This window comes from Xiphophorus couchianus, chromosome 9 (assembly GCF_001444195.1).
Source record: "Xiphophorus couchianus chromosome 9, X_couchianus-1.0, whole genome shotgun sequence".
NCBI lineage: Eukaryota > Metazoa > Chordata > Actinopteri > Cyprinodontiformes > Poeciliidae > Xiphophorus > Xiphophorus couchianus.
The window spans coordinates 28,317,063-28,432,668 of record NC_040236.1 but is presented as its reverse complement, the minus strand read 5'-3'; the positions used below and the strand labels follow the sequence as shown (position 1 = coordinate 28,432,668).

The 115,606-nt window shown below is 37.6% G+C and overlaps 3 protein-coding genes and 1 long non-coding RNA gene across 10 annotated transcripts; 1 reads left to right on the top strand and 3 right to left on the bottom strand.

Moving 5' to 3' along the window:
* Positions 1–959: 959 nt before the first annotated feature.
* Positions 960–31,700, bottom strand: myo1f (myosin IF). The gene is made up of 28 exons (XM_028028430.1): positions 31,281–31,700; positions 19,796–19,924; positions 17,258–17,347; positions 17,062–17,156; positions 16,173–16,260; positions 16,015–16,104; positions 14,924–15,055; positions 14,688–14,822; positions 14,346–14,478; positions 13,721–13,917; positions 13,532–13,612; positions 13,332–13,418; positions 13,148–13,234; positions 12,376–12,543; positions 12,172–12,257; positions 12,008–12,089; positions 11,823–11,929; positions 11,643–11,741; positions 11,417–11,561; positions 10,973–11,087; positions 10,707–10,876; positions 10,455–10,600; positions 7,893–8,039; positions 7,668–7,816; positions 7,513–7,575; positions 5,494–5,725; positions 2,861–3,021; positions 960–2,128 (listed from the first exon to the last, which is right to left on the bottom strand). Exons 1-28 carry the CDS (start codon positions 31,281–31,283, stop codon positions 2,052–2,054), a joined length of 3,294 nt encoding a protein of 1,097 aa, XP_027884231.1. The 5' UTR covers positions 31,284–31,700; the 3' UTR covers positions 960–2,051.
* A 2,652-nt stretch (positions 31,701–34,352) lies between these two features.
* adamts10 (ADAM metallopeptidase with thrombospondin type 1 motif, 10) lies at positions 34,353–91,710 on the bottom strand. 4 transcript variants are annotated; one of them, XM_028028589.1, is made up of 27 exons: positions 91,581–91,693; positions 86,458–86,616; positions 83,289–83,680; positions 73,336–73,475; positions 73,034–73,243; positions 69,641–69,809; positions 69,278–69,480; positions 65,385–65,468; positions 63,176–63,324; positions 59,858–59,901; positions 59,449–59,554; positions 57,705–57,851; positions 57,341–57,482; positions 54,764–54,871; positions 54,140–54,285; positions 52,803–52,866; positions 52,536–52,638; positions 48,693–48,826; positions 46,622–46,745; positions 42,361–42,441; positions 41,999–42,162; positions 41,767–41,893; positions 40,670–40,799; positions 40,340–40,562; positions 38,568–38,744; positions 36,916–37,081; positions 34,353–36,734 (listed from the first exon to the last, which is right to left on the bottom strand). In XM_028028589.1, the coding sequence occupies exons 3-27, from the start codon at positions 83,389–83,391 to the stop codon at positions 36,625–36,627; spliced, it is 3,354 nt and encodes a 1,117-aa protein (XP_027884390.1). In that variant the 5' UTR covers positions 83,392–83,680; positions 86,458–86,616; positions 91,581–91,693; the 3' UTR covers positions 34,353–36,624. The 4 variants fall into 4 exon arrangements, with proteins under 4 accessions (XP_027884390.1, XP_027884389.1, XP_027884392.1 ...); XM_028028588.1 differs by lacking the exon at positions 86,458–86,616 and having other exon boundaries at positions 91,581–91,710; XM_028028591.1 differs by lacking the exon at positions 86,458–86,616 and having other exon boundaries at positions 40,340–40,544; positions 91,581–91,709.
* Positions 91,711–95,990: 4,280 nt separating this feature from the next.
* On the top strand, positions 95,991–113,496 carry zap70 (zeta chain of T cell receptor associated protein kinase 70). 4 transcript variants are annotated; one of them, XM_028028885.1, is made up of 15 exons: positions 95,991–96,086; positions 96,231–96,286; positions 101,143–101,236; positions 102,282–102,753; positions 104,881–105,041; positions 105,149–105,287; positions 105,378–105,459; positions 108,334–108,356; positions 108,436–108,481; positions 109,149–109,353; positions 109,445–109,651; positions 110,827–111,019; positions 111,147–111,287; positions 111,391–111,503; positions 112,895–113,012. In XM_028028885.1, the coding sequence occupies exons 4-15, from the start codon at positions 102,349–102,351 to the stop codon at positions 113,010–113,012; spliced, it is 1,833 nt and encodes a 610-aa protein (XP_027884686.1). In that variant the 5' UTR covers positions 95,991–96,086; positions 96,231–96,286; positions 101,143–101,236; positions 102,282–102,348. The 4 variants fall into 4 exon arrangements, with proteins under 4 accessions (XP_027884686.1, XP_027884687.1, XP_027884688.1 ...); XM_028028886.1 differs by having other exon boundaries at positions 96,044–96,286; positions 101,123–101,236; XM_028028887.1 differs by lacking the exon at positions 101,143–101,236 and having other exon boundaries at positions 96,068–96,086.
* On the bottom strand, positions 102,620–107,816 carry LOC114151580 (uncharacterized). Its single transcript, XR_003596961.1, has 3 exons — positions 107,586–107,816; positions 105,318–105,450; positions 102,620–102,747 (listed from the first exon to the last, which is right to left on the bottom strand). It is a non-coding gene; the product is annotated as an uncharacterized LOC114151580 (long non-coding RNA).
* Positions 113,497–115,606: the final 2,110 nt, after the last annotated feature.

Genomic DNA, 115,606 nt, shown 5'->3' with positions numbered 1-115,606 from the left:
AATTAAGGTACAGAACATTCTTAAAACTGCTGGGTAAAGAATAACCCTCTGTGGGTTATTCTGCTAACAGAGTTGGCTCTGGATTGTGTTATGTTTCAGAAAACTTTACACATTCATTTAATTATTGCGATTCGAGCAGTTACAACCCACAGCAGCACTAACATTTTCATTCACTGGCAAATGAATTAGAATACAATTAATACAAGGTTAAGTAGAGTTCTGACAGTGTGAATGTTGATCAGTATTATTACCGCTAACTTGTGCTAACTACCTGAGAAAAAGCTATCTCAATAAACAACCTGTTTTCTAGTGTGACTAATAGTATAATGCCTATATATATTTTTTTCATCATTGTATAATTGAGAGCTAGATGGCAACATTCAAATCCCCCAAAATCTGCAGTTATTGTTTGAACCCAGTTTCTTTCGTGTTGCATGCTAGGCTAACTGTGTCGTGTTGCAGCCAACAAAAACCTTAAAACCTCTGGATCTGGTTGTCAAGCAAATGAAATGTGATCACATTCTTACTCAAGACTTAAAACTGTTTAATATATAGCTTAGCAGTAGTTTAAGTTAACTGCCTAGCAGGTTAAAGGCTAACGTTAGCTTAAGTGAACAAACCTGTTTTCAAGTGACTAACAAAACTCTCTAGCCCTAACATTCTAGCTATAGGCTACATTCTTGAAAGACTTTAAGTGAAGTGTGAAAAGTGTTGTATTGTTTGATATTATAGTCTGTCAAAAAGGATCAGCAAAGAAAATCCTCATTGGAAATATAACTGAAAACAAGAAAAACACCAAATGTTGAAATAAAAGTGGTCTGCTTCCAAAAATATGATTGGTATGTGAGATTAACTGTCACAGTTGCTCTGTTAAATATATTTTTAACTAACTTTTATTTGATTTCACTTTTACTACAACCATATTTGTCACTTCCAAATAAAGGAATCAAAAGACAAGATACTTTAAAAATACTTGACTTTAATATTTAAAAAATAATCAAACATAAAACAAAGAAATGTGTTATTGTACAAATACTATAATTTCTGGACTATGAGCTGCTACATTTCTTCACAAATGTAAAACACTGCGATGCGGCTAATATAAATGCTTTTTACCATAGAAATGCTGGACTGCTGTGTGATGAAGAGAACAAAACAATTTTTTCCCAAGACGAAAGTGACAATGGAAAAGAGACTGAGGAAGTGTGTGTGAGGCTTTTCAATACCGACTTCTTTCAATAAAGAAGACGACTTTAGTGGTTTTAATGCACTGGAGGAAGAAGAACATAGTGATAAATTACTTTTCCTTTCTTTTTTAAGCATCGATGTTACAGGCACTGTAAACCATTTATGGTCCATATTTCAATGTTCAGACGTTCGCAATAGCCCAGAAATTACGGTATATCCGTAAATGAATTTTCTTCTGATTTGTTGCTGCAAAATCTCTTATAACTTACTGTCAATGCAATACATACCCATGCAAATAGTTTGCTTTAAGATGTATGAAAATATATTCCTTGATAACAAAATACCAATAATCCTGACTTAAAAAAACAATAAAAACTAAAATTTTCCTCTAAAAAGATTTTATTTGATCTGAAGCAAGTTCGTTACTTGAGCGCCAAAGTATCAGTCCAGTTTCTGTTTTTGTTGTAAAGCCTGTTTACAGCGTGGAGGTAAACACAGATTTCTTTTTGTTCAGTTCATTTTCAGCTGAAGCCCGGAGTTATTCTGGAAGATAAAGTCAAAGATCCTTTGCTAGGCCATTCAGAGCGGGATCGTTTGACTTAAAGGAGATGAAACCGGAGCAGCTCATTGTCGTCCTGTTTTAACAATCATGATGACGCCTCCTGTCTTGTCTTCATACCTTATGCTGCCACAGGTAATTAGGCAGGGCTCAAATGTCAGCAAAATGTCACCCTTACATTAGATCCTCCATGTAACTTTGAATAACTTGCAGGCTTTTTTTTTGTAAGCAAACAGGGTCTGCTGCTATGGACAAAACACGCCTTGTTCTTGTTAAACACAAGAATGTCCATGAAAAGTCCTCATCAAATCTTCTCCACATAGTTACCGGGGAAGAGACCTTCCCTTCCTTGAATCCTGCCGGTCCACCACCCTGATGGATCTGCAGGGGAAAAACAAAAAACACCGTCAATGTTCAAGAATTCAAGCTACCTGAGTGAAGTTGGCCCTCAAATTTTCTTCAAATTATACTAAATCGGTGTCAAAGATTGTGCTCTTTGTGCTGCAACAATTTTGTTTATGTCGCTGTGTTCCCAGAGGTCATCAAAGATCAACCAGCCAGCCCACATTTACAAAATCAAGCACATTTGGTGTCAATCAGCTGTGCTACGTTTGTGCTGCTGCCATTTTAAAGATATTAATAAGTGTTCCCAGAGGTCATCAAAGGTCAACCAGCCAGTAGACATTTACAAAATAAAGCAAATTTGGTGTCTTTCAACTATGCTAGAGATATTTTAGCGGCACAAACCAGTATAAACGTAGCATAATTAATTTATATCAATTTTGTTGGATTTTGTTAAAGTGGGAGGGGAAGAACAGGTTGACCTCTGGAAACATTTAAAAAATAAATCTTAAAATTATAACTGCAGCACAAACAATTTTTTTTTTTGCTGCAGCACCGCATTTTGTTTGATTTTGTAAATGTGTGCTAGCCTTGTTGACCATTGCTGACATCTGGAGACATTTGCTAATATTTTTAAAATGATAGCAGCACAAACAAAAACTGGTGCTGCACAAACGTATCACAAATGTTTTGTTTAATTTGAAAAAAGTGTAAGGGGAATCTTCACTCAGGGATTCAAACTGCATTACTTTAATCTGATTGGCCACATACCCTCTTTGACGAGGTCAAACACGTCGTTGGCCTCAAAGCTGATCTCGTCCGTGTCCTGTCCGATGTACTGATACAAGGCCCGGCAGCGCGGACCCTGAGGTCGCGGCTGAGGCTTCGGGGCAGGAGGCGGTCGATGGCTGATGCTCCTTTTCCTCTGCTTCCTATCACAAAACAAGAACAAACAAGTAAAGGGGTGTAAATAATGCACACAAAGAAAAACAATGGCAAGCAAACAAAAGATATAATGAGCTAAATAAAGCTAGGCATAGAAAAAGTACAAAATTGTGTATTTATGATGATGTTGGTTTGAATTCAAATTATAAAATACTTTATTGATCCCATAGGGAAATTAAATTTCAAATTCTACAGAGTTATTGTAGATGGTGAAAAGGAGTTTAGTAAAGTAGAAAGTAAAAAGTATTTCTGGCCACAAGTGAGTAGTAACCAATTAGATTTATTATAGTAACTTAAAAAATAAAAAATTCTTCTAGCTGTAGTTTTACTACATCATACTTTTTACTTGAATTTGAGTAATATTTTGAAGCAGCAGAATTTTTTGCTGCTCTACCCGTCTCTGCTGTTTATCCAAGATGGAGTCAATGATGACATAGAAAGTAACTATGGACCTTACCAAGCTCCGCCCACAACCGACCCATATGACCGCAAGTCTCACAAACAAAGCCTCGCAGCGCGTTGTTTCTATGTAAACATTACATAGTAATGCGCCACAGCAAAGGTAAAATAACCCGAACAGGTGATCAACTCAAAACCACTCCTACCTTTTTACTCTCTTTGTAGTTTAAGCACACCTGTTACCGTGGCAACTGCCTGCGCCCCGCTAGACGAGCAAAGATTAAGTTAAAAACAAAACATTCAGTCCGTTACGATATCAAGTTTCCAGGCTTGATATTTATTTCTGGATTATTAATCAGCGCTTCCCTGAACACACAGACGGTTGATTGACTAGCTGTACTTGGTGCTAACGTGGCTAACACGAGTAACAGTTTAGTCCAAAGGCTTTCCTGCTAAAATAAAATCTTTAGTGTATGACAGATACAGACACATTGGATATTGATCTGTTTAGCTAACGTAAGACTGTGTAGCAGACAGGCTTCAAGGTGTAGAAGTTGTATCAGTTCTGCCATTATGCTGTACTTAGCTAACGGGAAGCTAAGTGTGTTTGTGAGACGGCCACGCACGTTGTAGCCGCGCTACTACGTAGAATGGGCATCAGCCAATGAAAAGCAGCCCCTGTGGTAAGGTCCATACTCCTTGGTCAAGTTAGCTTTTAAAAAAGCCATTACTTATTAATTATGTGTACTGTTCTAGTTTTCTATCCCATAGAAAGTATTCCTGGTCTAATGCTTCTTTGTTGAGTCTTCTTACAGGTTGTAGCATTTAATGGAGCTAAATGTGTTTACTTGATTTTGTTTACTCCCCGTTATGTTTTTTCTCAAAGTAAGTAACCCGGCCGCAACTGGTGTAGCTTTCTCTTTTTTCATTCTCAAAGTAAGTGCTTCCTTGTTTAGACGGTGAACGTTTTAGCACGAGCTATTTATAATTAAATGATTTGGACATTTGGATATTAGTCTGACTTAAAATAAATTTGATTCTGATTTAATTCTGCAGATTTATATCACTGGACCGTTTTGCATTGTGATCTAATACTAAATAAATAAATCTAACTGAATTTAATTAAAAGTAAGTAACCAACATATAAACCTAATAAACTGGTGGTGTCCCTTTAAAGGGGCTAAAACATTTGTCATCAGTTTGTTCTAGATTGGTATGATGGATTATTAGGGCCAGACTAAGAGATTTCTTTTTTCAAATTATGACAATATTATCATAATATTACCAGAATAAAGTCATAATACCAGCAGAATAATGATGCAACGTTAACAGAAGAAAGTCGTAAAATAAAGAGAGAAGAGTTTCAGTAGAAATCGAGAAGTGACACGACCAGCTCGTCAAGTCCGTGTGCTTCTTTAACTCAACTGTTGGCACAATATTTTAAAATCCCTGTTACTGATAATAATTTGTTGCTCACGTGTTAAAAGATTAAGTATTTCCTTCTTTTTAAATCTGATACAAAAGAATAAGTTCAGAGGATGCTCAAGATTTTTTTTTTTATTTTTAATTTATGCTTTTGTGGAAGAATTTTCATAAAATTACCACTTCATTCTTCTGATATTCTACCTTATTCTAGTTACATTATAACTTTAATTTGGTAACATAATGACTTTATTCTTTATTATTTTGACTTTGTTGTCATGTTATTATCATGTTTATTCTCATATTATTACAATTTTAATCTTGTAAGACTTTATTCTCGTAATATTATGACTTTATTCTTGGTGTCCATCAGTCATGTATAGAACTATTTTTTTCATTCTTTACATTTTCCACCTTAGACTTCTTATTTGTACTGACGGTACATCATCTGTAAGGGACAGAAAGTTTTATAAACGGGCACTTTTTGTTGTGTCATGCCTCATGGAGGCAAACAGACCTCACCTTGACAAGTCCTAACAACCCGCTGCAACGTGTTTGCACTAACTTTACTCAGAGCTGCACCCATCCTCTCAAAGCACCTTTTGTTCGTCTGCGTCTCACCAGCTGGCCTCTCTTACCCTGACATGCCTTGGTCAGGCACGTTGAGGAAGTCCAGGTTCCCCTGGTTGTGCTGGTTCGGGGCCCGGCGGCTCCGTTGGGTGTCCAGTTTGGGAAGCGGCGCGTTGGGAAACGGCGCGTTGGGAAGCGGCGTGTTGGGAAGCCGCGGTTGTTTGTGTGGGGAGGAATATGTGATATCTGCTTGCTGGTTGGGGTGGGCTCTAGAAAACTTGGCTCCGCCATTGGCATGTGCTAGAAAAAATGAAATAAAAGTTAGAAGACATATTTTCCTCTTAAAGGTTAGAGAACTTAACTTATAGAAGTCCTGAAGCTGAAGCTTCAAACATAAAGTTTAATGCTCCAGACTTTTTTTGTTGCAGCTTACTGACAACAATAACAAATATTCAAGGCAATTGTTTACGATATTTGTTGCGATTTGTAAATGCACTGAATTGAATTGGTTCTACAAATTCAGCTTTTCTTGTGTAAGCCCCATTCCTGCCTGGATTATCACATAAGACAAAAAACCCCAGTTATTTTTAAGATCCAAATGCTGTCCTACTGAAAGGTTTCTCCATTCCTGGGGCTCATTCTGCATGAATCCTCCTGATGACACGCCAATCCAAAACAGTGATATCATAATCCCTGCAGCACATCACTGTGTGCTGCAGCACACTGCAGCACATACTGGTGGAAACAGCATAGGGAAGCAAGCAGTGCTCTAAAATTTAGCTTAGCTGTGCCTTTTATTCTACCACACTTTTTCCTTCCACTCAACGTTCAGTCAGATGCAGCACTACATGAAAAATATGTAATTATGTACATATCCTTTATGTAGTGATTATGTACACATTATGTAGTGACTCTGCAATATGTTGTAATAAAACATATTGTTGTAATGTAATGTAATGTAATATTATAGTCTGGCTTCAAAATGTAATAAAACATCAATAATCCACATTATGTAATAATCAATGCAAAATTAACTAAAATCCCTGAATGCATTTTACAATACGTACTTTGTGCCATATTTGTAATAATGTTATTATATTTTGCACTGATTATTACAAAATGCAGAGGTAGATATTTTCTAGAAATTACATTATGTAATAAACAATTACAAACTTTTAGTGTTCATCATAATCATTTTACTTTTAATAACAATCTTTTTCTAGATCCTATATGCATTTAAATTGAAACTTTGTTCATTTAGTTGCTTTTTCAGACTCATAACCAGAACCTTCGATATGTTTTATTACATTTTGCATCAATTATTATATAATGTGGTTTTAATAATTTTCTACATTTCAAAGGTCAATTTTATTACATTATTACATATTGCAGTGTTACAGGGTGGCTTATATAGAGAGAGTTTTAGTGATTGTCTCCCCATGGCCATAACATGAGAACAACAAAACTTTTCTGTTTTAAGCTTTTTTTTCATCTTCTGTTTGTTGAAGTTAAATTTAGAGTTTTCATTAGTTGAGAGATACATTCACCAAAATAAAAACTTGAAATTTATCAATCAGTGTTTAATGAAAGCAAGTAAAACACAAATTTCACTTTTTAAATTAACTCATTAAAAAAACGCCAACTTTTTGTTTGCAAGGGTTTGTATATTTTTTATATTTCACTGAAAAAAAAGATGGAGCTCCAGTTTAAAAATGTTGTGTTAACTGAATGAAGTTTGTCAGACTTAATTTATTTACATTTGTTTAACCTGACAGCTTAATAAACATAATAGATTAACTTGGATAGACTTAATATCATTACTTGTGACCTATTAATGCAATATATTTAAGTAGGATTACTTTTTTTTCTTTTCAGTGTATCTTTAAGAGCTATTTAAAACTGAGCTCTAACATTTATGAATTTGAAGTGCAATCTGAAGAACTGGTGCTGCTTAGAGCTGTTAGAATAGTAAACAATACCCGTGTGTTCAGCTATTGTGCCAGGGATTAATAAATTAAATCCAAATGCAAACATAAGTCAAAGTAAATGCAAATGAGAACATAAATCCAGCTTAAGGAGAGTCACACCTCTGTTAGGTACGTGGTTTCTCCCTCCTCCTCGAACGTCTAGACCAGACTTCCTGGTTGGCTCTAAAGACAAAATTACGTATTAAAACATCTTAACATAGAACAATATGATAAGGTTTGCTGCAAAGATACTTTAATTATTCGTTTTGACTCACTGGAGGACTTGGGGAGACCGTCTCCTACAGAAATGGTGAGAGTCTTCCCTCCCTGTTTGAGCTGAGCCAAATCTCCTTGACCCCTTTGAAAAACTACAACCCTGGAGGTTCCTCCGCCCCAGCCCTCCTTCTTCACTTTGAACTCCAGTCTGAAACACAGAAAATCTGCGTCAGATCCTTTTATTTCTGCATCAACAGGCCTCTGAACACTTTCTGTTGTTCTACCTGTCAGAAAAGGAGACGGTCAGCTTCCTCTGAGTTACTTCCTCGTAGCGTTTAGAGAGCAAACTGAGAAACTCCGTCTTAAAGTTGGACTCCAGCAGACTGTCATACTGGGCCTCGTGCAGAATGAAGAAATCATCTTGTCTGGAACTGAAAAGAGGAAAAGTGAGCTTTGAAACTTCTGTCCTAAGATTAATAAAAGAAAAAGGAAGCAGTACTTCTTAGAAGCAGAAATAAGATCAAGTTAGAAGTCAATGTATCATCATATGAAATTATTCTGTATTCATAGAAACACATAGACTTCCAGTCAGTTCCTTAACTTTTTTCTTATTACTGAAACATAATAAATTTAAAAAATGAAGCTTTATTCCAGCACTGATGGCAGGTGTTATGCAGCAAATGTGCTCATCAGTTTAATTTATTGCTGTCTTTATGGTATATTGTAAAATAACGACTGTTTAGCTGCTTCCTTCTGATGAGATTTAGCCCCGGTTTAAATGTGGAAACAGATGTTAGGGGGGAGTTTCTGCGTTTAAGTCTGACTATCAATTTGTTCTGTACAGTACATAAGGTAACATGCTGCACCCAATAAACCACTGCATATCTGCATAAGAGCCTACACAACATTGTAAAAAACTGTGCCAGCAATTGATGCCGTGGGATAATGCAATTAGAAAGGATGTAAGATTTCTAATTGCAAACAATATTTACCAGGAGTTAAGTCCCAAATCTTTCTATGTTACTAACATGTCATTTTTTCTGCAATATTAATGTCTTGAAGCGGCCAAGGACTTGAAACTGAGAGAATCTGAGAGCTAAAAGATTAGCTGTAAGTAGGCCTTCCGACCTCAAACACTAGAGCACATCACCAAAAATAAATTCTAAAAATACCAGCGGAAACATGCAAGAAGACTATTCAGCAATTCTGAGAAGAGTTTGATTCCTGTAATACCTAGTACTGGGTTGCTAACTAAAAAGCTAATATTAAAGAACTAATCATAAACACTAAATCTGCTAACAACAGACCTTATCAAGCTGGCAGCACATGTAAACATGACTGGATTAGTGCATCATTTCTACCGGATTTTCACAATATATCAGCTACTACAATGGACAGAGGAACTAACAAGTTCATGTCATCATCTGGGAGGAGGTTACTGGTTTCTCAGTCACAAGCTGGTTGCAAACCTGAGGCCAGCAGGTGTCAGTCAGTTATGGTAGATCTGAAATTTGGTTTGATGACGTCAATATGAGAAGCTACAGACTGATAGGAGGAACCAAAGAGCTCTGTAAAGGTAAAGGCAAATCTTCTGAAGTTGGGATATAATTAATTTAATTTCACATAATTACCACGGTAGAAGCCATTTGTTTGTTAAAATTTTATGAAATATATTTGTTCTATTTGATGTTTGTTGTGAATGACGTAAACGAGGTAATTAGTCCAACGTTTAGAAACTACAGCGGCTGTAATGCGCCACAGCAAAGGTAAACAAAGGAAAAATAACCCGAACAGGTGATCAACTCAAAACCACTCCTACCTTTTTACTCTCTCTTTGTAGTTTAAGCACACCTGTTACCGTGGCAACCGCCTGTTACCGTGGCAACCGCCTGCGCCCCGCAAGACGAGCAAAGATTACGTTAAAAACATAACATTCAGTCCGTTACGATATCAAGTTTCCAGGCTTGATATTTATTTCTCAATTATTAATCAGCGCTTCCCTGAACACACCGATGGTTGATTGACTAGCTGTACTTGGTGCTAACGTGGCTAACAGGAGTAACAGTTTAGTCCAAAGCCTTTTCTGCTAAAATTAAATCTTTAGTGTATGTCAGATACAGACACGTTGCATATTGATCTGTTTAGCTAACGTAAGACTGTGTAGCAGACAGGCTTCAAGGTGTAGAAGTTGTATAAGTGCTGCCTTTATGCTGTTCTTAGCTAACGGGAAGCTAAGTGTGTTTGTGAGACGGCCACGCACGTGACCACGTAGAATGGGCATCAGCCAATGAAACGCGGCCCCTCTGGTAAGGTCCATAAAGCATAAACATGGAATTCAGCGGAAGCTAATGCTAAAACGCTAACTTCGATTTGAATTGCCCTTGAAAGACTGCAAACTTCAAGCACGAAATAATTTTGACATTTTAATGTACATTTATTAGCACCTATAGCTACTGTATTTATGCTCATATATTGCCCTCCACTGATATTAAAGATATTATAAAAAATATGCCATCTGAAACCTGCACGTTTCAGATAAATATATTTAATGTAAATTTTATCCTATTCTTTTGTCTCAATTTTGTTTTTGTTTTTTTGTTGTTTTATGATCTCAACAGTGTTGCTAATGTTTGTTGCTTACTGTAAAAGTGGTGCTTAATCTCTCCACCAGGTTGGTATTATAAATAAGAATTTCTTCTCAATAACTCTCCCAGTTAAATAAAAAATTAACAGAAGAAATTGCTGTTAAATGCAACATTAGCATGAATATTGTTTCAAAGAAAGCCATCTTTGAACTCTGGTACAGAAACATCTGCATTTAAACATCATAAATGTGTGAAGCCTACCTGAGGGAGACGCCGATGATGTTTGCAAACTCCATTTTACGTTTTAACACCTCCTTAATCTGCCCTTTTTCAGGCCCTTTCTTCACCTTCTCTAGACCAATCAGATAGATCCCTTTAGGGGTCAAGATCAAGTCTCTCTTGATAGACTGTGCGAGAAGAAAAAGAAGAACTGACAATTGTGTATTGCAAGAAAGGGGAAGAATAAGAGTGAACACTAGCTTTGGTGTTTTAATTCCTATTTGTAACAGGCACCTTGAACCTGCGGTCGAACTTTGTGACCGAATCAGCAAAGTCGATGCGCTCCCTCTTCGCCAGGAACTGCCGCAGCTCGGGTCTTTGCTCCAGGCCGAGGTAGTCGCCAACAAAGTTCCTGTTGATGCTGTTTTTCCTTCGCTCCTTCGAGTTGTACAGGATGTCTGAGGCTGCGTGTCGAGAGGAAGTGAGGACACGTTTAAAAAACAGAAGTCAGGCTGTGTGAAAACCAGTGTGGAGAAACGCATGCTGTCGGTGCTGCTCACCCTCTTCTCTCATCTGTTCGTACTTCTTCTTGGCGTTGTACCGTCTCCAGGCCTTCTGAATGGTTCTGGCGAAGGTGTCAAACTTCCTTTCTCTCATCTCCTCAAGAAGAAACAGCTGAAGAAGAAAAGGAATGTGATAATGTTAAATATAAAACAATTTTTTTTTTTTTTAGTATCGCTTAGCATCATCTGTGGGGAAAACTTAATGACTAAAGTAGTAGAAAATCGCGCTTTTACAATAAAATATACAAGACGTACTTTTAACATCTGAAATAGTAAATAGTAGCAATTTATTGGGGCCTGCCCATAGCAATGCATGGCAGGCACCTATTGTTCTACACCCAATAGAACGCCTCTTTATTAATCTAAGTTGGCTCTTTTTGTTCATACATTAAGCAAAATAACATATGACAAAGCACAAACTGCACACAAAAATCTCAGTACCGATTCTGGATTCTTGACAAAGACTTTTGTACGTCCCATCTGATACTGGTCGGTGTCCATGTTGACAGACCGGAGGAGGTGGAGGACCCCCTGCTGCTCTGGTCCCCTCCAACACGGCCATGTTTCAGCAGTAAGGATGGCATACCTGGAGCCAAAACGCACCCAAAACAATCTCAGTTTTCTTTCAGAACAAACTCAATTAAACATAAATCATAAAAAAACTCACCTATGCAGAAATTTAGAGAAGAGTCGGCGATAAGCAAATCCAGCTCTTCTCACACGAATGTTTTCCCTCAGTCCAAGGTATTCCACCTGATGCTTAGCCCTGAAAATAGTCAGAATATCCCTGTTAACATGGAATAATCTCCTGCTGGACGCTTTGTTTCGTCACAATGTGCATGCAGACCTGCTCTCCTCCCAGTCTTTCGGCCTTTTCGTCTCATTTGGTTTAATACAGCGGATATAGTGTGGTGTGCATTTCATCAGAGTGCTCACTAGCTCATTAGCTTGTCTCTGTTGGAAGCATCATCAGGTTTTTAATATATTAAACACAGAAAATGTAAGTATTTACTTATTTATATATTGACTTACTTTGATTTTTGAGCTGGCTGTGGTCGGCCTGCCTTTCTTTTCCGTGTTGAGGTTTTCAGGGAACAAGCTGCGGATGAAGTTACTAAAGCAAGAAATTAGATTTTTATTCTTTTTAACAAGAAGAATTGCAAAAATTGATCTTTGTTGTTGCTCAAAATGCTTACAATTCACTGCTTTGCATGAGCTCAATGAGGTCAGGGAAGAGGACATCTCGATTTCTCTCACAGAATCCGTTGATATCATACGACACCTGAGGAGAAATTAAGCTTCACCTGTGATTCCAGCATTATTGTTCCTGCTGGTGTGATTAACATCTTAAAAATCAACTCAAAAACTGGAATTTCTGCACCAGATGAATCAAGTCTGACCTTCCCAGCGTAATGATGGATAACAAATCCAGAGTTCCAGCTGTTGAAATGTTCGTGGGTTCCCACAGCGGCCTGCAGCTTCTGCAGCAGCGTGCCGTCTGCGCCCTCGCCCTTGGCGTGCATCGTGGCGCAGACGTCGTCCAGGACGCTCATGATGCCAGGAGGGCTCTGCAAGCAGGAGGCACCAGGAAATAACTTTACCAGTGAAAAGGTTTCCATAAAACAGCTATGAAAAGAGGATTTTACTCTATGGGAAACTGATGATTAAACAAAAAAAAAAAACAACAGTTTTCAACATAATGATTAGGAAAAATGATGTTGAGGAAATTTAATGCAGGTTTTATTCCACATAGCAACAACAAAAGAACCCTTACTCATCTTATTTTAAGCTTTATTCGGTTCTGAACCTTCATTGTTTGTTTCAGTTTCAATTATTGTAAACTTAATTATTGTTTTGACTGAATTAAGCATGTTGAATTATATGCTCTTTTGTCTTTCCTATTTTGAATAATGACAAACTAAAATGGGCCTTGCTGTCATGCAAAGCTAAAGATTATGCAAGCAACATAAATACATAAAACAATTTACAAAAGTCCTGTAGTTACACTGATTTCAGAGGAAATCTAAGAAAATGCACAAATAAAGGTTGGATATTTCAAATTCCTTATGTGTGAGATTGTGCAACACAAATAAAACACATTTTTAAGGCATTTATGCATCTTAATCTTAAGGCTGTCAATATTTTTTCATTTATGGAAAATATTTAGCTTACCAGTTTATTTTCAATGAGGTCACACACAATCTTGTTGTTAAAATATTCGATGGGGGTCCATTTAATGCCTTCCTGAACATATTCTTCCTGAGGAAATAAACCAAAAGAAAGCATTCTTAATAAAACAGGATATTTGGAACAACAGAGCTTAGTGAAAAAGACATTAAAAAAAACTTTTGTTTACCTGCTCAGCCTTTAAAGTGAGTTCAATAAAGATCTGCTGCAGCTTCTCATTCACAAAGTTTATACAAAACTGCTCAAACCCATTTTTCTGCAGAGGAAAATACATCACAATCCATATTAAATCACTAAATAAAGCCACCACTTTATGTTTTATTGCCTGTTTATAAATGTTATACACCTGTAAGCTGTGAAAGCACAAACCTGAAAAATCTCAAAGCCATAAATGTCGAGCACACCGATGCTGAACTCTTCATAAGGTTTCTGGATGGCTTTATTTATGGCCTAAAGTACACAGAGCGCAGTCAGAGGGACATAAAACTAATCTCTGCTGAGCAACATGTGTTTAATTTAGCCTGCTGTGGCTGTAAATGGACAGTACGACATGCTAACCTCTACAAGGTAGTCAAAGAGACGTGCGTAAAGGGCTTTGGCTAAGGCGTCACGCGTGTAGGTCGCCTGCTCCTGGTTGAGTGTTACGTTGATGGATTCGGACTTCCCGCCCCACTTGGAGTCCATCTTTCGACTCGTCAACTTGTCCTGCAGCCTGGTGGGGTCGATTCCCAGCAGGTAGGCAGGAAAGGCAAGCACTGAGACAAACAGAAGCAACCACAAAACACATCAGTTATAAAAAAAAAAACAAAAACAATCTTCAATGATGAGGCAGTGGCACGGACATGCAAATACTGTATTTTCCGGACTATAGAGCGCACCTCACTATAAGCCGCAGCGGGCTATAAGCCGCTGGTATCTCTTTCTCTCTCTCTCTCTGTCTCTCTGTCTGTCTGTCTGTCTCTCTGTCTGTCTGTCTGTCTGTCTGTCTATCTATGTATTAATACAAAGCACTGTTAAGAAGATTGACGAATCAGCTGAGCACACTTTAACAACTAGCTGGGATTCAGCAAGTTTTGCAATGGTGAGCTCTGATTTACTCATAGCCCTCAGAGGAGGCGCGTTGTTACTCTGTCCCATCATTGGACCAGGTTAATGAGCGTGTTAGTTTGTATGTTACACTCACAGTCTGTGCTTTCCACCTCGCTCTGGTTTCCGGCCTCTATGAAGCTGATGTTGCCTAGATGGAGGATACCTGCTGTGATCTGCAGCACCTGAGTCTGGATGTCACTGGGGATGCCGATAACCTGCATGGCTTCCTGCAAATGAGCAACAGCTCAGTGATGAACACGGATAATAATAATAATACTAAAAATAATAATAGTAGCTTCATTTATAAAGTGCTTTCATACATTTACAAGAAAACAAAAAATAAATAAATAAAACTGTGTAGATCTTTGTCTTTAGTGATGTGACACATTTAGCCAGACTTTCCACAGGAGTGTTTGTGGTTTTCATGAGTAAATACCATCGTCTCAGAGAAGTCTTTGCTGTCGTTGGTCCCGTCAACCTTGTAGGTCCCAGACTGGTTGAGGTAGTAGTAGTAGTCTGGAGTCATGAGTCCCAGGCCTTCTTTCTGCTGTGCGTTGGCGCCCTCTATCAACTGGAAGCAGATGGTCAAACATGTAACTTGTTCTTTGCTGCAAATATATTATCAGGGTTCAAATTGGCAGATGTTTTGCGCTGTGTTCTTTCGTCTCTGACCTGGTAGTAAATGTGGAAGTTCCTCTCACTCTCATTCTGGCTCACCACCCTCGACTTCTCCAGCAGGAAGTTAGAAATTTTGCCACCATCTGGTTCCCCACCTCTGCTGAACTGAATCTCAAAGTATTTTCCCTGGTAAACACAAAATCAGTCGTCACATTTGCGCCACTACACATATTGTTTTGTGTTGCTGGGATCGGAAATGCACCAAGCTCTGCAGCAGAAACAGAAATCTGCATTTTTTTGTATATATATTATAAACGAGAACGCTATGTGCATGCAGTGACCCATAAACAGGCTTTATGATGCTTCACCGAGACTTACAGGAAATTTCACAAGCTAAAGCTGCACATGTGGAAGTTCATGTGGTTTAATGGTGTGAAATTAGCGCATTAGCATCAGTGGTGGGGAAGAAGTGAGTCAAGTCGAGTGGGTTTTGTGTTACTCTGTGTTGGAGACAAGGATTTTAAGCATTTTGTAACCAGAAATTATAACAACTGGCATTCCAGGCTTAAATAAATATACAGTTTGTGCAGCAGCTTCACATTTATTTCAGGGAATTCTTATTTACAGAAATAAAACCGAGTCAAGATCAATCTGGTTTTAGTTTGATATGTTTAACGCCAGGCTATGTTCTGCAGGCATTAAACCAATTAATGTTATGCGTAAAGCTAAAGCTAATGCTAATGCTAAAGCTAACTGAACCAACATTACTTGTGTTGTTTTGAATGTCTTTGTATTTTGGGGCTGCACAAAAACTAACTTAACAAACTTCTTTAAAAAGTTCTTAAAGTGTTTCTTTCACATGAAAAAAATACAATTGTTTAAAAAAAATATATATAAACATACATTTTTAATAAAAACGTGCAAATAAATGAAACTAAATATAATATTTAAAATAATATACAAAATATGTTCTGTAAATATAAAAAGACCACATAAAGCAGAATGTATTAAAATGATAAAAACTAATCACATAAATACAGTTTTGAAGCATAAAATATTTTGAAGAAATGTGAGGAAATACATGCGACTTCCTGGCACGGCTTGTCTTGTGTCAGGTGATGTTTGAGAAATAAAAGCTCACTTACAAAACGACTGGAGTTGTTGTTTCGGACCGTCTTGGCGTTTCCAAACGCCTCCAGCAGAGGATTTGACTGTAGAATGATGTCTTTTACGTGCTGTGATGCATAAACGCCAGTTATTAAGAATCAGAAGTAAAATACATGCTGGTGGTTCCTGTTCCTACCTGCACTTTGGATCCACCTCCAGACACTTTGGAAATGTAACCCATGATGTATTTGGCAGCCACCGTCTTTCCAGCTCCGCTCTCCCCGCTGAAACAAAACCACAACAGAAATAAAAGTAAAACTTTTAAGTTATTCATGTCATTTACTTTTATTAAAGTCATCTGAATCAGTCGGGTTTAAAGTTTAAACCTTCTTTGACATTTAATGGGTGAATTTCAGATTCATCTGGTCAGCCCTTTTCTGTAACTACTTAAAATTGCGGGTCATATTTTAGCCCATCTCCCCATGGTGTACCTCTAGGTTGTGTACTGGGGTCACTATTCTTTCAAAATATCTTTCTTTGTCAAATTCAAGCATTTTAGGCATTTAATATCATTTTTATCACTGTTATACAGACAATATATAAGACATCTCTTAAAGCCTCAGCCACATTTTTAAATATAAAAAACTGCATGGAAAAAATAATTTACCTAAATGAAGAAAATACTTGAAATCCTTGAATGTTGGCTCTAGAAAATATTATTTCTTTACTGCTATGCTACATTTACAACCAGGAACCTTGTTTCATGTTTTTACCAAAGTATTTCTTTTGGTAATAAATGTATGCTTTTAACCAATAAATGCTACACTGCGAAGCTGAGTTCCATTTTGTCAACGTACCTGGCGAAATTTGTGCTTTTATTTCTTCTCGGCTATTTTAACTGCTTAAACAGCTTTAAAAAGCAGCAAAAACCTGATTTATTTCAAATTATTTAAAACTTTTTACCAGGTTTTCTGATTTAAAGTCTTGAAAGTTGCTAAATAAAGTCAGTTTTACTTACTTAATTTAACAGAAAAGAGGAATTGACATAAAAAAAATTTGCAGTTTGAGAAAACTTGGGAATTCACCTGATGATAACGCACTGATTCTCGCCGTCGATCATCATGTTTCTGTACATGTTATCTGCCAAAGCGTAGATGTGTGGCGGGTTTTCATACTGGGCCTGCAGAGAGGCAGAAACTGGGGTAAAGAGAAGCAGGAAGAGGCACTCCACCACAACCATCACAGGTCTGCAGAAGTTCATGTGAAGACTTCTTCACTCACGGCGCCTTGGTAGAGTTCAATCTCTCTGTCAGTGAAGTAGGGCATCTGTTTAAACGGGTTCACCGAAATCAACACAGGACCGATGTACGTCTGAGCCACAGAGTCAAGGAAAGCTCAAAAACATGGTTGTGTCTAATATAATTCTTGGTGCAGAATGAACCATAGTCCTATTTTTAAAAATTAAATATACCTTGAGTTATTTTCTTTTGAAGAAAGTCACAAACATACCCAGATATTTTTGGTTTAATGTGCGAGTGAATCATAATAAAGTGGAATATTTAATCCTCCCACTTTGTCTTGCACCTACACTCTCACAATGCAAAATATCTTGATTTTATCTGACATTTTCCTTCTCTGAAGGAAAAAATAATTAACATAGTAAATCTAATGTTAATGCTGCAAAATACACAGCAAAGTATAATAATAATAATAATGCATTTTATTTGTCAGCGCCTTTCAAAACAACCAAGGAAACTTTACAACATTAAAAACACAAATTAAACAGTAAGAAAATGGCTATGAAAACATAAAATAACTAAAAAAATAAAGTGAGAAGGCTAACTTGAACAGAGAGTCAAAATGATGGATGTCAGAATGTATGAAAAATAACCCAATAATTCACTTTTATCTTGTTATTTTTCTGTTTTGGTAAAAATAAATGAATAAAAGAATCTGTTAGCATAATGTAAGTCAAAGTTGCCAGCTAATATTTTGTGGTTTGTAAAGCAAATTTATCTCAAATGCATCTGCAGTTTCTGTCTGATCGCCATCAGAACCGAGACACAAGCTGAGCGACGCGACACAATAAAGTCGAAAAGAAAAACGACATTTAGTCTGGCTGTTCTGGCCAGCAATTACATCTGAGTCAAAGCCAGATTGCTTAAACGTTTCCTCTTCAAATTACAGATTTTGATCTGGGGATAATTAGGATTAGTCGATTCTTAGTAATAAAAAATAACGGGTAAAAACAGGACAGTTAGATGTATTTCTGTGAATAATGTCAGCATGATTAACTCTTGCAACAAAAACAAGTCGCTTTTGTTTGGTTTTTTCATGCATGTGGAAGAAATATGAATTAGAGATGCACCGATCCACTTTCAGTATCGGCTGATACCGATCCGATTCAGATAAACGGGGCTGAATAACTTAAAACTTAAGTGTATTTTCTAACTCTGCACCAGTATGGCTCACTTGAACGCACCAATAGCTTGGTAAAATATGAAAAAACTATTCAAATTTAGTTTATTCTGTCAGTGCAATTAGGACTATAAAAGCCAACATAAAATAAATAATAAAGAAACTGAAACAGACAAAAACAACAAGTTGACTACTTTGGTCAAACATGTAAAAAATAAACTGCAACAAACTTTCTTTCAAATGACTCAGAAAGGATTTGTACATATAATGTAACACAAATAGCAAAGCACACAATTAGACTGAATTGAGACTGATACAGATATTAATATTGGATCTGTGCATTTTTCCTTTGATCATGTGAACTTATGATTTATGTTATTCCTTTTTTTTACAGTTTACTGAATTTTAAATGCATATCTAAAATGATCTAACGTGTGATTTGAATCTCAGAGATATTCTTCATGTATTTTACAGAAAAATCTAGATATTTGCAGTCGACTGACAGGCTTTGGGCCCACAGCTGCTAGCCTGTAGGTGGGGGAATCCATGAAGTGAAGTCATGCCTTCATTCTTGGATGATCTCAGTGTTTCCTGAACGCTTGCAGCTCTGACTATTACAGGCCATAAGATCAACACGCTTCCTGATAGCTAAAAAAATCCAGACATCCAAGCAACCGAGGAATAATCGAATAATCTCTGTCTTCGAAGTGAAACCGATGATTGATTTAGTAGCAGACGAAGATCCCACGGTATTTTTATTTCATGTAAATGAGCTAAACTGCAAGCTTATATCCCCAGCTTTCATAAAACTCAGTGTTTAAGTGGCATCAAATTGAGACAAAAAAAGTTTTTTTACTCTTAGAGAAAAAGCTTCATCATAGACTTTGAGGAAACAGCCTTGTTGGTTTCCCAACAGCACGGTTAGTTAAGCAAAAGGGGTAAAAACTTAGACATGCAGACATGCAAACTATTTTTAAAAATATTTAAATCCGTCCTGTTAGGCTAAAAAGGCTAATCAAAACAGCCTTTTCCTGAGATTTAAACTACTATTCATAATTATAAATAATAGATACAAATCATATAAAAGATTTCCTAAATGTGAATAAAGTTTGACATTTCTTTTGGCTGCATTTTCATTATTAGCATAAAGTTTAGTTGTGCTTTGAGAAGAAGGAAGTGAGTCTCTGCTGACAGTAAGGAGGAAGAGAGAATCGTTTATTTTATGACCATATATGTTTAAACGTTGGGTTGTTTATGTTTGAGAGCAGAGAGATGCATGAAATCCAAGTTTATTTCTTTTAAATAATAATCAATCTGATAAGTCATTTAACTTATTTAAGCATCATTTAGTAAAGTTAAAACTCTGATAATCTGGTAATTATCTGACCGCTTGCAGGATACAAAAATGTAATCGTCCATGTATCTCTTCTTGAGGTTTTCCACGATGGCGTCCTCTGTGATCTTGGACAGCAGGACCATGTCGTCCACGCCGCTCTGCTTCACATTCTGACTCTGCCAGTGGTACTTCGCCTGAAACACAGAAATTTAGTCATCCAGGTGTTTCTTCCTGGTTTTACACGTCCGGGATTTCAAAAACACAACCTCGGACTATCAAACTGCTTCACATAAGATTTAATTTAACTCCCATGAATTAAAAAGACCATCCATGCAAGTTAACTACATTTTCTAATTTTATTACAACACATACAAAAGTGCTATTACACATTGTTATAACACATAGCATGTGCATAAAATTAATATTTCCTTTGTGATTCTGTTCTTTAACTTCACAAACTCTTAAAAAAAATTACATTTTGTAGAACTAGAGTTACAACTTGTAAATGTAAAGACAAAAGTGAATAAAACAAAAGTTAGCTGTCAGACTTCAGTTAATAGAATAAAAATAAGACGTGTATTGATATATTAGTAATATCTGCTCATTTTTAAGTGCAAATTAAATTAAATTACAGGTAAGACCTCTGACAATGCTAGAATTAAAATTATTTTCTTTCCTTCCTTGAGAAGTTTGTTTCTGCTGGAAAGTGAATCAGACAGAAAAGACGATAATACAACGTAAAAGGGGCATTAATTTAGAAAAAACATACTTTTTTATTAAACAAAGAGCATCTTTTATATTACTTATAGCCTTCTAAATGAGTAGTGGAAAAGCATTTATCTGTAAAGACCCTTCTGAAAATTGGCGGCCACCTATTTTCATGTTTCCTCTCATATTTTTGATTATCTTTGAAAGGCCTCAAATTAAAAAAATATCTTTCTAATTGAAAATAACTTGACAGTGTAAATGAAAATGTGTCCCTGCTTAATTAGGTGAGGGCAGTTTTCTTATATAATGAGAAATAATTATTTGGTTTGACAGTGTTAAGTTATAACAACTCACAAATGAAGATTAATAAACTATCAGAGCTTTAAAAGCTGTTTAAACAAATTATCTCTTGATTAACTTTAAATTCTTTTATTATCAAGGCAGCAGGTGAACCTTCATGTCCAAGTTAAATCTTATTCAAATGTTTTACAGTGCATAAAAGCAACACAAATCGAACTCTTGTGCTTTGCTAAAAGCCAGTTTCAAGATGTGAGTCTGTCTCATGTGTCGAAACAGTTTGTTCCTCAGTTTCTGGTCAACAATTACCAAAAACTTTAAAGGAAACGCTTTATTATATCTGCCCAATTCAAAGGCTGCAGGAGACAAGAGGATCCTGTTTGTCCACTTCCTCATTTGTTAACCATAAAAGGTTAAAACCTGTCACAACTTTTAACACCTAAATGTTTCAGAACAAGAAATAAAACTGAATATCCACCACATATAACCTGATCCCAAACATCAAGGAGTTTGAAAGAACATTTTTGTTTTACTATAATTTCTGGACTACAAGTCGCTTTGAAAACTGCAGCTTAGACGATGATAAAATATTGATTATTACTGATGGGTTTCCAAAAGCCGGACTCGTGTGTGATGAAGAGGACGGCACAAGCTCAAAAACTATTTTTATACGCGCTTAGAGTGACAATGAAAGAGAGACTGAGGAAGCGTCTATGAGGCTGATCCACTCTGATACTAAAGAAGACAACTTTAGTGGTTTCAGTGCACAACTGAATGAAGATAGCAATCATTAAAAGTAATTTTACTTCATTAAAAGTTTAATATTTAAGTCAGTGGATGCAGTTGATATTCAAGTGTGCTCTGAAATTACGGTGCTACAGTAAAAACATGCTGCTTTTGACTGTAAAAATATAATGGTCCCTCTTTGTTACATAAGGAAATTAACTCCAATTAGGCACAATATTTAGATTCAGTTTACACCAACCCAACGGCTGACTACTGAGTGAAAAAGCTTCGCTTAAATACACCCTGTCTGACAAGATGAAGTAGGTTAATAAATATAAAAGATCTATAAAACATGCCTTATCTAAAGAATATATTAGAATCAAAGTTAATGAGTGTTTTCACACCTAATATTCTGGTAGACTGGGTTCTACTGAGTACCAAAAGTGCAACATTTGTTATATTTTCAGCTGGTAAGGTTTGCTTTCACTCTACACTGCGTCAAACGATCCAAGCTAATTGAAAAACCTGTTCTTCCCCGCGCCTGTGGTGGCGCTACACCAAAAACCACTGAGGCAAACGACATGAAAACCTCCGAAGAAGACATGAGCGCGACTTCCATCTTCAGGAAATCCAAACAAGGCATCAGATTTTAGCTGTTGTAGAATTTCTCTCTTATCTTTGCTAAAATACTACGAGCCATTTCTCCCACTAGCCCTTGATTCGAGCGTTCTCGTGTTTGTTTTGGTTTTATTTACCCAGAATACCCTGCGCTATCGTCTGCTTCCTGCTGTCAGAGGGGTTTCCGGTCCACTTGTTTCCACGTATGAAGCAGAAATGTGACAGTTTGTTTTTCTTGGTCTGTAGCACAGTCTGATTGCTCATTCACACCTCCCCAAAACAGACCGGACTTTCTAGGCGCAGGGCATTCTGGGTAAATACAACCAAAACAAATGCTTGAGTCTAACGCCAGCGGATTAAATAGCTCGTTTTTTTTTTTGTTGTTTTTTTTGTAGTCAACACAAAATAGAAATCCTACACCACTAAAATCTGACCACACTCTATTTTTGTTTACATTTTTGTGAAGGAAAGAAAAACTATCACGAAGTTTTGCTTTTGCTTTCTTGAGAAGTTTGTTTCCTTTGCTTGAGTGATTTTTGGTTCAGCGCCACCACAGGCGAGGAGGGGAATAGGTCTTTCAAAGAGTTTAGTTCAGTGTAGTGTGAAAGTGAACCACACCAGCTGAAAATGTAATAATTGTTTCAATTTTGATCCGTAATCGAACCGAGTTTATCACCCTTAGAGTCAGTGTTAATGATTCATCAATAAAAGAGATACTGGGCAAAAATAAGAATCAATGGGAGAGTTACAAACTGACCAAAGAGCAGTGGCTGATTCCTAAAACCGTTATAGTATTCTGTGAACTGACGAGAAAAAATCTGAACTATTTGAGGTGTGTGTCCCAGTATAAAACTATTTGAAAAAGAAGCATCAGACCCACCGCAGACATTGTGGTAGTGGGAAAGTCTGGAGCTGCTAGCCAGCAGCAAGTTCAGTCCAGAACGGCTCAAAAATAACAGTTCACACGTTTTGGATCAGCCTTGTCAAGGTTTATACAGAAACCCAATTGAGAAGCTTTGGATATAACCTTAAACTTGTTCATGCTTGAAAATCCTCTGATATGGCTAAATTATAAGGCAACTCTGTAAAACAAAGAGGATCAAAATTCATCTAAGGTTTAGCAAAACACTTCTATATATTAGGTCTGGAGGGGAATTACCTTTTCAAATTGGGACAGGTTTGAAAAAAGAGTTTTGTAATTCGTCAAGTTATGCTTGTTTGATGATCCGAAACATTTAAATATGACAAAAGAGCTAAATTAAGTGGGGGGTTGTAGCAAAAAAATAAGCAGGCAGGAAGATTAGCAGGTTAATAAGTGAAAATTAAGGTCATTATTATTGATGACCTGAAAAAACTTATTTTGAAAAAGTTTAGTTACAAATACACTTAGCATTTTTAAAGCTAAGTGTATGAAATCCTGACATTTACGCCCAATTTTTACAACCACTACTGAAGAAAGTCTGAATAATGACCTCTGACTTAGTTTGATAAATATCACTAAATGATGGAGCTCAGCAGTAAATGCCTGTTTGGCATCTTCACAGACATTTGTTGAAAGCAAAACCAGTTGCGGTTATTGTTGCAGGAAACTGAGGTCGGCTGCCAGGCAACTGGTTAAAGAAACCCCAAACAGGTTTTTTTTTTTTTACTTGGACGTTGTTGAAAACAAAAACCATGATTGTCCAACTGCAGCTTTTACTTTGAAACCTTTTAAATAAGTGGAGGTGCCGTCTTCTAATCCAGCTGACCTGGAGTTTGACACCTTTAAATGTGAACCTTTGCTTTTCCCCAAAAGATGCTGGTCTGTTTGATGTGTGAAGCTTCTCACGATTTGTCACTGGCAGAATGTGGTCTGTGGTCAGAGACAGAGACTGATGTTGACATGCAAGAAGCTCGCTGCTGTGGTGTTTCATCATCAGAGTGATGAGAGAAAGAAGTTCAGGCATTTATTCACATTTTAAATCTTTAAAGACAAGATTGTAGGGTAATTTTAACAAAAGGCGAGCACTTTTTGTATTAACTATCATGCACAGCTCAGTCATAATCAGTCTGCTTCATCAAGCTCTCACACAGAAAATGCTAAGAATAGTGACTCAGTTTTTATTTTTAAATTTAAAAATCCCATGTTACACGGAAATCACACGTAAAGAATGCTTTTGAATTGAGGCCAACTGTTACTGCTTGTTGGCTAAATACAACAAAGATGAACTTGTTTTCTTTGCATTATTTGAGGTCTGAAAGCACTGCATCCTTTTCCTTATTTTGACCAATTCTCATTTTCTGCAAATAAAACCAAAAATTTTTTGCTTAGAATTTCAGAGACATGTTGTCAGTAGTTCATAGAATAAAAGGACAAAGCTCATTTTACTCAAACACACACATATAAAGAGTAAAATTGGAGAAACTGATCATTTTAAGCAGTTCTTTGTTTGTTTTAAAGACTTAAAGTGTCGTTTGATCAACCTTAAAAACCTAAAATACGGGCGTTTCGTGGTGGCGTAGTGGTTAGCGCGACCCATTTTTGGAGGCCTTGAGTCCTCGACGCGGCCGTCGCGGGTTCGACTCCTGGACCCAACGATATTTGCCGCATGTCTTCCCCCCTCTCCTTCCCAGTTTCCTGTCAGCCTACTGTCGTTTAAGGGACACTAGAGCCCACAAAAAAGATCCCCTGGAGGGGTAAAAAAAACCCCAAAAACCTACAATAATTCAAAAATACTTTCTTGATTCCAGATGGAAACTAAATGTTGCTGTAACTCAAAAGACTTGGTTTTCCAGTGAATTTGAAGAAGCCTCTGACTGAAGACACTGTTTTTCTTTAGTTGGGTCATATCCAAAGTTATTTTTGCAAAGCAGAATACCAGTATTTAACAGATTAATATCAGTTCTGAATGTTTCTGGTGATGTCATGATATGAAGCCTAGGCGCAAATTCAAACTGGAAGACTCTTTTAACCCCCCCGGGACCCGTTAATTGAAGCGACCTGCCCACAATCGTCGACCTATCAACGCCGGACCAAGCCACGTCACGTCCAATCATCGACCAAGTCCCAGCTGATAAGGACCTTCATTCATGGCGTCCTTCGCTCTCCAGCCGAGCTCAACCCACCACCACCCCTTCTCCTCCACTCGCCCGGTCCTGAGGCCCGCACCCTTCTTCAACCTCCACCACCAGTGCCGGGCCCTGGGGGATGACGTTCCTAAAAGCATCAGGGATGCTCATCTGAAGCCTATCGCTAACGCTGCGATAACCGTTATCCCCAGCCGGGGCCCGAGCGCCAAAGGCTTTAAATTCTGTTTGTCAATAAACTCTTCTAATTGTCTTCTTATCTCTGTCTGAGTCTCTCCAGATTGAAGTAAAGTCTGTTTGTATTCTAGATTGTTTTCGTCTGTAATGTATGAAAAAGGGCCTGTCCAGTCATACTAGAACCACAGCTGTCTAATAAGGTCCTATAAATAACATAACACTGAAAGTATTTCGATTATTTGGAACGTCGCAGCTTCGGCCTTTTAAAGTAACAAGCTTTTGAATGCGCGCCGTTTTTTCCCCCTGTAAGGCTGTGATGATCAGCTGATGTCTCTTGATCTCAAAATACAGCAGAAAAAAAACAAAACATCTATTTTTGAACATTGCAGTGAAGAACTGTAATAGCCTGGCTTTCAAAACTTGATGACGCTAAAAAAAACATCTGCAAAGACATTTATAAGGATGTTTAATTTTGAAATTTATGTCTGATTAATATAGGGTTGGTCTTTGCATAAAAAAGGCACTATTTTCATAACATTTTCACAAAGTTGGACCAAACAGAGAAGCAGATCTTTAACCATTCTTCTTCACTGCAAAAAACACAAAACATTTTTTTTATCTAGTTTCTAGTGCAAATATCTTAGTACACTTCAAATAAATTAAAACTACAGTAAGTAACTTTTCAGCAAGATATAAGTGCTTATTTTACAAAAATAATTCCTTCAAAGGTACAGCTCTCCTATAAAGTTATTTCACTCATAACAATTTTTTTTTCCATGTTATGAGTTAAATAATCTGCCAGTGGGATTAGTACATTTTTCTCAATATTCAGGAATTATTTACATAAAACAAGCTTCTATCTTGCTGAAAAGTTACACATAAGTTAATTTGGTCTCATTTCAAGTGTGTTAAGATGTTTGCACTAGAAACAAAATCAAAAATACTTTGAGATTTTGCAGAATCTCTAGATAATTTGGCTGCATGTTTTGGATCATTATCCCACTGAAAACCCCAGTTGCAACCCATTTTTGTCATCTCGCCACCAGATATTTATTTACAACCTTTTTAAAAATAATAATTGGATGTTATTAAGAGAATTGATGATTCCACGCACTCTATGAGAAATGAGCCCACAGCATCACTGATCACCTGTTATACTAAATAGTGGGATGAAGGCGCTTTTTTCCCACATATTCATGCTTTGTTTTATACCAGAAACACATGGAGTGTGAGGAATAATCCACTCCATGCTCACTTAAAGTGTAGAGTTGCATCAGATGGATTTTTGATTTGACTTCATGACCCCAACATATCGCCCAGTTGGCCATGTAGCTGTTTTCATGCAACCATTCCTTGAACTAAGACTATTAAATACAATTGAAAAATACTTTATTAATCCCAAAGTGAAATCCATCCATCCATCCATCCATTTTCTGTTCACCCTTGTCCCTAATGGGGTCAGGAGAGTTGCTGGTGCCCATCTCCAGCTACGTTCCAGGCGGAAGGCGGGGTTCACCCTGGACAGGTCGCCAGTCTGTCGCAGGGCAACACAAAGACATACAGGACAAACAACCATTCACACACACCTAGGGAGAATTTAGATAGACCAATTAACCTAACATGTTTTTGGACTGTGGGAGGAAGCCGGAGTACCCGGAGAGAACCCACGCATGCACAGGGAGAACATGCAAACTCCATGCAGAAAGACCCCGGCCGGGAATCGAACCCAGGACCTTCTTGCTGCAAGGCAACAGTGCTACCAACTGCGCCACTGTGCAGCCCCCAAAGTGAAATTAAATAAATTAATATCCTCCTTCTCTCTCTATCTCTCCTCGCCTCATTTTCAACTTCTCCGGGATTTCTGGCTCCCGCTATTGTTTCTGTCGTGTTCTGTGTTTTCTGTGTGTTAATTTCAAGTTTTCTGTGTCCTTGAGTCTCTTCGTTGTCCTGTCCTCCCCTTGATTGTTCCCAGGTGTGTCTCGTTCTGTGATTACCCGCTGTGTATTTAACTCCACCTGTGATCCTTGTTCCTCGTCGGGTCCTGGTCGCTTGTTGTGTGATTTCTGTCTGTCTGTTCATTTGCCACGCTATCATTCTGTTGCTACCGGTGTGAGCCCTGGTTTCCGCTCAACTGTGCCGCCAGAATCTTTGTGCACTGTTTTTGAACGTTGTTCAGTATTAAAACTACCATCTTTACCTCATCCTGGGTCTGCTGCGTCTGCCTCACCACATCCACCGCACCAATTCATGACAGAAGGACCCGACCAAACCGATCGGTGAGGCTGCTTATTATGGACCCAGCTGGAGTAAGGTTCCCTACTAAAAGGCAGAGCGGACCGAGGCGGAGATCCGGTAGGGAGGAGAGGGCGCTGGCTGAAGCCCTCGCCGACCTGCTGCGGGAGCTTTTCCGGGAACAAGATTGGTGTTGGCATCCCCCGGATTTGGCCCCCGTCGATTCCTCCGACCGGGAAGTCAGCGACCTGAGCCGCCGGTGTACCTGGCCCCTGGTCGCCCCACGGGAACACCACCTCCGCTGTCTGCCCGGAGACAGCGACGTGAGCCGCCGGTGGACCCGGCCCCTCGTCGCTTTCCGGAGCCGCCACCTCCGCTGCCGGCCTCGAGGCTTCTCCGGCATTCCCCCGATGCCGGCTCCGAGGCTTCGCTCCCGCATTCCTCCAGCCGGCGCACCAGCCGGCGCACCAGAGACCGAGACCCTCTGCGTTCCTCCCGAGACCCTCTGCGTTCCTCCCGAGACCCCGACTCTCTGTGCTCATCGCCGCTGCTGGGCGGCCCCCGTACACCTCGTCGCCGCCGCCTCTGGGCGGCCCCAGAGACTCGTCGCCGCCGCCTCTGGGCGGCCCCAGAGACTCGTCGTCGTTGCCTCTGGGCGGCCCCAGAGACTCGTCGTCGTTGCCTCTGGGCGGCCCCAGAGACTCGTCGCCGTTGCCTCTGGGCGGCCCCAGAGACTCGTCGCCGTTGCCTCTGGGCGGCCCCAGAGACTCGTCGCCGCCGCCTCTGGGCGGCCCCAGAGACTCGTCGCCGCCGCCTCTGGGCGGCCCCAGAGACTCGTCGCCGCCGCCTCTGGGCGGCCCCAGAGACTCGTCGCCGCCGCCTCTGGGCGGCCCCAGAGACTCGTTGTCGTTGCCTCCAGCGCCGCAGACAGCCGCCGGACCACCTCCGTGGTTCCCGCCTCCTTTGCCTCCGCCCACCCTGTGGGTAGTTTTTTGTTGTTTTTGAACTCTTGGCCCTTCCTGTGCCTCCGCCCACTCCGTTGGGTCGTTTGTTGTTTCTGGACTCTGGCCCCCCGTCCAGCGCCCCTCCGCCCACCCTTGTGTTTTTTTTGTTGTTGTTTTTTGGGCGTCTGGTAGCCGCCCTTGAGGGGGGGTACTGTCGTGTTCTGTGTGTTAATTTCAAGTTTTCTGTGTCCTTGAGTCTCTTCGTTGTCCTGTCCTCCCCTTGATTGTTCCCAGGTGTGTCTCGTTCTGTGATTACCCGCTGTGTATTTAACTCCACCTGTGTTCCTTGTTCCTCGTCGCTTGTTGTGTGATGTCTGTCTGTTCATTTGCCACGCTATCATTCTGTTGCTACCGGTGTGAGCCCTGGTTTCCGCTCAGCCGTGCCGCCAGAATCTTTGTGGACTGTTTTTGAACGTTGTTCAGTATTAAAATTACCATCTTTACCTCATCCTGGGTCTGCTGCGTCTGCCTCACCACATCCACCGCACCAATTCATGACAGAAGGACAGCTTTTCCGGTGTTCAACAGGCCGTTGTAAACCAGCCTGTTGCTATGGTTACGCATCATGACAAAATAGCAAAAAACATGAATAACATTGCAAAAATAATCAGTCCAACTACACAATATCCAAAAAAGAAGGAACAGTTGTCCAAAAAAGGCTATTTTCCTCCAAGAAAGCAGGAATGAAAAGAGAGACGTATCAATGAAAGCACAGAGCTACTCCAACGTGTTCATCTCCCATTTTATAGAGTGCCGCCAATAGGCGCATACCTCGATATCAAACATATTTATCACAAAACAGAAATGAATGGTTTACTAAAGTTAGTAAACTCAACATAAACATTAAAAATGCTCCAGTTGCATTTATTTCACATAAATTGCCCAACTATAGTTTTTGAGAGCTACTTTTCTGCAACTTTTAGATGCATCCCTTCTTCAATGCACCTGGAGCTAATGACTAAATCTCATCATCAAGTCTATCCAGCTCTACAGAGGCAACCAGCCATTTATTTGATTCAGATGTTTTGGGAGAAGGAATTAATCTAAATAGCAAACTTCAAGTACTGGAGTTGAATATCCGTTGTATAAAAGTTTCTGGATTAAAGAACTAATTTGGCATATTTGTAAAGAATTTCTCAGTTCTTGCAAACATTTTTGAAATCTGTTATGTGAATTATCTTGGCATAATTTGATTTTTTTTTTTAGCTAAGATATTTCTCTATAACCTAAACTTTTTCTTCTTAAGTGCTTTGAGATCATTTTACTCTACAGCTTCTTCTCAGGTGCAAAACTAAACAGTGAGGCAACATTTTGATTTAGTTGTTTGCCAACCGCTAAAAAAAACACCGAAGAAGAAAATCTTGAGCGACTGACACATAATTCATTCAGTCTTGACTGAAAAATATACTTTTTCTCAGTGTCTTTGTCTTTAGATATCTTAGAAAATCGCGTCTTGCTGCTTGTTTTCTCTCAGGAAAATCTGGTCTTTGTTGACGTCATTGTGTTCATTGGATCTGAATCTACCTCCTTTTGCCTGATATTAAAGTTTTCTTTGAATTATTTCAGTCATCGAAGAAATCAGACATACAGAAAGTTCTAACTTTTTAATGAGAGCATCAACCTAAATTTATTTAGCTTTGAAACATTTATTCACTTCGATCTTCTTAAAAACTGTTAATTTAACTTCAAAATAGAAGCAGAGACTGGAACTTCACACACAGTTGCTCAACAGTTTTATCTTCCTTAGAGTAGATGTTATTTCCGTCATTTAATCTTTTTTTTAAACCCAACAATTTGTGACAGATTATCAGTGGCAATCAGGTCAGCTGCGACTTTTATTTTGAAAGGCTCAAAGGCGTCAGTGGAGGCTGCAGAAACAGTGAATTTGCTCTTTTGGATGATCTTTAAGAGATTGTGTGCGTGAGTCACAGGCAGCATTTTCAGGAAGTGTTGTGACAGAAACTACCGGCCTCTCCTGTGAGTCCACTTCCTCCTCTCTCACCTCAGCCCTGCCTCTTGTGAAACCTGCAGCCTCTGTACATGCTCTGGGGTCTTTTCCTGTAGCAGCCCCCTGTTGCATTTTTGCACTCCTTTTTGCCCCAAAGAGTGCAATAAATCCCTCAAGGCAACACAAGAGATCGATATGTGTATACCCATTGAACCATGATGGATTTTGGTGCTTATTTTTGAATGAATGCAACACTTAAACCCTACATTTTCTCTTTAGGTTTGTTCCTTATGTTCAAACTGATGCTTTAATATAAAATTCAACCTTAAATCAAGAATTAAAGCAAATAATTAATGTATTTTACAGCTTTGAGCTTCAGCCTCAATAAAAAGCTCGTCGTGAAAAAGGGGAAACTCATTCTGCTGCTGTGAAGAGCTGAATCTCAACAGTTTTTAAGTTTAAACACCCCAACACATCTCTGGTCATGTAAAGATGAAAATTGCACTAGTCTGACACCCTCATTTGTCGTATAAACAAATGAGGCCAACTGTAGTTGGCCTCATAAAACAGTAAAAAGCTGTTTTACTTCAAATACAGTTGGTTTAATTGTTTTATCAGTTTTAAAGCCATCAAACACTTTTCTTGCTAAATAAATTGCAAAAATCCAACTTTTTGTTTGTACTTTGTAGATAAAATCTGAATGCGGATGTCAAAGTTACACACCTGAGTTCACACAAGTCAAAGCTCAGAGGATATGAAAGTGGGGTGCTTTACCATTGTTCCTGTGGGCTTCTCCTCCTCAGGCGTCCACCGTCCAGAGTGTGTGTCGGCTGTGTGTGTGTGTGCCGCTAAAGTCCAAGGTTCGACCTCGTCAGACTGCGGCCATCATCCAGGAGAGGGACAGCCGAAAACCAGCAACAGGCGCTCACACTGCAAGACCTCCAGCAGAGCTGTCACATCTACTTCCTCATACTCCCACCGGCAGTGTGTGAAACAAGAACTGAACACACAGTGATGCACACGCTCACCTCACACTGCTGAGAAGCTACTTCTGTATTTCTGTCATGCTCCCGGCCGCCAGGGAGGATTAAGTAATGACCGGTTTGTTGGCTGCAGCTATCAAAGCTGCGTACCAAAATTAGTCTGTCAGATTCTTCAGGGATGAGCGGAGGAACGGTGCTTACACAGAGGGATAATTTTCTCTAGTGTGCTGCCAAATGATGATGGGTGTTTTGTCTGAGAGGTGCTGACTCCACCCAGGCTGTGGTTGCTTCAAGCAGCCTCAAACGCCCTTGATAACCGATGGGTTCAGGAAGAGTGTACAGGAGAGCGAGTGGGCGTGCAGGTGCCAAACCCAGGCAGTTTTTGGTTTGTTTTAGGCTTCTTGAGTTGCATCCTCCTGCATGGCCGCCTGGGACTGGAGTCACTTTCTGACTGCACTTCATCATTTAAATACGAGTCATTAAGTTACTGAATGTTTTCAGTTTCTTTGAAAAGCCTGTTTTGCATTTCTCCTCTGTTGGAACAACACTGGAAAAAAGTATTTTTGTCTATTTCCAGTGCAAATATTTTATTGCACTTCAATTAAGACAAAAACTTACACATACTGTAGCTTTCCACTATAATGTAGGAGTTTGTTTTAAGTTAATTTATTAATATTGATAAAAAGTACTGGTTCTATTGGCAGATTATTTGACTTACAACACGTTTTCCCCATGTTTTAAGTGAGATAATCTGAGTGGATTCTCAGCAATACCAAGGAATTATTCACATATAAAAAACTCATATCTTGCTGAAACGTTACATAAAAGTTAGTTTAGTCTTATTTCAGGTGTAAAGAGATATTTGCACTAGAAACTGGATGAAAATACTTGGTAAGAGGTTTATTTTTTTGCAGTGTAATGAAAACTTTAAACCTTCATCACTGAATAAAACCCAAACATACAAAATATAGTTTTGTTAATTTTTACCTGAAAAAAATATCATCGATTCCAGGTAAACATTTTTTTTAACCAGAAAAATAAATTTTCAGGTAAAAATAAATTATAAATGCATTTAAAATAAATTATAAATGCAACAAAGCATAACATTATGTTAGCATTGTTGCTAACATATAGTGTTAGCAACAAAGCTAACCCTACCGAGACATTATTTTCTTCACTTTTATCATTGAAATTAAGGAATGATTAACTTACAATCTCCTATATTTTGCTTAAAAGTGACTTGTAAGTTAGTTTTATCTCTTCAAGTGCACTAAGATATTTGCACTGGAAACTAGACCTAAATACTTGGTAATATTTAGTGTTTTTGCAGGGTAAACAGTTTGTTTCTGTTTGGTGTCTGTTCTCCCCGTTGCCGCCTCCCTTCCTGTGCTGCTAATCTCTCTCTGGGTGGAGCTGCTGCGCCTGCTGCACTGATTCATGCACCGACTGCCATCTTCTCAGACCCAAAAGCATTTAAAACATTTTAAAGCCAGAAAACCTAAAAAAGTAATTGCTTTTACTAGCAGGTGTAGCTCTTGAAAGTCATCCTTTCAATGTGTCACAGTCAAAAGTCGATTAAGACATTTTTAAATTCAAAAACAGCACATTACATAGTAATGATGACATGCAGCACAATCAGAAGTGAATATTCAGCAAAGCTTACGGTTTTACTCCGACGGATTAGTTCAGCCCGAATACGAGGGCAAAAAAGCAGAAGTTATTGCTTCATTTTGGTTTTTCCACGTAAACAGGCTGATTCTGAAATAGATGACCGATGATGTGTTTACATCACCTTCAGAGAAAAAAATCCGTCCCGGACTGAGAGCAGATCAGTGCTCACTTCCTTAAATGAACAAAAAGTTTCATCAATGTAGTTCTTCCTTTAAAGGAAAAAAGTGGATGTAGCATTGAACAACATACAAAACAGAAAAAATAATAGCAGTACAATGGAGATACAACAGTGAAATATTTAGCGTTTACCCTTAGTAAAGATCTAAATGTTTGTTTTTTCGTATTTGCTAAGACGTGTAATGAGACAGATTATGTGCGAAAAAGATAGATCTCCTCCCTGAGTAACTGCAGTGATCTGCCAAACTGCCCCGCTCCCGGTCAAAAACAACCAATCAGAGGAAGGAGGAGGGTCTTAGCGCTGTCAAGCAACCTCATGTATGTGCTGTTAAATGTGCTAATGGCGCAGAAATGGCTTACTGTTACAGGAAAGCCGTTTATATGCAGTCAAAATGGGCTGTAAAAAGCATTAATAGCAGGATGCTATTAAAGTGTCATTTTCTTTTCCTTTATTTAGGATTAACAGCATTTTTCTAAAAAAAAATAAAACATGCCAACAAGTTTTAAAATAAAAGTAATTTGATTAAATTAAATTAGATTTGATCATTGCTTATGTTTTATACATATTTACCAGAGGACCAACACATGTCTGCCATTAATCACATTTAAAGACATAATTGAGACATTTTAAAATGTGGTGTTATTTTCTTTAAAGTCATTCCAGAACAAGCAACTTAAGTGTTTTACTGTGGATTGCTTCCTTAAGCTCCAACAGTGAGTCCTCAGCTACAGAAACTGGTGAAGAGTTTCAGCTGGAAAGGAAATTTTACATATAATACAGAAGCATGCCACACTTTTCAGATTATATTGGTTGTAAAAATGTAAAATCCAAAATTCCAGGGGATAAAAATAATTTTGTAAGACACTGTGTAAGCATGAAAAGTGTGTGTCATGCTGGATCACATGACTACATTCAGGAAACAGGGCATCTGATTAATTAATGTTGTGATTTTAAACATTAATCATCGCTAAATCTGAGAGATCACACAAATAAATGAAGACACGAATCAAAGAGGACCTCTAGTGGATGAACCTTTATAAACAGCTGCACTTATACACTTCATCACTATACGTTCTACTTTGCAGATCTGTAATATAAAAAAAAAAAGAAAGGCTCAAGTTGATTTTTAAATAAAAGATTTTAACAACTGCTTACATGATACATGAGGAACAAACGGCAGTCAACAAATAGCACCATTCAAAACTGAAGCACCACCAGAAATAACGGGAACAAGTGCAGCCAACCCTCACAAAGACAGACAGTCACTTCCTTTCTTCACAGAGAAACGTTTGAGTGTTGCAACAAGTAGCTGCTCTAAGTGTTGACTAAGCCCCGGCAGCTCGGAGAGCAGAGTGAGCGTCACAGCGAGGCCACGAGGCGCGATGACTGAGCCCTGAAAGCACCGTGAGGCAACATTTCTTCCATCTCTCTCTACGAGTCGGAGAAACGCGGTTTATGAATCCGCTCTGCATCAGACGAGGTCGTACCAAAAGTGGGACACTTCAGGGTCACGTTAAAAATAAACTCAGTGTCAATTTCCCCAGAAACCCCCCCACAAAAAACGGTGTCAGCGTTTCTGACAAAATGCTGTGATTTCTTAATCTCTGAAAAGATTTTGTGAAGAAGGTAGAAAATAATATTCAGAATCACAAAGATGAAATGTGCTCTTGGGTTTGGACATTTCTATTTTTTTTTTGTCTTTCACAGGAAAGAAAATGTGTTATAAGATGAGATAATCGTCCAAAATATCCCCACTTTAAAAAGAAATAAGAGCTCCAGAAGTAAGTTATAATGGAATCAGGGTTGGTTTAAAGTTTTAGACACAGTATCTGCAGTTTTGTGAAGGAAACTGTCAGAAAGGTCGTGCCTAAAAAAAGGCTGATAAATGACGCATTTAATTGCTCAGATTAGACAGAAATGTGAGGCTGCCTCTCTCCTCTGTTGGCCTCTTCCTGTTGGCAGAGCTGTGGCTCACTGTGCTCTGTGTTTCCACTCAGTATTTGCACCTTTACACATGTGGGAAAAATAAAATAAAACAAAAATTTTACAACCAGGCAGCATGGAGTGAAATCTGATAATGTCTGAGACTTTGTGCCAAAGTCTGACAATCTGACAGCCTGTTGTATGAAAACAATTTTCAGTGACGCTCTGCTGCGTGTTGCGATTTAACTGTACAGAGGTGATAAACTGTCGGAGAAACTACCCAAATGGCAAGACCGCAGCGTTTTCCACAACTAAAGACATCAAGTCAAATGATGGGACAAGAAACACAAAACACACAAGTCCTCCGACTGCAGACGCTTTGTGCAAATCCAAATCTGCTCTTACAACCGAATATCTGCGAGGACTCAATGGTTATACTGATATGCAACAAAACAAGGACATAAAAACAATAAGTCAAGTAAAAGCTAACATAGAAATATGTTTTAAAATTAAAGGAGCCAATCTTTTTCACTGCAAAAACACAAAATCTAAGTAGTTTGGTCTAGTTTCTAGTGCAAATATCTTAGTGCATCTAAAATAAGAAAACTAACTTAGAAGTATAGAAGCTTTAAGTCAATAATTTATACATATTTATGAAATTGTACCTATTCCATAGACAGATTATTTCATTTATAAAAATATCTTATCAGTGGCAATGGAAGAAGTACTTTTAAAAAATCCCATCAATATTAATGAATTATTGGTTTGAAACAAGCTTATATATCTTGTTGAAAAGTTACTTGTAGGTCAGTTTTGTGTTATTTCAAGTGTACTAAGATATTTGCACTAGAAACTAGACCAAAATTAATTGGTAAGATTTTGTGTTTTTGCAGTGTTGTGGGCACAGATACCGTGAAAATCATTTCCTTTCAAAGTGGATGTTTTAAAAACGTATAACAGGCTAAACATTTAAGCCACTCAAGTAATAAGAAGTGGAGTTTAAGATTACTGAAACCAGTCCCGTAGCCAAAATAAAACGTATAGCACCAAAATATTAAGACAAAGTCAAAGTTTAGAGAGGCAAAGAGAGGATCAGCTGCTGCCTCCCTCCCTCCTTCCTCTCCAGGTTTCAGCGCTGGACCCTCTCCTCCAGCGGAACGATGTTTGGTCCAGAGATTTCAAATCTGGATTATCAGTGAGGAGAGGAAAACAAAGCACCCCTCTGACTAATTTCAGGAACCTGTTTGTCAGCATCGACAGTGGACCCCAAGCTTGAACCGACGGAGAAACGGTGAAGGCTGCTGCAGCGAGGCTCAGTGGAAAAGGTTCAGTCTTACTGTTTGACCCCGCGACCGCAGCAGCGTCAGTGTCCCTGGCAGGTCTTACAGCACATCTGTCTGAAATATGGCCGGTTGCAGAACTTGAACCTGAGCACCAGGGGGCAGTACGCCACAGTGCTCACATCTTTACACTCTGCAGAGACAAAGAAGGAGAACCACAGCTTCACAAATGTGTTGGACAATCTGATATTAGCAATTTATCTACTCATCTCGGGATATATTATCTTTATCCAGACTACTAAAAGTCACAGAAAAACAAATTTTGTTGTATGCTAATTAGAGAATATTACCAGCACTGAAATTTGACCTCTGACCTTCTGGGTTCTCTGAGTTGACGGGCAGACTGGCGTCACATTTGCTCTTGCACTGCTGCATGGCGGCGGGCCGCTGATGCTCCAGACACTCGTTGGATGGCTGGCCAGTGTGGGCCAGGCACTGCACCGAGCGCATCTCCTGACCCAGACCACATCTGGCAGAGCACTGAACCACGAAAACACGTTTCACAGAAAGATAATCCTGCCACATCTCAACTTGGTTTCCCAGAAGCTTAATTTAAAAGATAAAACTAACAGTACTAACAGGAAGACTTACGGCTGACAGTTAGACTTAATCCAACAGGTAACAAAGAGTTAGGAAGCTTGCATATAAACACTTCCTATTTTTTAATTACGCTCTTTAAAAGCTGCAAGATGCAGCTTCCTGCTATTTCTGATAGTTCCTAGAAAGTTAATTTTCTTCTCTCAATGCCCCACAATTATTTACTTAAATGTCAAAGTGTCACTAATGAAGCAATGATATATCAAACATGGCTACTTCAACTACCTAGATCAAATTACTCCACGAGATAAAGTAGAGATTCAGTTTATTTAGTAGTTGTGAGGACTTCATGAATTCATCAAGTAAAACAATGCCGTAGAAAGAAAGTACACCCTCTTTATGTTCAAGGTTTTATTTATCAGGACTGGAGAGCCAACAAGAAACTGACTGAAGTGACAAAATTTAATTTCAGATTAGGCAGCCCTGATCCAGTGACTGCCTGGCTGGAAACTCAAAAGGGAATTTTGTTTTCCAAACACTGCACACACCACAATAAAGCTCTGCTATATCACTGCAACCACTCTTCAGTTTGGAAGTTGTTACTGAATAAAAAGAGACTGAAAAAGTGTATTTCTAAACGTTTTTTCTCAGACAATGAACTATTTTATATGGATAGGCATTATACAGTCACATATGGGATAATTTGTCAATAAAATAATCCTGATATATTACAACATTTTGGCTGAAAAACACAAGAATTTAGATGTTGCTATTCTCATGTTTTTAACAGTTGTAAGTTTATTCCTACAATATTTGCATTGAATTTAAACAAAAAAAAAAATAATTAAAAATAATGTTTTTATATCTGTTTTTCTTGTCATTAGTTTGGAATCTATGCACTTTTTCTGTCCCACAGAAAAAAAGATCCTTCCTCTTTTTGCTAAATTTTATGTTTAGCTTAATTTTAAATCCTAAAAAAAAAATATATATATATATGTATATTTAAAAATGGCAACTGACAATTAGTAGATACTTATCTAAACTTACAAGTTGTCTTTTCTCAAAAAGTCATGTGACATTTATGGCTGTAAATGAGTTTTAATTGCCTGGCATGAGAGTAAAAACGGCTCCTCAGGTTGTACAGGTTGCAGACCGCTGGCCTAGTCCAAGTTCAGACCTTAAAATGATCAAAATGTTGCAGTGGAACCTTAAGACACCAGCTTCAGCTTGTGAGCCTCAGTCAGCAAAAGCAATTTAAACTTAATTTTCCACACGCTTAACAGTTTACCCAGGGATCTGTTTGTTTTTGTAAACTCCAGGTTGAATTTACATAAATTTAGAACCTGGTAAAAGAGGGTGTACTTTCTTTAATAATGAACTGAATGTTTTGATCAGGTAAAAATGGTGAAGGATGTGTTCAGAGTCTCACCTCTCCCCACGGGCCTGTCACCCAGACAGGAGGAGGGCAGCGCTGCAGGTTACAGCGCACCCTGGAGGTCGGGCGGCCATTTTTGGGACACTTTGAGTCTGGCAATGTGTCGCCGCTCTCCCCGCTCTTACACAACACCACGCGGTGTCGGTAGCCAGGACCACAACTGGGTGTGCACTGCAGACAGGAGGAGGGAAAACTATCTTTAAACCGACGGTCAGAGCGGATAGGTCACTGTGTTCATAAGCATGCAAAAAATTATAAAACTTCGTCATTCCAGCAGGGGGCAGCAGCTGTAAATGAAGCAAAGCCAACAGCCTGCAGAGTTTTTGTAAAAACTGACATATTAATGGAGAAAGTACGGTACTCAAAACTGTACTTAAGTAAAAGTACAAACAGACAGACAAAATGTGGTCTAGTAAAAGTATCATACTAACATCTTTAGTGAGTAAAAGTAAGTGTTTGATTTTAAAAATAATGCATTGAAAGTAAAAGTACTTGTTGTGGAATGACCAAAGTTTATTTACATATCATAATAACAACAACCTCAGCTGACCAAAGTGCTTCAAAACATCGCAGGTAGATAAATTATAAAACAGAAAATAAATAAAAATTGGTAAAGATAATAAGAGCATTATAAAACTGGCAGAAAATACCAAAAACCAATAATATGAATAAATACCAATACGTGGTTAAAAAGCTTGAATCAGTGACGTACTGATATCCGCCTTTTTTTCTTCCGTTTTTTTTTTGTTTTTTTTTACCCCTCCAGGGGGTATTTTTGTGGGCTCTAGTGTCCCATATATGATAGTGGGCTGACAGGAAACAGGGAAGGAGAGGGGGGAAGACATGCGGCAAATGTTGTCGGGTCCGGGAGTCGAACCCGCGACGGCCGCGTCGAGGACTTAAGGCCTCCAAATACGGGTCGCGCTAACCGCTACGCCACCACGGCACGCACCCCTTTTCTTTTTGACTGGTGTATAGAAAACCATTAACCCATTTAATACCACCAGCAACAAAATAGTTGGCAGACATTTTTTTAACTCCTGGAAGCTCTAAAAGTGTTGTTTTTGCTTTTGGCAAGTTATTAAAGTTTTAAAATAGAATAATACGTTGTCTATTATATGCAGTGTCAGTTTCATGTAGCGAGTGTGAACCGTAACATGACCAGACCTCTATACTTCCTGCCTGTACCGCTGCAGGTAACTGTCTGTCTCAAAGTTATACAAGAGAAAGTCAGTAAAATACTATAATAAACAAATATAACTGAAATATCTTGTGCATGTGTTCTTTAAAGGGTTTTCTACTGATGTGTAATTATAATTTTATCCCTGCAGCTTTTAATCATAAGAAGAGCAAATGTAGGCATGGCAACAACTGTTGCTGCTAGCATACGGCATAGGCAGCGCTATGCTAGATGTCAAAGGTTTGGCTGTTTATTCTGTTCATCTTGTTTTTCCTAAACATCTTAAAACTATGAGATGTTTTAGATCTTCTAGACCCGATAGAAACCCAAAATGTCATCTTCTACATCACAGTCATTCCCACAGCAGAAAATGATGCCTCCTGAATGACAGGTGCACTGAGACACAGCAGACATTTTCATGTGCAAATGTAAACTTTGAGGTTATTTGTCCTGGCCAATAATGTACTCTTGTTTTATTTTTGCAAACAACTGTGTGTTTTTGGGATGATTCAAAACAGCAACTCTTGTCTAAAATAGCTGCAAAAGTCAAAATAAAGCATGCAAGACTGCAAAAACGTGTTTGTACCTCGGACCAGTCCAAGGCCAGCCACTCTGGAGGGCAGCTGTGGTTGCTGCAGGGCTCTGTGAACGAGGGGCGGGTGGAGCTGCAGGCCGAGTCGTCCAGGACTTTCTCCTCCACCGCAGAGATCCTCCTTTTACATAACACCTCCCGAGTGCGCAGGCCGCCGTTGCAGCTGCGGCTGCACTCCGACCACTCTCCCGTCCACCAGCTGGAAGCGGAAATAAACCTGCTGTTTGTTTTTAATATCCTCACACGCTGCTGCCGCATTAAGAAGGAAATGCAAGAAAAGTTTTTAATTCCCTCTCATGCAGAGACAAAGTGATCAGGACTCACTTTGGGGAGCACGGCTCAGTGTTGCAGGTTCTTCTCTTCTCTTTAGGTTTGTTCTTCTTGTCACAGAAGTGATTGTAGACGACAGAAAGATCCGACTGCCTCTTACACACGACCTGCTGGATCTGTACACCTGACCACAGGTGAGACAGAAAAAGTACAAAACAATGCCAAAAGACAAACACACTATATCACTCAAACTTCACTTCATTGCACTGCAAAATCACCAACTCTTAGCAAGTATCTGTCTAGTTTCTAGTGCAAATATCTTAGCACACTTGAAATAAGACAAAACTAACTTACAAGTAACTTTTCAGCAAGCTATAAAAGCTTGGTTACAGTTAATAATTTTATAAATAAATAGAATAAAGGTAAAAGTCCTGATTTCACATGCAGATTTTTTCACTAACAAGACATTTCTGCCAGTGGAACTGGTACTTTTCATCAATATTCAAGAAGTATTGACTTAAAACAGGCTCCCATATCCTGCTGAAGAGTTACTTGAAAGTTATTTTTGTTTTATTTCAAGTGTACTAAGATATTTACCCTAGAAACTGGTCCAAAATACATGGTATTTTTGTGTTTTTTCAGTGTACTTTAATTTTATGTGAAAATAGCTTCCCATTTACTCGTATAACAAAATAAAATCTATGGCTAATTTGTCCAGAGAAGGCAACTAGGAGTTCATTGATTCCTATTCTCTTTAAAAAGCCTGGCCTGCTGATTCTGATTCTGTGCAATACCGAATTCTTTTGTCTGAAAGTTGCTGAATATAGTAAAGTTTCCCACTTCGCAACAGTAGAGTGACTATTGTTAACTGCGCTTGGTGGTCAATTTTTGTACACATTCAATTTTTTGCTGAAATCTGATTATTTTCCTATTAATCAAATGCGACCGCAATGTCACGTCTGTGTGAACGGTTTATGACCTCAAAGCAACCCGCATGTGTGTAGATGTCAATAAAAAAGTGAAAAATTTATGTTTTCATAGTTACATTTCATTTCTTTATTTATGTCCAGGTTATGAGTTGATCAGCCAGTGACTGTGTAGCCGATAAAACAAATTTAAACATGTATTTGCATTTTTTCTTGCTTTCCTACCTCCTGCACACAAAGCTGAGCAGCGGGACCAGGACGTGTACTGCCAGGCGAAGCCGCTCATGGGATCCCTGCTGACAGGCGGGTTGAAACGATAGTGGATCCCCTGGTTGTCCTCCCTCACCAGCACCTAAACACACAAATCCAAAACAGGAATAGACTCACTAATGTCACTTTATCAAATTCTAACTGTGCATCTTTTGAACACTTTATATTTCTTCTATCCCAGTCCTACCATGACAACGAGGGTCATGTTTGTCGGGCCCAGAGCTTCTAGCATTTCTGCACCGTCGGTGGGCCGCCTGTAGTGGAAAATCGTCCCGGCAACGCTGAACCTTCGAGGCGTGTCAATGTTAAGCTTCCCATTGATAAAATACTGGTCATTTTTGCTCTTCAGGACTGGAACACAGAGAAGAGACATCTACTCTTTAGGTTTTAAAAATACACTTTTCAATTTGATAGACTGAAGCAAACTGTAAACGTATGAGCAGTGGCTTTAAAACCAGTATATGTACCTCTCCAGTTAAAACTAGTATTAGTTTTAAATCTGAATGAAACTGTTTTGACAAGTGTTTGTTTAAACCATCTTCAACTTACCAAGGTAGTTGAGGGAAATGTTGAGCTCTTGAATGTGGATGAACACTGATCCTTTAGGAATTCTCACCACTTCTTCATAATCTGGAAGCAGAAAACACCAAAAAAAAAAAAAAACCCAGAAAAAAAGGAGAAAGTGAAATGAAGGAGTTTTATTCACTGTGGACCAGTGTGGTGTTTAACTCTGTGGGACATCTACATGCTAAGCAGGGGCTTCAGTTTCCAGCTGCATTCCTGGGCAGACATCCTCCAGTCTCTGCTCAGAAACAACATCTCTGCCAGAACCTGGCTTCTCCCATTTTCCCTCCATTCACTCCATCTGTCTGTCTCTCGTCCATGTTTTTTTTTTTTTATAAAAGTTTCTGCTCATCTCACCTCCATCTCGCCTCACTCTGACTTTCTGAGCTTCGCTCTGCCGTCCAGCCAGAAGACCAGGTGCTGAAGCACCATAAATAACTCCAACTCACTGGAGGATGACAGAATGAAAAAGCTCAACTGGAATCTAATTCCTTCCAGCGATCCTTTTTTTTATTGTGTAGCTTTGAGAGACAAAAGACTTTGGTTTCAGATGTTTGTTTTGTTTTTCAGAACATTTTGCGAAAATTTAGTAACACCTCATCACCTATTTGACAGATTTTTGACAAATTGGGAATTGACATGCACTGCGAAAACATAAAATCTTACCAAATATTTTGTCTAGTTTCTAGTAAAAATATCTCAAAACATCTGAAGTAAAACAAAACTAACTTACAAGTAACTTTCAGAAAGATGAAAGATCTTATTTTTAGTCAAAAATTGAAAAAGTACTAGTTCCCTTGGCAGATTATTTCACCTATAACATGGATAAAATGCTTTGCTATAAATTAAATAATCTGCAACTGGAGGTTGTACTTTTTAAAATCAATGTTAAGAACAAAGCACAGGTGAAACAGAATGTCAAAAGAATTCAAACAAATTGAACCTTTTTATATTATCTCAAAGTAAAAACGCAAACTTCACTGCATTACCATGCAGAAATGTTAAATTTTACCAAGTTTTTATGTCTAGTTTTTAATGTAAATATCTCAGTACAATTGAAATAAAACAAAACTAACTGACAACTAACTGAATATAAGAGCTTGTTTTCAGTCAACAATCCCTTAATATTGATGAAAAAGTGCACTGCACTGGGACATTATTTCACTTATGGAATAAATCTGTTAATGAAATAATGTGCCAATAAAACCAGAACTTTTAAATTAATATTAAGGGATTATTAACTTGAAACAAACTCCTATGTCGTACTGAAATGTGATGTGTACGTATGTTTTGTCTTAATTCAAGTGCAATAAGACATTTGAACTAGAAACTAGACAAAAAAAAATACTTGGTAAGATTTTGTTTTTGCAGTGTTGCTACATCAGAGGAGCTACACTAAACAGGCTTCCAAAGAAACTAAAAACATTCAGAAACTTTAACTTACAATCTTAAAAAGCGACTCAAATGAAAAGGATAAAGTACAGTCAGAAAGCGGCTCAAACCTCAGGCGACCATGTAGGAGGATGTGTAATTTTAATTGTGTAATTTTTAAAATCAATATTAAGGACTGACCACAGGTGAAACAGAAAATATACAATACAATAAAGTATTCAAACAAATGTAACTTTTTTATTATTTTCCTCACATTACAAACACAAACTTCACTGCATTACACTTTACCAAGTTTTGTATTTATGTCTAGTTTCTAGCGTAAATAACTCAATACACTTGAAATAAGACAAAACTAACTTACAAGTGACTTTTCAGCAAAATATAAGAACTTAAGTGAATAATTCCTTAATATTGATGAAAAAGTGCTAGTTGCACTGGCAGATTAATTCACTTATAACATAGGGAAATGCTTTGTTACAATTTAAATAATCTGTTAACGGAATCAGTACTAGTACTAACCAATAGTAAGAAATTATTCACCGAAAACAAGCTCCTAAATCTTGCTAAAACTCTCTTTTTAGTTAGTTTTGTCTAATTTCAAGCATACCAAAATATTTGCACTACAGATGAGAACAAAAATATTTGGTAAAATTAAGTGTTTTTGCAGTGTAAATGCATCTATTCTGAAATTGGAGCACAAATAAAATTTAAATAAAAACCACAGGAGCATTGGGAAATCTGACTTTTCTAGAACAGGCTGAACTCCAGTACACATTCATGTCATTTTTCTTAGCTTTACAGTGCAGACACAGTGGTTTGGCTTCATTCTGTGGTCATAAAACTCTCCTTATAGGGATATTGTTATCACTTGGTATGTTAATAATAGAGTAAAGAGGTTTCTGGGATATTCTTGCAATGCAATGCATAGTTTTATACTAAGTTTCGCCTATATGCCTCGCATGCTTTTGTTTTTTTGTGCTTACACTTATATTTACTGCCTCACAGCTTTATAATCTGCACATTGCAGAGTCTATTGGCAAACAACAAAACCAACAAAATAGAAGTGGTTTACTGTAATGTATGTGAATTGTGTGCTTGCATGTCATGTGTGAGACAAACAAAACGGAAAGCCACACATATAAAAGTTGCCCCAAAACTCCACTGCAGGTCAAAAACTCCAGAGGGAGACTTTAAATCACTGAAGCAGACAGCAGAGGAGAAGTGTTGGCTGGAGGCTTTTTTGGAGTTGGGAGAAATCAAAAGCTTGCTGTAGACATGACTGAGTGATTCTCCCAGTCATAAATCCTGACCGGTACCAGAATAAGCCTCCAGTCCTGCGCCTGGAGTTTGAGTTTGAGATGAAAAAGCGCTGTGCTGTCATTGTGACCTTGTCTGCTTCACTTTGAAAAGTAAAGCTTCATTTAATTTAAACTCACTTTATTGTGCTGCTTTTGACAGATACAGCATTATAAATCGATTTTATTAAAAAGCATAGATGGATGTTGTAGAATTTTGTAGTTTGTTTTTTTTGTTGTGGAAGAATTTTATCCACTCCTCTTTCCAACCTTGCTTCAGTTTCTGGAGGCTTCCAGACATGGATAGACAATAAATCAATAATAATGTATATCGCCATAGACACCTGATCAATATCAATAGAAAACATGTGACAGAACTCACTGAACTCCAATCCAGAACCACAAGGGATTCTGGGACATGTAGGCAACCAGGAGAGGCTTAATTAGCCAATATAAACATGAGCGACTCTGGAGTTGGTGTTGTGGGCAGACGGTCACCTAAAATACATTTGATAGCAGCCGGACCGCAAGCCGCAGTGGTCGGATTTACATGCCGCGGTGTTTTTGAACGTAGCATCTGTGTGTGGCCTTTCTGAGTTCGACTCAGGACCAGTAGGTTGACGTCACGACAGACATGTTCAGGTTCACTGTATTTATTCCAACAACAAAAAAAACCCCAAACAAAACAAATCAGGTTGGTGGTTAATATCAGACCAGCATCTTCTGCCCCACAGTTATCGACGGCAACAGAAAAAGGGGGAGGAGCTGTCAGTTACTGGTTGCTATGGTAACCACCAACTAGCAAGAGCGGCAGAACAGAACTTAAAACACCAACTAAAGTATGGAGAAACAACTTATTGACTAAACAAAATAAATTCAAAGAACAAATAAACAAATTTGGACAAACTTCACATCTATAATATTGTTGAAATAAAACCCTGTTACATGTGTGTTATGGTGACGTTGATTCCAGCTTTTAGTTCTTACATAATGATCCTTTACAAATTCAGGAAGTTGTTTGGACAAACAGTTGCTCTTAGTGAAAATCTGTTTAGAGTTTATGCAGGCACAACCACTTCTGAAACACTTTTAATGAGATTGAAAAGTGTTTCAGTGTTGTTTGAATGCAAACAATCCACTTTGAATATTCTGATTCATGATTCACATTTATGGGATGCCAAACTTTGGACTCTTTTCACTGAAATGTTACAGGACTGGACAGACATTTCTGATGGGAAAAAAGTTGAAATAATTGATAACGATAATGGCAACAAAATCATTTACTCTGAAATCCTTGCAGTGTTCAGCAAAGTTAAGCCAGTGCTTGTGTAAATACATGATCATGAAAGTATGTTTTCATCCTCTAATTTGCCCAAAATCCATCTTTCCAAGATAGCAATAGCCAGATATGCATATTTTCTCGACTACAGATTGTGTTGCATACCTTCAAATGGTGAAAGCTTCCTGTTGCTCCAAAGTTGGAATTAAACTTTGCCTGAATTGACTAGATTTGGATGATGAAAGCAGAAGAATAACAGGTGAAGCATTTTGATTTCTACCTCCTTCAGGCAGCGAGTCGTTGAAGACTCCCTCCACGGAGATGCAGCTGCTCCCATCGCCACCGCAGATCCGACAGCGATCTTCACGCACGTCTGACCCGAGCACACGATCACAGCCCACGTGCTGCGATAAAAAGACAGGAACAAGTGAGCTGCAGAGGTCAACCGGGGTCACGGGCGGAAGAGGGCACAGTCGGTGAGCTGAGAGGTGTCAGAGGCCGAGCTGACGAATTACCTCCTAATGTCTTCCAGACCGCTTTTTCAAAACATAGAAATATCAGATAGAAAACCCAGATGTGTGCTGCGTGTTTTTTTGTCTGATCCTGAGCAGACACAACGCTCTTTGGTCGCTGAACTCAAAGCTGTCGACATAAATAAATTTCATGATGAGCGAAGCAGGTGGTTTCACTCAAACTCTTAAACAGGGAACAAAACTGAAACTAAACTATAGAAAATGAACGACTACTGCTCCGATTTCTGTTTCTGCATGCGGCGGCTGGTTGATGCCAGGGTTACTTAGGCAGAGTTAATTTTGACAGCAAATTCAGTTTTAGTCTTTTGTCTAAAATTTTATTTTGTTTTAGTCGACTATTTATAATAACATTTTAGTGAACAAAATTATATATAAAATGTAAATACTTTTTGCTTCATTCACTTGAATTAACACAAAATTAATCATGTTATAGCTTAATGTTACTGTATGACTAGAAAAACTGATTTTACACAAAGACTGGATGACAAAAAGCGACTTCAGTATTCATTTTATTTGTTGTTTCGTTTTTTAAAATATATTTTAGATATTCAAAATGGCTTCCAGTTCTAGTTTATTGATTTTTGAGAGGGTCTACTTGCATTATAATGTCATTGCCATTGTAATACTTGAAAATAGTTTCCAAATAATATTATTGTTTATCGCAATATTACTGGAACAATTCATCAACCAGGCAAAATTTGTTATTGTGACTTTGGTTTATTTATACACAGTTATTGAAACCTGGAAACATCTTTGCATCAAATCTGAGTTAAATCAAATTTCATACTATTCTTGTATCTAAACTAATGAAGAGAAACTAATGGAAAACAGCAAACCTCAGACAGAAATGCTCCTGCTCTCTTACTGCAAACATTTGCTCCATTAACTTCCATTAACCAGAACATCCACATTGAATAAACTAGATCTTATTTTCAGATACACTGCTACTTTTCTAAAACCTCTGATTATCTAGCAACAGATGTTAAAGCAAGAGACAGGTGGACATAAACCACGAGTAAGCTGGCTAAAATAGAAAAAGAGGAGAGCCTGGATTGCAGAAAGAAAAACTGCAAGAAAAAAAAGTAGAAGGAAGTCAGAAAGTAGAAAAGGGCAGAAAATGGGAGTGCAGGGAATGAAAGCCAGCCTGCAGCACACAGACTAACAACTGAGCTGGAAGGTCACCGAGTTCCTGCAGAGCAGAGCAGAGCAGAGCGCAAGAGAAAAAAGGAGGACTTTTGATAAACACAACCGTCTCTTTGGATTTCAGACCACCTCTGCTTCATAATCTAACAAACCTCTGAGTCATATTAAAAAGAGGAGCTAAGGTGAGGTTAAAAAGGTTGGAAGACAGAGATTAGGATGTTAGTAATGTTTGAGGTGGTTCGTATTTACACACTTAAAAGGGCTGAAGTACGAACTGTTTTATTGTGAGATTTCTAGGAAAAGCATGAGCAATTATTCAATAAAGTTTTGTTGTGTCAGCTGGACCATTCGGAGCACCAGGTAGTCTCCGTTTCATCAAAGCACACTGGCATCATTTTGTTTTTATTAACAGCTGGGATCAAGATCATTAATGTGAATCTGAGTCTTCTGCCAAGGTTACGCCTAGTTTTATCATCCGAGCAGCTGATTCTAACGAGCAACATCAGCCAACGTGTAAACCAGATGGCCAAAGCTGTTCAGGCTTCAAAGTGACTAAGATCAAGACAATCTCCTGTTGATTCGACTTAAACCTGCTTACTCACGTTTTAGTAACTTTTATTGGACTCAAACCAAATGCTCGCAAGGATTTGTTTAAACAAAATCCTTTTTACTGACCTTACACTCTCCGTTTACACAAACATCCAGAGAGTCGTCTCGACATGGAGTGCCGTCCACCACGGCGGGAGCTCGCTCCGTGTAGAAGTTGTATCCTTCGGCGAGGCAGTTGAGAGAGCAGGACTTCACCCCACCTGGACCCACACAACGCAACAGAACCAGCACACAAAGCGTTAATGCACATAAAAGACAGAGAAGACACGCTTAGGAGAGGATTTGTTTGCTGTTTTAGGAAATTTTGAGTGGAAATGAAACAGACATCACCAATTTTGAAGGAAAATAAAACTAAAACTGATTGAAAACAGGATGTTAAAAATTATTTCTACCCTTCTCAATAGATTCTCAACTGCTGTAAAGCTTTCTGCATGATTCCTATGATATTTAGATGATTTCTCTTTTGTGATGAGCTCCCTAATCTTTAGCTACTCCTAAAGTTTCTCTAGATGTTTATTTTATTTCCACTCTAAAGAAACATGTGGCTTAATTGGCTCTTTGGACCTTACACAAGGTTTCAATGCAACTCTGGCTTAAAATGCTAAAAAATCAACTCATGTTTTAAATATAAATCTAATATCAAATGGTGGTATAAGCTTTTTTATGTAATACATTGAGTTTCCATGACAAAATGACATTAAAAATACTAATATTGTTTCCGATTTTTTTAAAAGTTGGAAATTATGTACTTTTTTGTTTTCCATAAATGTCAACATCCCACAGAAGAAAATATATCCATCTTCTTTTCTGAAAACTGTTTTTCTTCATTCTGAAATCTAAAAACAGAAATAAGATGGGGTTCTTTAAACCAGCCTGGGTTGCTAGGTGACGGGCAGAGCTCTGCTGAGGTTGCTAGGTAACAGGCTGGGCTTTGCTGGGGTTGATAGGTGATGAGTCATGCTTGCTAATTGGTAACGTTAGATTCCAGTTGTTTTTGAAACAGATCATTTTCCAGAGACCAAAAAACATGAACTTATTGCCAAAAACTATCTGGGTGGTGTTGTTCATTAAGAGCTTGGGTTGTTTTTAGAAGCAGTAGAGACCCAAATATAAGTGTAAAGGTGTAAATTCTGCATTATGCATCCCCTTTAAAGTATATTTGGCATTTCAACTATGAAAAAAGCCAGGTACAAGTGTATTAAGATGGGGTCTTAAGTATTTTCGGATTCTAGAAATTTATGGACCACAGTCGCTCATGAATAGCTAACACGGCGGGTCCACTGCGCCTCTGAATGCTACAATTCAGCAGTTAGCTAGTAGTTTCCTGCCACTTCTTTGGGATAAATGTCATCTTTACCCAGAGGGTCAGTATTTAGCAGTCTGGAGTGGTAAAGGGAAGTGGCCAATAAATTTAACAAAATATGCGTTTCAACAAATCTTCATTCATGTGTGAAACAGATCAACAGTTTCTTATTAGAGCGACTGCTGACATCATCCCGTGTTTGTTTGTGCTGGCAGTCACAGCTTGTGCTAGCAAGAGAAAGCGAGAATGTACCGGTCAAACTCACAGACAATAAATTGTTCAGACTACGGGAAACTACAACTCCCATGGTGCCGAGTTTTGGCAGGGTAATGGAAGCTTTCAGGTGTGCATTGTGAAGGTTGAACGTGAAGGCTGCTGGACTAAAAACATTGACATAGAACAGCTTGTTTCAAGAAAAGAAAATAAGTGAAAGGTTTTTCCTTTAATAAATGAGCTGTCCTTGGCTGTCTGAACTGACAGAGACGGCCTGTTTCTGTTTTCCACGTCAAGATAGAAATAAGAAGAAATCACATGAAGCTAAACTAAATAAATTTAGAGATGGAAAGAATGGGGAAATGAGGAAGGCAAAAAAGACAAGAGTTATCCACGTAAAAGGAGGAAAAGCACAACTGGAAGTCTGACCACGGAAGAGATGGAGAGCTGCTGTTTGACTTTAACAAGGAAAAGAGAAATTGGCACTTTTCCCATTTTAGCACCTGCAAGGGATTTTTCTTGGAAAATCAGCTGACTTGATGAAAAGACCACTTGTTGCCTGGTGTTGGAATTGTTTCACCGACTATCTCTGCAAGCCATTATGTTCAAAATTAAAGCAGTCAAACTATTTATCTTTCGCGTCCAGTTTTCGGCGTTCGGCGTTTAGCAGAAACGAGAAATTCCTGCAGAGAACTTCGGGTGCAGCCAGCATCTGCACACCAGACAAGAGGGACAGTCTGCAGCTTCAACACACATAAGCAGCTTCAATTCAGTTTATTTACAAAGCTCAGAATTTACAACATCTCAAAAGGCTTAGATTGAATGAATCCAATTCAATATGTACTGAGCTAAATCCAATTTCTACTTCAGGACCGGCGACGCTAAGCAGGAAGTCGTAATGTCTCCAAGGTCTGTGATCTTCATAAAATATAAACCATCATACCAAACTACGAGTAATGAATTACAACTGCTGGCAGAAAGAGAATCAGTCCCATCTGGGACGACTTTCACTCAGTTCTACTAATTTGACTTAAGAAGAAAATCAATTTAGACACAAAGCCATTTTATTTAATAGCTGAACATTCTGGCTTTGTAAAATGTGCTTAGAAAACGATGTTGCTACAATTACTGACATCTTTTACTTTCAGATCAAGTAAGACGGATCAGCATAAAGAAGAACCTTGCAGCTTCTCTGCACCTCATTTAATGTGTTTAATGTGTAAAAGTTTGCAGTTTGGTTACTTCTGAAAGTGGACTTATTATCCAAAATTAACATTTTGAATGTTTTTTTACTTCCATTTGGGTCTCAACTGCTTGTAAAAGCAGCAGAAGCACTAAGAAAAAAAAAAACACCCAGTTGTTTTCTGGCATTAATTTAATGTTTTTTGGTTTCTGGAAAACAAACAGTTTCAAAAAGTCACAATTTATGGGGACTGAGCTGTTACCGAGCAACCCCAGCAGAGTCCAGCCCCGTTACCTAGCAACCCCAGGGTAGCTCCAGCAGTTTGGTCAGCTGGTGGAAAAAATGAGGAGAGGAAACAAAACCCTCGCATTAACAGTCTTCACCCCCTTCAAAATAAGAGCATGAGAATAACTAACTACTTAAAGAATTGTTAAGTCGACAACCAACAGATGTCAAATTTCATCCAACGGAAAGTTTACAAAACAGCAAAGTAAATTAGCACTTCAGAATTTATTCAGAAAATTAATTTAAGGCAAGCTAATGCTGCGTTCAAACCAAACGGGTTTCGTGGGTCAAATATGTGTCCAACGCTTTGAGTTGGATGTGTGTGCACTTTGAAGTCAGCTTCAGCTTTAGACGTGCATCAAACGCAAAATCGCTCCAGACGCGTGTTGGGACGAGCTGCTGGTTTCCGTCACCTGCATTGGTGCCTGCATCTCCTGGCAGGACACCAGCTACAGGCCACTACGTCACATAGCGGAGTCTCTCTGATTAGTTGATGCTTTGCATCAAGCGGCGATGACTCACTGAATGCTCAAATCGCTTCAGTCGTGCAGCGCTAGACACACGAAAAGCGCCCCGACACGCATCCACATAGACTTTGAATGTAAACCAGATGCTCCTGATGCTGTGAACGCACCATAAATGTGCTAAATGTATTCAAAGTTAGCAAAGCTGTTAAAGAGCTAAGCAAAAAATTTGCTCTGCTGTATATTAACGTATTTGTGGAAGTGTGCCCACCACCGCATTTCACAATCATGCACAATTTTGAGTTGGTAACAAAAACATTGAAGTTTGTAATTGTAACATGAGAACATGTGGAAAAGTTAACAAAAGCAGCGAGGCAGAGGACAATAGCAGCTAAAACGATGGACATATCAATACTAACACTACGCTTCAGCAAATACTAAATTAAAAAAAACATGCTCACCTCCTCTGTACGGTTTCCAGGTGTAAAATTTTCCCCTGAAAGGAGTGCTGTCAAAGTCGGAGCACTGGATTTCTCTGAAGTCCCTGGAGCCTGCAGGACACTCCTGCATTGGACACAAATGCACAAATTCTTCTTCGTACATTTAGATTTTCTCTGTGTTTTACTCTGCATTCACACACTACATGCAAGCCAAAAATCACTAACAATATTCATAGTATAGTTGAATGAGTGCAGACGAATTGATAGCAAAGATTGAGTAAAACTCACATCAATATTGCAGGACCTGAAACGTTTTCTTTCTCCCAGACAGTATTTTCCTCCGATGGTTGGCCTGCAGTCAAAAACAGCAGGATCAATCTGTCACATATCGACTACATCAGTCCTCCATTACATCAGCACACATACTGACGTCAAAGCTCAGTTGTTTCATGGCTCCATCCTTATCTTTAGCTGCACTGATTGGACTTTATTTTAGCTACATCGATTTCACAACAAGACAACTTTTCTACATTTTAAAAATACATCTGTTTGGTGTGCAGCTGGCAGCTTTCTCAATATTTACATCACTTTTCGGGAGAGTAAAACCAAAGCAAATGTGGAAAATAATAGTCTGAAATGAAACAGGAGAAAATTGTTGGCCCCAGATTTGGGTCAGACCATTCCCCTCTTTAATAATTTCAAGATGAGCTATCTGCTGACAACGATTGATACAGAGTGAGAAGAACTTTAATTTAAATAACTGCCCTCTTCATGGAACGACTGAGAGGAAAAATATATACAAATATAGTGTAAAAGGTAGACAAACATCAGTCAGAGTGAGGGTCTGATGTAAGGCGTCAGAACAGATGGTCTCTGTGGAAAAGAGGTTTAATTATCTCTGGTCTAATGACTGCTTTTACAGAGGCCACAAGATGGACAACAAAGCTCTCAATCTACTGGCTTGTCTGCCTTTTAACTCACCCATGATCCCATGATCATGAGATGTGGATCATGAACCAGATTTGAGAAAACAAGCAACTGAAATCAGCTTTTCAGAGAAAACATCTGGGTCAAAACAAAAGAGGTAAAGAGAGGAGCTTCGTTTTCTGGGCAGTTTGGAGTCGAGGAACCAAAAATCAAAAAGAGTCAGCCGAGCTGAATCAGATGTTTGTTCAAATGCTCTGAACATTAGCGGATGGATGTATGGATGGACGGACAGATGGATAAATAGATGGATGGATGGCTAAAGAGATGGATGGACAGATATATGTTTGCTTTTGTCAGTCAGTCTTTCATTCCTCTAAGCTTTAAATATTAGATTTTGTGTTTTTTAATCTCGTTTTTTTTTTTTTTGCTTGCTTTCTGCTTCCTTATTTCCAGCGTCCTTCTGGTTCCCAGCGTCCTTCTGGTTTATTTTATTCCCTCCTATCACATCACATTTCCCTGCAACTTTCTCATATCCTATCCTCCACAATTAGTCCATCACTTCAAATTTCAGTTTCTTTGTAGTCTCAAAAACTTTACAATCAAGTCTTTGATTAGCTTGTTTTGAGTTTCTGTCACTTATTTCAGAATAACTGCAATGTTTTTTGTTTTTCCACAGTGTGGATCATTGTAGGCAGTACCTGGGGCTGTCGCAGTGTCTGACGGAGGAGGAGACTCCACCTCCACAGGTCCTGCTGCACTCCCCCCAGGCGGACCACAGACCCCAGCCTCCATCCACCCCCTCTGGACGAGTCCCATATGCAACACACACCCGTTTGAAGCACCACTGCAGCACACACACACACATACACGCACAGGTTAAAAAAAATTCTAATATATAAATACACAGTTGTGTGTTTACAAACACTCATCAAGTATTCTTGCATTATTAAGCCATTACCATTACATTACTTGAAAATGGTCTTAAAACAACAATATTATCATTTGTTCTACCTTTTGGAATAATTTATTGTTCAGTAAAATTTGTTATATTGACAGGCCTTGATCTGGCTTTTCATTATTCCTTCCAATTTGTTCAATTTACCACAACAACTGACCTTAATGAATGAATGAATAAATGGAAACTTTAGACCAGAAACATATTTTTTTTATTCTTGCAACAACCAGTCCAAGTGAAACTTTAGATAAACATTAACGGACATCCTTGTAAATTAGATTTTTAATCTCTACGTTTTTTTATCTTGAGGTTAAATAGAAAAACAAATTAAATATTTAAATACTGTGTGATTATTTTCAGAGCTCACCCCTTTCTCTATGGTATTTGTCTGACAGATGGTTCCCTCTGCTGCAGGTATACTGCTGGTGATGCAGCGGTTGCTCTTACTCATGCACCAAAGTTCGCTGCAGACTTCCTGTATGAGTCAGAGAGAGAAAAATAAAACCATCGGAGAAGCCGACGGACACAAAAAAGAGAATATGAGAAATATTATTGGTCTTATTTATGATCAACAGGCAGAAACTGTCATTCACCTTCACCTCTTTTCCCTCCAGAGCCGTCAACACTTTAGGGTAATGTTTTATTGTGTACATACGCTGACTACATAGTATCTATAATAATGGGTCTATAAAGCCGCGCGCTGTTCCAGATGTCCGTTCGCTCTGAAGGCGGCCTCGTAAAATCCTGACTATGCAATAAAAAGAACGCTGTCCCGTGAAAGTATTGCAAGATGTGTTATGTATTACAGATTTAAAGATGAGAGTCTTCAAATGAATCAAGAGTGAGAATCAAGGCGGAGAAGCTGAGCTGAATCTCTTTTTCTAAGTTCATTTTAATAAACAGCTAAAGAGAAGATGACATAAAAACAAGAGTTTGTGCAAAAATGATGCACAAGTTTATGCAAGAACATATCAATAAATCAAAATGTCATCAGAAAAGTAGTTTATTTTAGAAGGTAAATAAAAGAAAACTGAAACCCATACACACTTACATAATTTTAATGCACACAGATTGATATATAGTAAATTTATAAAGTAAATTTTTCAACTCTGCGACAGACTGGCGACCTGTCCAGGGTGTACCCCGCCTCTCGCCCGGAACGTAGCTGGAGATGGGCACCAGCAACCCTCCCGACCCCATTAGGGACAAGGGTGAACAGAAAATGGATGGATGGATGGAAATTTTTCAACTATAAAACTATTGAAACCAAAAGTTCTGCTCCAGAAATTAGTAAAATAATTCACAGTTGACCAACTATGCTTACTTGCACATGTTAGGAGTTGTCTATGTTTTTCCACAAAATCCTTCTTAGATAATGAGACTTTAGTCTGGTCAGTTTTAGGGCATCTTGTCACTTTAAGCCCAAATAAGCGGCTGCTGGCCACGCCCATTACACCCATCAAAATGGCTGCAAACAGATGAGTAATTATACAACTGCACATCTTTGAAAAGGAGAAGTGGAGCCTCCTGATCAACCAACAAGAATGCAGCAAGGGTGGTAAGTCAACAACAAAACGCTTCATCTTTTCCAGCAGCCATTGTACATCCCAATACAGCTTGGGTTGCTAGGTGCAGTGTGACTCAACAATAAAATGTTTTATTTTCCAGACACCAAAATAACATTAAGTTATTTCCAAAAAAAAAAGCTGGGTGAAGTTTTTAAGTAATTGGATTGTTTTTAGGAGCAGTAGAAACCAAAATATAACAATTTTAAAAATGTGAATTTTGCATAATAATTCCCCTTTAAGACCAATATAATGGCCAACACAACCAGGGGCCGGACTGCTGATTTGTCCAGTGGAAGGTCATTGACATCCTCAACAAGTAAGGTAAGTCACAAAAAAAAAGTCATTTCTGAAGAGGACTGGTTTATCCAAAACTCTGGTATAAAAAGGATAAACAAATTACTGGGATAACAGAAGCCTGGAGAGTATTATGAGGAAGGACGTTTAGGGGAGATTTAGAAGGCGTTAACTGCAGCTGGAATAGTGATCTGCTGTGTTTTATGAAGTCCAAAGTCAGACCAGCTGTCTACTGACTTAAAAGATGTGAGTAAACTACAGCTGCAACTAAATTATTTTAGAATATTCTAACAATCGGATTAAAAAAATTGGAACATTTTGTAGATTTTTAATTTAACCACTTAAGCCTTTTCAAACAATATTACAAAAACATAAGAAAACGCAGATACAAAAAAAATCAATTCCTTTTACAAAAAAGAAAATAAACAACATAACACTCCTTCAGTGAGCAGCGGAAAAAAATTCTAACTACATGTGAAACACAACAAAGCAACCAATGCGCTTGTTAAAAGTCCGTCGGGGGTAGGCTAAAAGCAGTCATATGCAGCCTGATGTCACTTCTATTTAGATGACTTGGCAGTAAAAGTGGTCTTAGGGTGTTGCGTGGTTAGCTGCACAAAAAGACAAGGATAAAAATCAAACTTGTCATTTTATTTTATAAGGTTTAATGAAGAACCTCATTAAACCTTATAATGAGGTTCCGGCGCCGATGGATAGCAGCTGTTAATCATAATGACCATAAGCCCTCAGTGTAACCGCGAATTTGGAGCGGACAGGAGGTATGAGTCGGTTTCTAAGCTAGCTGTTTCCAACTTTTATAAATACCGTCTATGAGCCCCAACCAGGTGTGTTACGTTCACAGACAATTTAGCTCGACTCGAACAAGTAACCATAAATAAACTGGAAAAATCTACTTTTCCATCATGGTGCCTCAAATGATTAAGTGACGTAGTTGCAAAGGGTCAATATTCCAGTTAACGATTAATCAATGAATAAATTATTGATGATGATTTCAATAATCATAATCAATGATTAAATAAAACTTAGAAATGAATAAAAATAGGTAATATTTGTGTGCTCACCGCATATTTACACTGCCGGGATCGGATGCCGTACTGGAAACGGCACTGCTCGTCTGCGTCATAGGCCTGACCGGGGGCGGTGGTGGGGTAAACAAACTCCTGCTTTGGCGGCATGTTGTTCAGACAGGAGCCCAAACCTGAGCTGAAGCACATCAAACAGAGGAGAAAAATAGAAATACTAATCGTAAAACAAAGAACAAACATAAACCCTGCACTTTTGATGTTTTTATTCTGATGTGACATTTTATTAAAAGCAGGAGCAGTTAGAATATATAAACCATCAAACAAGTTCTTACATTTTTTCCTGCACTCCAGTAATTAGCTATTTATTTCTAGGAAGGAGATATCTGATGGGCTCACTCACTCCAGGAAGCTGGTGATATAATCCCGGCTGCAGGCCGACCAGATGAACGGGTTTGTCTTCATGGTGATGTGGTCAGCCATCAGCTTGGCGGTCTCCTGGCTGCGTGGCCCGCAGGCGTTCCCCATCCCGTCATGGTTCATTCCAAATCTAAAGCCCATGATCACACAGGGACAACACTTTGAGGCCAAGCAGACAGCTAATAATTCCTGCAGCAGCAACGGGGAGAAAAACGGCCTCTGTGGATAACCAAGAGGAACTCCAAGAACATTAGTTTCAAATATTAAACTCTGCAACTTTGACGTTGCACCAAAAGTGAACAAAACAGAATATTAAAGAATCTTGTGGGGAACATCTTCTGTTGGACAGACTAAGCATTGGCCTGCAAACTATTCATTCCCTTTGCACATTACAAACACTAACCTGTTCAAGGAAGCATAAAAGTTCACTTTTAAAATCCATCCATAGACGTCCTTGTTACTTCAGTGAAGAATGCGCTGCTGTGCGATATCTACGTTTTTATGTTTTTCTTCTGCAGATGAGGATCGCTTTGGGGTCATAAACCCAGAAGATTTATTGTGGTTGTATTTAACAAATTGTATCATCAACCATGTAGAAAAATCAGATTTCCACAAAAAAACAAAAAGAAAAAAACAGAATTAAGCATCAAGACCTGCTGTGTGAACGTAGACTCAGTCTACATTATTGCTGAAAGTGGGAAAGTTTAAAGCCTTTTTTAGATTAAAAAACAAAACCCCAAATTTTAAAGAAGACATGGAGCGCTGTTCAGCCTCCGATGAGAAAAATGAAAATCCACAAGCTAACCATTACAGAAGAGGGGAAATAAAAATCTGATTTTGAAAAAAAACTGGAAGAAGTGTTGCTCAGTTTGCCACAAGCCATGCAGAGGTTCCGGTCCGATAAAACCAAAACCTTTTGGACTACATGTGATGGAAAACTAACAATGTGCATCACAACTTGAAAACTCTTTTTAGCAGACACTCTCGATCCAATCTGACAGACTGAACAAAAACAAAAAACCACAACGTAGCCTACCATGAATGCTAATGTTAGCTGACGGCATATGTTTTCATGGAATTGAGAGTTGTTTCTCCGTCTTTTGGACATTGAGCATCGTACAGGAGGGTGATTGACAGCGCTTAGACCCTCCTCCTAGCTCTGATTGGTTGTTTTTGACCAGGAGCAGGGGATTTTTGCAGACTGCAATCAGACCCAGCTCCAGAGGAATTTAGCAGGTTAAAGTTTACTTTAATATAAATACATAAACAAACCTTTATGTAAAATTTGAAGTAAAATAACCATGTTTATTAATACAAAATAAACAATAAGGATGTAAACAGTGACATGTATAAAATGTTGAGTTATTATGCTCAAACTTGCATCAACATTAGCTCATATGTTGCAGAAATCTACAAATCAAATTTTTCCGGTCTCTGAAGTCTACGTCTTTAATACAAAATCAATCTACTCAAGTGAGAGTAGCAATAATAATAGCATTGCTCAAGTAAAAGAAAAAAGTACTTACTTACTTTATCTAATCGAGATAAGAATAATAGATATATAATAACTTTGAGGTAAAAATAAAAAACTTCCAGTCATGACATAGTGACATGTCATGACTGGAACATGTTCCATATTTTAATAAATATGGAAGAAACATATTTTGTGAAAGTTACATACACCCAGAACAAAATAAAAACCATTTTCAGATGAACGAGTGACTTACGTGTGACCGATCTCATGGGCGATGGTGAAGGCTGTTCCCAGACCGATGTCCTCGTTGATGCTGCAACTCCTCTCTGGCTCACACATCCCTCCCACCGGAGCCAGACCTGACAAACATCAACATGGATTCAGACACATAGATTCTCCATACAATGAATCTCACTCCACATGCACAACACATCTTCATGTTAATTACAATCACAGATCATTTCTGCCGCCATGAAGACCACATATGAGACTGATAATTAGCTTTAATTTATGAGTCAAACCTAGCATGCTTTATGGGTCAGAGTTGGGCTAATGTTGTGGTGATGTGGTGCTCAGTGTACCCTGCAAGAGGCACAGCCTGTCCTCTATGTCACTGTGGATTATGAATGGGTGCAGATCGCACATCTGTGAGTGAATGTTACCTAGAGTTTCACAGGGCTTGTTTTTCTGGATGCAGATGTCGTACCTGGAGACGAGACAGAACAGTTATTTAAAAATGAGCAATTTCTTGTGCGGAGGTATTCAAAAATACTCTTGCTGATTTAGGGCAGATCTATTCATTATAATTCTATGCTTTGTGCTTTGTGCTCTGAGCGATATTGTGTTTTATTACTTATTTTTTTACATTATATTTCGAGTTCCTAACTGCACTTTCTGAACCATTTGAAAGAAAGATTGTTGCAGTTTATTTTACATGTTTTTATCTCTTCAGCTTCTTTATTATTTATTTTACACTGACTGTTTTACTCATAATTACACTGACTGAGCAAATTAAAGTCGTGTTGTTTTTACATTTTTTCACCAAGCTTGTGAAGCTATTGGTGTATTTAAGTGTTCTGTACTGGTGCAAGGCTATCAAATGAATTTGTAAATAAGCAGATTTTTGACTGTGTTTAAAAAAATTAAACAATTTTAAGTAAATTTGTTTTTGTGTATCAGAAGTGAAAACAGTGGATCATGCATTTCTAGTCAGGAAAAGTAACACTAATATCTTTAAGGATGGTTGATTGATGATTATACAAATGTAACAAGGTTTTATTTTAACAATATTATAGATGCAAAGTGTGTCAAATTTGTTAATTTAATCTTTTAATTTATTTTGTTTAGTCATTTAGTCAAGAAGTTGTTTTAAAAGACTTTGGTTCTTCTAAGTTGATTGTTACCATAGCATCCAGTAACTGACAGCTCCTCCCCCTTTTTTCTGTTGCCGTTGGTAACTGTGAGGCAGAAGCTGCCTGACAGATGTTAACCACCAACTTAATTTCCTCTTTTGTTAGAATAAATACAGTGAACCTGAATGTGTCCATCAGGAAGTCAACCTAGTGTACCTGAGACGAACATAGAAGGGTCACATCTGAATCCGGGTCACAGCACCAGATGTAACCCTTCTATGTTCGTCGTGTGTAGTGTGATATATAATGTGATTTTAAAAATAAAAACTAACTGAAAATATGTGTACATATTGTTTCTTTGCCCTTAATTAATATAAACCTTATAATCTTACACCTAATCTCTGTATGCTTTAATTCCTTCTTTTTGCACATACAGTTTTGCCCAATACAGCTGATTCTGAACAGTGTCCAGCATTTTCAGAGACAGTGACCGACTGATTAAACTTCATAAGAACAATAGACGGAAGCCATTGATGGTCACTGAGGTGTCATCTGTCTGGACAGCTTCCACCCTTTGCTTGATAAAAGCTTCTGCAAAAACAAAACTGTTCCCGTAAAGCCAATTTAAATGTTAGGCCCTTCAGTACACATGCATCAAACTCAAGGCCCGCTGGCCACATCTGGCCCGCCATAAAGTTTTATGTGGACCAGACGGGCACATAAATAGGACTTGAAAATAACCGTTGTGTGTTTTAATAATATTTTATCAATCAATTGAAAGCAGTTCTCAATGAAAGGAGATTAGGGCCACAGAAAAAAAAATTCTGAATTTTTTCAAACACTTTTGACTATTTTTTCTTAAAATTTTGACTAAATTTTTAATTTACCAGAATTATTCTTACTTTATTCTTTTAAGATCAAAAGTCAAAATTCTCAGGGAAAAAAAAACAAAATTCTGGGAAAAAAGGTCAAAATTTAAATTTTTCTCAAAATCTTGACTTTTGATCTCAGAAGACTAAAGGCAGAATAATATTTCCAGTAGCCACAATCTCCTGCCAGTTTTCATATGTATTCTGCCAAATTACATCAATGTGAAATGATGTTCAGTATTATTTAACTTTAAGAATTACTCATTGACTGCAGAGGTGACTACTTATTCAAATTTTTGAGGTTTATTAATAGATATCATCAACCAATTTTACCACAACCAGCCCTTTGAGGACATTCATAATCTTGATATGGCCCAAAATAAAAACGAATGTAACATCCCTGCTCTAGAATAATATAGGAGTTTTACTAGTACTATAGTTGCCTGGCAGCAAAATGCTTCTGGGTTTGAATCCCATCTGTGGTTCTGCTTGTTCTCACAGACGACAGATGATTTCAAAGATCTGTTTAGAAAGCAAATGCATTTTCTTTAATGTACTCATGAGACTGTGGAAAAACAGTTTCTCAGACAACAGCTGAGAGTTTTTTTCTGATTAATTTGGATCAACCAATTCCTGTAAAACACCTGCGATTTTCCTCAGAGATTAAGAAAAAACAAACACGCTGCTTCGTTTTGGATATCTTTTTGCGGCCTCATTCTTGCCAATTTTTTTTCCTTTATATTTGCAGAGTTGCTTTAATTCACTAACATTGGCAACTTTTTAGCATACAAGGCCCGTTTAAAGTCAGACCACAGTATTTAATGCAGATTTAACTAAAAACCTTTACTTAAAATTGTTTTTTGAGAAATAGAAAAGTGGACTCAGATTATCGTCCTGCTGCAAAACCGAAGCTTAAGGTCACATATCAACGACCAGACACTATTCTTTGAGTTATTCATTTAACAAGCAGAATTTGTGATTCCATCAGTTATGGGAAGAGGCAGCAAAACAGCCAAAACACTGCCACCATCATCTTAAATTACAGGGGCAGTAGTCTACCAGAGACACAATTAAAGGTTACACTCTGAAATTTTGTACATCAAAAAAGAAAACACATTAAAGTTTTTAACACAATAAAATCTATGTGATTAAATCATCAAAATTAACATGCTGAAGGGGCAGTATTATGTTTTCCAGGAATATAGTGCCGTTTTATAGCACAGTAAAGTAACTATTCTACCTTGAGTTGTTATAAAAATGTTGTATGTATGAAATACGACTTAATTTGACTTCGTAATTTAACGCCTTGAAATTAGGCCTCTGTCTCTTTACAGACTCTGGCTTCAGGAAGTCATCATCACATGGCTCTTCTATTAGCCCTTTAATAACATTTTTACCAAAGTTTCACTGAGAAGTAGCTCCTATAATGAGCTCAGCAGATGCATAGTACCAGGTGTCTGCTATTGCTGCTGGCTAGTCTGAAGGAGTTGAGTGTTTGGAAACAGCAGCTTCAAGGAAAAGCTGTATCTCAAAGGTGGAACTAGGTCCAATCAGGAGTTTTGCACAGTTGAATGGTTGCCATGGCGATTAAAGGATTTCTCAAACATGCATGGAAGGATCAATGCAACACTCCAGGTATGTTTTTGATGAGGGAATAACATAATAAACACAAAGTAAATATCATATTTAAAGCCCTGGTTGATTCATGAGTCAACAATGTTTCCCTTTCACATTTCCTTCTGTGTTTATCTTGCGTTACCTGGTGATGAGCACGGCGGTGTCGTGGTGAGCGATGCCGTTGTCCGGGATGGCGTTTCCGTAGCTGCTGCTGCGGTGCTGGATGGTTTTCTGCCACTTACAGAAACTGTCCAAAGACTTCCCAGCATGATGGTTGATCTCCAGTGTTGGCTGGAAGAGAAGAAAGGAGGGAATCGCAAACTCAGAGGCACGTCTGGAAAAATAAAGTTATGCATTTTGTTTTGTTAAATTCAAAACAGTTGCTCTGTTCTGAGGTTATTTTCCCCTCACACTCTGTTAGTCTTTCCTAGCTGTTAAAACTGTGTAGATTCGCCGCATTATGTGGGAGCTGAGGGAGTGCTCTGCTGGCCACAGCTGGCGAGAATTCGTAACCCAGGAATGCATGCGGTGACATAACTGGTAATTGTCTCATCCCACAGTCCCTCATCTCTGGGCCCACTCATGGCATCGTTTTCCCTTTCCAGGCACAGCTTTGACTTTCTTTTCGGACTTGGAAACCTCTTGCAGAAACCCCTGCTCTGCTTTTGCAGAGCAAAACTGGTGAACCCACCCTGCCCCCTCACGGAAAAGCTAATACACCGCTAATAAGACTAACATTTACATGTTCACTCATTTAGATAACAAACACATCCGGGCGGGAGGCTCCAGAGATTATTTTAAGGCACGATGAATCATAAATGTTCCTTAACAAGACAGCTAAGGAGGAAACCTCAAAGCCACTGCGTAATATCCGAAGGAGCGGGTCCAGGAGTCCCACCACATGCTGTTAATGGCTAGCTAATACAGTCATTTACAAGGCAGGCAGGTGGTTCAGTCATCTCCAGAGCTCCACTGGTAAGGTCATGGACTTTTTATGAGCTGAACTCCTGCCCTGTGGTCAGGTGGGGGACTCTGGCCGCCGGTCTCTGGCTTACATCATGCAAGCAGCTCAGTGCGGCGGTTTTAGTCCCGGTGCTTCTTCTGGAGGTGCATGCTGACCTCAGCAGGATTAAAAATCAAGAATAAGCTTTCCTTGGTGACATTTTTAGTTTATAATCCAACACTAAAATCAGCTTCTGCGAACACAGAACCTTGAGAAAGCAAGCATTTCACAATTTCATCTGAAAAAGTATAGTTGGTCAAGTTTCTAGTACAAATATCTTACAGTTGAGAAAAATCTAAACGAACTTACAAATAAATTTTCAGCAAGATGTAGAAGTTTGTTTTACGTCAATAATTCCTTAATATTGATGAAAAAAGATTCAGTCCGTTTTTGGCAATAAATTAATGTTTTTTGGTGCTTGGAAAGTGACCTGTTTCAAAAACCTTCCACATATAAAGTCACCAGTCACCTAGCAACCCCAGTCAAGCCCAGCCCCATTACCTAGCAACCCAAGCTGAGTTCCAGAACATTTTGTCAGCCGGTTTTACTGCTTTTCAGTGGCTGCTGAAAAAGATGAGAGTTTTGTTGTTATCTTACCAACCAGAAACCACTTGCTGCATTGTTGTTTGTTGTGCAGGAGGCTCTACTTTTGCTTTTTAAAGTTTTATGGTTGTATTTGTTTGCAGCCATTTTCATGTGCAAGTGGAAATGTTGAGTTGGGGGAGAGTGGCCAGCAGCAGCTTATTTACATTTGAAGTGACAGAACAGTTTGTTCTGGAAGGAGCTCAAAATAGGCAGAACTGAGCACACTAAAATCTCATCAGCTGAGAATGATCTGGTACAAAAAAAAATGTGCTGAACATGTTTTGTATTGCCCATAGATCTATCCTAACTTGTTTAAGAAAGCATAAAACAAAGTGAGGCTGTTTGAAGGCAAAATTTAAAGGAACATGAGATTACTGTACCACAGAGAGTAGTGTGGTACAGCGTATTTAAATCCATTTCGTAGATGTTCTACATCCTGGGAAAGCGTCAGAGAGCTGCCTGTTTACCACAGCAACATACACGACAGTCACAAGGCAGCTCTGTGTGACAGGTACAAAACTCCCCTCACTGCCCGACTTTTCCCACTTCCGTTCAATCATCTCTCTCTACTTACCCTCCTTACATCCTCTCATTCCCGTCACTACAGCAGCCATTCATAACAGCCACAGCCACACACACACGCCCACGCCTACACACACACGAAGTTCGCTGGGTGGGGTGGAGGAAACAACACTTAAGCCACTAATTTACACAGAGATTTATGAGGACAAACTCAGAGAGAGACATGCAGCTTTTGACCGACCTGGTCTTCCATGAGCAGGATGAGTCGTGTCACCACGATGTTGACTGCATTCCCCAGGCTAGAATCATGGAACAGTTTGGCAACCTGACCTCCAGGGAAACAAGAAAAGACCAGTCTTAAAAACGGCCGACGCACTGGCAGACCTCAGCACAGCTCAGACCAGACAACACTGGGACAAAAATGTCCACTTTAAACTAGGGCTGAAATGATTAATCGATTATTGAAATCATCGTCAACGGATTTAGTAATCGACTAATCATTAACTGGACTATACATATTCTAATAAAAAGGTGATTCTATGGAAAAACACAACACAATCAGAAGGTGTAAATATATAGGTTCTGTCTATTATGGACAATAAACAGCACCCTCTCCACCACATAGTGGACAGACAGCGGAGCACCTTCTCACATAGGCTGCTCCACCTCCGCTGTCGTAGGGACAGATACAGGAAATCCTTCCTGCCACATGCCATCTCACTGTACAATAAAAGCTAAATCATTGTTCTGCACTAATCAGTCCGATTTTGCACAACTGCACTATGGCACACTTGCTGTACATATATTTACATATACATATCTGCATTTTTTTTTAAATCTTTGCAAGGACTGCTCTTAAGTTGCTTTTTATATTAACAGCATTTCATATTTTTACAATTTATAGACAACTACTACTCAGTGGTAGTTGTTATTGTGTCTTGTCTCTATGCTGTAACTGCGAAGTAATTTCCCTGCTGGGATGAATAAAGTACTTCTATTCTATTCTATTCTATATATATAATTTGCATTTAAGATAAAAAAAAACTAATTCTTTGTCTGTACAAATATCTTACCCAGAATTCCCCAAGTGGAACAGTTTTAGATTCACTCAATTAAAATAATTCTATTATTTTTTTAAATGAGACAATACAGCATTCCTTTAGTGAACTCTTGGTCAGTTGTAGCAAAGGATGAGTCTGCAGCTAAAAATACTTAACTTTTTAATTTACTCACCAATCACTGCAAGCAAAACAAACATTACAGACTAACAAACAGAGGTATTAATCTACAAAATAACAAATTACCAATCAGACAAGAGAATGATTAACAAAAATAAAATAAACAAATAAAAACATTAAAATTTACACATTTAGGACAAAGACAAAACACAGAGCAAATGTTACAAAATATTTTTGTACAGTTTTGGTTTACTTACAGAGTTTACTTACTCTAAGTGTGTTGTACTTTCAGCAAATGGCCTTTTTAACGCCAGTTAATGATTACTGATAATAGGCCTGTTATGATAAATTTTGCAGTACGAGAAATTGTTTCAGAAGTCATCGCGATAAATGAAAATGTAATTTTGAGACCCTTTTTTAAGCGATGTAATGATAAAGATAACAATGAACACATTCTCCAAGATCCGTAAACTTTCAATTTTAATGAACATTTAACACTGGAACTGGAAGATATTTTAAATATCTAAAATAAATAAACAAAATGACAAATAAAATAAATTTTGAAGTCTTTGTAAACAAAACTGTCCTTCAAAAAAACGGGCTAGTTGAGACCAAAGCACCAAACTGAAGACTTTTATCATCCAGTTTTTGGTAGAACGAAAGAAAAAAAGAAAAATGATAAATCAGGCCAATGAAAATTATTGAACTTGTTTTAATTTATTATGCGATTAATTGATTTAATGATTATTGTGACAGGTCTAATTGACGATTATTTCAATAACTGATTCATCAAGATTAATCTGATTAATCTTTTCAGCCCTTTTTTTCATCTGACCAAAATATCGTCTTCCACAACTTTCCTGTGGAAAGATGCAGCTTTTGGCAGAACTGCATGGAAGTTTTCTTCTTTTTGCTCTTCCCACAACTTAAAGGCATCAATAAATTCTCCCACCTGAGCCTTGGATCTCTGCAGCTCCTCCAGAGTTACCATGCCTAACATGTCTAATGTGGCTCTTCATCTTCATGATATTGTTTGTTTTCTAATGTTTGAATTTACTTTTAATGTCAGGTGTTTAAATTACATTTTACACTTATCCTCTACTTTGTGTTCCCATTAAAATACATTAAAGTTTGTGGTTTAATGTGGAAATAAAAAGTTCACAAACTACCTCCAACCAAACATTTCCTGTAAACAGACTCTTCTGTCCACAACTAAAGTAATAAGTGGCACCGAAGCTTCACTCTGACCATACTGTCTGGTTAAGGTTAGTCTTTTTCTAAATTAAGTTCAATTATTTGATGTTGTCTGGACTTTTTTCTTTAAAAAGTCTTTCATTAAATACATTCCTAGCTTGTGAGCCTGTGTGGTTTCGGAGTTTAGCACGAGAAGATCCTCAATGAAACAAAAAGGAGGCGACTTGAAATTGGATTCCCCCTTGTAGGAAGAACACACTAAATACTAGCTTTGCTTCTTTCCTGCTATTTTTAACAATACTGATTAGTTTTATAGCTAATTTAATTCAGTTCATGATATTTTTTGATACAAACATGATGGAAAGGAAGTACATCCTCTTTTATTTGGAGTGTTTCACATATAACAATATAATAAAAATTATACAGATTCTAAACTTCCACATTGTCATTATCTATTGAGAAAGTATGAAGCCAAAGCAAAAAAAATAATAATAATAATAATAAAAGCAGCTTGTAGAGCAAACCTTATCAGCATTGAAAGTCATTTTGTCCATGACTCAGTCGCTCACATCATTGTGAAGTAATCATTGCACTCTAAGGAGATTTGCAGGTCCTGTGCTTTCATGACAGCCCAAATCATCACCCTCCTACACCGTGCTTGACATGCTTTCATTGGGGCAAAATTTTTATTGTCTACTGTTAGAAAACTGCCATGACTAATTATTTTATTGGGAAGATCACACTGTTGACAGTTAATTAGAAACTTTATTCAAGAAAATGTAATTGAGTAAAAGTAACTAGTTACTACCCAACTCTGAATATAGAGGGGATTATTTGTTTGTAAACACAGCTTGACTGGAGCAGCAAGAGCCGGGCGGCCTTTAAACGCTCACTGGTTGCCATGGTTACCTGCCTTGATCTAGCTGTTCTAACATTAGCTAGCATGTTGTCAGTGTACTACAATTGTTTATCACAGCGTGATAAAATAAGTTATGCTACCAAATTGACATTAGTGAATGAGACGCATCTTAATGACCGATAAGCGTTATATACAGGTGAGTTGATAAATGAGAGCAAATGTCCCAAACGCAATTTGTTCATGGTAAGATCATCAGCTTTCACTAAGATATGTCAAGTCTCTATAAATAAGATAAACATACACATGATGAGCAATAAGGGTGCCGGAATAGGGTTTTTATAAAATTAACTTTTTTATTTAAAAAAAAAATATATATATATAATTTAGTGTGCAAAGGACAAATAAAATACAATATTTTCTTCCTGTTTTGGTCTCATTTAGAGGGAAAATGAAGATGTAGATGAATCCATTGAGGCAGGTGATAAACTAAGCCTTCAGAAATTAAAAAATGCAGCAGGTTGAACGCGAGGGAGTGCAAGGTACAGAGACGCTCTCCCAAAAATAAAACCTGTGACAACTGCAGACGCCGCAAAGCTGTGTACAAGAGTTGCACCAGGTGAAGAGAGGTGAGCTGCGCTGGCTGCAAGTTGTAAATGTTTTTATTAGCCTTACTGTAAATAGTTTAGTTATAATAATGTATTCTTGCCTGCGTTCTAAAGGCAACATGCTCAGTAGAGTGGCTGCTGATGCAACGTGACGTCGACTGATAGTCCCTCTATAATATGGAACTGTATATTACTGTTTGCTACTTACATCAGATAGAGTTCATATGATGTAAGTAGTAAATAGTTCATTTAATTTGTAGCTTGTATGTCTGTGAATCTTTTGTGTTGTGACACTTACAATATTCATGACGGCCAGAATGTACTGCTCAATGTCCCTGCGGCCGTGGTATCCCACCATCATCTTGTCGGCCACCACCAGCGTCTCCACGTAGCGCTCCTGACTGACCGAGCGCTTCAGGGGCAGCTGGCTGCGGCCGACATGGTGAGGCGGCGTCTTCAGGGTCCGCTGCCACCACGAAGCGCCTTTCATTGGCTTCTCGTCTGAGGTAAACCACATACATTCATGATTTCTAGAGTATATTGTGGAAATAAACTCAAAAAAGGCAGAAGAGTAGAAGGTTCTCCACCCAGGTACTTAATAGGAAAAACTTTTCAGGAAGGTCTTGTTTGCTAATCAACACCAGAATACAAATTTTCTCACCAATGACCCCGCAGGAGCGGCCCTTGTACTGATAGTGCAGTGATGAGCGTTTGTAAACCACATGGGGGCGCCCTTCTGTCCTCTCCCCTCTCTCTGTCCGGGTTTGGTTATCTGGTGAGACAAGCGGTTCAATGAGGTACTCCTCTCCACCTGCAACAATCACCCCCTGCTGTGAGACACAGATAAGGAGAGCAAAGAGGTAAAACAAAGCAGGATAACATGAAAGCCTGCAATAAAATCCTGATACGTTTACTGCTAAATAGCGCTAGACAATAAATAACAAAAATATATATGGTGGTAGACACGTGATCAATATCGATCGATATTCAATCATTTCAATTAACTCCGATCCAGAACGGCAAAGTATTCTGGGTGATAGATAGATTATTAGCTAGCTTTTATTAGCTAGCTAATAAAAGTTGGTGGAATCAACCAACTCTCTCTCTCTTATTGGTTACCTAGCAACTCATTCATTCTATAGTTACCTAGCAACAACCTGCTGAGTAACTGGCACAGCACCAGTTTAAGGTTTCACCACCCTGCCTCATAACTCCTTAAATATGAAAAACAACACCATGGAGTGAAAACTATGGATAAAACAGGAAAGATCACACCACCAGTTTGGTTGAATTTCAGATATTTAAAACAAAAAACGAATCAATAATTATAAATATTGACTGATATGACACGCTTATATTGTTTTTCAGCCACCATTTATCCGCCATCATCAGTGGCCATGCTAACTAGCCTGAACATTCATGATAGGCTAGTACTAGCTGCAGCATAGCAGACAGCAAAGGGCTGAGCATCGCCATGTGGAGGGGTGATTGACAGTGCTAAGACCCACCTCCTGGCTCCGATTGGTTGTTTCTAGATAGCAAACTGTCACAACATAGTGAGAGTTTTAACAAATATCTGAAACAATAATTTTCATAAAAGTTAAATACTGCAGCTTTAATAGCTTACTTCATTAAATAAAAGTTTTAATGAATAAAAAATAGAGGAAAATTATCTGTGAATGGGTAGTAATTTTTTGTTACCACAGTCTGAAAAGGGCTATATAACTAATCATAACATATGTTTCAGATTTAGAGTGGTCCATATATTGAGAGAGTGATGCCCATCCCCTCCCACGGAGAAACGCTGGACTTGTTTGAGCAGAGGATCAGGAACACACAAGAGAGCATGAAAGGGTGAATGAGAGCGAGAAAAATGAGTGAGTGAGACAGAGAGCGATACACTAACACTTCCTTTGATTCTGCTCAGATGTGTCGGCCCCGTTCAGAGCAAGTGTCTCCCCATCGACTCGCCGCGGCGACGTTCAAAGCGCCTTTTAAATCCCATAATGAGGTTAGTGACGCTCCCTCGGACACACAGCGGGCTCACTGGTGAATGCCCTCATGCTGGTCCGACCAACACTAATTACGTGTGAGGCTTTTTAACGCTTTCTGAGCACGTCCGAAACACTATTGTGGGTCCTGCTGTTTTGTAGTGAGAGGATACGCGGCGGGTAGAGCAGAGTGCGTTGATGCATCACGATTGAGAATCGCCGGTCAAAGGGTTTGGATGAGCAGAAACTTGGAAGCATCATCAAACAGATGGCGGCGATCTGTTGTGATTCGAAGAGATGACCTCATGAGAAAACTCTGAATGAAAAGGGAATCTTTGCTTCGATACAGTAAGCGCTAAACAAGTCTAAACAACTCATCATCTCATGTTTTCTACACTGAAAAAAATTACTCTGTGGTGAGGTAGATTTGACACCACTGAATCCGTGATCAAAACCAAAACATCCCTGATTAGAAAAATGTTTCTGGAGAAACTAAAAAACCAAAATGCAACAACTTTTTAGATTAGTTGAACTTTTATTTCAGCGTTTTTTAAATAGCACATTACTAAAAAAGAGTTAACCAAATCTGACTATGATTTGGTTCTAAATAATGCCTTATTCACAGGATAATATAGGAAGTAAACTTTAGCAAGATTTTTCAAAGAACTCTTTAAAATTAAGAGTCCAAAAAAATTTTGTAATGCAGAAAATTACCAAAACTACACTGAAGAAAGAAGACAGCTCCAACTCAGAGCTGTTGGAGCAGCTCTGAGTTACTGCTCAACTCAAACTCCTGATTTGAGTTAAAAAAACAAAAAATAACTGAATTAAGTTGGTCAAACTTACTTTATTCACATTTGTTTAACTGGACAATTTATTTACTTAATTAACTAAACTTAATTTGATTACCGACTAATTGAAAGTATTAAATTCATTGACAGGCTCTCTTTTTTTCAGCGTGTTTAGGAGAGATTAAACCTTGAAATGTCTGAAAAGATGACAGAAAATCCTGTACTACAAATTTTAGGTAAAGCCAAAAACCTTACTTGCCATTTACTTTTCATTGTTTTTCAAAGTACGTAAATAAATCATTTAAAAATATGAAACAAGAAGAGCCTTTTGAATCACGCCCACTGTAACAGGAAGACGCTACCATACATGGATGATGACGTAGCATCTATAACACGAACTGTTAGGATATATAACTATTTATATATAACTAGGAAAATAAAGACATTTAAGATCTTATAAACGTTGTGAGAAGGAAAGAAAGTTTGGTTTTTATTGTATTTAATACAAAAAAAAGTGTTTGAAGTTGACAAAGCAAAGGAAAACAGAAAATGAATCTGGATGTTTTACTACATTTTCTTGCCAACTTGTAAATCTACAACAGCAGGAACCACATTCTTCTCTATATTTGGTCATTTTTCTGTGGGAATAAAACCCAGAGATTAGAGAAATGCCTCCTTTAAGATACTTATTTTAAGATAAGATTCAACACAACTGCACATGAGATACCATAGCAGAGTGGTTTGGGATTTAAACAGGACCTATTTTGCAAAATTCACATTTTGCACATTAATATGCTTCCATTTGGGGCTCAACTGCCCAAGTACTTAAAAAAACCCAAACAAGCATTTTTGACAATAAGTTAATGTTTTAAAAACCTAATGAAGGAGGGACTGCATCGTTACCTAGCGACCCAAGTGAAGCACAATCCATCACCTAGCAACAAAAGCTAAGTTCCAGAACATTTGTTCAGCTGGTTTTACCACTGCTAGAAAAGATAAGTGACAAGTGACAAGACGCCTTAAACATCTCATTCTGAAAGGGGATCGAAATAGACAGGAATAACAGAACTAAAATTTCATAATTTAAGAATGATTTTGTGCTAAAAATGTAATAAACATGTTCTCTATAGGTCATAGACCAATCCTAACCTGTTCAACAAAGCATAGCAAGTTAGCTTTAAGTTTTAAGAGGATTGAGGTGTGCTCAAATGTTCTGATTTGAGGTAGGAATCAAGAGTTTCTGATTCAGCAGCAGCAGGGTGTGGGTCTTACCAGGCCGTTGCAGTTGCTCAGGGCCACTTTGCTAGAGTGCGGCTGGTCCTGGAGGTGACCCGTGTAATGACAATGGGGAGAGTATGGGTGACTCCAGGCTACCTGGCCCCTCTTCCAGTACTCCACTCTAAACTGGCGGGACAGCAGGCCTCCCTGCAGCGTCAGGTTCAGCAGGAAGTTGTTCTGCGACGTGGACAGCTGGTAGAAGAGCTAAGAGACAAAGGAGGAGGAGACGTGAGAGCCGTAAAACGCCTGGATCGGTCTGAAAATGATCCAATGCGGAGTCTGAAAAAGCATAATACAGAGTCAGGCAGCCTGTCTTCAGTGCTTCGTCGTCTTCTTTGGTGGTATTTTGTCCTGTCTGTGTCCAGCATCTCGCCATTTGGTCCTACACGTACTGGGATGGCGATCTCATACTGGCCTAGGCTGGACAAAAAAGCAGCTGTGAACGTAGAAAACAAAGAAAGAATAAAAATATCAAAGTTAAACAAAATATCCATCAAAATTCAGTTTAATCAGTGAGTGATTCTGTATTTGCAACAAGCTGGAAAAGAGAATCAGACCTTCTGGTTCTCCACTGAAAAGTCCCAACTTACTACAACCACTCTCCATTCATGAGGCCAAATGGGGGTTGCTATGGCTACCTTGAAATTGTATACTTCCTGTCTGTCTGGGGCCTGTTGGAGATTTAATGTAAAAACGCACAGAATGAAAAGGTAACCTGTGTTTTTTAGCAGTACAGCACCTTACAAAAGTATTCACAGTGTTTTAACTTTCTCATGTTTTGTTACTTTAGGATGAAAATCTTCAGTTTGTCTCATTGGAGTTTATGATAAACCAACATAAATTAACACATAATTATAAAGAGGAAGTGCAATTAAAGTTGCAACTCATTTCGTCTCATATTTATTTATGTCGCCACCAGCATTCATATCTAAATACTCAAATTTCTCCCAATATTCTTGTAAAACAGGTTGAGCTCACACAGACTAGATAGAAAGTATTTCCACAAGTAGTGAGTTGGTTTTAAATCTGGACTTTGACTGGACCTCTCTAGCATGAATATGCAGAGTTTTCCTCTAATTGATGTGTTCACCCCTAGTTTTCTACTGTGGCCAAATTTACACAACTAAAGATTGGCTTCTCAACATATTCTCCCACCTTAGCTGCGTATCTCTGCAGCTCCTCTTACCATGCGTCTCTTGTCTGTTTCTCTGGTTATTTTTTATATCTTTCTTGTAATTTATTGCAATTTAGGGAAGCTGGAAGAAGGAAAAGTAAATAAAAGTAGAGGAGAAAGTCAAAGTAAGAAAGCAAGAGTAAAGGAGAGAGAAAGTAAAAATAAGTAAGAAGGTAAGGAAAAGTGAGTGAAAGCAAGCAAAAGTAGGTAGAAATAAGAAACGGTAAGAAAATGAAAGGTTTGTCAAATTAAGTAGGAAAGTAAGCTAAAAGAAGAGTAAATGATAGTGAGGAGGATTGTATGTAAGAAAGCAAATGTGAGTAAGTAAAATTAAGTAGGTAAGAAAATAACTAAATGTAAAAGTGAAGAGATAAAGACAAAACAAAGAAAGTATGAAAAATGTTTAAAACAAATTAAGTGGAGTAAGTACAAATAAGAAAAAAAGTAGGTAAAATAGGAACGGAAGGGTACAGAAGGAACAATAATAAAGAAAAGCAAAAATACATAAAAATGTAAGTAAAAGTGAGTGAAAGTAAAAAGAACGTCTGAGCTCTTTTTTCCAGAGCTCAGATTGTTAATATTTATATTTATACATATAAATATTAACAATCTGAGCTCTATATAAATAAGCAAAAGTACATAAGTACAAATAAGACAGAAAGTAAAAGTAATAAAGTAGATAGCAGTAAGTAGGAAAGAAAATAAATAAATATATATGAGGAAAGTAAAACAAAGTAAGAAATTGTAGTTTCCTTTTAAAAATCCCACAGAACATCATACAGGTCACAAACGTTAGAGCTGTAATCCTGAAACTCAGAGCTGTCACAAACCACAACAAGGTGGCAACAGCATCATCTCTGAAGCACAGGAAAAACTCCTGCAGAGAAAACAACAAGGGCTCTGTTATAATAACACATAAAAGAAATGCAAATTACTAAGACCTCACACAGAATAACAAAGACCACCAACACAAATTAGTCTACTGTATCAATAAAACACCAGTAGAGTGTTTTTTTAACAGCTGCTGCAGGTTTTTTCTCCACAGGGTTTCCCATCAACTTCCTCTGCCTCACACACAGTCTGTCCAGACCACCAACACCTACTGTATGTCGCTTTAATAACTTGATTTAGACGTTTTAAACAGACTGTTTAACAGGACACATTGAAACGTTACAAGATCACAACAAACTTTACTGGAGACTTTAAGAGGACGGCTGCAAGAACTAATTTATGAGTCTCTGATAGTTTGTTGTTTCTGAGTCAAAGAAGTTGTGCAAGAAGCAAACGTGTTGTATTTTAGAAGAAAAAAGGCTCTGAATGTAACTTTTCTGATAAAATTTCTGTAAGTTTTGATCTCTCTGAATGTAGCCTAACATTTATCTACACTAATAAAATTTTGAGTGACATTTACTTGGATAAAACAAGGTATTTAGAATTTTTTTGTAATTTTAATTTGGAAAAAGTCAATCAATCAATCAAAGTCTAAATTAATTTTACAAATGAACTCCTGTTTTGTTAATAAACTTAACAACCCTATTTTTTTATTAAATTCCAAAACGTCTGTAAAAAGAAATTACCTTTAACTTATTTCTACTCAATTATCTAAATCTCAATATGATGTGGGCATTTATCATATTGTTTATCATAAAAAATTCATTGTTGCCCTGATAAATGTCCATTTATGATTTTAAAGAAAAAACTAATAAAATTATTGGAAAGTTTGTGTTTGACTATTTTCTCCATACTTTGTTCCAAAAGGGCATGAATTTACTCAAGTGAGAGTAGCGACACTTCATAGTAAAATTACTCAAGTAAAAGTAAAAAGTACAGTGTAGTAGAAATACTCTGAAACATACTTTTTTCCCCAAAAAATTTGAGTAAATGTAAGTACTTACTACATTTAGTACTACTCTGTGGATTCAGTGCTTACTACTCTGCTTAGGTAGTAAGCAGAGTTACTACCTAACTCTGCTTATAACTTAGCCGTTCAAAAGAAAAATTATAATACACAAGAAGGAAACATGAATCTACTAAGAAACTGAAGCATCAATGGAAACAAGAAGAAGTGGAAACATGGCTGCTGATTTTAACAGGAGAAAACACCCAAACTAATGGGCTCATACAGAAGTTAGTGTGCTGATAAAAAACACGCCCCTGGATCTGTTATCGCTAAATGAAAATAGTGGAAGGAAGTACTCTGGGTGGAAAAGAGCAACTCCCTCCAGGCCAGAACACTGATCGGTCTCTTCTGCACCAAGTTTTATAAAAGAAAAGAAAATATAGTTAATTCATATCATCTCTGAGGACCAGAAATGATCTGTTTATATTTTTGTTGTTTAATATAATAATTTTTAGATAAAGCAGAGCTCCATCTTTAGAAATAATATAATTCCTTCTGGGTCAATACTAATCAATTTAATTATGTGCTTAAAAACTGTAAAACTCTATAACCATTACAGCTCGCAATAAAATCAATGTGTTTAAATACAGCTGGCATTCCATCATTTGCACTGTTTGGTTTATTTTTAAATAACATTTATGCTCTTGTTACACATCTGTTTTCTGCAATGCACAGATGCACTATTGAAAATAGTTTAGTGTATTTTTAATGTTCAATACACATGCACATTATTTACTTATTTTAAAGTAATAAACTCAGTTGTACTACATCAGAGTACATTATTTATATTCTTATGTTTTTTACTTCTTGTGAATCACTATTACACCTGACTTTCCCCAGTGTGGGACAATAAAGGATATTTTTGTCTAATTCTGTTTCCAGTAGAGAAATTAACAAATGAGATGTTTGACCAGAATAATCTGAGGCACACAAGCAAATCCAACTCTGGATGTAAATCCTTATTTTTACTTTCTTTTCTTTTTTTAAGCCACTCATGAAGCCTACAATCACCAGCCGCGTTTCCTTTCACCATACAATTGCACAATAAGTTCGCTTAATGTAACCACCGATTTAAAAAAACAAACAAAAAAAATGTGTTTTTTGATAAATAGTCTTGCCGCTGGTATGAGCTGGGTTTTTGGCTGTATATAAATTGGTTTATTTCGAAAAACTGCAATTGAAACACTTTTTTTCGCGTCACACAAGTCACATGATCAACAAAACATTATCATAGACACAAACCACGAAGAAGAAATCGACAGGAAGTAGTTGAAAAATAATGACGCTACATGTTTTGTAATGACTTATCAAGTGTGATTTTAATTGACATGACGCCGGCTCCCCCCACATGCAGACATACAGCAATTATGAAAATAAATAAACACAAGTGAATAAAGAAAACTATACTTGGGTATCCCCTTTGTCATAAATGTTGTTTTATCCTAAACACTGTTGTAATCTGGTTAACAGCTCAATGCTAGCAGTTCAAGGCTAACTTCACAATGCTAACGGCTCAATGCTAATAGTTCAAGGCTAACGGTTCAATGCTAATAGTTCAAGGCTAACGGTTCAAGGCTAACTTCACAATGCTAACGGCTCAATGCTATTAGTTCAAGGCTAACGGTTCAAGGCTAACTTCACAATGCTAACGGCTCAATGCTAATAGTTCAAGGCTACCTTCACAATGCTAACGGCTCAATACTAATAGTTCAAGGCCTACTTCACAATGCTAACGGCTCAATGCTAATAGTTCAAGGCTAACGGTTCAAGGCTAACTTCACAATGCTAACGGCTCGATGCTATTAGTTCAAGGCTAACGGTTCAAGGCTAACTTCACAATGCTAACGGCTCAATGCTATTAGTTCAAGGCTAACGGTTCAAGGCTAACTTCACAATGCTAACGGCTCAATGCTAATAGTTCAAGGCTACCTTCACAATGCTAACGGCTCAATACTAATAGTTCAAGGCTAACTGTTCAAGGCTAACTGCTGAGTAAATAAACATAACTCAGTCTGATTAAAATAAAAAATGCTAAAACATAATCATTTCCAGATCAATACGTTAAGGTAGTTATGCTTGATTTTATGTGGGTAAATTCCAATGGTAGTTATGGCAGCATGAAAACATAAGCTGCACTAACTTCGGTATTTACATTTAAGCACCGTTTTATGCTACTGTTTATTTTTAAGCATTTTCCTGACGGCAGATTTTCACAAGCCGGTATTATTTTAACCATTACTCACCTGTTAGTACGTGCAAAATGCGTCCCACACAGTTTTCATCGTTTTTCTCTTGGACTTTATCGTTTATTTCTCCGTTGTTTCCTGCTAGTAATCTTACAGAACCGATTCAGGACTCTTTGGAGAATTTTCTTTCCCGCCGTCTTTGCTTTATTGTTGACTTAGGCAAATGTGACTCACAAAATGTCCCCGGTTCCGCCATTATTACACTGTTTGTTTGTCGGGTTTGCTGTACGTCCGCATTAGGGCGGAGCCAGGTGTTCCGTCAAGTCAGTTGCGTTTCTTATGTAACGGAAACACCGCCATTGCAAAATTGTGTCTTTGTGACATTATGTCGACAAAGTTTTGCACACATTTGTAATGAAAATGCAGCAAATGACATGAGGTTCATGCCCTCTATAGAGAACATCAAGTAAAGCTATAGAAATGCTAATTCTGACTCTTAAAGATTTGGTGAGCAAAAACTCTACAATTTGATCAAAAATACAATTTTAAAGACGCTTGCTGATCGAGTCTTTGACCTCATTAGACACTCATTATTGGGTCTATCACCTAGTCTGATGTTTTAGGCAAAGTTTTCCGTTTCAACAATTTAAAACTTATTTTTTTTGTTTTTACTAGACAATATCAGACATAATTTTTCAGAATTTAGTGCGGATGAATTGAAATGCAGCCGTTGGCTCGAGGTTTGAAATAAGCAGGAATGGCGACTCCATGCCAGCCCTTATCTTCCAACATCTGCGCATAACTCAGTTAATGTTCTTGTGGCTGACTGAGATTAAGTCCCTCTAAAAAACATCTAGAACACTGCCTTCCAAGAGAAATGGAGACTGTAATTAACTTCATTTTGTTGGATGCTAAAATGTCAAATTTGGGTTGAAAGTTTGGGTGTTCATTTGTCTTGGCATGACAGTCATGGGCGAGGATTCAGATATAAATGACATACAGAAGACCTGATGCTTGTTAGGAGTAAAATAAAAGAGGAAAAGATTTTAGATTTCTCTTTAAATAAAATGAAAAATGCCCAGTGGGATGTAATGCCTTGTAATCATGCAGACACAAGGGAAATCCAGTAATTATTATCTTTAACTAGAATTTCATTATCTTTTTTAGCAGTTGTCTTCAAAGGAAATTACTGTAAATTATAGTATGCTATTTAAAGACAACTGGGGCTGACCAAAAGTGTCACAAAAGTAAAAAAAAAAAAAAAAAAAAAAGCTTAACAATCGTTAAACAATTGTTTAACGGTGATGACAAGCTCATAAATATTTTCGTCAACAAACTACAGAACAATCAAAGTATAGTCAACTGGATTAAAAAGATACAGAAAGTTTGAATATATGAATAAATGATAAAGGTCTCTTTTGTTTTTGATTCTATTTCGGTGCAGCCAAGGTGTTAAAAGGATTTCCTTTGGTGGCCTTCAGACTTTCATTTACATTCTATCTGGGTATGTCTGCTGCAGGTTGAATTTTCCAGATTAGTCACTGATTAAATTTGTAGCTGAAAGTCAGAAATTACGATTTCCCAGTTGGAAAAATCAGCTGAAACGCCCAACGAAGTCAGACTTCCCAGTGGAAAATTCCTACCCCAGTTAGGAATTTTTAGACCAACTTGGGTTTCAATATGGCCGCCTCTCACATCAGCAGCAGTAAATGTTGGTTGGAGTTAGGGGTGGGCATTTATTGTATTGTTTATCATTTATCATTTTTTGTGATAAATTTTCTATGTTGATAAGAATTGTGATTTATTGTATTGTATAAATTCCAATTAATTATCTTTAAGAAACTGTCCATAGTGTTGGGATTGTTCGTTTTACTATTTTCTCCACTGTTTTTGCAATCACAGGGATCAATAAATATCAATAAATTTCAAAATATGAAGAAATTGCAGTTACTGTGCGCAGTCTAGTGACACAAATCACAGTTCTTTATGTGACTGGTGTCAAAAGGGAATGTTTTCAAGAGCAGTTTCTCTGTTTGTGAGGCAGTAGTGACACACCGTCCCAGCCGTACAGTTACCTAAAACTGACATAATTAATAGTTCTTATCGTCACTTTTATCACTATTAAAATAATCCCACAAAATATAGTGATAAACCTTAAGTCCACGTTGCCCACCCCTAATTGGAATTTTACTATTTTACAAGAAAAACGTGAAAGAATGCATCTAAAAATCACTGTTGCACATAGCAAAAAAAGTTTTGCTCCTTTTTTCTTCTCCTAATTAGATTACAACTCACAACCTTTATGAGATAAACCTCAGAGGAAATGTTGCATATGTAAACTAAAACAAAGCTGGTTACTCTAGAGCAGGGGTTTCCAAATTGCGGCCCAGGGACCGTTTATGGCCCTGCAAAAAATTCAAAAATGTCCAGCAGAGGTGGTTGAAGCAGATGCAATTTTTTATATTTAAATCAGAGTGGAGTATAGTTTTGGAAAATGGAAAATGTTGATGTCTTTTTATAACTAAGCTTTAATAATAAGCAGAACCATGTTACTGGAAACCAATTTTTGCTGCACTTAAATCAACTTTTATTTAATTTATTAAACTTGGCTAAAGATAGCATATGTTTTGAAAAGAAAGTGACCAACAATTTCTTCAATCAAGCCCAAAATAATGTGAAAACAAGATTAACTTTCTTTTAATACAAAAAATGTGCAAAATCCCTTTTTTTACAAAAAACAACACCAAAACTGGTGTCTTAATCTTTGACTTTTTTGCCTCTTAGGTTCTTTTGACTCATCAGTTTTGGCCCTTTGAAAAAACTTTGGACTCCCCTTACTATAGAGCAGGACTCTCAATGGTAAAACTGGTATAATATCTATTTTTTTCACTTTTTTTAACATATTTGATCTCATTCTGCACAGCAATCAGACCCATCTAAGTTGCCACAACAGGAAACAGCCACATGCACAAAGGAAACAATATATGACTCCAGAAATTAGAGGACTTCTTGGTTTTCGCATTGGGTTGTGTCTCTCTCCAGTAACTTACTGGCAACTGTTATGTTTTCCTAAAAGTTGGTTTCTGCTGCAGAACCTTGCGGGCTAGTTGTTAGTTTTTGGAAGTATGCATGAAACCAAAGAAAGTAGCAGCCAGGAACAAGCAAACAATGACCTTAAAAAGCCTAAAGCAGAAGCACAGATTGAAGGTTTAACATGTGGGTTTATTTCTGCAGGAAAAGTCCATTAACTAAAGGTCTAACACTAATTCATTGGGCGGTTCTGAAGGCAACTTTGAGGTTAAAAACCCAAATCAGAGTCTGAGGGGAGGTTTCTGTAAAGGCGGAAGCATTACCGGCTATTACAGCCAGATGCCTCTTAGAGGTCAGAGGGCAAATTTAGGAAATACACAGGGGCTGTCTTGTCCTTATAATGATGAATGGACCCTGGGGGGATATATGTCTTTAAAGGTGTTTGTGTCTTTGAGCTTCAGTTGAAAAAGCTAATTAAAAGGTGCCAAAAGCTTAGCTATAAGGCAGACCTAACATCTTTTCTTATGTCTATTTTATGCAACTTACGTTTAATTATATTAATTTAATTCACAGCATGAAAATTTGTTTTCTTTTACTGAAATGACAGCAAACAGACTGGGCTCCTCAGCCTTAAAATACATTAAAAATGGTCTTTATCTCTAGACTGCTATCAGTCAGAGTTATTTTTATTTTAATAATAAAATTATGATTATTGATTTTCTTTTTTTATGGTTTTATTTCCAATCCAATTTCAACTGCTTACATACATTTTTGAAGCTTCCTGTTTAAGGACGAGTTAAAATGAAGTGGATGTATGTAAATACAGAACATACAGTAAATGTAGGAAATAATGTGATTCTTTCTGCTGTTTTATCATATAAAATCCCAATAAAATTTTGAAATTAATGTTAATTTCACGGGTATTTCAATCTGTGGCTCTTTGCCTCTTGCAAAACCAAAAAGGAAATGTTCTTGATTATTCAAGAAATTGTCTTTTAGAAGTTTTTTCTGTAACTTATTTTGCTAAATCTGCTTTTTATATCTACTAGAGATGCACCGATCTGATACTAATATCAGTATTGGAACCAATATTTTAAAACATTCTAGATCAGATATTGGTGACACTGTGCCCAATCAATAAGGCCCGATCATTAAGGACAGATCTACTCTGTCTAATTCTCTCTATCCTTTTGTTTATTTAAACCCAGTAAGGCGGGAGGAGGAAAGGACCACCTGTTTTAAATCAATTCAACACTGTTTTTCTGTATTGGATTAGTATTGGATGATACTAAACAGATAACAGTATCAAAAGTGAAAAGAGTAGATTTGGTGCATCCATGATATCTACAAATGACTAATTATTATTATTAAAGCTAAAAGTAATTAACTTTTTAAATCCTAGTTACTTTTAAACTAGCTTTTTAAAAGTAAAAGCTAGTTTAAAAGTTTCATTTAAAAGCTTATAAATAACTAGCTTTTAAAAGACAGTAACTTTTAATTAGCTTATAAGCTAGTTAAAAGCTTTTAAAGCTTAAATCTTTTAAAGTAACTATCTTTTAAAAATAACTAGCTTTTTAAAAGATAGTTAATTTTAACTAGCTGTTAAGTAGGGTTATAACTAGCAGAAAAGCTAATTAAAAGCTCTTAAAGTAAAAAGCTTTTAAGCTAGTTATAATTATATGGAAAATATTCTATAAATATTTTGAATATTTATAGAAAAGGCTCACCTCATTCTACAACATTATACCATATTCTTTTCATTCATTCATTTTGTTCTAAGTCTGAAAGTAGCAAAAGAATTGTTTAATTTTGTTAGATTTCATAATAAAGCAAAGTTAGAAAATTGTTTTATGTCTCTAGGCGAGTTTTATTCTATAGCAGGTTGCTAAGCCCTGCTGTAACGTGACAAAATGTGAAAAAAAGTTCAACCGGTGTACGTTCTATTTTTTTTTTTCTTACCTTGTGATTTAGCAAACTCATCCTTGTGACCTCCTGTGATCTTGGTGGCAACCAGGACGACAACGACAGTGCAGACCAGAGCAGTCCTCCATAGCTTTTCCATGGTTACTACAGTATTTGCTATAGTAACAGACTTCAGTGCGGTGGTCCTCGGTCCTCTGTCCCAACATGTCTCCTGCCCTGTCGGATGCCCCGTCGCCTAGCAGAGGGACAGCTCAGCGCTTGGTCGGGCCATAGCTGCAGGATGACCAGAGACTCTCTGCACCTGCAGCGTGTCTGTCTGTCACTGAGCGATGGCGAAGCTCCTCATAGACGGAGAAAACACCAGACTTGACTTCTGCGATGGGGGTGAAACAGCAGCGCTGGCAGCTTTTCGGCCTCTCTCCGCTGCCCTGTGGAAGAGGAACGGTTTAGGAGGAAAGCCGGTAAAGTGAATGACAGCGAGCAGTGGGACGAATTTAGACTGAAAGAGGAGGGAGGAGTAGAGAAAACTAAACATATCCACAGACAGAGAGAGCATGAGATCCGTCTGACACAGGGCTGGACGATGCATCTGAAAAACGTATCACAATATAAGCATTTTATGTCAGCCAATATCAGTAATTATTCATCAGTTTTTTGTTTTAAAGATCTGAAATATTACCAAACTGGTGGTGTGACCTTTCCTGCTTAATCACAGTTTTCCCTCCACTCCATGTGTTTCTTTGTTTTTAAGCAGTTATGAAGCGCAGTGAAGAAACCTTAAACTGCTGCTGCACTAGTTTCTCAGCAGGTTGTTGCTACATAACCATAGAATGAGTGAGTTAGTTGATTCCACCAACCTTGCTTTGGCTAGCTATGAGAGGTTGAGCGGCTAAAGCAGGGGTGTCCAAAGTGTGGCCCCGGGACAGTTTTTGGCCCTTGAAATGATTTTGTTCGGCCTCTGACCACAACTCGAGTTAGAACAAATCTAGCCAATGAAGCAAAACAATTGAAGATCCAAAACATTTAGAAATTGTCTGTTTTTCTTTAAGTAAGGCAACAGTCCTAAGCTTTAAATACATTTTTGCATTTTTGATTTAGTGAATTTTGAAAATATTTTTTTTAATAAGGCTACAGTCTGAAGCCCTTTTTAGGTTTAATATACAGATATACAGATTTCATTTAAAAAAATTATTTATTGTTGAGCAGGTAAACCAAAACAAACAAAAAAATCACAGTAAATATTTTTTGTTTATTTGATTTAATGAATTTTGTGGTCAGTCATTTAAATTAGCAAAAAGTTTGTACACCAGGGGGCTAAAGCCTTTCACCTGCCTACATCCCCCAGAATGCTGTGCGGTTCAGCGAAATTATCGAATATTCTATCAGACGTATTATCCATTGATACTGATTGTGTATCTATCGATTATATATATATATATATATATATATAAAAGCCTTTGAAGTTTATACACATTAAGTTTTACCTTTCACACTTAATAGTTTCACACAAACAAAAAGAAAAGAACCAACAGCTCTGTCCAGGCACGTGCACCGGAAAGAGTGATTACAAAAGAAGGCAAACTCTGAATCCATAAACAGAGTTTGAAGTGGGTATTATGTTGAAGCTTCTGGGGTAAAATTAGCTAATTTGAGAGAAGCAGCAGGATGCCATCACCGCCAGGCTGGCGGCCTCTGATGTTTGGTTGTATGGCTGAGTGACTTGCTGGCAGCCGGCCCGAAACTCCTAATTGGACAGCATGTCAGGAGCTGATGGTATGTGTGCCTATATGGAGCTTATTCACGCCTCAAACGAGTACTGTACTTTACTCTGACTTCTACCTTCATGGGAAAAATCCTCTTCCCATGAGTGATTCGACAGTAAAAGAAAAACAAACATTATTCAAGACTGAGTGGATTTTAAAACCACCCTCAGCAGTAACAACTAGAAGAAGCCATTTTCTTTATGACTTTATCAATCTCTCATATTGCTGTGAACAAAGTTTTGCTCACTCTTCTTTACAAAATTACTTCAGTTTATTGGAATTTGTGAAAACATGTTTCTCCACAGGTTTCAACCAGATTGGGGTCTGAACTTGCCACTACAATGAGTCTTTTTCAGCGGTTCTGTTATTGATTTTCTGCTGTGCTCAATGTCTCAATGGTGACCCAATTTGGCCTCACATTTGTCTCAAAAATATTTTAGTATACAGGGTACTGAGTCATACCTAATTTAGAGAGACTAAGTAGTCTAACAGTCATGCTTTTGAACTGTGGCAGGATGTTGGAGTACAACGAGAACATGCAAAGAGTCAAACCCAGGACCTTCTTGATGCAAGGCAATGGTGCAACTAACTGGGCCACCCAGAAATATTAAAAACATACCTGTAAAATAGTGTATGAATATTTTAGAATTTGCCTCAAAAAGCTACCTTGAGTCTCAGTTATCCATTAATTTGATTCATTATACATAATAGGGTCTAGAATGAACTCTTTTCGATTAGTTAATTACATTGATTTTAACGTGTTAAAAAAATTAATTAAAACTTTTTACAAGCAAACGTCCCGAACCGGAACCTTCGTGTTGTGTTTCCGGTACGCTTGTAAATCTGACGCACAAGCAAAATCTGCAAACAACAACAGACAACAAAGCCGCTTTTCTTGGCCCACTTTGGAGTTAATTTTTGCATCAATACACGATCTGATAGGACAGTAGAGTGGGAAAGACTATTGCTGAATTCAAATTGTGCTAAAAGGATTTAGCCTAATTTGAAGCTATTAGAGCCGAAAGTAGCATCTCAATGCTAAACACGTAGCAGCTAACGCAGACGTCCACAATGCTAATGTCAGTGTCCACGTTTCTAAAGAAGTATTTTTCAAATTAGATATATTAATAACTCCTGAAACAACTGAAGGCTGGATGGGAATAAACTAAATTTGTTGAGCTCATATGCATATTTACTCAATAATTAAGAAAGAATAAGGGGTTTTGAATTTAAAAAGTTGAATTTCTTTGTTGATAGTTTTAGATTTATTAATTACAGACCTGGCAATTAACTCAATTACCATTCATGTCAACCAGATATTTCCTCTGACTTTTTAACAAACCATTTAATGCTCTTCTCTCAGACTTGTTTTTTTAGCTGACGAGGCAATTTTTAGCCAAAACGTTCGGCTCCTGCTGTCATGTGGTCTAAAAACTGCCCACCTTCCTTCCCGGCTCCCTTCGAGCCGTTTGGGGATTCAAAAGCGAGCAGAGACGCCACACTGGCCCGGATGGCTGGCAACTAACCAACTACAGCCAAAGGTAATCAGAGGCAGATGGGAAACCTTTTGGTGATGATAGCAGAGGGGAACAAATTCCCTCCTGAAAAGAGGAAGGAAAAAAAGTAAAAACAGGTACCTTAAACCGAAAGTTGAGGAATTGTGAGAAAAGCGTCTCCTGCTTCATGTCAGGAGTAATGTGTAATGTGCAGCAGATACAGTAAAAGCAGGCTAATGGGTCTTTGTGCTGTTGCAGCGTCCCTCATAAGCAGAACAACTAAAAAACTCCCCCTCTCATCCTCCTCCCTCTGGCCTTTTCCCAGTCATTTCCTGCGAAAGAGCTAAACTCCCCTCCATTTTCATTACTCCTCCTCCCCGCTTACAATTTATTGTTAACGTATTAAAGTAGGCTGCTTGATATCAAATACTTTTCATTACCACTAACTCTCCTGGTGTTTATTTAAACCCAGGAAGGAGGGAGGAGGAAAGGACCCCTGGTCTGACCCTAAGAGCTTTTTAAAGCAAAGCCCCTCAGAAATCCCCCACAACAACAACACGCAAGCACTTTCCTGCACCATTTCCACCTATGAAATATTACTCCAGATATAATTGAGAGTGGGCTGTCATGCAGAGGTGACGGCGCTGTACATCTTCCTGCGGTGTGTTGTGCAAAACCTTCCCTCTGGGCCGTATCATTTTTGTGAAACAAAAACGCATGTTTGTCAGCAGGCCAAAGCGACAAAACTCTCCACTCCGTGTTTTGCTTGGATGAGCTGCGAAAAAGGAGCGTACAGCTGCGGCCGTGGCCAGCAGGGAAAGTGGTCTGGGCTGCAGACAGGCCACACAGCCTCCAACGCTGTCGCAGCTTGCAGGGCAGAAAAGAAAAGGCTTGTTGTTAGAAAGACGGAGAAAAGCTGGACGTAGGTGGGCCAAACTATAATGCAATGAAGCCAAAACATCTTCATGATCATCTTCTTGGTTAGCAGTGTGTGATGCTTTTCACACTTAAAGGTGACCTATTACGTTATCTTAAACAGGTTAAGACAGCTCTATGGGCTATAAAAAAAACAGGTTAATTACATTTTTTGGACAAAATCATTCTGGGATAATGAGATTTTAGCTTAGTTTTAATTTTTGCTGTTTTTGTGCCTCTTCTCACTTTGAATCCAAATAAACTGCTGACGTCCACGCCTCCCAGCTCAACGTTTACACTCGCATGTGAAAATGGCCGCAAACAGATGCGCATTTATACAACTGTACATTTTGAAAAGCATTAGTAGAGCCTCCTGCACAACAAACATGAATACAGCAAGTGGTTTCTGGATGTTAAGTCAAGAACTAAACACCAAATGTTCTGGAGCTCTGGATGCTAGGTGACGTGTGGAGCTCCCCTGGGGTTGCTAGGTAACAGTCTGGGCTTCTCTGGGGTTGCTAGGCCACGAGCCGTACCTGTTGATTTATGACATTACATTCAAGCGGTTTTTGAAGTTATTCATTTTCCAGACACCAAAAAACATAAACTTATCACTAAAAAACAGCTGGGTGGTTCTTTTTAAAGCGCTGGCTGTTTTTAGAAGCAGTAGAGACCCAAAAGGAAATACAAAAACGTACAAAATGCAAGTTTTGTATAATAGGTCCCCTTTGAAGCTTTTTCCTTTAAATGCTGGAGCTAATTATGATGTCCTTGTCTTTAGCTGCTGCCAGGGAGAGTAGAGCTATCCGAAACCAAAGTACGCTAATCAAAGCCATATGACCGGCTCAAAGTAAAGTCTGTGTGGAGTGAACAGATGCTAAGTGTCCCACAGCTTAGCTCCGAGAGCAGCACTCTCCCCCAAACTGCCTCCACTTTGATCAGGGAGTAGCTCATGAATCAGTTTTAGGTTCAGTTTATTATTTCATTAAACTGGCAGTCATTTTTAATAGGACTTTGGGGTTGGGAGGGGATCAAATGGCTCGTAAGTCCAACGTCATAATTCTGCTTTCATTATAGAAATATGAAGTCTAGAATCAAGAGAATCTTCATGTTTAAAAGAAAACCCAAACAGGTGAGAGAGAAAGCTACATCTCAGACTAAACTCTCTGTCTGCCACAAAGACAGAGAGAGAGAAAGAGGCCTGGCATTCCTTTGCAGATTTCCCCAAATAAACAGAGTGCAGATGAAAAGTGGGAACGTAAACAGGCGGGAGAGCCTCGGATGTGCTCCCCTCGCTCTGAAAATGTGCCTCTCGAGTCTGAAACAATATTTAGTGAGAGAGAGAGAGAGCTGACTCAACACAAAGCGAGCGAGCCAGCAGTGAAGGGAACAGAGCGCACAGATAGCAACAGAGGGTTTTCTTACTCTGCCTTTTAAATGCTCTGAGGCAGTGATCCAAAACTGCTAATATGCACAAAGTGACTGTCACAGATAGAACAGGAAGCTCCTCATGTTTAGCATAGTTTCATCAGTATCACTATAAAACTGATGATCTAAGTAGGGCTGAAACAATTAGTCAGAACAATTGTGATTAATCAATTCTTTAAATAATGGTCAACTAATTTAATAATTGATTAATCAAAAAAAGTCAATTTTCTGAAAGAACAACACGCTCAGATTAGTAATTAGGCCCAAACTGTGCAAACAATATCTACACATTTTGCATTTAAGGTAAAAAAAAAAAAAAACACATATTTGTCTGTGCTATCCCTGACGTTTTAGCTTCACCTGAAATTTTTATCCATTAATGGAAAAAATTTGTCAAAGTCCAGAGCCTTTCCCATGTCAATGTTAGAAGTATTTCTTTAGCAGATCCATACTTTGCAACAATATCTACTTGTATTTTATGGAACAAAATTTTAAAAGGATTTTTTCTTTGCACCTTTTAATGTATTTCAAATATTGTATAAAAAGGCTTAAATGGTGAATTGAAAAATCTGCAGAATGTGCCATTTTTTAAACAAATCAGGTGTCAAAATAATTAATTACTAAAATGACTGTTAGTTGCAGCCCAAGATCAAAGTTGTCAGCAACTTTAAAAACAGTTTGAGTCCACTTTTTTTCCCGTAATGTTAATAATAAATATGAATATTTTAGATATTCTTGGAACAAAAACGCAAAAGCTTCTTAATAAATTAGAAAATCTTCAAAAATGTAATTGAATTTTCTTATTTAATTCTAAATATAAAGGTTATATACCAGTAGGTATTAAATTTATCACCTACAGAGCGATATGTGAAACCATTATTTAAAAACTTGAATAATCAAAACCCCAAAATATTACATAAGGTCAACAAAAAAGGGATTTTTATGTAATTTTCTGTCCTACACAAAATTATGGACGAGAGTGTTGCATCTAAGCATGCTAATTAAAAGTTGAGTGGAAGGAAAACATGTGGTAGAAAAAGCTGTACAAGGAGCGACAACCGCAGCCTTGAGGAAACTGAGAATCAAAACCTTTTCAAGTGTTTGGGCAAGTTTCACACCGAGTTGTTGACGATACAGTAAATCATGAAGCAGGAATGTTTTAACAAAGAAAGCTCAGCAGAAAGTCCTTCTGCAGTGAAGTTGGTGGTACTGTTGCCTCGCAGCAGGAAGAATGGAAGGTTTTTCTGCATCGAGTTTGAATGTTCTCCCTGAGGTTCTCAGGGACTTTGTGTCGCTCACAGTTTTTCAGTTTTTTAATTGTAAAAAATGTCCTGCTCTTAACCAACCTAAAGCTATCACAGAACAGCTGTATCTGTACCGAGATTAGATTAGTCACTAAAAGTCATCAGGCAACTTCTGAAGGTAATTAGTCGAGTTCGTTTGCACACCGCACTTTTCAGTTTTTTATTTGCAAAAACTGTTTTAAATCATGTAAAATTTTCATTCCGTATCCCACTTTGTGTTGAGTTTTCTCACTAAATTCCAGATTTACTTGAGCAACTTTTTGAAAAAATGTACTTAAGAGTATTTTCACTAAGCTGTACCTTTTACTTTAACTTGAGTAACATTTCTGTATTTTCTACCTGCTGAATGAAAAACAAATATGTAAACATAAATTCACCAGACATTAGACACACAAACCTGCAGTTTTTGTAAAAGTTTCATACGTTTTTTATTGAAAGAAACTGTTTTGGAAAAAGTTTCTTTTGCCTGATTTTGTTATTTTTTGTTACTTATATGAATTATTGTCATCTTTGTCCTTAAAATAACAAAATTTCCACATTACTTTATATTTTGGTCCATCTGATAATGGGTTTTTAAATATTAAAGATAAGTAATCAAATTACCGTTGTTTTTCTTTTTTACTCTAACTTGAGTGATTCTTTAGATGTCTTTTGCTTGTACTTGAGTAAACATATGTTGAAGTAGTGCTACTCTTACTTGAGTATAATTTTTGGATATTCTGCCCACCCTCTAAACTCTAATGTGACAAAATGTGGAAAAGTTAGGGGTGCGAATACTTTTCTGACCCACTGTACATATAAAATGTATCAATAAGACCTAAAACAAAATCTGCAAAAGCAGCACTGATTGAACCAAAAGGATGAGCTTGACTTAAAAACGTAACTGTGTTGCACATCTGTGAACTACCTGGGATGAAGTTACATAAGCTCTGCATGCAGAATGTAAAAGTTGGCTGTGATGACACCGACATGTCCATTGTAACTGGATTTAGTGCTTTTATTTTTGCAGAACTGCGAGTTGCTCCCCCACCCGGTGAAGGAAACAATGCCAGCCTTCAGTTACCTGATGGCAGCTGACAGCCACATCATCCACTGACCTGTAAAAGACGCATAAGCCTGCCCTGTCATCAGCCACCGAGGCGACCAAAAAGCCTAAATATACTCCTGAGAAAAAGAAGACTCCTTTAGGAAATGAAGACTGAGTCCAAAGAAAAGCACTTGTGCATTTTATGAAACTAGAGAACACACAAAATCTTGATGAAAGACATGCAAAGCTTAAGCAGAAACAGTGCTGCAGAGGCAGCAGAGGTAAGAGTTGAGAACTGCGTCCTGCCAGCATCAGTCCTGCTCCCCCCCACTTTGATCTGTGCATGAAAGAAGAGAAGAAAAGAAGGGAGCAGGAGCCGGACCGCCTGGTCTTACCTGCCCGTGTCCCCTTGCAGGAGAGTCTGGTGAGAGTCTGTCCTCTGTCGCCCTGCAGCCGAGCGGAGAGGAGGCGGCGCCGGCGGCGGCAGACTAAACCTCGGCTCCTTTAACTTTACAGAACCAGAGAGCCGAGAAAGTTTAGTCAAGCTGCCCCGAAGCACAAACAGGAAACAATCCCACGTCCTTTCAGAATAAAGTTTGAGTTCGTCATTAGAATGTAAACCAGAAATGAGAGATAAAGATTACTTGTGTAAAGCTGCAGTATGTAGCTTTTATTTTAAAAACTATGTTTTTTAATACTCCCTGAGCTACTACTGCTACATGAAGAGATGCAACCCTCCCAACCAAAAAACCAGAAACAGGAGAAGGGTCTTGGTGCTGTCAGTCAACCTCATGTACTCGCTGCTCAATGTGCTAATGGCAGAGAAACAACTTATTATTACAGGAAAACCGTTTATCTGTTGTCATCAGTGGCTATGCTAACTAGCCTAGCATTCACAACAGGCTATGCTAGCACAGCAGAGAGCAAGAGGGGGCGGATGAGCAGCGCCTCACAGAGAGTGATTGACAGTGATTACTTGGTAATTATTTGGTAAAATACTTCTAAAGTACTGAGTAACTGGTCAAAAAATCATTTAATATTTAAAAATTGCAGATGAACCAACTATAAAGTTATGTGGAAATTCAGGTGTTTTAAGGACAAAATGACATTAACTCAATCAGTTTCTTTTAATGTGAAACTTGTGAGCCTTGAAGAGGTGTGCATGAGATTGACATGACACTGTCATAAATAGCTAAATAAATGATACAGCTGTTGTCATGAACTGCCATTTGTAATGACATTTGTAATGTAAAGTTGCACTAAAAGTTTAGTTAAAAGTGCATTAAAATGTCAACTTAGCATTATTTGTGACAACAGTTAGCTTTAACAAAAACTGCAGGCGTGTGCCTGGTGAAGTTACTCACAGTGGATAAAGTATTCAGAAATTAAACTCAAGTAAGAGTAGTGATACTTTGTAATAAAATTACTGCAGTAATAGTAAAAGTACTCCTAAAAGTATTTTTTCCCAAAAAAGTTACTCAAATAAATGTAACTGAGTAAATATAACCAGTTAAATCTACTGACCACCTAGTGTAGTCAGACAATGGCGTCTGTTGAGGGAACATCGCATCCACTTACAATGGAAACTATGTAAGTCGGTGTCTGTGCTTTTATTTTGAAGGAACACATGTCCCCCAAAGGTTTTAGTCTCGCTGAGTTTGACAGACTTGATTCAGTTCTGCTGCCTGGCTGCCAGACTTCAAGAAAGCAGCTGCAGCCTGAGACAGTAGAGGGGGGTGGGTTGGCCATGTGTGTGTGTGTATGTGTGCGTGTGTGTCTGTGTGTGTTCATAGCCCCAGCCACTGGTTTGGTGGTGTGAACACCTCACAGGTCCAGCAATGGAAATCTCTACTTTGCCCTATATTAGAACCGCTGGTCACGTAGGGTTGTGAACTAGCTCTAGAGATCTAAATGTCAATAACTGACATAAACATGCACAAAAACTGATTAAAGCTAACTTACATATTAGCAGTGAAAGTTTGATTCAGTTAGTAAACAAATTTACCTTCACCTTGTGCCACATCAGTTATCATCTTCAATATTTTAAAGCACAGTTGGCAGTAATTTACGGAATAAAAGTCACGTGACGTCACGCTCTCCAGAGCTCTGCCATGACAGACGTCAAAACAACCAATGCGCTCCTTTCAAGCAAGTCTAAAAACAGATATCTGCAACCTAATATCGCTTTTATTTAGCTGATTTCACCTTAAAAATTGTCATAGGATGCCGCGCTGCCAGCCACACAGACAAGGATGAAAACCAAACTTGTCATTTTATTTTAATAACTTTTAATGAGGAAAGATAAGGCAGCGATGGATAGCAGCCGTCAATCATAATGACTGTCAGCCCTCGGTGTAACCGCGGATTTGCATCGAACACATTGAAAAAGTAAGAAGATTAACGTTCATATACTTTATAAGTATAATTAATAAGATACCAAATACCGCATCACCGAGTATGTACTCTAACCGTAACCATGGAGACAATACTGCATGTAGCCTAGCATGAATGGAAAAAAAATAGTTAGCATCTAGTCTTTTGTACATTTTTAAGGCTGTGTAAGGGAAAACGCTGTTTATGACATTGTGGTGTTAATGTTAAGTATGATTATGGGTAAAGGTGAGGTTTTGAGGTAGGTAAAGACATTCTCAAAGTTTATAGTGTAAATTCCTGCTTAACTGTTGAACAAGTTCTTAAAAATAAAGCAAAATTAAAAATGTAGGATTCTTATTATAGGGGTTGGTAGTAACATTTTTTACTTTCATGTAAATTTGAAAATAATGCCATGCTCAGTGTGTTTTGTTGGAATAGAGAAACATTACCCTTCTTAAAAGTTTTTTTTTTTCGTCTAAAGATATACAACACCAAATACAACTTGTTCATTTGTGATAACCAACCTGGTTGTGGGATAAGTTGTCCCAATTTTATTTTAATGAGAAATAATTCATAAAGGAAGCTAAAAAATACTTTTAAGACAAGTTTTCAATTTACATTGTTTAATTTAATAGCTTATAGAGGAAACATAAACTCATAAAATGACAGAACATATACACATATATGATGTATATACAAGATATACATCAAATTTGTCAAAAATTACAAGCTATTAAAAAAAGAATCATGTTTTCTACAACAAAATGAAATACTACCAACCCAAATCTCACAAAATCTTAACAAGTGTTTTTGGTTTAGCTTCTAGTGCAAATATCTTACTACACCTGATATTACCAAACTAACTTAAAAGTTTTCAGCAAGATATAGCATATTTTAAGTTAGGAATAATTTTAAGCAAATAATTCCTTAATATTGATGAAAAATCGCTCTTTCCTTTGGCAGATTAATTCACTCATAACATGGGAAAAGTGTCTTATTATAAGTGAAATAATCTGCCAATGGAACAAGTATTTTTTTCATCGATGTTTAGGAATTACTGACTTAAAACAAGCTTCTATTTCTTGCTCCAAAGTTACTTGTAAGTTAGTTTTGTCTTGTTTCAAGCATACTAAAATATTTGCCCAATAAACTAGACCAAAATTATGTGGTAAAACCATGTATTTTTGCAGTGTATTATTTTAATTACTTTCAAAAGGACAGGTTTGACAGATAGCGGTTATCCTGCTGTATTTACTGCTCTACTACCCAATTCTTACATTTTATGTACTGGAGTGTTAGACATTAACAAATAATACAATTATAAGAATAAAATCACAATACTACAAGGAAACATTAATATTATAACTTTTATTTTTTAATTATGATTTTCTTCATATATAATGATTTTATTCTCATAATATTATGACTATTCTTGTAATTTTATTACTTTATTCTCTTTTTTTTTTTCTTAGTATGGACTTACATGTCTTGTTGGACCCATCACCTGTCCATATATGTTTTTTTATGATGCTGATATTTTCTTTTCAGCTATAGAGTATAAATAGATTTTTTCCATTCTCTAGTGCAGTGGTTCTCAAATGGGGGTACGCGTACCCCTGGGGGTACGTGGAGGTACTGCAGGGGGTACGTGAAGCTTTTCAAAATATCTTTAAAAAATCAGTAGGCTCCTCATAATAAGTCTTGGGAAAAATTATTTTGTAAAAAGTTTGATAAAATATAAATGTGTGTTAATACACTGAATTTTATATTCAGTATTTACAGAGTATTTACAGCACTGTACCTCTTTTTTATTCCAAAAATGTTTTGCCCGTGTCAGGGGGTACTTGACTAAAATTATATTTTTAAGGGGGTACATCACTGAAAAAAGTTTGAGAACCACTGCTCTAGTGAGTCGGTGCCATTTGTTTTTCAATTGTCACATATGACACTCAACACTGAAGAGGATATGACAGCCAACTCCGTCTGTGATTATCAGTAAAATCTGTGATTTTTTTTATGCTAGCAAGCACATGCTATAAAGAAAGGAAACACTTTTCAACTACAGTTCTGCCCTTTTATTTGCTAATAAGTGTTCAATTCAAAATCCATTGTTTGAAAAGGTACGCTGAAAAAATCAAAAGTCACATTATGATGTGAAAAACACAACCAGTTCAAGTGTCAAATTGGTAAAATGGCAATTTTAACAACTATCTTGGAAATTCACACTCAAACATTTTATAAAAACTCCCTCTAAGCACCAAAGTTTAGATGTTTTGTTTGTTTATTCATTTTCAGCATTTCTTTCACACCAATAATTGTTTTCTTCTCTAATTTTCAGCATGAAAGCAAAAATAAAGGGAAAATCCACCAAAAACGGAACACCTCCTGCTATACAAACCCTCCCACAAGTGGGCAATGTATTCACAAGAAAAAACTAAAACAAGAATGAAGCAATCTCCCCTAATACCGAGTGATTATTGGTGAGCAGCAGAAGTGGGGAGTAGCACAGCTCAGCTCGAGCGTCACAGGTGGAAGTCAATCTAATGGCTGATCTTTGTGCATGAGTTTGCCGTTGTGTGCATGTGTGACTGGTGGTTGCTTTGGCTCTGGGTGTGTGTGTGTGTCGTTTCTCTCTAACCTCCCTTTTTCTCGACACCATGCGCTTCTCTCAGATCAGCAGATGCATCTTTGTCTCAGAAGCAACATCACAGCTGTGAAGCATTGAAATGTAAGTAGGTTTTGTTAGATCTGATTGTTTAAAAGAAATGTGTTTTTTATATTAAATACACACAAACAAACAAAAAAAAACACTTGAAACTTATTTTATTAAGGCGTTCACAAAGTGGTGCTTAAAAATGTCAAAATCAAATTGAATTTTGTAATTTCTTACCATCTGAATTGCATGTTTTCATCTATATCATGCTATTTTGTTCATTCTGCAATCAGAGAAATAACTCAATTATGCATGAGGTATACAAAGAAAAAAAAAGGTGTTCACTACATAATTTTGCCAAAGTATTGTTGCTTTGGCTCAGACAAGCTGTAATTTCCTGCACAGATTATAGATAGCTGCTTTCATTGTGCCTCAGAATGGAAAACCAAAAGCTGGTACATTTTAACAGACTCCAGATTCCCACGTTTGTCTTTTAGAGGTTGTAACATTTTTCTAAACTTACTGAATGTATTTTAGATCGGAAGCTTGAGTTTTTTTTCTTCTTGTTTGTTTGTATTATTAAGATTATTTAACACTACTTCATGTCAGGAAGGTATTTGACTCATTAATCCTCCAAATTATAAAATCTAATTGACATAACTGAACAGTTTGTGGTCAGCAGGATTTATTGAGGGGAAAAAATCCTTTGTGTGGATTTCAATCTCAAGTGTCAACTTGAGCTGAGTCAACAGTTTATTTGAATGGCAATTGTTTCCCCTGATTTAGGATATTATGGTTCAGCTTGGGTCATTTCAGCCTCTGATCTGATAAGCAGATTGGCTTCTTATCCAAATCCACCCACATCAAGATCTTTAATGCCCTTCACTGAAATAAGAAAACAAATCCAGAAAAAGAGTCAAATGTGGGGATTGTTTGTCGTCGGAGACCTACGCAGATTCAAAATTCGATATAAGTTTAAAGAAGAATGCTCGAGTTACATAACAGCAACCGGACTTCCTGATAATGCAGCACAAACAATCATGACCTAAAAACTTTACAGTGTCCATGTCTTCATCAGAGTTATGTAATTAAATAAAAACAAATCTTACTTTAGCCTTCTGATGGTATTCTCATCAAAAGAGAGAGTTTAAGAGGAAACATAAAGCGGTAAATCCCTTTTCCGATTACGGTGACCTTGCTTCGTAATTATCTGTTTCTCTCCAGCCAGCAGAAATACAAAAAATAACTTATGTCTCAGCGTCTGCTTAACACCAGCACATTTCCCACCGCATCATATTTACAGTGCTTAATATATAAATACAAGTCATAAAAGTATAAAAATTATGGATATAAAACAGTTAAAGGTTCTCAAAATATAATTTAGCAACATTAGAATCACAACTTCTACCATCGAAACATTTGAACCTACAGAACATTTAAGCTAGAAAACATTTGTACGTTAGCATCAAGCTCAAAGCAATTATGTAGATATTGTTTATAATTTTCAAAATCTGTATTTGCTTGTTGTTTTGTAAAATCTTTTTCTTTTCCAGAGTTACCTACTTATGTGCATGTAATAAACAGTTTTATGATCTCAAAATATAATTTAGCAACGTTAGCATCACAACTCCTATCACTCAAACATTTGAACCTACAGCACACTTAAGCTAGCAAACATCTATGTTAGCATCCAGCTCAAAGCAATAACGTAGATACTGTTTAACAACTTTCAACATCTGTATTTGCTTGTAGTTGTCTCAATTTCCATTTTTCCTAAAGTTACATGTACACATTAAACAGCTAAATGTTCTCAAAATATAATTTAGCAACATTAGCATCACAACTTTTATCAACCATACATTTGAACCTACAGAATATTTAAGCCAGCAACATCTATGTTAGCATCAATCTCAAAGCAATAATGTTCATTCACCCATCTTCTTCTGCTTAATGTTCATATTATTTAAACATTTCTAAATCTATATTTGCTTGCATTGTGTAAAATCAGCTTTTTCCCTGAGTTACCTACTTATTTATACATTAAACAGCTAAATGATCTCAAAAATAATTTAGCAAAGTTAGCATCAAAACCTCTATCATCCACTTAACCTATAGAACATTTATGATAGCAAATATCTGTATGTTAGCATTAAGCTCAAAGCATTAATGTATTGTTTATAATTTTCAAAATTTACATTTGCTTGTAGTTGTGTAGAATTGCTCTTTGCCTATGTTGCCTATTTTCACATGTGGCTTTTTGTCGTTTGTTTGTTCCTTCTTGTTGTTATTGCTAGCAAATTTTTTTATCGTCTCTAAAGCCAATCTTAGCTTATCTTTGCATCTCTTGAATTTTACGTTGTTTGAAAGTTCTGCATCATTAGGAGGGATGAAATAAAACATTTATCCCTTTCAGATAATTGCCTTTACAGTTTTACAAAACCTGTCAAACCCGAGATTAGTGTTGTTACCCTGAAATGTTAATTTACTGTAAAATAATTATCTTTCGCTGATGGGTTTTTGCCCCATTTAAGGAGGCTTGCTCTAATATTTCAAAAACAAGCAGATCTGGTGCTTTTCTTCTCTGCTACTTGCATACTCCTCTGCTTTTTGAAGACTTATTTAGAGTCTTCCTTTCACCGTTCGCTTAGTCACAATCAGTTTACTTTCCAACACCTCCTTTGTGAAAATATCTGATGCATATTAGAGGAATGTACGAACATTTTCCACCTTAAAACGTCTTTTCCCTCCAGACATGGTGGCAGATACCACGCAAGTTTTGGGGTTCAAAGCTGTCACAGGAACTGTGTCATGTGTCACCTCGCTTGCTTCACTTGTTGTTTTTGCGGTTTATTGTGCAGTCTCCAGCTTTTAAAAATGATTTCGGAGCTGACACCTAGCTGTTGCTTTTATTGTGTGTGTTGGTTTATCGTGCACCACTTTACAAACTCAGAGTAATTATGAAAATACGGAGGCAACATTCAAAACGCTGGTTGAGAATGTTGGTTATTAAGTTCACTTTCTTTTTCGACTGGCCGTGTTAATGTCACACAAGTTTGCATGAACCTTTTCCACAAACTGCGACGTATTTTATTAGAACTTTATGTAACAAACACAAAGTAAAGCATTAATGTGAAGTTTTTTTGAAAATGTCTCTATTAACTTTGCACATCCGTAGAACAACATTTACCCAATTCCAGATTCACTGGAGAGCATCTGTGAGAATCTCAATGGTTCATTTTAACACTTGAATATCCTTCAATCTAAGCAGTTTCGTTGTTTATTGTAGCACTGTCTGCGAATTTAGTCGTCGTTTTGCTGAAACCCCAGGACATTATGGGCGGTGAGGTTCAAGTCAAGACAAAAGTCTTTAAGGAGAAAGTCTAATTTGAGTTTGAGGTCTTATTTTTGTGACTGAAGTGCAACTCAAGTCTGAAGTCCCCATCTCTGGTTCAGGGTTCAATGCAACGCTGGTTTTCTTCCCCACAAAGCATTTTGCATGCACACTGGAAGAGGGGCAGAATCACTGTCTGGCTTATGTAACTATTAACTATTAATAATTATGTTTCTTTTTTTTCCATTAGTTAAAAAAAACAAAGTCTAAGTATGATGATTTATTAATAAAAAATAGACTGATGATTCTTAAAAAAGCAATTTATGATTAAAGGACTGAACTTTTAGTCTAAAATTACTTTTCTTATTCTGCTAGTTTTTAACTGAATGTTGTTCAGAGTGAAGAAAAAATAAATAAATGAAGTTTAAGAGTTACTTACACACAGATTTGATAACAAATACAAACCCTTAGAGGCTTACAGCATTTGCTCTGTCAGGGTTTAGGTGAAGGTTACTGTCACATGTAGTAGCATGGCCAAGTTCAATTCTTTTCAAACCCCCAAAGCTCTTAAAGAAGCAGCTGATTTGTGTATTTTTTTTCTTTGGGTTGTTTTCTGGTGCAGCATCCAGGCTTGTTTGTGTCCGCGCTGCAGCGTCTGGCTGTCTTTGTTGTGGCGAGTTGGGAGGTCAAGCCACAGTGGAGTCTTGCTTCATGTGGCAGCTGTTCCGTTAGGTTTGGTTGTCCACTGTGGATGTGGGTACTAACTCAAATGTAAAGTTAGGAAACTGTGGTCAAACACCTTGGTTTTTTTTAGCATTTTCTTATCTTTTAAAAATTTTATCTGCATGTGAAAACAAGGCAGCTTCCTTGTTCGAGTGATAAAAGCGTTTCCTTTTAAACTGAAAATGGAAAATGGTGATGTGGATGGCATTGAGGCAAAGATATGAGTGAGCAAAACTTTCCAAAACAAAACTTTAAAAAGAAAAAAAAAAAAAGCCCAACTGGTTTCGATGCTTTTAAAGATACAAAACCTCGAACAAAGAGCTCATTGGTTGTTTTTTGGTTTAATGGTTTGAGTCGATTAACAATAAATCTCAATTTCGATTTTTATCTTCGTTTACCTTTCTCAAGACTTCCTTTGTGAGTTTTTAAGCAGCTGAATCTGCATTGTGATCGTTTCTGGCTGAAACCTGCAGGTTCATTCTTCTATCACGGAAATTTTCCAGACTGCATGATTTTAATCTTTTCTGTCGTCATGTTAGACGACACCAAGTTTACCTCAAATTCCCAAGTCAATACGCACAAATACGGTTTAGAAGTATTTAGGTTTAATTTATCCCCAGGCAGTGAATTACTTTCTGATGAAAGGGATTTATTTTTTATAAACACTGAACCCTCTGAAGCAGAGGGAATCATCTAGAACCAAAGAGCACCTGTTCAACGGAAGAGCGACTTGCTGGAGAAATGAGGCTGTGAGGGCGGACTGCAGTTTCCTGTTGTGGCTTTGTCGCCAGTTTGTTAATCTGCAAACTACATGCAATCTTAAAGTGTGGGTGTTTAAAGCTGAATGTCTCATCCAGACGTACAATTCCCCTCCCAGCTCCTCGCCGCTAAGCTAAAACTCCCGAAAGACGCGATTCGACTTAGAGCGGCCGTCTGACCTGGAACCCAACAGCAAACCAGAATAAAAAGAGGTGAGGGTGTCGTTTTAGATTTACATTTACTTGAGTAACTTTTTGGAAGAAAAAGAAACTTTACTTTGTGGTTTTTAATTTTACTTTAGTAATTTTACTATGAAGTATTTTTACTCTTACTTGAATAAAATTTCTGGATTTTCTACCCACTGAATGAAGAACAAACATGTTTTAACCAAAAGTTCACCAGACAAAGAACACACACCTGCTGGTTTTGTTAAAAGTCGCTTAAGATTTTTATTGAAAAAAACTGACTTGGAAAAATTTTCTTTTGCTGGATTTCGTTATTTTTTGTTACTTTTATGAATTATTGTCATTTTCATCTTTAAAATACCAAAATTTCCACTTAACTTTATATTTTGGTCCGTCTGATGATGTAAGTTTTAAATATTAAATGATTAATGATTTGATCAGTTACTCAGTACTTGAGTAGACTTTACCAAGTACTTTTTTACTCTTACTTGAATAATTTCTTGGGCAGCTACTTTTTACTTTCACTTTACATGGCAAGAACACAAAATCTTAACAAGTATTTTTGGTCTAGTTTTTTGTGCAAATATCTTAATACACCTGAAAAGAGCAAGAAATAGCAGCTTGTTTTAAGTCATTAGTTAATTAATATTGACGAAAAAAATACTTGTTCCATAGGCAGATTATTTCATGGGGAAAATATCTTATTATAAGTGAAATAATTTGCCAATGGAACTTGTACTTTTTCATCAATGTTAAGGAATCATTGACTTAAAACAAGCTGATATTCCTTGCTGAAAAGTTACTTGTAAGTTAGTTTTGTCTTATTTCAGGTGAACTAAGATATTTGCATTATAAACTAGACCCAAATAACTTGGTAAAATTATCTTGAAGTAGTGCTACTCTTACTTGAGTGGAACATTTGGGGATTCTGTCCACGTTTCGTTCTTAAACATTTTTTTTGTTTTCTAAATTAACTGAAACAGATGAGTATGATAGATAGAGGAAGATAAGGAGTGACACAAAGTGGATTTAAATTCCAAAATTATCCTTTTCTTTTTGTCTTGCTATCCAGTTTTCTTCACCAATATTCGTCCAGAACTTCAAGACCAGGTTCAGATTGACTCCTCCCAGGCCTCAACATGTCCATCGACCCCGCGGTCGAGCTGCCCTTCTTCTACGGCAGTATCAGTCGCTCGGACGCCGAGCAGAGCCTGAAGCTGGCCGGCATGTCGGACGGCCTCTTCCTGTTGAGACAGTGCCTCCGCAGCCTTGGAGGCTATGTCCTGTCTGTGGTCTGGAATCTGGAGTTTCACCACTACACCGTAGAGAAACAAATGAACGGGACTTACTGCATCTCCGGAGGGAAGCCTCACTGCGGCCCTGGGGAGCTCTGCGAGTTTTACAGCAAGGACCCCGACGGGCTGGTGTGTCTCCTGAAGAAGCCATGTCTGCGTCCTCCGGAGATGCCCATAAAGGTTGGCGTTTTTGACAAAATGAGGGAGAACATGCTGAGGGAGTACGTCAAGCAGACCTGGAACCTGGAGGTGAGGCACGAAATTCACTCATTCTGTTTAAGACTTGCAAATTCCTTGTTTTTTAAGGGCTTTTATTTGTACTACACTGGAGATCTTGGGACTGAGGATAAGGAAGACTTGGGTAGTAACTAGTTACATTTACTCAATTACTACTTGAGTAACTTTTTGAAAAAAATTTCTTTTAGGAGTAAATTTACTACCCTGGAATTTTTTACTTCTACTTGAGTAATTTTACTATAAAGTATCTCTACTATTACTGAAATTTATGGATTTTCTATCCACTGAATGAAAAACGAAAATGTTTTAACAAAACATCCAGACACACACCTGCAGGTTTTGTTTTCTACGTTTTTTATCGAAAGAAACTGATTTGGAAAATGTATATGTTGCCTGATTTTGTTATTTTTGTGACTTGCATGAATTATTGTCATTTTGGTCCTTAAAATTCCAAAATTTCCATTTTACTTTATATTTTGGTCTGTCATATTATGTAACTTTTAAATATGGAAAGATTGATAATTTGTACTTGAGTAGACTTCCTACCAAGTACTTTTCCACTCTTACTTGAGTAATTTCTTGGATAGCTACTTTTTTCTTTCACCTAAGTAAAAATATATTGAAGTAGTGCTACTTTTAATAGAGTACAGTTTTTGGGTACTTTACTCAGTTTAAGGATACCTAATTTAATGTGAAGCAAAAATATTTTCATTTACTTTCTAATCCAGAAAATTAAGACAAATCTATAAATACACTGCAAAAACACAAGATCTCACCAACTGATTTTGGTCTTGTTTCTATTGCCAATATCTTAGTACAATAGAAATAAAACAAAATTTATAAGTAGCTTTTCAACAAGATATAGATGCTTGCTTTAACTCAACAATTCCTTAATAGTGACTAAAAAAATACTTGTTCCATTGGCATATTATTTTACATATTACAAGGCATTTTTTTCAGTGTTATATGTGAAATAATCTGCCAGTACTAACACTTCTTCATCAATATTAAACAAACTATAAGATATTTGCACTAGAAACTAGACCAAAAATGCTTGGTAAGATTTCGTGGTTTTGCAGTATACACACCCTAAAAGATCTACACTGAATTTATCTGCAGCTGATTAAACTCATCATGAAATTTAGACAATTTCAAACTTTAATTTGAGTACATTTACTTAATGGAACAAAAATGGAATGTGTATGACATAGGGTAAGACATTTTGGTTTTTAATGTGGGGAAAACACAGGCATATCAGGCAAATTATATCTCCGGGAGAAACACTTTCCAGTAGTGTTACCCTTGATCAGGTAGAGAAAAAAAATCACAATGTTAATGACAATTTCATTTAAATATTATTGCACCAAAGCATTGCACATCAGGGATTTGAGCCACTCCTCCTCACATTGTTTGTACACATACAGCTAAAACTGAATGTTGACACACAATATTTTTTTCTCACTGTCAGATAATAAGTCAAATTCACTATTTTAGATCAGATGGGATTATCAAAAATATTTGATAATATTTGATCAAATATTTGATAACATATCTATTCCTGGAGTGATAGAAGGCCGACTTTAAAACTGTCTTTATGCGACTCTGAAGGTTCAGGTCAGAGTTCATCACTTTACCCAGATTTCAGGCCTGATCTCTGGTCTCTAGCTGAAATAACTGAAGCTGTGCGTCGTCTCTAGATCGTTCCTCTTTAGGTCCAAAGATAATAACTTCAGTTTAGTTTCTGTTAAGTGACTTGGAATAATAACTATTTGAAGAATTATAGTAGCGAATCTTATTTGTTGTTACAACCTGAGCTAGTGGGAGCATATAGATATTAAACTGGAGGTGTCCCAGGGTTGAACCTCGTGGTACCCCACATGTTATTATCCATTCCGATAAGAAATTATCTACTAACACAAAGAATCCAAACTGAGTTCCTGCACGTTTTGGTCAGCTGGCTGTACAATGGCTGCTGGAAAAGACTAATGTTTCATCATTCAGAAACTTCCACTCCACTTCTACTTTTCAAAGATGTACAGTTGTACTGTACAGTTGCGCATCTGTTTGCAGCCATTTTCACATGCGGGTGTAAACATTGAGTTGAGGGCCACTTTTAATATTTCTGCTGCGTTTGTTCAGGGAGAAGCCATGGAGCAGGCTGTCATCAGTCAGGCTCCTCAGCTTGAGAAGCTGATTGCCACCACTGCCCATGAGCAGATGCCCTGGTATCACGGAAATATCACTCGAGTCGAAGGGGAAAGGAGGCTTTACTCTGGAGCACAGCCAGACGGCAAGTTTCTGTAAGCCTCTCAATGTGGCAGCTCTGCCTCTCTGTGTTGCCACTTGATGTTTTGAGCTGTCATTATTTGAGATCTTTATGCAATTTTATTGTTTTTGTGTTTTTTAGTGTCAGAGACAGAAAGGAGGCTAATTCGTTTGCTCTCTCTCTGATGTACGGGAAAACGGCTTACCACTATCAGATCCAGCAGGACAAATCAGGGAAGCTGGCTATGCCGGAGGGTACAAAGTTTGACACACTGTGGCAGGTAGAGCCTCCATTTTCTTTTTCTTTTTACCTTTAATTTCTGCAGAAGCTCAAGACCTTTAAATGACTGTAACTTCCTCTGCCTGTTCAGCTGGTCGAGTATCTGAAGATGAAGCCTGATGGTCTGGTAACTGTCCTCGGGGAGGCCTGCGTCAACGGCAAAACTGTAGAACGTAATAAAACATGTTGTACTTGTTCAGTTATAAATTACGGAGCCCTCTAGGGGACATGGGAATTTTTTTTTCTTTTGCGTTCCCTCGCAAAACCTTTTGCGTTCCCTCGCAAAACCTTTTGCGTTCCCTCGCAATACTGTACTGGTCAGTTATGCAGCATAATTTAACACTGCAAGCCTTTCTTACGGTGGGCGCCGTACTTTCTGCTTTAATATAAGGTTATGTGAGGTTTTTCCGTGAATGTTAGTATCTTTTTGTGAAATATCTGAAGTTTTATATCTTTCTTTAGGATAGAAAGGCACCACAAACCTACGATATAAACAGAAACTTTCCGTAAGTAGGAAAGAAATAAAAATACATCCTAATTTGGACTATTTCTGAGTTATTATCGCGGGTAATAAATCATCTGACAGTTTTGATTGTGTCTCTGTTGTGTTCGTAGTCTGAATGGTTTAAAGAGCTGCTTTCAGTGCCGCTCCATCTTAGCCTTAACAGACATAAACATGCAGTAAAAAATAAATCGATTTTCAATCAGTGTTTTGCACCAAACAGTTTTTACTATTAACAAGTTTTTATTATTAAAAACACGACAAACTAATGATGGTAAAGGACCGCACTGGGTTAACTCAGGGAATCTCATCTGTCCGTGTATCAATCAACTCCAAACCTCTTCTTTGTTCTGTCACACTTATCGATTTATTCCATTTTGATGATTATGCTCCAAACTTTGCAAGGACTACCGCCCCGATCACAGCTTCCTAATACACACAAAGCCAGTATCCTTCCCATTCATACCTGGTGACGTCACTCCCACGTCGACACACCTAAGTGTCAAAGCCGCTGCTCCTGTCATATCAATAATTACTTATTTCATTCATATGGCTCTTACAGAGCCTCAGTGAAAACTTGTTTATTATTATTAACTGTTTGGTGCAAAACACTGATTGAAAATCAATTTTTTCCTGCATGTTTATGTCTGTTAAAGCTAAGATGGAGCGGCACTGAAAGCAGCTCTTTAAACCATTCAGACTAGAACACAACAGAGACACAATCAGAACTGTCAGATGATTTATTACCCGCGATAATAACTCAGAAATAGTCCAAATTAGGATGTATTTTTATTTCTTTCCTACTTACGGAAAGTTTCTGTTTATATCGTAGGTTTGTGGTGCCTTTCTATCTTAAAGAAAGATATAAAACTTCAGATATTTCACAAAAAGATACTAAAATTCATGGAAAAACCTCACATAACCTTATATTAAAGCATAAAGTACGGCGCCCACCGTAAGAAAGGCTTGCAGTGTTCAATTATGCTGCATAACTGACCAGTACAGTATTGCGAGGGAACGCAAAAGGTTTTGCGAGGGAACGCAAAAGTTTTGCGAGGGAACGCAAAAGTATTGCGAGGTAACGCAAAAGAAAAAAAATTCCCCATGTCCCCTAGAGGGCTCCGTAATAAATAGCAAAAGTATTCACATCCCATAGATTTTTCCACATTTTGTCATAGTACGACCTCCAACTTAAATGTATTTTATTGGGATTTTATCCGAGACAAAAAGAGGATCCGTGTTTTGGAATAAATGCGTCTGTCTTCAACACTTTAACTAGAAATACATCTGGAAGTTTTTAGGGCGCCATGTTGGACGTCGGAAGTGAGGCGTAGAAGTATTGAACAGAGAAACTGAAATTGTTTTCCAAAGTTGTTTTTTCCTGTTTATTCGTGGCTTTTACTTGCTCCAGTCAAGTTAATTTGTCTGTGAACGTAACACACCTGGTTGGGGCTCATAGTCGGCGGTATTTACAAAAATTGGAAATAGCTAGCTTAGAAACCAACCCATGCATCCTCCGTCCTTCCTGACGTGTTGATCAAATTACTGACATTACCTGAATTCAGACCACATGATTTATATCGCTATGTCATAAATAGCGTTTCCCTTTACACCGGAGCGGCATTAAAAACATACAAAAGACGAGAAGCTAACCAGTTTGTTTTTTTCTTACATGCTAGGCTACATGACGGTGCGGAATTGTCTCCATGGTTACCAACAGTTAGACTCGTACCTTCTCCATAATGCCATATTTGATATGTTTCTAATTATAAAATAAATGAACGTTGATCTTCTTACCTTGTAAAAAGTGTTCGCTGCAAATCCGTGATTACACCGAGGGCTGCCAGTCGTTATGATTGACGGCGGACTGTCATTGTTATTAAACGGCTGCTATCCATCGCCATTTTATCTTTCCTCATTAAAAGTTGTACAATAAAATGACAAGTTGGATTTTCCACACTTGTCTGTTTGTGCAGCCGACCGCGCAGCACCCTATGACAGTTTTTAAAGAGAAACCAACTAAATAGAAGAAATATTAGGTTACAGATGTCTGTTTTTATACTAGCCTAAAGGAGCGCATTGGTTGTTTTGACGTCCGTCATGGCGGAGTGGGCGGAGTTCTGGAGAGCGTGACGTCACGTGCAAAGAGTCAATATCTACCGGAGATGTTTAGAGTGAAATGGAGAATTATATTTCCATTACACATAGATAGCATTTTAAATAAAGGCCTAATTTATAGGGTTGGTCTCCACTGACCACAATGTTTTTTTCTTTGTTTGTTTGTTTGTCTCCTGCATGACTTGTGTTCTTTTAACAATACCTTTCCTCTTCAGTGGTGTAAGTTTATAATACAAACTTGCACCACATTTTTCAGTTATATAAAGATTTAAAAACTATGCATTCACATTTATGTCATGTTTCTGTGCCAGATTATCCCATAAAATTTCAATAAGATACACTAGTGTTTGTGGTTGTAGTGTGACAAAGTGTGAAAAAGTTCAAAAGGCATGGATACTTTTTTATTTGTCTCTCTTTAATGTTTCAGAGAAACCCAGTGTTCCTTCAGAAGTAAGTATTCACATCCATCTCTGTTAAAATTCAGCATTTTTTTCAACCCATGAGATTTATCTGGATGTTTTCCTTTCAGAGGCGAGGTGGAGGTCGACGGAATCCATACACACCACCACCTGGAGGTCAGTTATTTATTTACATTGTAACGCAGTGCTTTTATTACCAAACTATGGAGAGCAGTTTCATCAAAACTGAATGAATCTGCTCAATTATTTTATAAACAAAATACATTTTGTTATTATTAAATATTCCCTTGAAATAAAATATTGCTATTGACAATCATATTTTCATTTATTTCAAGATTTATTTAATCTTTCTGCGTATCACTTTTTATATATGTAGCATTTTTGTAACAACTGAAGGTAACAGTTACTTGATTGTGCTATTGTTAAAACCCTAATGTCTAGGGGTTCAGAGAAGTGTCCAGAGAAAGAAGTGAAATTTAAAATGGTTTATTACAAAAAAGGTAGTTTCACAAACAAAGCACAGTACAACTTACCCCAGTTAACACTCAAAAGAAGACAGGTTAGCCTAAACTAAATTCAAAACAAGCCAAAAGAAAAAGGAATACTAATGAAGCACCTCCCAAAGCCTCCCAAACACAAGCTAAAGGGGCAATACTTGCCCAGAAAACACATAATACTGACCTTTTAATACAATTTTATTCTATTTTTTTTTCTTAAATAGAACATGCTCTGTTCCCAGTATGAACACATGAAAATAAAACTAGCATTAGGACTTGGAACTTATTTTTATAAACACACTGAACAGATCTCATTCCTCTATCAGCTGCTGCGCTGACCTCAAAACCAGCTACTTCTGTGCCTAAAGAGTGCGACCTTCTGCCCATGGATTGTGATGGATTTAACCCATATCACAACCCGAATGAGATCAAGAAATTCAACATCCAGCGGGACCAGCTGATGATAGACGAGGTGGAACTCGGCTCTGGAAACTTTGGCTGTGTGAAGAAGGGAGTCCTCAGGAAAGAATCGTGAGATTAGCACTATTTATTGCAAAACCAGCAATAATATTCCACATGATTTATAACAGCTTAACAACAATATTTAACTCTGTAACCTCAGAGGCCAGGTAGATGTGGCCATCAAGGTGCTGAAGAGTGAAAATGAAAAGGTGGTGAAGGATGAGATGATGAGGGAGGCAGAGATCATGCACCAGCTGGACAACCCGTTCATCGTCCGCATGCTGGGCCTGTGCAACGCCGAGCACCTGATGCTCGTCATGGAGATGGCTGCAGCCGGTCCCCTCAACAGGTTCCTCTCCGCCAAAAAGTGAGTACATAAGGGAGAAAATAAATAATTTTTTGTTTTTAATTATTTGAATGGAAACAAATTAAATGTTTGCAGTGTCTATAACAAAAAATGGGAAAGAATTGCACACAGTATTTCAAATGTGACTTCTGTATCTCTTTGTGTGAAATTAAAACTAATTTTAGATGCATTCCTGCTCCAACACACCTGATTCATATGAATAACTCATAACTCATACCTTTTACCAAATTAGTGGTATGTTGTAGAGGTAATTTAATGATCTGATTCATTAAATCTTTGTGGGAGCAGAGAGACATCTAAAACCCACAGGACAGTAAAATCTTGAGGACTGCAGTTGGAGACCACTCAATTAAAAAATATATTTGTACACTAGTACGAACAGAAGTCACATGTGGGATACCACAATGTTCAATCCTGGGACCCGTACCATTTGACATCTACATTCTCCCTCTGGTTATAACAATAAATAAGATTAACTGTGCAGATGACAAACAGCTCTACATTACGATGTCACCAGGTGACTCAGAACCCATCCAATCACTAAACAGATTCTTAGAACAGGTAAATGTGTGGATGTGCCAAAACTTTCTCCAGCTAATCAGAAACAAAACTGAAGTTATTATCTTTGGACCTAAAGAGAAACTAGTCAACGCACAGCTTCAGTGTAGTGATGGACTGTGACCTGAACCTAAAACACTTTGAATTGCCTTGTTTTTTAAATGTACTATACAAATAAACTTATCTTATGTCAGGGTAAGTACTCAAATGAACATTTGTAGAAGGCAAATTTCAGATACAAGACACGATTTTTTTCAAATTAACCAAAGATTAAGTAAGAAACAATTAACACAATAAGTAAGCAGAAGATCTGAGAAGTAAAAATACTGGATGATGAGCAAATATACTGGGAAGAATGGCAGCAGTTAGTGGATTAGAAATATGAAACAAAAGATGAACATAGAGCTGAAGCACATGAAGGAACCTGAGGACATCTAGTGGAGACAGCAGGAACAACAAGTCCAAGCCATCAAACTAGAACAATATTTGAAGAAGTACTGCAATACAACCAAACCAAACCAAGATAAACAGAAAATAAAAAGCATAAAATCACAAATCCTCCATTCAAGACAGACTATTGTTATTGCTCAGACTCACCTTGTTTGTATCCGTCTCAGGGAAACTGTGTCTGTGGAGGACATCGTCAACCTGATGCACCAGGTATCGATGGGGATGAAGTATTTGGAGGAGAAGAACTTTGTGCACAGAGATCTGGCAGCTCGCAACGTCCTGCTGGTCAACCAGCAGTTCGCCAAAATCAGTGACTTTGGGCTTTCCAAGGCGCTGGGAGCAGATGACAACTACTACAAAGTATGCATTTCTTTAAGGATGCTAGACAATAATCATGACCTAATAGTCAGTACTGAATGGAATAAGAAGTCTTTAAAAGAAAAATTGTTGGTTGTGTTTGCTTACTGTCAATTAATGATGTTCCCAGGCTCGTACAGCAGGTAAATGGCCACTGAAGTGGTACGCTCCAGAATGTATAAACTTCCACAAATTCTCCAGTAAAAGTGACGTATGGAGCTTTGGTGTCACCATGTGGGAGGCGTTCACCTACGGAGGAAAACCCTACAAGGTAACAGAAATGTGCGAGAGTGAATTTCTGAAAGATTCTCACCAGGATTTGAAGAACTCTTAAACGTCATGCTACAACTCCTAACTCTCTGATTTTTCTCCAGAAAATGAAAGGTCAGGAGGTCACGGCCTTCATTAACAACGGGGGCCGTATGGAGCGTCCGCCAGCGTGTCCAGAGAGGATGTACACACTGATGAGAGAGTGCTGGACACAGTCGTAAGAAACCAAATCTTCTTCATCTCACAACTGACATACAGAGCCTCGCAAAATATTTATACCCATTAAAAGTTTAATGTAAGGATGTACAAAGTGCCCTTGATCACATTTCAAGAATATCCTAGAATTGGTTTGATGCAGATCTACATTTTAAAATCTTCAAATGGAAAATGTAATGTGTAACACAAACTATTCATCCAAGGTTTTGCTTTTCATTTAATTTATTAGTAATATTGACCAAAAACATCCAGTGGCTTTTACTAAAAGGCAGACTTGGGAACGCCCTTTTAATGAACTTTGGAAAATAAAGCAAGAGTGAGCCATAAGCTTTTTTTTTTGTCATTAGAAAGAGACAAAAAAAATCCAGTAAAAGATGAAAAAATAAAGAATGTGATTTGCTGTTTTTGTCTTAATCTGGCAAACCTGCAAGACCCTTTTTTATTTTAAATCTACAAAGAAGTGGTTGCTTATTTCATTAAAATATTGTGTGCTTAGTTTGTTTATTTATTAAGTAAACATAAAAATATTCAAGTTTTTGCAGTTATAATTAAAGTCCTAAAAATAGTTGCAACTTGACATTTTTCCCTCCATGCGTAAAAGTTTGGGCACCACTGGTTTAGTGTATTTTATCTGGATTTTCTGAGACAGACCAAAAGCTGTGAAAAAGAGGGGAAATAATTTAACGGATTTTTACAAATTAAAATCTGAATCACATGGAGTGGATTAGTTGTCAGTCCCTTTCATTTTGGCATTAACTAAACCCAGTGCAACCAACTACCCCAGTAATTGATGCTGCATTCCAGTTGTACTTGGAACTGGGAAATTCTGACTTTCCAGGTGGAAAAAAAATCAACTGGAGCACCCTCAGGGTAGAGTTGATGGGAAGGTAGAAGGAGATAAATATATCCTAGAAAACTTGTTGCAGCCTACAGAAGATTTGAGGCTGGGATGGCAGGGATGCATGTGTCCGTGTGTCACGTAAACCTCAAGAAAATACACTAAACAGCAACTTTTTGATCAATTATAGGAAAGTTCAATGGGTCTGAATAGTTTCTCCAGGCTTAGAGATATAATCTAAAAATCTGTAAAATAAAGAAACAAATGATTATCTTATTCCATCCTTAGACAAGTAGAAACAAGAAAAAGTCCAAATAAAAAGAAAGTGTAGACAACATTTATAGTTTGCATAATTTTTATTTGATTGCTGCGAAGTTCCAAAAATTGAGTCAGATTTGTTTTCAAACATGCAGCAAGTCATAGTCTGAGTTGACATAAATGCTGCTGTACGAGCCTTGTATTATCAGATTGATAATAATTAAAGTTTTATTTATCACTTTCAGCATGCTAAACCAAGATCTCTCACATTCTCCTTTCTCTCCCTCTCTTTCCAGCCACGAGGATCGCCCCGACTTCAAGAAGGTCGAGGAGTCCATGAGGACTTATCATTACTCCATATCCAGCAAGGCCAAGCCTGATGGAGCCGAAGCTGCTGCCATGCCTAGCAAGTAGACAGGAAGACAGGCACATTCTGTCCCACTGCTGCACAAAGCATCCTTTCAACCAAACGTTAAACTACCAAGACAAAAGGCATTTCATGAGCGGCGCATAATGATGAGCTTTGAATGCCGAGCAGATACAGCTAAACGGGCCTCATTGACAATAAATGTGCATTTGTAAATTGTTCCTGGGTGTTTCAGCTGTGTAAGGAGGGTTGCTGTAGGTTTGTGTGTCTGTCCTGGTCTGAATGTTAAGTGTCTTTGCATTGATGACAGAACTAATTCTGTATTCTGGTATTTCTAGACTGTAATGGGAATCTATGGCACATGAAGAATTTTTTTTTTCTGTACTTCCACCTTAGAGCAGTTTGTCTGTTTTTATGCCAAATAAAGTAAAACTAACAAAAAATAGATCATTTGAGTCAGAATTTGATGCTAAGTGATTCATATATTTGTAATGGGCACCAAAGAAAATACAAAAATATGTTTGTAGAGTTTATGGGAGTGTCTGTGTGTAACTATTTTTGTCATCCATTTTTTATTCTAAAGCCATCTTGGCTTGGTCCGCTGGGTTCACCGTTGTATGCGCTGTACAGTAACTACTGGGAACTGCAAGTGTTTTGTTACTAGCTTTGTTGTTCCCAACTATCACATTTTAAAGTGAATTAATCTTGGATTGCTTTAAAATATTTCTGAATTCTTAAATTACCAAATTAAGATTATTGAAACTAAACTTTGAGATGGATTCCAGCAAAACCGTTTTGAGGTATGACACTTTGAGATCCTGGAGCATTCAGTTTTTCAGGATTTAAGGATGCTATTACAGTGGCATAAATGGTTATTATTTTTAAAACTTTAACCCACCAGGGGGATTTTGTGAAAAGCAGTTCTTCTAAGGGAGAAGTCAGATCTGGTTTGCTTGCCTGCACAGCAACCATCTCATTATCTTCATAGTTCATAAGTGGGGGTTGAATGGAACAGGAAGTACATAGGTAGAGTGGGGAACTAGCTGCAATTATATGAACACTGTACCAGCCTGCTGAGGAGAAAAGAGATGTGAGCCGCAAGGTAAAACTCTGACTTTCTCAGTTAAATTATAGGGAGAACCTGTAAACTACATGCAGAAAAACTCCAGACTGGGATTTAAACCCAGGGCTTTCTTCCAGCACAGAAACAATGCATTGAATTAATGTTTTACTTTTCATTAAGATATAAAACTCTCCTACATTAGTTTATGTGTTTCTTTTTGTGCATCTGCTCTCTCTTCTCAAACTCCCGCCTGGTCGTTCGTACTGAGATCTGCTGGAGGTTTCTTCCTGTTAAAGGGAGGTTTTTCCTCTCCACTGTCCCCACAACATCCATTTACAGTATGAAGGATTCTTATAAAATCAACAACACTAATGTTTACAATTGTTTACTGTCACTACGCGCTTGTGAATACTGCAAGTCATTCACTTAATTAATCTAATTTCATTAGATAGAACATGTTTTGAACTAATTTGAATCGTAAACTGAACTTAATGCACTCTTTAATAACCAGGATCAACAGGAATGTGGGTAAGATTGAATGGAAATTATGTATTTTGTGAATGAATTATTAATTATTGATTAACTGAATTTAACTGAAACTGAACGTTGACAGGTAAGTGGGAGGAAACTGTAACGTAGACCACAAATTTCCTTGAGGAACTATTATTTCTGAAGTGGGAATGCTTCATTTACACAAAAAATTTGTCATAAAGGACTTCAGGACTTCATTTCTACTTTCTTACTTTTATGTCCTGGACCAGTTACCTTTGCAACTCGACCTCAACTACGGATGAATGGGTAAAAATACCAACAAGTCATTTAAGATGTTTTTTATTGCATTTGATCATCTGAACCCTACATGTAAAAATGCATGTTTTGTGAGTATTTTAATAGATTTATGAGCAATAAAAAGTTATCTAGAATTGTTTATTTATTTGTGGTTTAAACATAATATACTGTGTTTTACTTATACTGCGTTATGAAATAAATGAGGTTAGTCTGACAGGCTCTGTAACGCATTGTGTCAGAGGAAGTGCATCTGCCTTGCCAGGCAACACCGAACAAGACCGGAAGTTCAAAGATGGCTTTTCAAAACAAGATTTTCTCGTTGAATGTACCACGGTTTTGTACCTAAAATATGTGTTACATTACATAAATAATAAGCGAATAATATCCAATAATGTCTTGGTAGTTACAAAAAGAGAAAATATAAATTAATCTATATGAGTTTATGAATTTATTCTCATCCTAAAATGACATTGACAACTTTAGTCACAGTAAAAAAAGATTATAATAATTTACTTTGAAAAAAAATTAATTAATCAAATACATATATGTACCGATTAGACATATGATACATTTTGAAATCCCAAAACAACAAGAAGCAGTAGTAGAAGAAGAATATAATTTTACTCCTCTCTACATATACATTTCTATTTTCTCTTATGTGTTTTAAATAAACAACAAGCCAGCAATTAGAGTAGACTGGTTGGTTGCAACATTCTAAAAGATATGTGTAGATCCCTAATCTCTTATCTAATCTGTAATCTGTGTACAAATTCCTGACTGCTGAGAATG

Excerpts from the sequence above, each read along its gene's own strand:
- myo1f (XM_028028430.1), bottom strand. Across the intron at positions 14,479-14,687 it reads AAGACTTCTCTGAGACGATG|GAAGCCATGCAGGTTATCGG; the intron begins GTATTTACTCAT and ends GCTCATTTGCAG. Across the intron at positions 11,930-12,007 it reads CAGCCAGCTCAAAAATCAAA|AGACAAGCTAATGAGCTAGT; the intron begins GTAAGTCAATAT and ends TGCTTCCAACAG.
- adamts10 (XM_028028588.1), bottom strand. The coding sequence starts at position 83,391 with ATGGAAAAGCTATGGAGGACTGCTCTGGTCTGCACTGTCGTTGTCGTC. Across the intron at positions 46,746-48,692 it reads GTGTAAACGGAGAGTGTAAG|CACGTGGGCTGTGATCGTGT; the intron begins GTCAGTAAAAAG and ends TTTTTATCGCAG. Across the intron at positions 42,442-46,621 it reads CGACTCGCTGCCTGAAGGAG|ATTATGAAGAAGTGGTGAGA; the intron begins GTAGAAATCAAA and ends TTCTGCTTCCAG.
- zap70 (XM_028028884.1), top strand. The coding sequence starts at position 102,349 with ATGTCCATCGACCCCGCGGTCGAGCTGCCCTTCTTCTACGGCAGTATC. Across the intron at positions 108,482-109,148 it reads ATACACACCACCACCTGGAG|CTGCTGCGCTGACCTCAAAA; the intron begins GTCAGTTATTTA and ends TTCCTCTATCAG. Across the intron at positions 111,288-111,390 it reads ACGGAGGAAAACCCTACAAG|AAAATGAAAGGTCAGGAGGT; the intron begins GTAACAGAAATG and ends ATTTTTCTCCAG.